At 47.3% G+C, this 121,881-nt stretch overlaps 3 protein-coding genes across 6 annotated transcripts; 2 read left to right on the forward strand and 1 right to left on the reverse strand.

Annotated features, from left to right (window-relative positions):
• The first annotated feature begins 8,790 nt into the window (after nucleotides 1-8,790).
• On the forward strand, nucleotides 8,791-11,590 carry Nmb (neuromedin B). 2 transcript variants are annotated; one of them, XM_059253296.1, is made up of 3 exons: nucleotides 8,791-9,016; nucleotides 9,587-9,759; nucleotides 11,369-11,590. In XM_059253296.1, the coding sequence occupies exons 1-3, from the start codon at nucleotides 8,860-8,862 to the stop codon at nucleotides 11,501-11,503; spliced, it is 465 nt and encodes a 154-aa protein (XP_059109279.1). In that variant the 5' UTR covers nucleotides 8,791-8,859; the 3' UTR covers nucleotides 11,504-11,590. The 2 variants fall into 2 exon arrangements, with proteins under 2 accessions (XP_059109279.1, XP_059109280.1); XM_059253297.1 differs by having other exon boundaries at nucleotides 11,364-11,520.
• Nucleotides 11,591-12,630: 1,040 nt separating this feature from the next.
• On the forward strand, nucleotides 12,631-22,085 carry Wdr73 (WD repeat domain 73). Its single transcript, XM_059253298.1, has 8 exons — nucleotides 12,631-12,711; nucleotides 13,168-13,235; nucleotides 13,454-13,542; nucleotides 14,836-14,924; nucleotides 15,433-15,497; nucleotides 18,760-18,924; nucleotides 19,133-19,498; nucleotides 21,634-22,085. Exons 1-8 carry the CDS (start codon nucleotides 12,671-12,673, stop codon nucleotides 21,867-21,869), a joined length of 1,119 nt encoding a protein of 372 aa, XP_059109281.1. The 5' UTR covers nucleotides 12,631-12,670; the 3' UTR covers nucleotides 21,870-22,085.
• A 3,570-nt stretch (nucleotides 22,086-25,655) lies between these two features.
• Nucleotides 25,656-63,593, reverse strand: Zscan2 (zinc finger and SCAN domain containing 2). 3 transcript variants are annotated; one of them, XM_059272369.1, is made up of 4 exons: nucleotides 62,997-63,593; nucleotides 61,080-61,587; nucleotides 30,768-30,851; nucleotides 25,656-25,893 (listed from the first exon to the last, which is right to left on the reverse strand). In XM_059272369.1, the coding sequence occupies exons 2-4, from the start codon at nucleotides 61,483-61,485 to the stop codon at nucleotides 25,736-25,738; spliced, it is 648 nt and encodes a 215-aa protein (XP_059128352.1). In that variant the 5' UTR covers nucleotides 61,486-61,587; nucleotides 62,997-63,593; the 3' UTR covers nucleotides 25,656-25,735. The 3 variants fall into 3 exon arrangements, with proteins under 3 accessions (XP_059128352.1, XP_059128350.1, XP_059128351.1); XM_059272367.1 differs by lacking the exons at nucleotides 25,656-25,893; nucleotides 30,768-30,851 and adding an exon at nucleotides 43,773-45,330; XM_059272368.1 differs by lacking the exons at nucleotides 25,656-25,893; nucleotides 30,768-30,851 and adding an exon at nucleotides 43,773-45,330 and having other exon boundaries at nucleotides 61,080-61,590.
• Between the last annotated feature and the right edge of the window lie 58,288 nt (nucleotides 63,594-121,881).

Raw genomic sequence — 121,881 nt, forward strand, 5'->3', positions numbered from 1 at the left:
GTTCCAATTCCCAGCAACCACATGGTGGCCCACAACTGTCTGTAGTAAGATCTGGTGCCCTCTTCTGGCGTGCAGATGTACCTGCAGATAGAGCACTCATGTACATAAAATAATTAAATCTTAAAAGAAAAAACAAAAACCAGAAAAACAACAACAAAAAACCCAAAGTAAATTTCTCTTTAAAAGTAGCCAGAGCATTTAAAAACATTTGAATCACTCTGTTAGCCAATTTTTATATTGTTGAAAGATAAAACATAAGACTTAGAACTAAGAGATTTAGGGAGCTGGAGAGAGGACTCAGCAGTTCGGAGCACTGACTACTCTTACAGAGGACCTGGTTCTGTTCGCAGCTTTCCCATGGCTGATCACAACCTCCTGTATCTCTGGTTCCAGGGGAATCTGGTGCCCTCTGCTGGCCCCTGTGGGCACTGCAGGCATATGGTATTCATGCATACATTCAGGCAAAACACGTAAAAAAACAAAGGTTGGAAAGATGGGTCCGTCAGGGTTAAGAGCACACACTGCTCCTCTGCAGGATGTGAGTTCAGTTCCCAGCACCCACACAGGGCAGCTCACAGCCAGCTGTAACTCCGGTTCCAGGGCATCCAGTACTACCTTCTGTCTTCCGTAAGCGTACACACACATACAAATAAAAATATAGCTTTCAAAAATAATAAATCTTTTTTAACATAAAAACAGGTTATAAGTCAAGAGTCCAGGGTTATTTGAAACTGGAAAATATTTTCTCTGCAGAAAATAGTAAAAATGATAACATTTCCCAACAAGCCCTTTTAAGCCAAATGATAGCTGAATTATACATATAAATATTGATTAGATTCTGAGATACAGAAGAAATCTATCTTCATCTATTCAGAGAGCTGTGTTTTACTTAAGTTGTGTAAGTGAGATTTCTATTCATCTTCCCCTTCACTCTTTGATTTATGGCAGACATTTTTTCTATAGTCTAATCCATAATCTAATAAGATTTTAGTCTCCCCTCCTGAAGTACAGCTGGCATTTTCTTTTATCAGCTTGATACAGTACAGATTCTTATCCTAATAGTGAAATATTTAACTAAAGCTTGCCCAGTGATTGGACAAAACTAAAACTTATTATAAGCCACAGTCATCCTAGGGTCCCCCCTGCTAGGTAGCCTCCCTGGATCTGTGGGTTGCAGTCTGATTGTCCTCAAAAATGATAAATCTTTAAAACTAAAAAAATATAAATATATTTTGAGCTCTTTGTAAATATAAGAAATTAAAATAAGTCCTAAAAAGGGGGATTGGAGACAGTCTGCTTATTAGGGTAATGAGCATTTGCTGCTTTTGTAGAGGACCTGGGTTTTTAGCACCCACAACTGCCTGTCCCGCCAGGGACCCCACACCTTCTGGTCTCCTTGAGCACCTGCACTCATGTGCACACACACAAGTAAAGATAAAATAAGTCTTAAAAAAAAAAAGGAAAACATAAGAAATGAGCCAGGCATGTCAGTACACACCTGTAGTCCAAATCGTACAGGGGGCTGAGGCAGGAGGACCATTTGAGACCATGGATTTGAGACTACCTGGGCATCATAGTGAGACTCAACTCATCAAAACAAAAATACAAGAAAAATGTAAGAAATGCCAGAGAAACTTAACTAGTAGTTGAACAGAACTTCCCAGTTCTTTGGTGTTTGGCAGGATTAAGGGGAAGTGTGGAGGACTCGGCCTCTGGAAGGAACTGGAAAAGGGGTGAGAACCAATAAAACTTTAAGTTGGAATTTCTTACTAGGGATCTCTTGGCTCTCACAACTGCAGCTAACAAGGCTTGTGTCATTTCCTCAGCTCCAGTCCTACAACTCTGACTTGGCCATTCCATCTTTGAACTCAAGCTCCTTGGGGAGTCTGGCAAGCTTCTCCGCCAAGCCAGTTCTCACGTGTTCGGGGAGGAGCTAGCTGTATTATCTCCCTGTGCATCTCGTTGCTAAGTGTATCTCCTGTAGCGGTCCATCTGCATTGGCATTTACTGCTTCGTGTTGTTTGAGCACCAGCCCTGGTGTCCATGCGTGCTCCTGTCCTCTGTCTTGTGTCCCCTGCCCCACGGATCCGGTCTCTGGGCGTGATAGATGATTCCTTGGGGTATCCCTTGGATGAACCATACATTTGTTTTCACCCTGCCTCTCCCCTGCATGTGAGGCTCGGTTTGTGTGCAGCTGACACCGAGTGAGCGTCCCCGTGCCGTCCTCCCTGCTGTTCTCACTATATTGCCTCATTCTCTCAGCCCTGCATGTCTGAGGTTCACATCCTTCAACATAATCGCTCTTCCGCTGCCCATCTTCAGCAGCTTTGCGGTGCTTTGGGTTTGGGGTATGGCCTCAAGATTCCTGGCGGCTTGTGAGCTCCTCTGGGCAGGAGCCTCATTTTGTAGACACTGCACTCTGCTGCCCCAGTAGCACGCAGCAGAGTGTATTAAATGTTGGCATAATCCTGCACTGGGAGCAGGCACAGTAGCTTATTAGATCAGTGCTGGTGTCGAGCCGAGCAAGTGTATGAATCATTAAAGTGATTTGTACTTTCCTGTTATTTAGTAAGTACATTCTCTCTTGGCCTTGCCAAATTTGAATCTGAAAACTTCCTCTCGCCATGGCTCCATTTAAGCAGCATGTACCCTTCCCAGGTTTTTTTTTTTTTTTTTTTTTTTGTTAATGTTAATTCTGCTTTCTTGTTTCTGTATTCCTGTAGACTCTGCCTGTGTCCTCTTTATTGGTGGGACTGCTGGCATTTGTCACTTTACCTAGGGAGTCAGAGGCTTCTGAGAGAGCCTTGGCTTTCTTGGTTGCTTGTGTACTTGCTGGGGAGTCACACAGAGGATCTCTAGCATAGTGCTTGGGTATTTATTTGCTTTGGTGTTTTATCAAGCCCAACTAGTCACTCATAACATGGGGTGGGGGGCACTACTCCATCATCTGCGGTCACCCTCCTCATGACACGGTTAACACTGTTGAGCCTGACATGATCCAGCTAACTGTAGCTACTTACACGGAGTCTCTCCCTTCTTCATGGTGCTTTGGGTCAGGAAGGCTGGTCCAAGCTGTTTTCTGTCCACCTGTGCCTTCATCACTCTTCTTCATCACGGTGGCTAGGACTGTGAACACCACCAACGGCTGTGAGAAGTCAAACGGCAAAGCCGACGCTCTCCACACAAAGCGTATCTGGATATAGACAGAATGCTGTTTAATCAAGGAATGTTGTTGGGTTGAAATGAGCAGGGCTTACCACAATCTGTGAAGATACTCCTTCCAAGACTCTTCCAGTCTCAGCTCTCCCCAGACGCCACAGTCTGCATCCACGTGGGCCTTGCCAGGTGGACACGCCACCTTTGCTATGCTGGTTACTGTGTGGGGTACAACTAAGACTTCTCTCATTCACTCAGCAGATGTTCAGATTCTCAGCTGGATCCTGGCTACAGAAGTAAGCAAGGCCTTTGCTGCCCTTTCAGGGCTCATCTTAGTGGGCGGGGCATGCACTGACACACTTCCCACATAGGATCCTACTGTGACCACAGAGGGGCTGGGGCGTTCGCAGTGGGGTCCTGCTTCCTGCTTCAGACTGCCCAGTGCCTTGTCCATCTTCCTCTCTAACACTCTCGCAGGGCAGCTGGCTTTCTCTGTGTTCCTCTCCCAACCAGAGTGCTATTGTTGGTTGTTTTTGCTCTTTTGTGGGGGGCCACCACCCAGCTCCCAAATAAATCACATACAGAGGCTTTTTCTTACTTCTAAATGTCCAGTCTTAGCTTGGCTTGTTTCTTGCCAGCTTTCCTTAACTTTAATCCGTCTGCTTTTGCCTCTGGGCTGTTCCTTTTCTATGCAGGTGTTTTAGACAGGCAAAGTAACACAGAGTTAAACAAATCAACATAAACAAAAGTAACACGCCTTAAAATAACATTTCCCAACAGAGTGTGCGTTGATTCCTTTAGGCATTGAGACAGTCCGGTTTGGGAGTAAATCTTTGAGTATCCCCTAGTGCCTGTTACACTATTGTGCGTGTTTTTAAATTGATCTATATACTTGTCTTGTTCTGTACAGATAAATCTAGTACTACGTTATAAAACAGTAATCAAAGAAGTTAGAGTTGAAGTAATTGTTGGAGAAGAAACAGGTAAAACCAGGTGCGAAATCACTTGCCTTATGTAAAACCTAAGGTAGCAAAAGATTTCTGTTGTCTGCTGGAAGAACTCCAGATCTTTTGACGCTTGGTTTCCTGGTCTCCAGCACAAAGAAGGAAACTGCCATTGCTGTGCTTTGTGGATTGGACAGAAAATGGAATAAAAAGGAAGTTTATGGTAGTTCCCGAGGACTGAGAACCCCCGGATCACCCTGTTTCTCCGTATAGGTAGTTTGGCAACCTCTGCAGAAAGCCGCCTCCTGGGTGGGTGCAACAGCCTAACCTGTGGTCCTAGCACAGGGGAGGTGGAGGCAGTATGTCAGGAATCGAAGCCAGCCTTAGCTACAATAGTGACTTCAAGGCCAACTTGAGCTACATGATACCCAGTCTCAAAACACGAACCAGAAAAGCCACCTCATCTCATCCGTGGGGAATTTCAACTTTCCCTATGATGGTCTTCTGTAAACTTCTAAAACCCACGGCCTCTTTAGGAACTAGAAATCCATTATCGTTATTCTGACACCACCACCCCCAGGCTCTTCCTCTCATCAGCCAAGAATATTTTACCTTTCTACCTTGGTTTTTCCTAAGCTTGTTTTATAAAAAAACAATGCCCTTTTCTCGTATGTAGTTAAAGCTTGCTACTGAATCTGACTTTCAAACCGTATATCCTGTCTCGGCGTTTCCAGCATGCTTCTGCCCACTCTCAATTAAGAATCACTTCTCTAGAACCATCACTTTAATTTCCCATCTATTTGGATTGGTAAACCAGGCTCTAGCTTTAATTCAAAGACTCTAGTAGACAAATTTGTATTCGGAACTTAACGTCAGACAAGTAAATAAATTAGCTGGCATCAAGCTTTGATCAAAGCTCTCAGCCTGACAACTTACTTAAGCCAAAAACAGAATGCTGTAGAATTCTTTTCTCAGAACTGGTTAAGAATTGAGGTAGAGCCAAGTGTGATGGCGCACGCCTTTAATCCCGGCACTTGGGAGGCAGAGGCAGGCGGATCTCTTAAAAAAAAAAAAAAAGAATTGATGTAGGTGCATTGGCATTTTGGTTTAGGAACCAAGGTGTCACAGGCATGTTGGCAGGGCCATGCTCTATTGTGTGCACACCCTGATCTCTGCTAATGAGTGAACATTTCCTGGTAATGGACTTCAGGCTTTGCTTTTCCTAAGAGCACACCAGGTGCTCTGCTAAGAGAGCTTTACAGTTTATAACAACTTTGATGCTTTCCTATTTAATGAGCGCTATGCGTGAGGTCCCTCCACTCCTGCGTCTTCTCAGTCATTTCTTCCTTGTATGTGCCCTCCTCCTTTCCTACTGGGAGGGCCTGGGCTTCCCTTCCAGGATCTTTTTGCGGTCTGTCCAGCTTTAGTCTGGTGATAACCACCTTGCTGGGGTGGATGCCCATGTGGAGAGGTGTGCCATTAGCCTTTTCTCGCTGCACCTCTTCAGTGTAGGTGACACATGGCTTCCTCTACACCTGGACCGCCTTGCCAGTCTGCTGCCTCTGTAGTGCCCTCCGACAATCGGAACCTTTTCAGATGTGCAGAGATCAAAGGGGCACATACTTGGGGTTCGGCTCTCTTCCTAAAGTGAGAGGGCATTTATCTGCTTTGGTCAGAACCTGCAAAGGGACTGAGCTTCGTTTTGGTGGCAGCTGCCCCAGCCATGACTGCAAAGGGAAGAGCTATTGTTTCCTATTTAACAAGTCTCAGAATAACCTGTCTTACTGAGGAGAGACACCAGAGTTCGGGATTTGCACTGGGTCTTTGCAAGGTCTGTGCACAACAGAGGTTTGCTGTTTTGACTGTTACTGCCCTGGCTGCCATACACCACCCTACCTTTGCGAGCTGAACGGCTATTGCAGCAAATCTCTTTGCAAAGCCCCTCCTCAGGTCTGCTCAGATGATCAAATTTCTTAGAAGTAGTGGGTTCTCTACCAGATTCCTACGTGTGATGGAGCACACAGCTCAGCACTGGAGAGATTGAAGCAAGAGGATTTTTGAGTTCAAGGCCAGCCTTCAGCTCTACAGTGAATCTAAGTCTCTAAGATCCAAAGCCTTTTTTAAAACCCTCTTTGGGGTTGAAAGTATTACTTTGGTTATGTAACTGTCCCCTGAAATGCATCAACACTATATGCAGATAGTTAGGAACGCTGCTCAGCTGAGTAGTGGCTTCCCGGCTTTCTCTTCTAAGCTGTGAACCGAGTATGTGTTAGATGGAGCTGATCTTCCGTGTAAGTGAACTTGTGAGGACAGAACTCAAGGCCGCAGGGTCTCTCCTAGGAGAGCAGTGGGACTGGAGAGGTAGTGCCCACTAGCTCTGCTCCCTGAGAACTCAGACTGCAGTTGGTGCTGAAATGATAGCATGGGAAAACAGGAGTGCATGTTAGGGGGACAGTGTCTGTTCTCACAGCTTTGGGAGCGCGAGGCAGTGCCCCAAAAGTGTCCTGACAGAACTGAAGGCTGACTCCGGGGAAATGTCCGGGCAACTAACTCAACCTCTGGGGTGATCTTTGCCAGTAACATAAGAGAGAAGCTTGTCAAGTAAGTTCCTTCAAGTGGTTAAGGAAAGTAGCACTCACTCAACACTTCCCCTTGGTTTCTACATCCATGGACCAGAGAGACAGTCTGGGAGTGTGATGGATGCGGAAGAGAAGGAGGGGACTGCAGAGGGATGATTATTACGGGAAGGTGGTAAGAGCTATATCTGCACACCATGGCTAAGCTGTGACAAGAAAGCGGAGAAGTGTAAATGTCAGGTTGGGGGTGAGAAGCAAGGAGAGTGAAAGGAAAAGCCAAGGCCAGAAATGGACTGTCACTGTCCCGTGTGCCATGCTCCACAACCTCAGCGTCACAGCCTCAGCAAGCATCCCTGGGACTGGGAGATGGTTCAGTAAAGTGCTTGCCTCGCAAGCATGAGGCCCTGAGTTCAGATTTCCAGCACCCCCATAAAAATCCAGGGTTGTTGGCCAGCGCCTAAAACCCCAGTGCTGGGGAGCTGGGACAGGAGGATTCCCAGGCTTGCTGACCAGCCAGTCCTAACTCAGTAAGCACCAGGTTCAGCAGGAGGCCCTACCTCAAAAACTAGGGTGGGGGGTGGGGAGACGACTTGGGTAAAAGCGCTTGCAGCAAGCCCAAGTTCAGATTCCTAGAACTCACATGAAAAACTATATGTAGTGTCACATACATGTAATCGGGGTTCCTATGGCAAGATGGGAGAGGAATCCAGAGGCTCATCGGCCTGCTAAACTGGGTGACTTGGCGCAGCAGCAGAAACAAGAGAGTCCTGCCTCAAACCATTCAGGAAGAATTGACCCCTGAAAGTTGTCCTCTGGCCTCCACATGTGGGTGTTCGTGCACACACACACACACACGCACACACGCACACAACACAAAGGTAGAGGATAGCTGAGGAAAATGTCCAGTGTGTTAACCTCTGACGTCCACAAGAACATCCAAGATCCCCTTCTGGGATGGTGGGCCATAGGCCTGCCAGGCCTTGCTCAGCTAGCTCTGTGTGGGACTTAGGACAGCAAGTCAAGTACAGTGGCTCACGCCTGTAATCCCACGACTCGGGAAGCTGAGACAGGAGGATTGCTATAAATTCAACTCAGTCTGGTCTATATAGTGAGTTCCAGGACAGCCAGGGCTACATAGCAAGACCTTGTCTCAAAAAAAAAAAAAAAAAAGAGATCATCTGTCATGTCCCACAAAAGATCCAAGACTTCACGCCCCATTCCATCCATCATTCCTTGACCTAGTTTCCAATGAGAAGGTGAAGTCTTGGTAGCAGGGAGTTGGTGCCCCCTCCTGACCCTCTCACAGTGCTCCAAATGTTGGTGTGCAGTGAAGAGTTAAACAAAAATAAGGGGGTTGGAGCACGTATCTGCCCCTGCTCATTAAGTGATGCCAATGATGGCTGAAGGTATTTTCCAAGACCAGTTAAGACAGCTCCTCGCGAAGACAGAGTGCTGCTCCTTAACAAGTCGTTATGCTGGAAAATGTAAAACCATTAAAGGTATAGGTAGTGTGGTTATTTCCATTTTACAACAGAAGAAAGCATCACCTGGCCCAGCGCTCCGCACTGCTCTGACCCATGAGGCAGGTCTGCCTCCTAGGAGCCTCTATGATAGACCAGGCGCTCTATGGTACCACTCCTCGCTCCCCACGACCCATCGTTTTATCCCCGTTCTGGGCACAGAACTTTTCCAGGATACCCAAGTGTGTGCTATCTGTGAGAGGGCAGAGAGGTGCAAGCGAGGGTCAGATGCCTTGAGACGGAGGAGGTGACAGAATTCCTTTATGTAGTTCTTCTGCTAGGTGACGCCAAACACCCACGCTGCCAGGAGCAGGACTTTTTGCTCCACTTTAGCCTCAGGGAGAAGCTTTAAGGGTTGATGTAACGACATGATGGCAGAAAGCTGGTGTTGATGGCCATGGAGGGTCTTGGGAACCACCTTTGCTGTGGGGCAGTGCCACACGCCAGGTTGCACACGAACGGTGGTGGGTTTCTGCCAAAACTCCAGTGAGACGGTGCCCACCCAGTGGCTTTGGGGGCGGGGCCTGCAGAAGGCGGGGCTCCGGGGCGGGGCGAACTCAGCGCCTCTAGCAGGCTCGGCTCCCGACTGTAGTTTCAAAGACTGGAAGGCGGGCTTCGCGAACTAGTGCCCGAGTGCCAGAGAAAAGCCCGCTTGGCACAGCCATGACCCGGCGGGCAGGGGGCTCTCGGCTGCTCCGCAGTCTCCTCCTCTTCGTGTTGTTCACTGCCGGCGTCGCCTCCTTCAATTGGGATCTCCCGGAGCCCCGCAGCCGAGCCAGCAAGATCCGAGTGCACCCCCGGGGCAACCTCTGGGCGACCGGTAAGTCTTAGGGGACCCCAATAAGCGTACCTCATTCTCCTCGCTCCCCAGTTTCCTTTCAACTCTCTGGAGGCTCATAGTGGCGAAGCTCCTGCAGACCCAGGGTAGGGGGGCCCTCAAGTTTAACAGGTGGGAATTAACAGGTCAGATCCAGAATCAGGGGCTTGGCTACGATAATCCACTAAGCAAGTTTAAGGCAGAGCTAGGCCAGCATCTTAGATCTGGTTGCTGTCGTCGGTCCCCCTTCCCTTAGGCAGACTGCTGGGATTTTCACACTCACGTCTTCTCTGCACATCTGTCTCCGAGACACCGTCTCCACTTCCTTCCCTGGCAGGTCTCCCTGGTCCCAGGCTCTCTACCCTTCTTCCAATGGTGCTGACCTCCAGCGGGTCGGGAAAAGCTGAGGCCGTCAGCTTTGCCTACACCCAGATGTCTGTGGCTTCTTGCTGAGGAGGAAGGTTTTTTTGTCTTCCCTCAGTGAGAGCCGAAAGGTGGAATAGACCAGAACTTGCTTATGGTAATAGGGTCCTCATCCCTTAGCTTGCGTGTGCCTTGGCACCTCCATTTCAGGTCACTTCATGGGCAAGAAGAGTCTGGAGCCCCCAAGTCTGTCGCTGGTGGGGACAGCACCTCCCAACACCCAGAGGGACCAGAGCCTGCAGCTGAGTCATGATCTGCTCAGAATCCTTCTGCTAAAGAAAGCTTTAGGCATGAACCTCAGTGGCCCAGCTTCCCCAATTCAGGTGAGCCCCTACCCCAGTACCAATATGTAAGAACTGCCACCCAGCTTGGGTTCAGGGTGGGACTGCCTAGCCAGGGCATGATGGATATGGATTCCAGAAAGCCAGGGTCCCAGGCCTCAAAGGGGGGAAAATCCCAAAGACCGGAAAATGGTGCAGCAGACTGCATGGGAAAGAAGTTCCTCTTTGCCCAGCCCCAGGCTGAAGTCACAGACTAGGATTATCCCAGCCACACAGCCTTGTCCATCCCTCTTGTCATCCACTGCACTAGCCAAGGCCACCGTTGTGGTTCCAGTCTGTGCTTGTGGTGTGAGCTGTGACCTCGCAGGCCTGGAGGTGGGAAGGGAAGTCACCAATGGAGACAACGCAGAAGCAGCTCGCTTTCCATCCTCCTGTCCATTTTCGGATGGCAGGCTTTCATCATATGTCAGTGCTCTTGACAGCATAGGCTCTGGGGGGCTGTCCTGTGCATTTAGGATGCTTAACACATCCCTGGTTTCTACCTGTCAGATGCCAGTAACACATTCCCTCTCCTCACCAAGTTGTGGTAACCAAAATTCCCTCCAGGTCAAGAATAGTGCACTTGCCTGCGGTCCCTGATGCTTCGGAGGTTGAGCCAGGAGGCTGGTTTAAGACCAGAAATTTGGGAAAAAACAAAAACCAAAAAAACCTTTAGACATCAAGCTGATGTCCCCTGGGTGGAAGCAGGCTCAAATCACCACTGGTTGTAAAGCACTGATCTGTGGTGGTCAAGCCCTTTGTGTACTGCCTGGCTGGGTGGCAGCTCCTCCATTCTCTGCTCCTGGCCTGTCCCTATTGCTCACCACTGTCCCTGGTGCTTATTGCTGTGTGCAGAAGGCAGTGTGGTGGGGTGGGATGTGTGCTGGGGCCACACCTAGCTACTTAGGAGCTGGTGACCTTAGAGATGTCACTGAACTGCTGCTCTGAGCCTCACGTTCTTCATGAACTGGAAATAGCAGGCCCACCTTCACGTCACATGCGCAGTCTGGTGCTGGGCACGCAGAAAGCCCTTGGTAAGCGGGAGCTCCTCCCACCTGTCTGCAAGCCCCCACAGTACCTGCTGCTGACTCCCTTCAGTGTGCACATGCCGAAGGGAGAGACAGTCAGCCCTTAGAGAACGTCTACCTGCAGCCCCAGCAACCATGCCAGGAGCCGCAGGTGCAAGAGCAAGAAGCTTGGGCTGGCAGAGTCCAAAGAGACATAGCCTCACCTCTAGGGGCATTATTGTGAAGGCCCAAAATACCAAGAGCAACCAGAGACTCTCAGAGGAAGCAACACTGCCCTGGCCAGTGGTGGGGAGCATCAGAGAGGTCTGGAGCAGAGCGTGGGGGAGGTAGAGGAGTGTCACTGACCATTATCCAGTGCCGTGGACTTGATTTCTGGGATGTTCTTTAGTTGTCATGACTACCCTGTGAAACTGGTGCTCCATTCTGGGGAAACCATTACCCCTGAGTCCTCTCAGGCCTTTCAGGGGGAAAGGTATTCATTCGGACCCAGCCGAGAGCCTGCCTCTGCCCACCTCTGGGCACAGCCAGCATATCCCCACGGCTTGTAACTCGAGGGTCATCTTCTCTTTTTGCCTTCAGTACAGGAGGCTGCTGCAGCCAGTCCTGAAGAAGTGATGCCAGTAACAGGACAGACACGGCCCCTTGGCTTGGAATGTGTCCGTCCGGGGAAGCTGCTGAATGGAACCCCAGCCGTGGCCCCATCTGGATGTAAATCCTAAGCTCAAACGTGTTACTCCATTACTGATTTCTGGTTGGGTCACCAGGAATGTTGATGATGCGGACACAGAGTCTTTCCTGCTGTATTTCTTGCTTCCCTGGTGAAGTTGTGAATAAAAATACTGCTCTTTACACAGAATGTCTGGGCCTCTCCTTCCACCCACATTTGAAGAAAAGGGGAAGGGCTCTGGAGAGTGGTATGTTTGTCGAGATGGGGTGGTCTCGGAAAAGCCCCATCACCCCTCACCATGGCTCCAACCAGGCAATGAATGATTGCCACCCCTCAGCCACCATGTACTATGCTGGCTCCACTGGTCCTTTGCATTTCTACAACCTAAAGTTTCTTTGCCTGCGATGGGGGGCTGCCTACACTATGCTACACTCACGCCATCTTTCATCCCATGCTTTAGTGCGGTACCTGGTGCATACAGGAGAGAACCCCTTCAGAATCTAGCCCTGCTGTGTTCTTACTCTCCTCTGGATGTAGGGACCTCCGTACAGGTTGCCAAAGTTATTGAATAAAAACAAGAGTGTCAGATACTTTATTGATACAGTGTCTTGTGTAACGTAGACTGGCCTCGGACTCCCTGTGTAGCAGGTGCTCTAAAACTTGTGATTCTCCTGCCTCTATCTCCTGAGCACTGGAATCACAGGCGTGCGCCACCATGCCGGGGAGTGGGGGTGGTTTACGTGGTTCTGGAAAGCGAACTTGGTGCATGCTAGGCAAGCACTCTACCAGCTGAGCTACATCCCTAGCCCAACAAGATTCCTTTCATAAAAAAAAAAAAAAAAAAAATCTTAAAGTATCCTTCACGGACATATTCACGCAAACTTTTAAATGAACTGTTCACCTTAAGTTCCAATTAAGTCTGTATTGTACCTAGCTTTGGGACACTGACAGCTCTTTAGCTACATCTACTTGATCCTAAAACACGGGCATATTTGATGTCTGCTCCGGTCATGCATGCAGCTGATATCGAAGAATCTGTTTTCGCGTCCTTTTTACCCGGACTCTGTGCACAGAGCCCAGGAAACTTCCGCAGAACTCCGCGCAGCTCCGAGCGCTCCCGACACCGCCAGGCGGGAGACCACGCCCTCCCCTCGCGAGAGCGCGCGCCCGCCCGGGAAGTCTGCCTGGCGGAAGTGGAGGGGCGGAAGCGACAGTTGCTATGGAACTCGCGGAGGACTGGCTGGTGGAGTCTTTGCGCTTGTAAATCGGGCCGCGGGCTGGTGGGCAGTGGGAGCAGGCGTGGGCAGCAGGGACCCGGGTGTGGGCTCGCGGGCGGTGCCCAGACACGGCCGGGCGGAGGGTCCCGATCCCCGCCTCTCGGCCCTTTTGTAAGCAAGTAACGTGACCAGATGCTCACTCGTGAAGGCTGGTTATGTTGCACCGGCCTCTAGGTTAACCCGAACACAGGTTTTCCAATTGATTGTTCATCTCAACTTGGAGAAGTCAACTTTGCGGAACCCTGGGAGTTCCACAGATAAGAACCAAGGATCGGTGCCTGGTCCTATTCACACAGGGAGTAAAATGCGGAAAAAAGACTGAGTCCCATATTTACCTGACTCCAGAGCCTGGATCCACTAATCCTGCAGTGATCTCAGAGTGCTTGGTCAGCTGCACAGTACCGTGCACCATGTGATGTTTATATCCCTGTCCTTGCAGGTACCAAGATTTCCATGCATTTGACCTCTCAGGAGCTACTCGAGTCCTTGAGTGGGTTGGTGAAAAAGGTAATATACCTAGCCTGCCACTAAAGGAGATGGATTTCTGCCTCTTGGGCTGAGTTTTAAGGTCTCAGCCTTTAGAGAGACCCATCCAACTTCCATCCCCTGACACAAGGCTGCCCACTAATGAACGGGGAAGAAATTTATTTTTGAGGGGAATTTATAAGTGCAGCCATGATCCACGATGTTTCTAACAGTTTGTCATAGTTACTCTTTTGTTTCAGGAGTCTTTGTTGCTGGTTATGAAAGTTTGAAAAAGAATGAGATTCTTCATTTGATACTACCTCTCAGACTCTCTGTGAAGGAAAACCAGGTAACTTAAATAGAGAAACTGATTACCCACCAGGTACTGTCCCTGACAAGCTCTGGATCTGCCCTTAAAACCGAGCAGAAGGAGGCTCCTGTGCATAGGGATGTGCTGAGGACAGTCATGTGGTTCACAAGAGAGGTGCTACAGAGAAAGGACAATCTTACTTTATCAAAAACAGATTTAGGGAGCTGGAGAGAGGATTCAGGGGTTGAGAGCACCCGCTGCTCTTCCAGACGACCCGCCTTGCAACTCACAGCCTTCTGTAACTCTTGACCCAGGGCATCCAGCATCCTCTTCTGGCCTCCAAGGGTACCGGGTGTGCATGTGGTACAGAGACATGCATGCAGGCAAAATACCCATACACATAAAATAAATAATTTTTAAAAATAGATATAGGGGCTTGAGAAGTAGCCCGGTAGTATAGCACTCACACAGCATGAGCAAGGCCTCTGTTCAATCCTCATAGCGCCACACACGCACGAGGGTATAGGAGTTGGTAGAAACTGTAAGATCACCTAGGATGAAGGTGTGGGATCTGAGGGTTAAGAGAAGACAGCAGGGACAGAACCTTAGGGAATGTCTTTAAATAAGTTGGAGGAAGAGAATGTGTGAGTGGTAACTATGTAAGTATAGTTAGTTCCTAGCCAGCCAGGGGTACACAGGGAGACCTTCCCAAAACAGAAGAAAGAGGAGGAGGAAAAGGAAAGTTTTTGCCCCATATGAGAGGGACAAGGGACAGGCTAGAAGGAGGCTTGGAGATAGTCAGGAAGAAAAAGAAGCTGGACATGTAGACATTTACAGACATCAGCCTGCCAAGGTCCGGCTGAGTAACTTTCATGGCCTCCTTCCCCAGTGCTCATCTGAAGTGTTCATTTGTAAAGCACGTGCTAGGGCTGGAGAGATGGCTTAGCAGTTAAGAGCACTGGCTGCTCTTTCAGAGGACCCTGGTTCAATTCCCAGCACCCACATGGTAGTTCACAACTGTAACTCCAGTTCCAGGGGATCTAGCACCCTTGCACAGGCAAAACCCCAATGTACATAAAAAAATAAATCTTAAGAAAGAAAAGCAGGTGCTATGCCGGGCGGTGGTGGCGCACGCCTTTAATCCCAGCACCCCAGAGGCAGAGGCAGGAGGATCTCAGTGAGTTCAAGGCCAGCTTGGTCTACAGAATTAGTTCCAGCACAGCCAAGGCTACACAGAGAAACCCTGCATCAACAAAACAAAACAAAACAAAAAAGAAGAAAGAAGAAAAAATCAAGTGCTGTCTGATTTCTCCCCACCCATTTGTATTTTAGGGTTTATTCCCCGAGAGAGATTTCAAAGTGCGCCATGGAGGATTTTCAGACAGATCTGTCTTTGACCTAAAGCATGTGCCAGATACCAGGTATGGCCAGTCTGTGTCTCAGACCTTCCATTCTTTGGGGATGCCGGGAAATGTTCTCGGTGTCCTGTCTTCTTACCACCGTGCCCACATCTCAGTCTCCAGACATAGGTGGGCGCACATGGGCCTGGGCACACGTAGATTTAGCATGTGAAGAAACCATTAGCTTAGCAGCCATTTTGACTGGTGGAGCCAACAGGTCTCTGGAGTTGCTCCAGGGACGAATACAGAGTGGAAAGTACTCTAAAGCTTCTCAGAGCTGTCTCAGTCAAGGGTATGTGTTCAGGCTCCCCACTTGTGTCCTTTCTAGGTGACCATCATGACCTGTGGAAGCCTGGGCTCAGTCTGTGGCTCTGAGTTGTGATCCTGTCCCTAAAGCAGGGTGAGCCTGCTCATCTGTTGAATGAGGGCAGCTGGTTCTAGGGATCTTGAGTGGGCTGGAGAGGAAAGGCTGCCAGGGTGAGGGTGAGCTTCCCTCTGTCTGGACTGATCTTCTGTCTCTCTGGAACAGGTTGCTGGTGACCAGTGGCCTTCCAGGGTGTTCCTTACAGGTGTGGCAAATTGGAGAGGACAGTGGTGAGTGACGTTCACTTGGTGGGAACTGAGGTTTTAGGAAAGCGACTCATACTCCCGTCCCTTATGCTGAACCAGTAAAGAAGCAGTTAGGGGAGGGGACGGGGCAGCACCGTTTCTGTCGGCTTCTGTACCGCAAAGGTGAGTTCGCATCCACAGTGTGGCAGCAGGCCGAAATGCTACAGCTTCTCTGAACTTCCCGCAGGACTTGAGTTTACCAACCCAGCTGCTGGCAGAACACAGCGAGCCAGGGCCTCTCAGCTGGGCAGGGGCAGAGGAAGTGCTGAGCTAGGGCCACCCAGGAGCACTCAGCTCCAGGAAAGAAGAGGAGAAGACTTCGAAGAGGTCCCTCTTTTTATAGTGCGCTAGTTCTGGGGAAGGAGAATACCAAGTGAGCAGGAGCCGCCGCCCGCCCCCCACCCCCCAGCAGTCTGCCCAGAGGTCACACTACTTCCCAAGGGGCACAGAGAAGGATCAGGAAGTCCCCGTGTGGGGAATAGCACTGGTTCTGCAGGTCCCTGTCAGGCAGGTACCAGAGCATGTATCCCTTTAGCCTGATCCAGCCATTCATTCCATCCCCCTGTGGGAGGCCAGCTCCCACTTTTCCCCCAGGGTACTCTTGAAGGAGAGAGGGATAAGAAACATCAGATAGAAATACAGTGTAGAGAGAAACACAGGATAGCTTTGGGAGGGCCTGGATCAACATCCACCGGCCCCTTTGGTCTCTTCTAAAGGGCTTTTTTATAGGAATGCCAAGGGGTGGAGCAAAAGACCTCCCCCCAGCACAGCCAAGTGCAGACCCTTCCAGTCACCTGGTAACCACAAATGCGGTCAGTCCATCCCCTTATAAAGCCCTGCTGGGTAAAGCAAGCTCAGATCTCACTAGATCTCTGCGGGCCTCCACACCCCCCTCCAGTGAGAGGCACCTCACAGCAGGAAGTGGGCCACCCCACTCTGTAGCAAAGCTTCCCACAGTGTCCTACTTCTCCCAGGCCCCCCTGCCACACAGGGGATGCTGTTGTGCTCACCCCTGACCTGTGCATCTCCTGTCTCTTGTCTGTGGTCCTTCCCATTCCTATGTTGCTTTCCTACACATGTGGTAGGGTTTGATGCTGCTGCTGTTTAATGATTTTATTGAGGTATGTTTTACCTACCAGTCAAGTGTACAGGTCAGTGACTTTTAGAGAAAATCTGCCAAGTTTTACAGCCATCATAATAAATCAGTGTTAGAACATTTTATTACTCCCAATAAGATCTGTTAGCCATTTACTGTTAATCTCACTCCTGCACCCTGCTGCAGACAGTCATTAACATATTTCTCTATAGGAGATTTGCCTGTTCTGAAAAAATCTTGTCAGTGGAACCTTTCATGTATTCTTTTGTATCTGGCCTCTGTCCCTTAGCATATGCTTCTTAAGATTGTCCATGTTATAGCGTCCATAGATAATTTTTCTTTTTTCTAAGAAAGAGTTTCTCTGTGTATCTTTGGAGCCTGTCCTGGAACTCACTCTGTAGACCAGGCTGGCCTCAAACTCACAGAGATCCACCTGCCTCTGCCTCCTGAGTACTGGGATTAAAGGTGTGCACCACCACCACCCAGCAAGAGGCTGGATTCTGGTTTTATGTATATATACATTTATTATGGTACTGGATGGAGAGGGAATTCAAGGCCTCAGATAGGCCAGGCAAGTGCTTTGATGTTGAATTATATTCCAGCCCCTCCTGAATCTTGGGAACGGTCTCCCTTCCCACAGTGGAGAGCCCTCCTCTAGCTCAGAGCAGCCCATCTGGGGAGAGTTGGTTTCAGGCTCCTTGGTGTCAGCACAGGGGAGCCAAGGGAGTGTGGCCCAGGAGAGCCAGGCAGGCTCTACTAAAGTGGCCTCGGTGCAGCCTTTTGTGCTCCCTAGAGACCGGCTGCAGCCCTGCAGCTCAGCTGTGTGTCTGCTGCAAGCGTGCAGCTCCTGTGTTGGGAAATCTGGATGAAGTGCCCTGAGGGTGCTGTGGCCCTGGGGGCCCAGGAGACTCTGCTCATGGTGCAGGGGACTGTCAGGAAGGAGCATGCTGCCACACACTCTCCTTCAGCCACTAGTGCCCTTCTCATAACGTCCACTCACTCTTCAGACCAAGCCCGTCCTTTCAAACTGGAGACGCACATGGATCTTCATACAGTGTGGGTATGAAGTAGTTCTTTTTTGGAGAAAGAAAACACAAAGCATAAAACAAGAATTTCTCTTTTAAGTAGTTTGTGCAGCAAATGACTTGTCCCAAACTGTGACAGGTGACATCAAGAGAAGCACCAATGAATCCCGGCACTCGGGAGGCAGAGACAGGTGGAGCTCTGTGAGTTTGAGGCCAGCCTGGGCTACAGAGTGAGACCTATCTCCAAAAATTTAAAAAAAAAAAAAAAAAAAAAAAGCGTCAAATACTGTAGAATGCAGAGACTAGAAACAGCTAGCTAACGGAACAGCCCGAGGCTGAGACAAAGCAAAACTACAGAGATGAGAACCAGACAAAAATTAAAATAATGTGTTTCCATTCCAGCACTAGGAGATGGAGGCAAGGAAATGAAGAGTTTGAGGCCAGCCTGGGCTAGCAGGACGCTGCCTCAAAAAAAAAAAAAAAAAGGCCCAGCAAGATGGCTCAGCAGGTAAAGGCGCTTGCTGCCAAGCCTGACCATCTGGCAATTAAATCCAATCCCAGGACCACACGGTGGAACGAAAAATCTGATACCTGCACGTTGTTCTCTGACCTCCACACATGCACGCAGATACAGTAATAAACAAGGAAATATTTAAAAATGAAAGTACATCTTTCAAGTTTGTGTAAGAGGTGGTCTTTCCTGTTTTCCCGTGTTCATCAGCAACATCTGCAGCGCCGCCGTGAGCCGCCAGACTGGCGGGCTGTGGGAGCTCACAGCATATTTTGGAAGAAGCTGTACTGGTTCCTGAACTCAGAACTTGTTACTTTTCTCTAGAGATGTAACTGACCTCAGCAGCACACTCTTCCCTCTGTCTCCTCTCCGACAAACACGTCAGACCTGTGGTTTCACAATGGCTGCAATGACTCATTGTCTCCCATTTGCAGAAATAGTTCGTAAGACAAATTATGAGGACGTGAAAGTGATTTGGCAGGTTCAAGAATGCGAGCAAAACCCCGAGCGCTTTTGTCTTGCAGCCCTTAGCGCCCTCTCTCCCTGACCTTCTAAATGTCGGGGTTCTGGCCCGCCCTCACTGACACTGCACTCTGGCCTCTTCCCTTTGCTCAGATGTCATTGAAACTGTTAGGACCATTGATGTGCAGGACAGAGAGGAGGGTCAGTGGCCTCGAATGTCTGTCTTCTCCTCTGGGGCACCTGGAATCCTTCACGGGGCGCGGCTCAGTGGCCTGAGGACTGTGGACTTGGAATCCCAGAAGATCACATACCGCTCAGGTACTGCCACAGTGCACCCCCTGCTGGCTCCTCCAGCCTGCTCTGTCCCTTATCCCGGCTCAGCCCAGAGACATCCTCCAGCCTCTGCCAGATGCTGGGGGAACCTGGGGCATGCAGTGCAACCCTGGCCTCCGGGCCCAGCCCGCCAGCCCTGCCACATTGCCAGACCCACCCAACCCCAGCACCTTTTCTTTCCCCGCTCTCCTAGGTACCAATGATAGTGAGTCGTTGAGCAGCCTTCAGGTCCTAGACGCGGACACCTTTGCTTTCTGTGGCACCTCAGGTCGGCTGGGGCTTGTGGACACCCGCCAGAAGTGGGTGCCACTGGAGACTCTGAACCCCAGCCCTGACTCTAGTGGAGAGAGATGGTGTGCAGAAGTTAGGAACGGAGGCCAAGGCCCTGGGCCCTGCATCGCCAGCCTTGGCTCAGATGGGCAGCTCCGTCTCCTTGACCCCCGGGATCCCTGTCATCCTGTGAGCTCAGCCCAGTGCCCAGTGTCCAAACCCAGCCCTGACCCAGAGCTGCTGCGAGTGACTTGGGCCCCAGGCCTGGACAACTGCTTGGCTGTTTCAGGTACTGTTGGGAAAGATGTGTCTGTTCCGCCACTGCTCTCTCCCCATACGTAACCCAGCTGCAGAAGTTCAGGTTGCCTGCCAGGAGCACCATTTTGGTTTCTGGACTCCTCAAAGGTGCATCGCTCCCCCACCCTGGCCGCTGAACTTGCACCGATTGGCAGTGGGCCTTATAAGCCTAGCAGAGGTTCAAGTGTGTTGAGAGAATTGTAGACAGACAGTATGATCTGGAACAGCCAGAGATGTTGGTTTTTTTTTTTTTACTCTTTTGCTCTTTACTCTTGGGGGGCCCACCACCCAACTCCTAAATAATTACAGAGGCTTATTCTTAATTATAAATGTCCAGCCTTAGCTTGGCTTGTTTCTTGCCAGCTTTTCTTAACTTTAAATTATTCCGTCTACCTTTTGCTTCTGGGCTTTTTCCCTTTCTTACTTCTGGAATCTTATTTTCATTCTTACTCCGTGGCTGGCTGTGTAGCTGAGTGTCTGGTCCCAATGTCCTGCTTTCCTTCTTTGCTCTTTCTTCTTTTCTCCCAGATTTCTCCTCCTATTTATTCTCTCTGCCAGTCCTGCCTATCCTTTCTCCTGCCTTGCTATTGGCTATTCAGCTGTTTATTAGATTAATCAGGTGTTTTAGGCAAGCAAAGTAACACAGCTTCACAGAGATAAACAAATGCAACATAAAAGAATACAACGCATCTTTGCATCATTAAACAAATGCTCCACAGCATAAACAAATGTAACACATCTTCAACAAATATTCTACAGCACAGAGGCTGCATCAGAAAGGCAACAGCATCTCTTTTTTTTTTTTTTTGTTTTGTTTTGTTTTGTTTTGTTTTTTTGAGACAGGGTTTCTCTGTGTAGCTTTGCGCCTTTCCTGGAACTCGCTTTGGAGACCAGGCCTGCCTCTGCCTCCCGAAAGCTGGGATTAAAGGCATGTGCCACCACTGCCCGGCTGCTTATATTTTTTAACTGTAGCCTCAGCAGCAGGCTCCTGAAGTCTGGGGTTTCTCATTGTGAGGGTGAGTTCAATGGGGCCTTGTAGAAGCCACTGAGAAAGGTCTGTTGACAGAAAAAAGGGGAAGTTCCAGGATCCAGAAAGAGCAGAAGAAACACAGTGTGCCAGAGAGAACAGGAAACAGCGACATGGGATAGGGACAGATGGACCTCAGCAGATGGACAAGAAGGCCAGCACTAAAGACAAGACAAGGCTGTCTGCTGAGGACCTGGAGGTGGAGGGATTGGAATTGGAGCAAATTGAAAAGGGTTGAAAGTTTCTCCTGCCTCCATTTCCTGTGGAGATATTGTTATGAGGATTAAAGATGACACATGTTAAGTTGGGGGCATAACTCAGTAAAGCTTGCCATGCAAGCTTGAGGATCTGAGTTTATCCCCAGAATAAAATCCATGTAAACCTGGACATTGCTGGGTGTGGGGGCCGCATACCTTTAATCCCAGACTTGGAAGACAGAGGAGGTGGTTCTGTGTGTTTGAGGTCAGCCTGGTCTAGATAGAGTGTTCCTGGTCAGCCAGGGCTACATAGTGAGACTCTGTCTCACAGAGAAAGAGACAGACAGAGAGGAAGCGAGGATAAAGGTGGGGAAAAGCTGGATGTGATAGTATGTTCTTATAATTCTAGCACCAGGGAGGCAGAGACGGGTAGATCTCTAGGGCTCATTGGCCGGCCAGCCTAGCCAAATTGGTGAGTTCCAGGCCAATGAAAGGACCCTATGACAAAAACCACGGTGGAATATGCCTGAAAAATGATACTTAAGGTTCACCTTGCTGACCTCTACATACTCAGACACACACATGCACATATACACACGTACACATACAAACAGACACATACACACAGACATACTCATGCACGTGCACACACATAGACACACTGACACGCACTTACGCACGCATGCACTCATGTACGCACACACACAGTGCGTCCCCCTCAGGCCTAGCTATGTGATACATACTCTGGCTGGGTGATAGTATTCACAGATGCTCACGGAGACGTCCCCCACTGGTGCAGGTGGAGCTTTCTCCGTGGGTGGCCACTGAGTGTCTTGTGACAGAAGAAGTTGTCCAGGAAAGTGGGGGATGTAGGGTCACTCCTCTCTTTTCTGTGTTCTCCAGGCTTTGATGGGACAGTGCAGATCTATGATGTCACATCATGGGATGGAAAGAAAGGCCAAGTGGAACCTCTTTTCACTCACAAAGGCCACATCTTCCTGGACGGAAATGAGGTTGACTCTGCTCCTCTGGTCACCACCCATACCTGGCACCCTTGCAAACCCAGAACGTTGTTATCTGCGGCAAGTGATGCCTCTCTGCATGTGTGGGACTGGGTGGACCTCCAGGCCTCCTCTTGACACCAGCAGTTCCCTCCTGGGCCTCTGAGAAGAGGGGGAGTTGCTTGCATGGCAAGAACACTGATGGAGGACTCTGAGTGACCACAGGTCTACCACAGCTGTGGCTTCAGGCCAGTTAGCCTGCTCTTCTGTCCCTTTTTCCCATCTGTAAAATGAAGGTGGTAGATAGTAACTACCACCCAGGCACGTCACAGGTAAAGTCTCCGAGATAGGTGGTGGGCGTGTGGCACAGCACTGGCTGGAAGTGGCTGGTGGCTTAGGAGCCCACCTCTCCAAGTGTGAAGTGGCGGTGCTGTTCCTGTCCTTCACATCCTCGGGGTGAGAGGAGAGCTGGAGTGTGAGTGTGGGTGTGAACTTTTTCACAGAAGGACACGATGTCTAAGGGCCAATAAACATTGAAAAAAACCGGTAACAAGCCAATAGCCGTTCATTCATTTAGTTAGTTAGTTTTTGGACAGGGGAGTGAACCCAGGGTCTGCTGTACTGAGTTCTGTCCTAACCTCTTCATTTCTTTTGAGTTTTTCCTGGGGTGTGTGTGTGTGGGGGGGGGGGGTGTCTGTGTGTTGGTGTGTCTCTGTACACGCCTGTGAGTGTGGGCACTAGTCAGTGCTGGCAAGGTGGGTTCGCTGTGAGTCCTCTCTGCTTGGCTAAAGGATACATCCTGCTTTCTGTGTGCACTGTGACCTCTGCATGCTGGCGGAGTGGAGTGAGCTCTGCCTTCCTCCCTGTTGGATAAGGGGCCTGTGTTCTATGGCTGTGAAGAGACACCATGACCATGGCGACTCTTACAAAGAAAAACATTGGGGCTGGTTTACAGTTTCAGAGGCCTAGTCCATTATCATCATGGTGGGAAGCATGGTGCTGGAGAGGTAGCTCAGAGTTCTACATCTGGATCCACCAGCAACAGGAAGAGAGAGTGACACTGGGCCTGGCTTGAGCATTTGAAACCTCAAAGCTCCACCCCCTGTGACACACTTCAACAAGGCCACACCTACTCTAACAAGGCCACACCCCCAGTAATGTCACTTCCTAATAGTCTGTGGTGACCGTTTTCATTCAAACTACCATAGATCCCATCCTTATGACTTTATTTAACCTGAATTCCTAGACCCCAACTCCAAATATCACACTGGGAATTGGGGCTTCAGTGTATGAATGGGTAAGGGGTACACACTTTCTTTGGTAGCACTTAAATATTTGGGAATAAGAAAAACATATTGGGAGGCAGAGGCAGGCAGATCTCAGTGAGTTTGAGGCCAGCCTGGTCTACAGAATGAGTTTTAGGACAGCCAGGACTGTTACACAGAGAAACTCTGTCTCGAAAAACAAAACAAAACAAACAAAAAAAAAAAGAAAGAAAAGAAAAGAAAAAACAACCTAACAATGTTTTAAAGTAAATTTTATTTATTGTTTTTGAGACACGGACTCAGTGTGTAAAAGCTCAGGCTGCCCTTGAACATGCGGGCTCCTTTCTCAGCCTCCTGAGGCCATTCCCAGCAGATGTGAACACATGTAGATTCTCTTCTCTTTCATACAAGGCTGAGAGCCCAGGTGCCCTCCCTTCCTCCCCGAGTAGCTAGGAGACCTGCGTGTGCCGCCAGGACCAGTGTGGAAATGAGGTCTTTGGTTGTTTACAGTGAAGTTGATAGAGGTTTCGTTGTGGAGAGCTCTGAGGGTTACAGTCTCACGACATGATGTTCATGCTCAGAGTTTTCAGAAGCTTTCTCATCCCCGCCCCTCCTGGAGCTCATTCTGGATCTCTGCTCCCCACTCTGCTCAGTGGTGTCACGCTGATAGCTTGAAATTGGCCGTGGTGGGAGTATTGACATCTCAGAAACTTGGCAAATGTTACAAAGCAGGGCTCTTGTTTCCCCCAGAGAGCGGGACTACCAGCAGCCACTAGCTAGGTTAGAGTGTTTCACTCAGTGAGAGCAGTGAGTAATTTCGAAAATCGGAGAGTGATGTGTGATCTAGAAGGTGCTTTGCTCAGATGTATCAGTCAGGGGCAGGCCAGGAAGACCAAACCCACACCGGGGAATTGAACTGAATGGAACGGTGCACAGGAAGCAGAGGAAGGTGAGGCTTGCAGAGGTAAACAGCACAGCACGTCTTGAGGCAGCAGACTTCCAGGTAGGGACTGTGCAGTGTTCTTGTGTGGCCAGAGCCTGGATGATGGAGCAGAGGCTGCCCCAGGGGCTCTAGACACACAGAGAAGGTGGCTGGCTACCACGGAAGTACAGTGGCAGAATGGGTCGGTCAAAAGAAAGGTTCATGGAGATAATACGAATTTCCCTTCAGATGAGCTGCATTGGGAAAGGCAACCTCACCCCACAGGCGGCCGTGAAGGGGAAGCATTAGCAGAAAGAGAAGGCCAGCCTAATGGGCCTTAAGGGGAGCCAGAGCCTTCCCTTCAAGTCCTGGGACATTAGCGTTAGGACACTGTCTGTAGACAGCCAGGGGGAGTTCCTGACTCTCGGAGATTCATTCTCTGTCTCTGTCTCTCTGTCTCTCTCTGTCTCTCTCTCTCTCTCTGGTGGGGGAGTATTCGTTCCATACCATGTGACCTAGCCTAACCTGGCCTATGTGCCAGTTAGAATCCAGTGTTGTCCTTGGTCTAGGGAGAGGGGGTAGGGCTAGGCCGGCTCACAGCTTCAGGTAGAAGGGAGATGAAAGGCTACAACATGCTTGTTTTTAAATTTTTCAAGACAAGTTTTCTCTATGTAGCCCCTGGCTGTCCTGGAACTCACTCTGTAGACCGGGCTGGCCTTGAACTTAGAGATGCACCACTGCTGCCCAGCACAACAGGCTTGCTTTCCTTTCCACTCTCCCAGAAAAAGCCTTGAGAGGGCGTGGCTGGATTGGGGGATGAGAAAGAGGCCGCGGTGGAGAAGGTGATGCTGTAGACCCAGTTTCTCTCACTTAGCCTTCTCCAAACACTTCTGAATGCCACACACCACACTGGGTGCTAGGATGAGATCCTGAACTGCATAACCCAGGGTCTCCCCAGGGAAGGGAGCAGATGTCCCGACAGCATGGGTGAGCTGCCCACTTGTGCTTGGCGAGAGCACGTTCACACAGGGAAGGCGACAGTTGAGTTGTATCCTATGTGGCTCGGGTAGAACACGAGCAGGCCCCTGAGCTCAGGAGCCAGCATTAGGAAGACAAACAAACAAACAAACCATTCTGGACCTGGTAACGTCGCTGCACAGCTGGGTGTACTTGATAGCACTAAGCTGTGAGCCACTGAAGAGTCTGAGGTTGCTGCTCGGTTCTCACTCTAAAGCAGATGACCCAAGGCTGTACAGGCCCCTCCACGGTGCCCCCTCCACAAGGCCGAGGGAATGTACCCACAGTTCTACCCTCCTACCGGATCATCCTTCAGATAGATGCAGGGGACCTCAAATTCCTTGTCCAAATAATTCCATTTGCTTCTGAAGCTTGCACAGCCTCTGGATTCTGCCTCCCAGGAGCAGAACAGTGTGTGCATTCTAGGCCTAGCAGGTAGCCAAGGGGTGGCTGTGAGGGATGTGGGCAGAACTTAGACTTATAGCATGGGTATCCATACATTTGTCTGCAAGAGCATTGTCCATCAATCAGGGATGGAAAACCCATATAATGGGAATGAAATACTGGTGCATGCTACCTCAAGGACCAACTTCAATCCCAGCACTCAGGACAAGCAGATCTGTGCGAGTTAAGGCCAGCCTGTTCTACATAGTGAGCCCTGGCCTCAGGTAAACAAACAAGGAATTAAGTTTGTTGATACTTGGACATTTTAGTGTGTATGGCCTTCCATGTGTCCTTTATTGAGGGTCTCTGAGTTAAGTGAGTTTGGTTGTTTGGTCCTCTCCCTCTGTACTACCTCTTCATGGTGCTGGAGTCAAGCCCATAGTCTTCCATGCGATGTAGGCAGGCACTCTACCAGCCCAGGGGAACTGTTCTGAATGGTTGCGATCTGGTTGAGAACTAGGCCTCGGATCAAGAACCTCTTTGTTTTGCAGATGGGAACCTGGGACAGTGTGGTCTATAGAAGGAAGGAAGGACATACCGTTACATGACCAGCCAGCCATTCTTCCCAGGAACACACCACCCAGAGCAGCATGCCCTGGGTTCTGCATCTCCTGAGAAAGACCTTGTTCTTACAGGATACCCTTTAACTCTTCACACTTGGTTCCTGTCGGTAGAACCCTGCTCCTACAAACTGTAACTCCCGGCAGCCTGTCTTTAGGAGGCTGAGGCAAACAGTGGTTAAGACCCCAGACTTAGCTGGGTGGTGGTGGTGGCGGCGGCGGCGGCGGCGGCGGCGGCGGCGGCGGCGCACGCCTTTAATCCCAGCACTCGAGAGGCAGAAGCAGGCAGATCTCAGTGAGTTCAAGGCCAGCCTGGTCTACAGAGTGAGTTCCAGGACAGCGAAGGCTACACAGAAAAACCCTGTCTCAAAAAAAGACCCCAGACTTGGCTAGGCATGGTGGTGCATAACTTTAATCCCTGCACTGGGAAACTGAGGCAGACAGACCTCTATGAATTCGAGGCCAGCCTGGGACTACACAGTGAGCTCTCACTACATGGTGAGACCTTGTCTCGAAAAACTAAAATATTTCTTTGTGTGCCTTGCCCATACTAGACAAAGGCTGTCCTGCTGAGCTGTATCTGCGGCCTCAATGCTTTTGAGTAAAAAAGTGACTTTAGTCAAATCCAAATCGGCACCTGTGGGGCTGGAAGGCCGACTCAGATGAAGGGTACTCGGTGCTTTGCATACCTGGGCTCAGTTCCCAACACTCTTGTGGTGGCTCACATTGTCTGTAAGTCCAGTTCTAGGGGATTCAACACCATTTCTAGCCTCTTCAGGAACCAAGCACACATGTGGTCCAACACCCAAAACATTAAGTCAAAACAGGGCATGTGGCAGTCACATCACATGTGACTGCTGGAACCGGTTTCACTCACTGTCTGAGGGTCCCATTTAGAAGCCCTGACAGACATTATATAAAGCAGCTGTCTAAAGTGTCTGTCTCCCCTAAAGATTATAAAATATGCAGGACGATAGATACCCAGCATTTCTCGTTACTTCACTGGGGGAAATGTGGGGAGTGGATGGAGTCCCGAGGGGATGTGTGTTGTTGACATGGACACTGCTGACGGCTATGCCAAGAACCCGGATGCCTCAGACCCATGGGAATGACAGGGCTCCCCAGGTCAGGAGCAGGGCATAGCGAAGCTTTCCCTTCTCCAAGAACAAATGCAGACGCCTGGCTAGTGGCGCACACCCTTGATCCCAGGAGGCAGAGGCAGGCAGATCTCTGTGAGTTCAAGGCCAGCCTGGTCGCCAGGGCTGCTACGTAGAGAAATCCTGTCTCAAAAAAAAAAAAAAAAAAAAAAAAAGGCTGACAGTTTATGACGTCGTACAGCTTCCTCCTCCTGAATGACTGAGATTACCCCTCTACAAAGACCCCTACTAGAGTAGCTAACCTGCCTCCCTGACCAGCTGAATACAGTAGACATACCGCCTTGATTCATAAAATAAATTCACCGAGTTTCCAGAGTACTGGTGTGTCTCCATCGGAGTGCATAGCCCACCTGATCCCAGCTTTTCTGTATGCGCTCATGGTCTCTCATTCCTTCAAGTCCTAGTCACCCAGTCAGGTTATGTCCAAAGCTGTGCAGGTCACAGCAGGGAAAAACACTAAGACAACCTCAGGTGGGTATTAGATGGAATTCTCTAGTCCAAAGACGCATCCAGCAAATGTTACTGAAAAGATCTGTGGGGTTTTTTTTTTTTGTTGTTGTTGTTGGGTTTTTTTTGTTTGTTTGTTTTTCCTGATCCTTACAGTACAAAACTACTTCAAGTATTGCTGGATTCCCACCAAAGAATTTCTCGTTAGAAGAGTGGGATGGGCTGGAGAGATGGCTCAGAGGTTAAGGGCACTGGCTGCTCTTCCAGAGGTCCTGAGTTCAATTCCCAGCAACTACATGGTGGCTCACAGCCATCTGTAATGAGATCTGGTGCCCTCTTCTGGCCTGCAGGGATATATGCAGGCAGAACACTGTATACATAATAAATAAATAGATCTTTAAAAAAAAAAAATGCTAAGAACTTGTAGCATGCTAGTGTGGTCCCCCTAGCAGTTCCCATGGCAGATGTAGCTGGATGGTTTCCTGTGTCCTGGCCTGCCGGCGGTTGGGACAAATCTCTCCCACTCGCGTCCCCCAAGTAAACACACAGAGGCTTAGATTAATTAAAACTGTTCGGCCATTAGCTCAGGCTTTCCACTGACTAGCTCTTACACTTAAACTCAGCCCATTTCTGTTAACCTATATGTTGCCATGTGTACCGTGGCTTTACCTGTGCGCCATTACGCCATTACATGCTGCTCCCTGGACGGCAGGCTGGTGTCTCTTCCTGCCTTCTTCCTGTCTCTCCCTTTGAATTTCCTGCCTGCTTCTAAGCTGTCTCACCACAGGCCAAACAGCTTTATTTATCAACCAGCCACAGAAACACATATTCGCAGCATACAGAAAGACATCCCCCCATCAGGCAGGTGTGGGGCTTTTCTTGGACACAAGGGTCACTGAGAAGTCAAACCTTGGTCTCTGCAGCCCTCATACATCCCTGCTACCTTCTGATCCTCCAGGCCCTGCCACTCCTGCCCATTCAAGGCTGTTCTGGCTAGTTTTATGTCAGCTTTACACAAGCCGTAGTCATTTGGGAAGAGAGAACTTCGACTGAGAAAATGCCCCTACCAGACTGGCCTGTAGGCAAGCCTGGAGAGCATTTCTTGATTGATGATGGATGTGGGAGGGCCCAGCTCCATATGGGTGATGCCACCTCTGGCAGATGGTCCTGGGTGCTATAAAACATCTTTCATGGCATCTGCTTGAGTTCCAGTCTGCAGGTTCCTGCCCTGACTTCCCTCAGTGATGGACTGTTACCTGGAAGTGTAATATGAAATAAACCCTTTCATCCCCAATTGCTTTTGGTCATGGTATTTTATCACATCAACAGAAATCATAAGGCAAAGGCCGTGGTTGTTCTCAACCCTGGCACCAGACCAGGCTTGGCTCTTACCTACCTGCTAAGAACACTCCCCCAGCCAGGCATTGTGGCACATGCTTTTAGTCCCAGCACTTGGGAGGCGGAGGCAGGTGGATCTCTGTGAGTTCGAGGCCAGCCTGGTCTACAAAGTGAGTTCCAGGACAGCCAAGGCTGCACAGAGAAACCCTGTCTTGGAAAACAAATAAACAAACAAACCAAGAACTCTCTTCCACGCTCCTCCCTGAGCAGTGAAGACATAAGCCGTGGCTCTGTGGCTCTTCCTGCCCCACGTGAGAATTTACGTGGGCCTGGGGGCTGGAAACCTATTTGCAAGAGGAGATAAACAGAAGCATACTGCTTGCTGAATCCAATCCCAGCCAATTTATATTCCAGGCAGGAGAGATACTAGATTTAAAAAAAAAGTCTAAGAAGATTCTTGGGATGCCTAGTGAAAATAATGTTAAGGACTGTGAAGGAACAAAAAGAAGATTTCAGGCCTCAATCCATATATATACATGCTCTCATATCCTGCAACAAAATCAAAATACAGGCACACTCCTAAACTGACTCTCTCCCTATGAAATTTTTTTACTTTGATATCTTTTCTGAGTTTAAGTAACTCATCTGCCAGGCCATGGTGGCACATGCCTTTAATCCCAGCCCTCAGGAGGCAGAGGCAGGGGGATCTCTGTGAGTTCAAGACCAGCCAGGACTACATAGAGAAACCTTGTCTCGAAAAACCAGACAAACATAAAAAGGAATCCATCCACTGGGACTAAGGAGCTGGAGTTCAGGTCCTCACTGTTCCAGAGGAGAGGGTGATACAGTGGTGGAGTATGTGTTTCGGAGGAATGAAGACCTCTCTTCGAGAAACGGGGGAGGGCTGGAGAGATGGCTCAGCACTTGTTGCTCTTGCAGAGGATGAGGGTTCAATTCCCAGCACCCACATGGTGGTCCACAACCATTCCTAATATCCCCAGTTCCAAGGGACCTGACACGCTCTGTGGGCATCTGTCGTGTACCAGGGCATGCACAGCGTGCACATACATACATGTAGGTAAGACATTCATGCACAGCGTGAACACATACATGTAGGTAAGACATTCATGCACAGCGTGCACATACTTACATGCAGGTAAGACATTCATGCACATAAAATGGAGGATGAAGAGTGGGAGGAGAGAAAGGGGAAACCATTCTCTCTACCACTGAGTGGTATTTGACTTTCTGTTCCTTTTGAAGCAGGATTGAGGAAAGGAATGAATTTTTTAAAATTTACATGAAAATTCTTGGGGTAGGGATTGGAGAGATGTCACAGCAGTTAACAGTGCATGTTGCTCTCCCAGAGGACCCATGTCAGGCTGTTCACGACTACCTGTAACCTCAATTCTCCTATGTGTACTGTGTCTTCTAAGTGTACCTGCACACACACACACACACACACACACACACACACACACACACACATACACACACACGGCATGTACACATACATACACAGATAGAAAAATGAATCTTTTAAGTCTAGTGTAGAGACTATTACAGAAACTCCGAAGCTATGATTGACTCTAAAGAAAATGACAGGGGTTGGGGATTTAGCTCAGTAGAAGAGCGCTTGCCTAGCAAGCGCAAGGCCCTGGGTTCGATCCTCAGCTCAAAAAAAATTTTTTTTTTTTTCGAGACAGGGTTTCTCTGTGCAGCTTTGCGCCTTTTCCTGGAACTCACTTGGTAGCCCAGGCTGGCCTCGAACTCACAGAGATCCACCTGGCTCTGCCTCCCGAGTGCTGGGATTAAAGGCGTGCGCCACCACCGCCCGGCAAATTTTTTTTAAATAAATAAATATAAAAAGAAAATGATGGCCTTACCTAGTGATACTCGATGCATAGAATTCTCCAAGTTACTTCTTTTAGGTACCCTTTTTCTCCAGGTTCTGGGGACCTGTATATCTCCTGAGAGACATTAAAAAAAAAAAGCCATATCACTCCTGGGGAAAGAGCATGATGACTGGGGAAGCAGCTCTGAGGTAGAGCCCTTGCCTGGATGTGTGAGACCTTGGCTCCCATCCCGAGAGCTGCGGAAACAAAACCGCAAAGCATCCTTTGTGTGTCAGACTTCTCACCACCAGGAACTATCTACCAGCTCAGGGAGAAAAGGTTTATCTTGGCTCACGGTTTCAGGGATTTCAGAATACCGTGGCAGGGAGGGCATGGTGGAGCGGAGAAGCTCACACAGGGCAGCCAGGAAGCGGAGAGAACGCCTACGGTCCCGGCTTTCTGCTTTTTCACCTTGTCGCTCTGGCTGGGCTGGAACTCACTATGTAGACCAGGATGACCTCAAACTCCCAAAGATCTGCCTGCAACTGGTGACATTCTTTGGGAATTTCTGAGAAGTAGGAGTTGGTTATAAAGGACCTGCTCCAGCAGTCAAAGGCAGTGAGCACATTGTCATCACTGAGTTCTGAGATATCAGTGTTCCCTGCTCTTCCTGTCTGCTCTGTCCTATCAGAGTAAGGCTGGCAAAACAAACAGAAAACCAAAAAGATGTGTTTCTAGAACCCAAGCTCAAAGCTTTTCCTTCTGTATCCATCCAAACGCTATCAAGGTTTGTGATTCGGCTTTTCAGTGTGAGTAGCACACACGAGTCATCTGAGTTGGTTTGGGGACGCTCAGTTGTTTCAAAGATCACTGCTCTTGGGTTTAACCCTACCTTAAACCTTCCCACCAACCAGGCCTAAAATCTGTCCCTATCTTAACATATGGGACCAGAAATATCGCTCACCTAACCAGAGACATGGCTGGCTATCCTATGCCATTTTAAGAACATGCCAGCCGGGCGGTAGTTGGGTCATGCCTTTAATCCCAGCACTCGGGAGGCAGAGGCAGGCGGATCTTTGTGAGTTCGAGGCCAGCCTGGACTACAGAGTGAGTTCTAGGAAAGGCGCAAAGCTACACAAAGAAACCCTGTCTTGAAAAACCAAAAAAAAAAAAAAAAAAAAAAGAACATGCCAATTAGCCCAGTGGTAGTGGCACATGCCTTTAATCCCAGCACTTGGGAGGCAGAAGCAAATGGATCTGTGAGTTTGAGGCCAGCCTGGTCTACAGAGTGAGTTCCAGGACATCCAGGGCTACACAGAGAAACCCTGTCTTGAAAACAAAAACAAAAACAAAAAATAGAACATGCCAATTACAGTCCACTGGCACCTCTTCTGCCTCCATGGTGAGGAACTAGGCTATCACAGACTTAGGAAGCCAACCTCAGTTCACCTGCTGCATCTTTCAAGTACAAGGGAGCTTAAACCCTCTGCCTCACATTCCTCGGAGGGCCAATCCATACCCTCCCAACAGTGCCCCCTTTCTTCCCTCTAACTGCTGCTCACTGTTCTGTGGATGGATGGGAACTCTACTCTGGGTCCTGGACTCAAATGTTCCTCTGGTTCTAGCTGCCAGCTCTCCATCACTGCCCAGAACAGACACATTGATTCCGTGTTTGCTGGATGTTTAGGGAACTCAGTACTGGTTCTGAGGACTACTTCTCCTCTGACTGCATAGCCTAACTCTAAGGATTGAAAGTGGTGAATGCTAAAAGTTAAGCATCTCAAGACACACAGAAGCAAAGGAGAAAGCTGGCCGTATACAAATCTGCACTACAAAACAGAGTGTGCAAGTGGGAGGCTTCACTAGCAAACAATTCAACTCTTTCCCAATAGACCTGGTATACGTTATGGGAAGATCTCCAGTCTCCCCTGGTGTCCACTCCACTGCAGTCTTGACCTTGTGCAGAGACCCAACCCTCAGACGGCTCACGCTGTCCATTTTCCCGTCAGCCCGCACAAAGAAGCAAAGTCGTAACTATCCAGACTAAGGAATAAGCCAACTCATTTGACAGAACCAGCCAAGAGCTGCACCCTGCTGACAACCCAAGCTTGTCTCATTTCTCTGCTTCAAGTAGTCAGAAAGACACTGTCATACTTCAGGGGCAGCCTCTGCCTCTCAGGCTTCAGCAAATCCCCCCACAAAGCCACAGCCCCCTCTCCACCCTCTGGATGCTGCTATCTGCCGAGCTCTAGACCTCCCGGGGAAGGACAGTCAGAAACTGTTCTGAGATGAGCGACTCTAATATCTGTTCTTTTGAATACTTTGGTTTTAGCCAATGGTAGCACAGCTTCTGCAGGAGGATGAGGACCTCAAAGCATCCTGATGCCTCTAGATGTTGGAACCCTAGTGAAGATTATAAGTGTTAGATTAGTAGGATTGAAGAAAAGAGAGAGCCCTGCTGTCTACCCGGTAACTGCCCTGGTGCTGGGGCAGCGTAGTCTCTATCTCTATAAGAGGAGCTTGAAGTGTGCTTGCATTGCAGTTCACTCAGGGCTGAGAAAACCCAAGTTATCCATATGGGACAATGCGGAGCTCATATAAGTGAACCAATAATCTGTCCACCCTCCCTAGCTAGCGTTCCAAATAGCAAGGGATTTTGAAATAAAGCCCCGAGTGAATCTGAGGTCCTACAGGGCAGCTGTATTTGGAGAGGCCTTCAGTTTCCTCCAGCCCCCCACCCTCCCAGTAGGTCACTGTTCTTGAGCTTCCCAAAAGAGAATTCAAACTAGACACAGCAACACAGCAAACGCTAAGAATCTAAGTGTAGCAAGAAAGCAAGAATAAGAGCTGAGCAGCAATGGCCTGTATCGTGGCAGGCACAGGGTTTAAATTTCTCTTTCCTCTGTAATTCTCTCTCCTATACCTTCCCCCAGGGTGAGAACTTACAAAAAAAGGGTACATTAAAAAATATACTGTTATTTTATGAATATGGGTATTTTGTCTGCATGTGTATATATGTGTACCATGTGTACGCCTGGTACCATGGATCATCTGGAACTGGAGTTACAGATAGTTGTGAGCCACCATGTGGGTGCTGAGAATTGAACCCAGGTCTTCTAGGGAAGCAGCCAATGTTCCCAATCACAGAGCCATTTCTCCAGCACCCAGGGTACATTCTACTTGGAAGCCTATTTTGCTAAACGCTTTCAGAATTTAGTCTAAGAAGACGTATAAGATGCAAGAATAAGCCGGGCGGTGGTGGCGCATGCCTTTAATCCCAGCACTCGGGAGGCAGAGCCAGGCGGATCTCTGTGAGTTTGAGGCCAGCCTGGGCTACCAAGTGAGTCCCAGGAAAGGCGCAAAGCTACACAGAGAAACCCTGTCTCGAAAAACAAAACAAAACAAAACAAAAAAAAGATGCAAGAATATGGGGTTGGAGAGATGGCTCAGAGTGGTTAACCGCACTTGCTGCTCTTGCAGAGAATCAGTCAGTTCCCAACACTCAAGACAAGTGGCTCATAACTTTGCCTGTAACTCCAGTCTCGGGAGATTCCAGTACCCTCTTCTGGCCTCTAGGGTAACTGCAGGCATGCGGTGCCAATACAAACAAGCAGGTACTCACTCATTAAAAACAAACAAACAAACTTCAAGAGTAGCTAATATATTTTTTTCTAAATTTCGGGATACATATTGGAGTTTAAATACCCCTAAAGTTGGAAAGGATACTGTGCACACTCCTCTTGTGAGGAATTTCCTGAGGCCAGTTTGAGCTGACTCATAGGGCACTACCAAGTACTATTCTTCACATCCTGTTTTGGGGAGCTGAACACCACCAACTACTGTTTTGCTTTCATTTTGTTTTGCTTTATTTTGTTCCGCGAGACAGGGTCTCACTTTGTAGCCTTGTCAGGTCCAGAACCCATTATGTAGACCAGGCTAGCCCCAAACTCATAGAGATCCAACTGTCTCTGCCTCCCGAGTGCTGAGATTAAAGTTGTGCGAAGTAAAGACCAGGCCAACTTCTGTTTTTTAGTTCTGTTTTCCCTGTCCGTGGGTCAGTCCGTTCCAGAGCTGACTTCCTTTTAAAAGCTGAAGTATCTAGAAGAGCAGCACCTGGACGAACCAGCCCCAAAGCTGAGATTCAAGTGCTCCAACAGCTGAGCTGCGGTATCTCTAGCTAGAGTCCAACCTTGATGAGAACTTCTTAGCCCTAATATCATAACTCTCTCCTACACAGGGGATCATCACTTCTTAAGACTGCAAGCTTTATGAACAGATAATAAAAATGCAGAACTACAGGAAGCTAGTATTGGAACTCTAACTACAGCTCGTTGTAACTGAAACAATCATGATGCAGGTACCCTGGGGACTTGCCCCAGGTTGCATGGTTGGCTCATGACCAGAAAGAGGAAGGCTACTCTGCTCCAGACGCTATGTATTCTGGAACGTTTTGGTGGCAAAGGCAGGCCTTGCAGACTGGAGTGTGTTGGAAGCTACAAGATTAGGGATATCCTCTCCAAGCCCAGTGAGCAGAAGACCTGCCTCCATCACCAGTCAAGAGGGCAGGGGCAGCCCGACCCTGAGTCTCGGCCTGGCCACGCCCACCCGGCGGGGCGGAGACAGGCCGGAGCCTCTTCCTCCCGGACCACAGTGCATCCTCACGTGACCCTCAACCCTGAACAGGGATCCGAAGCTCAATTGGACAACCCAATGCCAGAGAACCCGAGAAGCACAGCCATGAGCCCCAGGACTCAGCAACTACTACATTTCCCAAAGGCCTCCACACTCAGACTGACAGCAGCATTACCCAATGAAGTATGAGGACGCCCCAACGCCTATTTGCTGGAGGCGAATCATTGGCGAGGGGCGGGACCTTCGTACTTCTTTGCGGAGGGAAGGTGCGAAGGGAGCGGCGGTTGTAGCCGCCGGAGGGTTGGTCCTACGAACCGGAGGGGGCCTCAGCACTCCGGGCGCTGAGCACCCCGGGCCTTCTCAAAGTTCACTCACGGCAGGGGCAGAGGTATTTATCCTTACCTAGTGTACAGGTGAATAACCAGTATGGAGCTCCAAGTCAGGTTGTCATCTTCTACCCTGTAACGTGCCTGCCATGCGAAACTGCATCACACAGCCCACTTCCTTATTTCCTGCACACACAGGCCTGGTTGGTTCAAAGAGTATCCTCGACACTAACTCATCAATAGCCAACTGTGGGGAATCTCTTCGGGGCAAGCACTGGACTAGAGCTGTGCTGTGGTGGGAAAAAGAAAGGCACAGCATTCCCGGTGGAGTAGAGTCGGGCGGAGAGAACCTCTCCAAAATGCTGCTCTGAACAACCCAGTGCCCTGCAGAGCAGCGTGCTTCGTGCCAAATGCAGGTGTGTTCAAAGCCAATGTGTGGGAATACTGCAGAGGGGCTGGGAGAGCCCAGAAAGGAAGAGGGAGGTGGGGGCGTCAAGGAAAGCGGGCAGGAAGGCACTTAGCACTTAATTTAATCTGGGTTTTTGAGGCTGCAATGGGTACCTTATCTGTAATTCCAGCACTCAGGGGGAGGCAGGAGAATGGAGACTTCTGGCCAGCCTGGGCTACACAGGAAGACCTTGCCTCAAAAATAAAAACTATTGTGTTTTTGGTATTTGGTGTTAAGGACCAAACCCAGTGTCTGACAAATGCTAACTACATGCCGTAACTGGGCTCTCTCCCTATCCCCTTTCACTATTTACCAGGTGAAAATTCCAAAAGCCAGGATGACGGGAGGGACCAGTAACGAGACTGGGCCTTGGAGATTTCTCTGTCTTCAGGAGTTATGAGGCGTCTTACGTGGAAACCCAGGCCAGCACACAACGAGCTTCTAACCCATTCCCTGGACCAGCCTAGGAGTTTCAGAGTTGCCTTAGGGACCAAAACGGTTTGACAAAGGCCTAGCCCAGGAGAGTTTGGGGTTCTCGTCCTTTGACAGATTTTACATCACCAAGCTGTCTCCTGGAGTGAGATCTTTCACTCAGTAGTGTTCTCCCACAATTGCTTCAAGCAGGTGTCACACACTCAGAGCTGAGACATCCTAGGGTGAGCTGCAGAGAGGAATTCAAGGGCAAGTGGGCCCTGGAGCTAAAGCCATTGCTCAGGTTACCAAGACTACCTAGACCACAGGGGGGCTGGGGTAGGGAATGTAGAACACCAAAGGGAACTGATCCGTCTCTAAACCTCCCCACCACGCACAAAGTTTTAGATCCATTTCCTCCATGGCTTTGAGTAATTTTGTCTGAAGTGAAAACAAACTATTATTTTGCCCAAAGATCTGAAAAAGCCTAACAGAAGCCTTCATGTGAAAATCTCCATGGCCATCTGAGAGACAGTGGGTGGAACAGCTTCCTGGTTATGAGGAAGAGACCCCTGCCCCAATCGGGGTAAAGGGCCAGGAAAAATGATTGTCACCTGCAAGGACTGATTAATTACAACCGTGACAGCCCTGCTGACTGGAGGCAAGATGGGAAAGGAGCTAATGTGTCGATTTCATAATATCTGTTCTTTCATCCGTTTGTTCCTGTTAGTGTCTTGTGCTTCGCTTTGGTGTTTGAGACTTAAAAAAAAATGGGGCTAGAGGTATGGCTCAGCAGTTAAGAGCACTGGCTGTTTTTCCAAAGGTCCTAAGTTTAATTCCCAGCAACCACATGGTGGCTCACAACCATCTATAATGAGATCTGATGCCCTCTTCTGGCCTGCAGGCAAAACATGCAGGCAGAATACTGTATACATAATAAATAAATAAATCTTTAAAAAAATGTATATGGGGACAGGGAAGGCAGTAATGATGCAAATGTGGAGGTCAGAGCACAGCTTCTGGGGGTCGGCTTCCTCCTTTCTCTGCATGGGACTCAGGGACTGAACTCAGGTTGTCAGCTTGGTGGCCATCTTCTTTACCCACTGAGCCTTCTTTCCTGCCTGAGGCACTTTTTGCCATGTAGCACAGGCTAACCTTAAACTTGGTATGGGGCAAGAGGGTCTTCATCTTCTAATGCTGGGATTATGGGTTTGAGTCACCATTCTCTTTCTTATGGCTTTGATAATAAATTTGAATGCTCAGTGCGGTGGCCAATGAATGTAACCCAGTACCTGAAAAGCTGAGGCAGGAAGATCTACAAAACTGAGGCCAGTCTGGGCTATACTCTCAGACCTTGCCTCATATAAACAAAAGTAAAAGTTTAAGAGAAACTAATATGACGTAGCTAAGTGACCACAGAGGTGTGGTTAGCAGGTACTAGTAATGGACTTAGCAAGCACCTCGAGTCTCCACTGTCCTGGAGTGAGGCTACTTACTTACCTCAGAAAGTTGTCAGGGAATGAGAGGTCAGGAGGAGCTTACACAGCTACTCCGTCACTGTGATGTACCCTTTGATTGTGCTATATCATGGTGTGTCTCAAACCAAAGGAGAATTCTATGGAGAAGTCATCTCATCATGACTTGATTCAATTGTAAAATACTAAAAGCAGAAGTGTGTGACACAATTTTTGTCTAGAACCGAGTCTGATGAGCTTCCCACACTCTACCCACACCATAAACTTCAGGCCAGATGCAAAGTGGCACATCTGGGTCCTGCTGCTCCGTTGTTTCTGGATCTGGGTGCTGGTCACATAAGTGTATGCAGCTTGTGAGACTGAAATAAGCTATATACTTTAATGTACTTATCTGCCATAGTTCAGTAAAATTTTAAAATAAGGGGGCTGTCTCAGGGTATGATTATATACTGGATTAATGTATGAGAATGGCTGGGCATCATGGCACATAAAACTGTACACCCTTGGGAACCTGGGAAGTACTTGGGAAGCAGAGGCAGGAGGATCACTGTAAGTCTAAGGCCAGCCATAGCTACAAAGCAAGATCCTTCTATGATGGATATTCTTGGTTGTCAACTTGACTACATCTGGAATTAACTAAAACGCATTTGACTAGGCACACCAGTGAGGGATTTTTGCTTAATTAAATTATGTGAAGTGGGAAGATCCATTTCTAACCTGGACCCACCTCTAATCTGAGCCACGCTTTCTGCTGGAAGCCTCTAAAAGGACATGGAAGAAGGAAGCTTCTCTCTTTGCCTGCTTGCTCTCTCCTTGCTAACAAGTCCATTCCTGCACTGGCATTAAAGCCTACTTCTTCAGGATTCCAGTGTATACTGAAGTGCAGCTGAGACATCCAGCCTCACAGACTGAACAACCACTGGGTTCTTGGACCACCCATTCACAGGCAGCATTGTTGGATTAGCTGGACCACAGCCTGCAAGTCACTCTCATAAATCCCCTTTTTATAGAGAGGTTCATTCTGTAAGTTAAGGGTACTCTAGAGAACCCTGACTAATACACTGTCTCAAATTAAAAAAAAATAAGCAGTAAAAGTAATCTATAATCTCTGAAGTTTCACTTCTTATCCAAATGGGGGTAAGGGGAAGATACAGAATAAGCCTGGGATAATGGCAGTCTGGGTACTGGATAGTTGCTATCATTTTTTAATAGATTTAGAAGTCTGCACTCAGATAAAATTTATCCTTCTCAGATCTCTGATGGCATTGATGACTGGACTAGCTATAGCTTTGTCAGCTTAGTAACATCAGGCAACCAGAGTCTTCCACAAGGTCATAGCCACCTTATTAATTGATCAATGCATTAATTAATTAAAGCTACTAAGTCTCTTAAAAAAAGAGAGAGAGAGAGAAGGAGATAAACAGGTTCTGAATATAGACTTACAGATGCTTTTCATCGGGCCAAGGAAAATTCAGTCCAATCCATACCTGGCTCTCTAGATAGAAAAGACAGTATGTATTTCAAGGCAAATTATTGAGACTATGGGTCTGAAAGTTCCAAATAAGTTCATAAATTTTAACTCCTGTTCCTAGTTTATATCTGTCACAACAGGTTTCCACTTGGCTGACAGACACATGCAAGCATCATTTGCTGACGAGCCCTGAACTTGCTGAAACCTGATGGACCAATTTAGCTGATATACACATACCATGTCTTCAGCTGGTCAATGAAACGTTCCCTCCTTGCCTTTGACTAACATTCTGGCTTTCCAGGGCCTTGACAACAACATCCCAATATCAGCAGGAAGTAATTGCAGAAGAGAAAACATCGCCCTTGTTCCCCCCACCCTAGAATGTTAGATCAAACGGGAATTTATGTCATAGGGCACCTGAGATAAAGTAATAACTGGTCCCCATTCTCATTTCCAAGTTCCCTCAGGATAAGGAACTCTGTCAACCATCGCAGGGCTTTTGGCCTTTGTGCTTCTGCTAATTACTGTTGGCTCTTATGTCGCTGATGTCTTAACTAAATGAAGATTCCTGTCTGGGTACCACTAAACTGATGATGCTAGAATCCCAATATCAGCCCCTGAACCAAAGCCATGACACACTTGCAGATGGCAAAATCTGAATAAAGGGAGGCTCACTTTGCCATTGATAACGGGAAAACTCTATGTCCTGGTCCAATTAGTCTCCAAAATAATCTACTACCCTGGTGATAAAGAAACATCTCCAAGATTGGAGATGATATACTACTCAAGGGGGGAATGAAAGGACCAAGCACACACCATAGCAGGCTGCTCAGTCTTCTCTCAGAGATCAGGCCTCAATTTCAATTTCCTGAGACTTAAGTAAGCAGTTTGTGGGAGGGCCATGAACAAAAGACATAGTCCTTGCAGTAGCTCCCTTTCTGCATGTGCTCTGACTGCTCAGGGTTCAGCCAGTTGTTGGTCTGGGACCCCTCACCAACTTAGAGCTATGTGCATGAGTCAATGTGAACATGTGAGGCCAGCCAGCCCCCATGGCAGCTCAAGGACAGAGCCTGGGTGACTGAGCAGCCCCCACAGTCAGTATGTGCAAGGCCAGCCAGCCCCAATGGCAGCTCAAGGACAAAGCCTGGGACTTATCCAGACATGCCCCAAAATGATAACTAACCCCCAACTAGTAAATTCAAAGGCTACATACCTTCACCCAATCATATGATGCCAAGGCTTATACCACATTGCTAGCAGTTTTTCCCTTTAAAAACCCCTCACCCTGGGAACTCAGGGCCGTCTTCCTCCATCCACTGTGTTGAGTGTTGGACACGGACCAAGCCCGAGCTTGCTTGTTATCAATAAACCTGTTTTATTGTTTCGCATCGGATATCAGCTCTGTGGTGGTCCTGCTTGGGGATCTCGTGACACAGGCACAACACCATAATAAAACCCTGAGGTGGCTATGTTGTTACCTGCTTGTAATCCTAGCACTTGGGAAATTAAGCCATGAGGCTCAGTTCAGTATCACCCTTGGCTACAGATAGAGCTTAAGAGCAGCATGTGTTACATGGGAAACTACTCCAGCTCTGCTCCCTTCCTGGACAGATTCAAATATCTGTTATTTGACACCTGATAGGATATATAGTTTTCCCTAAACCTAGCACAGTGATGGTAATAGTATTCAATGACTGCTTGCCAAAGAAGCAAATGGATGGAATCACAGATGGATCTTACAGTCCTACTTGGTTTCACAGTCTACCACCATCACTGCTAAGCATGACCCCACTGTCTAAATTAACTGATTCTCAATGCCATCTCACTCCTTAGCCAAATGTGTCATACCAAATCTTGAGTGACAGGAAGCTAGGCTGGCCTGGATTTGTATAGTTCAGCTTGGCTTTGAACTTGTGATCTTTCTATCTCTGGCTCCCAAGTGGTGGGTTTATAAGATTTAAGCCACCACATCTGGCTTGGGTGACAAATATGATGTATGGTTCACAAATAGCAGTGGTGAGTAATCCAATGATAGGGTCTTTGAAACAACTAGTTCTTTCTTCCTCAAAGTCTTAGGTCACTTTCAGCCTGCAGCAGGAGATGGGTGCAATATGAAAGTATAAGGTACAGGTTTGCTAACAGTGGAGGTCAAGTTCTTTTTATTTTCTCAAACTGGGTCTCACTATGTAGTTCTGGATGTCCTGGAACTCACTATGTAGACCAGGCTGGTCTTGAACTTACAGAGATCTGCCTGACTCTGCCTCCTGAGTGCTGGTCAAGTTCAAGCTTTTAACACACATTAAAAGGTAGGGTTCAGGAGCTAGGCATGGTAACCCAGGCATGTAATCCCAGCACTCAAGAGGCCAAGGCAGGAGGATTACAAGTTCTAGGCTAATCTGAACTAGATAGTTCAACTCTGTTTTTGTTTGTTTGTTTTTTTTAAAGGCAGAGTCAGGGAAAGAATGGGACTCTACTTGGCAATATTCAACATCCATTTTTTAAAAATGCCGATGCCTCTTCTGTAGGAGGTGATGGCTTCACATTTCTCGGGAATACTGTATCTATCCTCTTTCCTCCCAGTTAGCACTCCTGCCTTTGCTTTCCCGGGTTGGGATCCTAAGAATAAAGCCCTGTGGTAGCAGCTAAGATTATGTGTGAATCTGCAGGGCAAACTCCTGATTCAAGACCAAATCTCACCAGGGGATTCTCTTTTTTAAAGATTTATTTTCTGTGTATGGGTGTTTGCCTATATGTATATATGTGCACCATATATGTGCATATATATGCATATATGTGACCTCCCCATGGAGGTCAGAAGATGGCATCAGATTCCCCAGAACTTGAGTTTCACATGGTTGTGAGCCACCAGGCAGGTACTGGAATTGAACCCGGGTCCTCTGGAAGAGCAGCAAGCGCTCTTAACTGCTAAGCCATCTCGTCAGCCCCACCAGGCGATTTCTGATACCCTCAGAATCGACAGTTCCTTAAAAAGGATGCTCTTGGCATACAAAGCCTGCAGGGCTGTATTCTAGGTTCACACACATAAACTAAAAGCGTGGGACCTGCTCAGTTGGTGAAGTTTTCACGCTGGGAAAGCATGAGAACCCTAGTTCAGTCCCAGCACCCACTCGAGAGCCATGTGTGGTGCACATGCTTGTAACCCTAGTACTGGGAGGCGGCTCGCAGCTGGCCAGCCAGGAGCTCAGCATAAGCAAAGAGTCCCAGATCCCAGGGAGAGACTCATAAAAACAAGGGGGACAGTACCTTAGGAATGACACTGGAGGTTAGCCACTGGCCTCCACAAGTACCTGCACACACATCACCATACACTTACACACACACACACACACAAATAAAATGAAAGCTGTAAGAGGCTGAGCATGTAACTCAGTAGTGTGATAGCCTGGCATGAAAAAAGCTTGGAATTCAATCCCCAACACTGCATAAACTGAGCAGGGTGGTACACACTGGTAATTCCAACACTCAGGAGCTGATGGCAGGAGGATCAGAAGGTCAAGGTCATCCTTAAAAACATCGCAAGTTCAGGGCCAGCCTGAGCTATATGGGACCCTGCCTCCAAAAACCATATGTGCACATGTGTAAAATATGGACAGGGAGCAAACAAGTACACAGAGTGATTCACAAGTGCTTCCATGGCGCACAGCACACAGCACTGTCTCACTATCAGACAGCTGGGGGTCCAGGGTCAAGGTCCAAACACAAAGCCCCACACAGTTAACACAGGACTGTATGCAAACAGGCACACAGCCTAAGCTGGCACCTTTCCTGGCAGTCACTGTCCCTCCTACCAACTGAAGAGACACTGGGACATCAGCTCCAGGCCACACTCTCCCAAACTGTGTTCTGGACACTTTCGGAAACCAGAAAAGGGCTTTGCCTTCATACAGATGATTCAGAATTGGAGATCCACCATCCTGACCTGACCCATAGCCAGCCTGAGTGGAGCCTGACACAGGGAGGGAGCCTGGAATGCTACCAGCTCGGAGTAAAGGCACCTAAGCGGGACAAGGCCATAGCCAAACAATCGCAAGTACACAAACAGTGTCCAGGATTTCCTGGAGGGCTCAGCCTAGGCTGCAGACAGACTGGCATCCCATATGGAGAACTATCTCCCCATCTCAAGGGAATAGGAGCACAGAGGAATGTAGGGGCAACCAAATCATGAGACAGAAGAGACCCGACTTCCAACCTCCCACTCCTACACTCCCTTCTGGAGCTGCACAGGACTCCACCAAGATAACAACGTCCTAGAAATGAGGACAAACGGTATGGTTCTGGCAAACTCCCAAAGGGTATTTGGGAAACCGACTCTTTTAAAGGGACAACACTGGGGGCGCTGTGGGGGTCTCCCTTCAGTCAGCTCCAGCATCCCGTCCTTCCCTGCCCCTTCAGAAGAGTTTCTCTCTCAGGTGAGTCCTCTGGTGTGTAATGAAGTTGGAGCTATTGCTGAAGCCTTTGCCACAGTCGGGGCATTTGTAGGGCTTCTCTCCTGTGTGAATCCGCTGGTGTATGATGAGAACCGAATTCCAGCTGAAGCCTTTCCCGCACTCGGGACACCTATACGGCTTATCTCCCAAGTGGGCTCTTTGGTGCATCACCAGAATGGAGCCCCGGCTGAAGCGCTTGCCACACATGAGGCACGTGTAGGGCTTCTCCCCGGTGTGGGTCCGCTGGTGCACCACCAGCTGGGAGCGCTGGCTGAAGTTCTTCCCGCAGTCGCCGCACTGGTAGGGCTTCTCGCCCGTGTGGATCCTCTGGTGCTTGATGAGGTTGGAGCTCCAGCTGAAGCTCTCGCCGCACGTAAGGCACTCGTAGGGCTTCTCGCCCGTGTGCACGCCCTGGTGCGCGATCAGGCTGGAGCTCTGGCTGAAGCTCTTGGCACACACCCCACACTTGTAGGGCTTCTCCACCATGTGGGTTCGCCGGTGTGTGGCCAGGTTGGAGCTGCGGCTGAAGCTCTTGCCACACTCGCTGCACTGATAGGGTTTCTCGCCCGTGTGTGTTCGCCGGTGGGTGATGAGCGCCGAGCTCTGGCTGAACCTCTGTCCGCAGTCGGTACATTTGTACGGTTTCTCGCCCGTGTGGATTCTCTGGTGTCTGATCAGGTTGGAGTTGTAACTGAAGCTTTCGCCGCATTCCTTACACGCGTAGGGTTTTTCTCCAGTGTGAATTCCCTGGTGAGTATTAAGGCTGGACCGGTTGCCAAAGCTCTTCCCACACTCGGGGCACGAGTAGGGCTTTTCGCCTGTGTGCGTGCGCTGATGCGCGATGAGGTTGGGGCTCCGGCTGAAGCTCTTGCCACACTCGGCACACTGGAAAGGCTTCTCACCCGTGTGGATCCTCTGGTGGGTGATCAGGTTTGCACTCCGGCTGAAGCTCTTCCCGCAGTCCCGACATTTGTAAGGTTTCTCTCCGGTGTGAGTTGTTTGGTGTCTACTAAAGTTTGAACCGTCACTAAAGCTCTTGCCACATTCATCACACTTGTAGTATTTCTCTCCCGTATGGGTCCGTTCGTGTGTGATGAGGTGGGATTTCCGGCTAAAAGTTTTCCCACACTGGGGACACTCATAAGGCTTCTCACCCAGGTAGGTGCCCTGAAGGCCTATTAGCTGGCCGACTTCCCTTCCTTCGGATGGCACGTTCCCGTGGTCCACACCGGCGGCATTTCCCTGGGCGCCCCCAGAGCCATAGTCCCTCTCAAAGTCACTCTCCCCATCAGATAGCTGGGCACCGTCCCCTCCGGGTATTTTCAAGAACATCTCATGGGACTCCACATCCTCAAACATGTCTTGACCTGAGTTCTCCCCATTCTCACTCTGTATCTCAAAATCTGAAATCAAGAAAAACACACAATGTCCAGTCAATTCCCCCATTATGATGAGAAAAAGAAAGTTAAAGGAGGGGGCGGCAGAGTGGCTCCACGTCGCTTGCCGCCAAGTCTGATGACCTGAGTTAGATCCCAGGAACCATACCCTGGAAGGAGAATCAACTCCAGCAGGTTTTCCTGGGACCTGCACACATATGCTAACACACACACACACACACACACACACACACACACACACATTTTAAGTGAGAATAAAGAGGACTGGGAGATGGCTTAGTTGGTAACATACTTGCGGACCTGACCTTGACTCCCAGAACCCACATAAAGCATAGTTTGGTGGTGGGTTCTTGTAATGTCTGTGCTGAGGAAGCAGAGACAGGCAGATTCCCTAGGATTTGCTGGCCAGCCAGACTAACCCATATGGCAAGCTCCAAGCCAGTGAGATCCTGTTTCAATGGATGGATGGATGGATGGATGGATGGATGGATGGATGGATGGATGAATGGACAGATGGACATGGGGCTGGTTCAGTGGTCAAGAGCACTGGCTGCTCTTCCAAAGGACCAGGGTTCAAATTCCTAGCACCTGCATGGTGGCTACCAACTGTATCTCTAGTTCCAGAGAATCTGACACCCTTTTAAGCTTCTGTGGATGCTGCATGTGTGTGGTGCGGACAGACAGACATACAGACAAAACACATAAAATAAAAAATTATTTTAAAGCCAGGCGGTGGTGGCACACACCTTTAATCCCAGCACTCAGGAGGCAGAGCCAGGCAGATCTCTGTGAGTTCAAGGCCAGCCTGGTCTACAGAGTGAGATCCAGGACAGGCACCAAAACTACACAGAGAAACCCTGTCTGGAAAAAATAAATAAATAGATAGATAGATAGATAAATAGATAGATAGATAGATAGATAGATAGATAGATAGATAGATAGATAGATACTTTTAAAACATGGGCAATGTCTAAGGACCACCACCTGAGATTGTCCTCTGCCTTCCATATATACACTTGTGCATCTGTAAACACACACACACACACACACACACACACACACACACAGTGGCTACAAAATTCTTAACTTACAAAAGCCAGGTTTGGGGCTAGGAGTAAAGTCCAGGAGTAGGGCATGTGCTAGGTATGTGAGAGGCTTTGGGTTCAATTTTTTTTTCTTTCTCTCTCTCTCTCTCTCTCTCTCTCTCTCTCTCTCTCTCTCTCTTAAATGTGCATTGGTGTTTTGCTTACATGTCTGTCTGTCTGAGGCTGTCAGATCCCCTGGAACTGGAGTTACAGACAGCTGTGAGCTGCATGTAGGTGCTGGGAATTGAACCTGGGTCCTCTGAGAGAGCAGCCAGTGCTCTCAACCACTGAGCCATCTCTCCAGCCCCTTTGGGCTTGATTTCTAACAAACAACAAAACCAACAAGGACCCAAGTTCACTTCTTCCTGACTGGCTGTTTAGTTGCCAGGCCTCCTATCTTTGTGGCAATCACTGAGTCTTAAAGATTTGAATCCCATGTCTCTGCTTGTTTCTGCACAAGCAAATATCAGGTCGGGATTTGAAAGGCCCAGTTAATGGACAGTGACAAGGTACACAGTGACCCTAATGGTCACCAAGGTCCCTGGGGCTCAGCAGGCATTCAATGAAATCTGACTTACAGATGTTTTTTTAATTATTATTATTACAGAAATATCTCTATAGCTTAGTCTTGTTCAAAAGGTGCAGTTGCCTGGTGGGGGTGGTAGTGTCACATACCTTGAATCATAGCACTTGAGAGGCAGAGGCAGGTGATCTCTGTGAGTTTGAGGCCAGCCTGGTCTACAGGGCAAGTTCCAGGACATCCAGGGCTACACAGAGAAACCCTGTCTTGGAAAACAAAACAAAACAAAACAACCCAAAACAAAACCCATCCTTCTGAGCCTCTGGTTTTTGTTCACTGATACCCATGGTTGTAGCTTCTTTAAAATTTTGTTTTATTTATGTATCTGTATATGTAAATGCCTTCAGTGGCCAGTGGCATCAGATCCCCTGGAGCTGAATTTACAGGTGGTTGTGAACTATCAAACGTGGGTGCTGGAAATGGGTATCAAACTTGGGTCCTCTGGAAGAACAAGAGGAGCTCTTAACCACCTAGAAATTTCTCCAGCCCTTTTTGCACTGCCTGATGAGAAGCACAGAGCCAAAGGTTCAGCACACGAATAATGTATGCATGTGGAATCAAGAGGAAAAAATCTGGTGTAGTTCTTCCTTAGGCACCTTCTGAAACCCAATTTCTCACTGGCCTGGGACTTGTCCAATGAGGCTAGGCTGGCTGGCCAGTGAGCCCTAGGGATCCACCCTCCTCACTGCTGGGATTATAACTATGCACCATCATTCCTGGCCTTTTTTTTTTTTTTTTTTTTTTTTTTTTAGTAAACTTTATTATTATTTGTGTGTGTGTGTGTGTGTGTGTGTGAAGGCCTGCACATGACACTGCCCATGTATAAAGGTCAGAAGACAACTTTCAGGGTTCAGTTCTCACCTTCTACCTTGTCGAGGTATGGTCTCTCACACAGCTGCACTGAATACTCCAGGCTAGCTGGCCTGTGAATCTCTGGGTGATTTTCCTGTCTTTGCTTCCCATTTTGCCACAGGAGTGCTAGGATGACAGACACAGGCCACTGCATTTGGCTTTTTCACAAGGTTCCAGGATCAAATGCAAGTCATCAAGCTGATTTTATCTGATAGCCATCTTACCCACCCATGCCTAGCCTAAAAAAAAAAAGTCTCACTACGCAGTCCTGGCTGGCCTGGAACTCCCTATGTAGACCAGAATGGCCTCAAACCCACAGAGATCTGCTGCCTCTGCCCCCCAAGCACTGGGACTAAAGGTGTGCGCCATCACACCTGGCTTCCTGTCTGGCTTTTTAAACTGGGTGCTGGGGATCAAACTTGGGTCCCCAGGCTTGTGCAGCAGGCACTTTACAGACTGACCTATCTCTCTGGTCCCTAGATGTTTTGATAAGCATGCATTTTGTGTCCTTTCAAGTTTCTCTTCCCATTGTTTCTTCTTTATTATAATTTCTGTGTGATCCAGTTCTATAAAGTATCTCTATTCCTTTGTAGAATTTTGTATACAGAAATAAATAAATAATTTTATGATAAAAATGATAACCTAATTATTTCTAAGACCCAACATTAGACCTCTTGAGAAAGCAGGGAAGACATTAGTAAAATGGCTACATAAGGTCCTAGTCACATTTCTATTATTCAGACTAATAAACAGCTTACTTAAGGTGAGGTGATCAATTCTGTGATTGAGAGCCTCTATGTGCAAATTCCCACATACAGGCATGCCTCTCTTAGGGAGCATCTGGGTGCTACCACCTCTGGCTATGTTCTGCCTCAACCCAGCTGCTTGATTGAAAACAGTAATGAATTCAGTTATCAGTTTAAATGACCACCATGCATTTCACAGTGTAGGGTTAGTTGTGCTTAAGAGTTCCATATGGCTGGGCAGTGGTGGCGCACGCCTTTAATCCTAGCACTCCAGCTGGCCAAGTGGTTGGTACAAAGCCCGGGGTGTGACCTCCAGCACCCCATAATCCTGATGGTGCCTCACACCTTAAAGCCAGCACTCAAGAGGGAGTCAAAGGATCAGTCCAAGGTCGTCCTTGGCCACAGACAGACACAGTGAGGTCAAGTCCTAAGCTACGGAAGACTGTCTTTAAAGGAGGAAGGAGGGCGGCAAGATGGCTCAGTGGGTACAGACACTGGCTGCCAAGCTTGATGACCTAATTTTGTTGCCCAGAACCCACCCACGTGGTAGATCAAATCAATAACCTGTTGGCTATTGCCACTGAACATCAGAAGATGCTAAGGATGGCGGAAGAGCTAAGCTGTGACAAGAACAAGTATGAAGGTACTAATTCCTATTCCTCTCTAACACAGGATAGGCTTCTCATTCTTCAACCACCAGGGAGCTAATGTATATTTTGCTTCAGTGGGTCTGGCTGTACATTCCTACCAAGCTCCCTGGTTATATTAATGCTGTTGTCTCTTGGCCTGAGAACTAAGGTGTCTCTCAGTTGTAGAGCACATGCTTAGCATAAGGAAGTCTCTGAGGTCAATCTTCAGCACCCCTGGCATGGGCTCCAGGTCCACAGATGGTTTCAACATCTGCCAAGTTTAAGAACCAGAGACCTGGCACAGTGGTTAGAAGACTGGAGGTTAAGTCAAGATCATCCACAGGGCTTGTAAGACCCCAAAGCGTTGGTCCTGTCAGAGGCCGTGGGAGTTACAACAGGTGACAACTAGTGGTCAGATGTCAACCCACCAAAGGAATGCTTCTCTGACGGAGGAGAATCACGCCCAGGCATGGCCTGTGGGATCGTCGACTCTGAGAGCTACTGCTCCTGTCTGTAATTTTACATGTGCAAAAACAGCTCTGATGTCTCCCCAGAACCTGCACTGCAGTGTCTAATTTCATGTGATACGTACACGTAATCTCGTGACTGCATCTCAATCTTATGGGCACATATATCTGTGGACTGTCAGGAAGATGACTTCTCATTAAGCCGTATGATTCTGATATACAGAAAATATACTAGGATATGCTTCATAATTAGATCTATTGTCCCTTGACGACTGTAAAACACTTAAAAGCCTGCTTTGTTCCTTTTATTCAGAATAACATAAGAAAATAACAATTTCTCCTCAGCCTAAGGCAAACTGCACACAATTAGCTCATTTTTACCTTGGAGTAAGTTCAAACTAGACTAAATATCTCTGTATATGGATCATAAGTTTAAAACTTTACAGCCATGCACAAGGTCAGAGTTGCAGGTGTCTAACCAAGGTTATTAATACAAAGCAGCCTAAAAAAATCATGCCAATCCTTTGCTTGTCAAGTCTCTAGCTGATAAAAGACCTATATCTCGAAGCTTATCTCACTGGGCACTGTGCCACCCGGCTCTGATCAGTCTTACTCCTGAAACCTCGAAACTTTGTGTTGCCATGGTAAACGGCTCTGCCCTTATCACTTAGCCAAGGAATGAGCTTTTGACCAATGAGATGTAACTCTTGTAATTGCTTCAAGCCTCCTGAAAAAAGTGTATTTAAGCTAGACGAACAAGAATCTAGAGAGAACTGGTACAGAGAATTGAGACAGAGAATTAGAAAAGGATTTAGAACTACAGAACTAAAGAATTAGAGCTAAGGAATTATAGACAACTAGGACAAGAGAATCAATTAGAATTAGAGAAGAATAAAAGAAAATGACCCTCAGATTGTATGTGAAGTTATTATAGAAATCGTTCAATCCTCGCTCCTGAGAAGCATTCTCTGAAGTTACCCTGGGTAGTGGTCAGGGAGCTGGACTTCCAGACCGCTAAATGGCCCCAAACTTAAAGTTTCTCATTCATTAGCTGTGGAGTAAGATTTACATTTTTTAACAGGTTTGATCCTGCTGCTCCAAGAGACCAACACTGCACTAATGGTCTGAAGAACTTGCCTGAACTATGTAGCCCACTCTGCCCTTGAATTCATGATCCTCCTGCCTCAGCCTCCTCATTGCAGGGACTATAGGTGTGTGCTGCTAGGTGTGACCGTTATGAAGAATTTATCAATTTGTCAGTTTTGAGACTAATCATTCCATGAGGCCAGTGCTTCTGTCAAGAGAGGATTCTCTCCCCTTTAACCCTGATGAGATAGCTACATTGGCCCCGAGTTGCCTGGGGGATGCAGCCATGGCATGAGTTCACTGGTCTCCTTGGCTCTACAGGTCTTTCTTGGCCTCATCATCTCAGAGAAAGGTGGGTGAACTCTTGGACAGCCGTTAGAGCAGGTCAGAGACAAACTGTCCCCATTTTATACCATGTATTACTGGAACCAAAAACTGGGCCATGAATTTGATAAATGACTTCTAACCTCAGGTATGAAACACATGGAACAGTTTAACTGCTAATTATTGAAATGTGAAATGTTTGGATAATTTTGGGAGGGGCCAGGTGATGGGCTTTACCCTAGGTCCTCAAGTATGCCAGGCAAATACACAACCACTGAGCTATCTCCCACGGAGGAACTCAACTTCCTACGTAGTTCAAGCTGGCCTCTAACCTTGAACAGCCCTGCTCCACCTGAATGCTAAGGTTTCAGATGTGTGCCACCACACCCAGGTCCCTGGAATTGGAGTTACAAATGGTTGTGAGCCACCTGATGTGGGTGCTGGGAACCAAATTTAGGTCTTCAGCAAGGGCAATAAGTGATTTTAACAACTGAGCCATCTCTCCAACCAAAGGACAGATCTTTTTTTTTAATTAATTTATTTTTATTTCATATGCATTGGTGTTCTGCTTGCATGTATGTCTGTGTGGGGGTGTCAGATTCCCTGGAACTGGAGTTAAAGAAAGTTGTGAACTGCCATGTAGGTGCTGGGAATTGAACTCAGGTCCTCTAGAAGAGCAGCCAGTGTTCTTAACCACTGAGCCATCTCTCCAGCCCCAAAAAGACAAATATTTTTAACTCAGGTTTTTTTCTGGAAAACCTGAGTCTCATTCCCCAAAGCATTCAAGGAGGAAACACACACACACACACCGGGCAGTGGTGACCCATACCTTTAATCCTAGGACTCAGGAGGCAGAGGGTGGTGAATCTCTGAGTTTGAGGCCAGCTTGGTCTACAGAGTGAGTTCCAGGACAGCCAGGGTTATACAGAGAAACCCTGTCTCGAAAAGCAGGCCCCCGCGCTCCCCCCCCCACCGAAAAGCAAATCATACACACACACAAGCACTCTGTTTTTTACATCAATAATCTATAACCAGGTACAGGAGTTAACTTCTGCTTTGTATAAGTGGCCTTTTGATAGGTCTGTAGTGGACTGAAAACACAGCCATCCAACAAGGACAATGTAGTCAATCTCATGTAACCCACAAGCCACTTGAGAGATAGTCTCCCACTGAAGCAGTGATTTCATCCTTTGATTTTTTTATTCTATGAGCATTTTCCTGCATGTATAAATGTGCACCATGTGCATACTTGTTTCCCAGGGCAGCCAAGAGGGCATCAGATCCCCTAGAACTGGAGTTATGGGTTGTTGTAAACTGTTATCTGGGTATTGGTAACCAAAGTTGGGTCCTTTGCAAGAGCAGTAAGTGCTCTTAACTGCTGGACCGTCTCCTCAGCCTTTTATTCTGAGATTTGATCATTCAGTCTCCCAATCTCATTTTCCATCAAAGAACACTGGAACCCACAACAGAGCCAGCTCTTCAGCTTGAGAGGTTTTCACTGGCCTCCCACAACCAAAGCAAATTCTCCATAACTCAGATTTCAACTCCATCCTTGTCTATTCAGGTAAATGCTGTTGTCGCACACCTGTGGCTGGTTTGGATCACACCAGGTGAAAGGGCTACCCAACAAATTTCTACTTAGGACACTTGGGACCATCTCCTTGAGTCTCTGTAATGTGAGAAGTATGCTGCTTTAAAATATCTTTATTGATACATATTACATACTCACTGGGTCTCCTGAATATGAATGAGAGTCCCTTCATGAAGCTAAGCTGCCTAACTTGCCCATTGGCCTGAGTATTTCCCTAGATCTAAATGATGTCCTGCCAATCCTCCTTCGAAGACTTAGAAATCCTGGCTATGCTTTCCAGGTTTGGACCTGACCTCATTTTGTTTTACAAAATCAAAGCTTAGGGGTTGGAAAGATAGCTCTGCTGTGGGATGTATGGCAAATGTGTTGCTAATTAATCAATAAAACACTGATTGGCCGTTGGCTAGGCAGGAAGTATAGGCGGGGCAAGGAGGAGAATAAAGCTGGGAAGTGGAAGGCTGAGTCAGAGAGACACTGCCAGCTGCCACGATGAGAAACAGCTTGTGAAGATGCCGGTAAGCCACGAGCCATGTGGCAAGGTATAGATTAAAGGAAATGGATTAATTTAAGACATAAGAACAGTTAGCAAGAAGCCTGCCACGGCCATACAGTTTGAAAGCAATATAAGTCTCTGTGTTTACTTGGTCGGGTCTGAGAGGCTGTGGGACTGGCAGGTGAAAGAGATTTGCCCTGACTGTGGGCCAGGCAGGAAAACTCTAGCTACATAGCTCGGTGGTTAAGAGCTCATACTGTTGCAATAGACCTAAGTTGGGTTCCCAGCACCCATGTCAGGAGGCTCACAAACACCTGTAATTCCATAGTCTTCTGGCCTCCATGGGCATCTGCACTCATATATACACACCTCTGCATAAACACACATGCCTATATATATTATATATATATATATATATAATTGAAAATAAAAACTCATCTTTAAAATCAGAGCCTAACCAGATAGTGGTGGCACACACCTTTAATCCCAGCACTGGGAGGCAGAGGCATCTCTGAGTTAAAGGCCAGCCTGGTCTACAAAGTGAGTTCCGGGATAGCCAAGGCCACATAGAGAAACCCTGTCTTGAAAAACAAACAACAAAACAAACAAAAGGGTAAATCTCAGTTTTTAAAGGCAGATGCTGAGGCTAAAGATGCAGCTCGGAGTACTTGCCTAGTATGGGACCAAGCCCAGGGTTTGGTCCCCAGCACTGTATACCGGGCATGGTGGCACACACCTATGATCTCAGCTCTAGGGAGGCAAAGGCAGGAAGATCAGAAGTTCAAGGTCACCCTCACAGTCACAGAGTATGAGACCATCCTGGGCTATGAGAGACTCTGGGCTTGGGGGAGGAATGCAGGAGGTGCAGATGTTCAGTTCCTTGTTTCCGGAATAGAAGGGTCTGGAAAGAGCTAGCCACCCGTCTGTCTGTCTCCTTGATGGACTTTGGAAGAGCTAGCCACCTGTCTGTCTCCTTGAAGCAGAGGTCTCTCAACTTTCAATGGCAAAAGTTTCCTTTATTCATGGCTGGGCATGGTGGCACACACCTATAATCCCAGCACTTAGGAGGCAGAGGCAAGCAGATCTCTGAGTTCAAGGCCAGCCTGGTCTACAGAGTGAGTTCCAGGACAGCCAAGGCTGTTACACAGAGAAACCCTGTCTTGAAAAAAACAAAACACAGTTTCCTTTATTCATCCCAGCAATACTCAAAGAGTTCTCACTGTGAGAGAGAACCCAGAAAGAGCAGGAAGAAAAGAGGACAAGGTCCCTGGCCTTTGGGACTTTCATTAAGTTCCTAAAAGAAATAAGAGTATTTATATAAATAAAACAACAACAAAAACAAGATTGGTTAAAAAAGTCAAAAGACTGAGGCAGGAGGATGAGGAGTTCAAGGTCAGCCTGGGCTAGACAGAATATATAGTAAGGCCTAATCTCAAAACGAAAAGCCAGCAAGTAACGAAAATGCAAAGAGAAAGAGACGGCAAACGCCCTGAAGGAGGAGGAGGAGGAGGTCACTTGTTCTGGCAAAAGCTTGTGGAGCTTCAAGCAGACTGCTCTGGGAGATGTGCAGGAGCTCAGATGAGGGGAAATGGCTACAAGTAGGTTTAGTTTAGAGGAGACTGCAAAAATTCAGCCAAGAAATCTCATTTAGGACTTGGAATAGTATTAAAACAGCCACAGAGAACACAGACAAATAGAAATGAGCTTTACACGTAAACTATTACTAGAGGGATGGTTGTAACTGGAATTACAGGACACTTTAACCGTGAACAGCCAGAGGTGCCTCTTAGTCAAATATTAAACAAGGACTAACCAGGCCTTGAATGCCCTTTCCTGGGTAAATACACCCTAAGACCTTAATCTTACACAGAATAGAGGCAGGCAGGTATCAGGTGAAGTCAACGTTTGAGAAGGAACAAGAAAGTGCAGATTCCTGTGAGCACCTATGAGGAAGAAGGGCACAAGGTGTTATCCAACAAAGACCAGCAGAGATAATCCCCTCCCCGGAAAAACAAACAAACAAACAAACAAAGAAGCGGGTTTCTCTGTTGTAGCCCAGGCTGGCCTGCCTCTGCGGGGATCAAAGGCGCAGGCCGCCACCGCCCCGCCCACCGCCCCGCCCACCAGAGATCATCTTAAAGGCAGAAGTCAGGAGTGAGCCTGGTCCCTCTGGGGGAATCTCCCATCTTAGATGACCAACGGCGAGGGCTGCGATCATCTCAGGTACAGGCCGAGAAATGGCATCAGTCTGTGACTTCCCCAGACAGACCTCTCCTCAGCCCACACTTCTGTGATACCTTGGAAATCCTGAAGGCAAAGTGAAGTCTAAAATGGGATGGGTTTCTTTTCTTTCTTCTCCCTTGTACAAATAATAAAACTAAGCTGAATGTGGTAGCATATCCTGTAATCCCAGATTTCAGGAGACTGAGGCAGGAGGATTACCATGAGCTTGAGGCCAACCTAGACTACAATGTGAGACCTTGTCTCAAAAACCAGACAGACTAAAGATGTCGCTCAGTTGGTGGAGTGGTCTGACTCTCCAGGGCCACACAAACTAAACTACAGATGTATGTACATCTACAGTCCCACAGGTGGAAGCAGGAGGGTCAGAAGGTCAAGGTGGGCTGGAGATGGCTCAGCAGCTAGAGCACTGGCTGCTCTTCCAGAGGACCAGGGTTCAATTCCCAGCACCTCCTTGTTAGCTCAAGAATGGTCTGTAAATCCAGTACCAGGAGATCTGATGCCCTCTTCTGACCTCTGAGGGCACCAGGCACATACAAAGTACACAGACACGCACACAGGGAAAACACCCACATAAAAATAAATGAGTAGCAGGGTGGTGGTGGTGCACACCTTTAATCCCAGCACTCAGGAGGCAGAGTCAGGCGGATCTCTGTAAGTTTGAGGCCAGCCTGGGCTACTGTGTGAGTTGGACAGGCTCCAAAGCTACACTGAGAAATGCTGTCTTGAAAAACCAACTTTAGACCAGCTTGGAATACACAGAATCCTGTTTCAAAGATTAATTAATCAAATAAAAGCTACTAGGCTGTAAGTGTATCTCAGTGATATAGTTCTTGTCTGGCACCATCCAGACCGTAGGCTTGCTCTCAAGCACACTGCTAAAGAAGTTATCTGTCAAAGCTAAAGAAATTAAAATACTTCACTTCAAAGAAAACTTAGGATCCGTGAAACTCACGCAGAAGCAAACAGACCTGAGTTTGAATCCTGGCTCCACCAACTGACAGCAGAGTGAACTTGTTGAGCAACCTATGTGTCAAGGGACATCCCACTCACCTCCCAAGACCCTCAGTACAAGGGCCATAAGGTGCTCGGTGCAGGGCTGGCCACAGTCAGTCCTCAAAATCAGGACCTTTTTTCCGAGGACAGACTTGTCCCTGTCTCTCAGTCCTTGGTTACTGTCACACCATCCGCCCTAAACTACCTTCTCCTCATCCTTTCCTTCCCAGTTGCTGAGTCCACTAGACTGGAAGGCATGAGTTACTGCCTTAGTCCTTTCCGGAATCTCCTCCTTCCGCGCCTCACTAGGAATCCTCAGGACCATTGCTGTGATGACATCATTGAGAATATGGGTCTTGGTTTCCCCTCATACCAGCTGCATGAACTTAAAGTGGGTCACCCTACACATCTGGTCACAATAATCCACCTATCTTCCAAAATGGTGGCCATTTACACAAGTTTTATACATGAGATGCTAAGCAGACTGTGGGCCTGAAGAAAAAATTCCAAAAATGCTATTGTATGACTACTGCTTTCTCACATGTCGTGTCCAATCGTGTCCGCAATCACCACTGTCTCTCCACCTCCTCCCGATTCCCGTTACTGCACATCCCACAGTCTCCTCCTCCTCCTGACTCCCGTCACTGCACATCCACAGTCTCCACCTCCTTCCGACTCCCGTCACTGCACATCCCACAGTCTCCACCTCCTGACTCCTGTCTCTGCACATCCACAGTCTCCACCTCCTCCCGACTCCCGTCACTGCACACCCCACAGTCTCCACCTCCTCCCGACTCCCGTCACTGCACACCCCACAGTCTCAACCTCCTCCCGACCCCCGTCACTGCACATTCCACAGTCTCCACCTCCTCCCGACTCCTGTCACTGCACATCCACAGTCTCCACCTCCTCCTGACTCCCATCACTGCACATCCCACAGTCTCCACCTCCCGACTCCCGTCACTGCACATCCACAGTCTCCACCTCCTCCTGACCCCCGTCACTACACATCCCACAGTCTCCACCTCCTCCCGACTCCCGTCACTGCACATTCCACAGTCTCCACCTCCTGACTCCCGTCACTGCACATCCACAGTCTCCACCTCCTCCCGACTCCCGTCACTGCACATCCACAGTCTCCACCTCCTCCTGACCCCCGTCACTGCACATTCCAGTCTCCACCTCCTCCTGACTCCCGTCACTGCACATCCCACAGTCTCCACCTCCTCCCGACTCCCGTCACTGCACATTCCACAGTCTCTACCTCCTCCTGACCCCCGTCACTGCACATCCCACAGTCTCCACCTCCTCCCGACTCCAGTCACTGCACATCCCACAGTCTCTACCTCCTCCCGACTCCCGTCACTGCACATCCCACAGTCTCCACCTCCCGACTCCCGTCACTGCACATCCACAGTCTCCACCTCCTCCTGACCCCCGTCACTACACATCCCACAGTCTCCACCTCCTCCCGACTCCCGTCACTGCACATCCAGTCTCCACCTCCTCCTGACTCCAGTCACTGCACATCCACAGTCTCCACCTCCTCCTGACCCCCGTCACTGCACATCCCACAGTCTCCACCTCCTCCCGACTCCCGTCACTGCACATCCCACAGTCTCCACCTCCTCCCGACTCCCGTCACTGCACATCCACAGTCTCCACCTCCTGACTTCCGTCTCTGCACATCCACAGTCTCCACCTCCTCCCGACTCCCGTCACTGCACATCCCACAGTCTCCACCTCCTCCCGACTCCCGTCACTGCACATCCCACAATCTCCTCCTCCTGACTCCCGTCACTGCACATCCACAGTCTCCACCTCCTCCCGACTCCCGTCACTGCACATCCCACAGTCTCCACCTCCTGACTCCCGTCTCTGCACATCCACAGTCTCCACCTCCTCCCGACTCCCGTCACTGCACACCCCACAGTCTCCACCTCCTCCCGACCCCCGTCACTGCACATTCCACAGTCTCCACCTCCTCCCGACTCCCGTCACTGCACATCCACAGTCTCCACCTCCTCCTGACTCCAGTCACTGCACATCCCACAGTCTCTACCTCCTCCCGACTCCAGTCACTGCACATCCCACAGTCTCTACCTCCTCCCGACTCCCGTCACTGCACATCCAGTCTCCACCTCCTCCTGACTCCAGTCACTGCACATCCACAGTCTCCACCTCCTCCTGACTCCCGTCACTGCACATCCCACAGTCTCTACCTCCTCCCGACTCCCGTCACTGCACATCCCACAGTCTCTACCTCCTCCTGACTCCCGTCACTGCACATCCACAGTCTCCACCTCCTCCCGACTCCCGTCACTGCTCATCCCACAGTCTCCACCTCCTGACTCCCGTCTCTGCACATCCACAGTCTCCACCTCCTCCTGACTCCCGTCACTGCACACCCCACAGTCTCCACCTCCTCCCGACCCCCGTCACTGCACATTCCACAGTCTCCACCTCCTCCCGACTCCCGTCACTGCACATCCACAGTCTCCACCTCCTCCTGACTCCAGTCACTGCACATCCCACAGTCTCTACCTCCTCCCGACTCCAGTCACTGCACATCCCACAGTCTCTACCTCCTCCCGACTCCCGTCACTGCACATCCAGTCTCCACCTCCTCCTGACTCCAGTCACTGCACATCCACAGTCTCCACCTCCTCCTGACCCCCGTCACTGCACATCCCACAGTCTCTACCACCTCCTGACTCCCGTCACTGCACATCCACAGTCTCTACCTCCTCCTGACTCCCGTCACTGCACATCCACAGTCTCCACCTCCTCCCGACTCCCGTCACTGCACATCCACAGTCTCCACCACCTCCTGACCCCCGTCACTGCACATCCACAGTCTCCACCTCCTCCTGACTCCAGTCACTGCACATTCACAGTCTCCACCTCCTCCCGACTCCTGTCACTACACATCCCACAGTCTCCACCTCCTCCCGACTCCCGTCACTGTACATCCCACAGTCTCCACCCTGGCCTGACTCCCACCATTGAACATCCCATGACCAGGCTACTTCCTAGCTGCTCACCAGCCTCTAGCCTCTCCCCAATCTAATCAAACCTACATCCTGTTGCCAAACTCAGCTTCCTCTCATGTCCCACAGGCCCTGGTTGAAGAACCTGCAGAGGCCAATGACATTAAATTCAAAACTCCATCCTCCCTTCCCCCAACTCCCACCACTTCCTGAAAACACACTTTCCATCCCAATCAGCAAGCCTGCCTCACTGTCATCTGAAGGAGCCTCCTTCCGCGGCTCTCCCACTTCAGAGGCTTGGCTGAACACAGCTGCTCCCAGCTGTCACAGCTTCCTCCGGGCCCTGTGACTTTCCACACTCTGTTCTGAAAACTCCTACTCACAGTCCACGTCTTCCACGCACCTGTCCCTGATCTGGCCTGGTCTCTCCACACACCTTTCTAACTCCTGAAGTACTTCAGCACAAAGCAGCCACATCCTATGGGTCCTGAAGTGGTCCCAGGGCAAAGGCAGAACTGAAGTAAATAACTGGTAACCAAATGAGTACGGTTTACAGCCCAGGGCCAAATGCAAACAGAATACCTAAATGGAAGAAGGATCCAGAACTTATTACTAACAAAGCAGACAACTATAGTAACCATCATAAAGAGCTTGTCTGGAATTACCTTTTTTTTCTCTCCAGATGGGATATATTCTATATACAGAGACGTAGCTTGCAATCCTCCTGCCTCAATTCTGAGTACTAAGATAACAGGTGTGCCCCTCCATGCCTGGCCATTAATTATTATTATTATTATTATTATTTTCTCGAGACAGGGTTTCTCTGTGTAGTTTTGGTGGCTGTCCTGGAACTTGCTCTGTAGACCAGGCTGGCCTCGAACTCACAGAGATCCGCCTGGCTCTGCCTCCTGAGTGCTGGGATTAAAGGTGTGCGCCACCACTGCCAGGCCCATTAATTACTCTTTTAAGGGTCTACGATAACGTTATATAATAAGGAAGCCCAGACAGTTTACTTATTTATCATGATTTCATACAATGACCACTTTGAAAAAATTACATTTTCCCCCCCTAATTGCTGGAACTATCTGAATGATTACAACCAACTGAAAAGACCAAGGGGTGGATTACAGAGGTCATTTTTATGCTTATACCTGCAAAGCAATGAAATTTTCTGTTCCTTAATCTTAAGGGAAGAATGTCATATTCTTGAAGCAGAGGCAGGCAGATCTCTGTACATCTGAAGCCAGCCTGGTCTACATAATGAGACCCCCCCCCCCACACCGCTTTCTCTCTATAGCAAGGGAAATTAAAAATCACAAGTACAAAAATAGCTTCCTTTTGTTCAATAAAAGCAGGCATTTTATTGAACTTTATCCCAGACCCCCCCATGACCTCCCTCAACTTCCCAGCCTCCTGAATAAACAAGTCAAGGCTGTGTTTAGTGTGAAAGTGGAGCTCCAAGAACAGCCCTCCAAGGCCCTCATACTGAAATCCTGGAGCTGCCACTGCACACAGTGAGGGCATGAAGAGCCATGGCCTTGCTGAGTGCCACAGACAGAGTAGGGAGAGACAAGTGCCACCTCCTACTCTGTGAAGACACTCGCTCCTGCACAAACATGACACTACTCCACCTCCGGAGGCTCCCACCCTCTCCCTCTGTGGTTCTGCAGCTTACCACTGTTCCGAAAAGTCTGGGTCAAGTCTTCCACCAGGGCCACAGCCTCCTCGTTGTTCTCAGGCCGGTGCTCTCTCAGCCAGGCCTGGATTTCCCTTGGCAGCACAGTTAACATCTGCTCCTTAGTGTGTACCTCTGGCCTCAGCCAGCGCCGACAGAGCTCCCGAAATCGGACAAGCGCCCCCTGAGGTCCCTCGGCTGCACCCTCCTCCTGGGGGCTGCCCTTTCCAGCACTGTGGGGAAAGGGCTCCGACTCGGGGCCATCCTCCTGCAGCACTGCTTCCTGCACCCACGAGTCCTCCTCCAGGATCATAGTGGTGACCTTGGCCTGTTCATCTTCCTCTTCTGGAGGTACCTGAACCAGAGGGCCGAGGGGAGTGGTCACCGCTGGCTCTTCAGCTGCCATTGTCCAACTTCCTGGATGATCACTCAGGCTTCAAGCCTGGCATCTGTCTCCGGGCAGGCTCTCTGAGAAGGCAACTCCTTCCTCCGATCTCAACAAGAAACACTGCTGAGAAACAAGACAGAGAACCAGATTCACTAAGCACACCATCCTAAGCCACCTCACGCCCAGCGGCCCCCTCCTATTCAAAACCATCAGAGGCTTGCTGCCTTACTCCTGGACACGGTGACCACAGCAAAAGACACAGCTCATACACGTACACACACAAATAATAACACAGCATTGTTCTTTTCAGAAGACCAAAGGATGCGTCGTTCTGGGGTGAAGGAAACAGAACTGACGTTTCCTGCCCTAAGTCAGTTCAGACTTCCTGCGGAGCAAGGGACCCTCATCTAACAAAGAGGTTAGTCATTCAACCTCAGTGACCACTTAATAAACAGACAATAACACTCATCCTTATCATAATGGACATCTTAATGATTGGCAATGGAACATATGTCAATGTGCTCCCCACTTCACCAGGAGCAGGCATTACCGCTGTATTTCAAAGGAGGTTATATCCTCAAGGAACTGGTTCCAGGAATCGCACAGATTCCAGAATCTGTGAATTCTCAAACCCCCTATATAAAATGATGTATTATATACTTTCCATCATCTCTAGACAACATATACAGGGTAAATACTGTGTAAACAGTTGTTATATTGTACTGTTTGGGGATAGTAACAAGAAAAAGTCACTGCAGATTCAGTACAGACATTCTGTTTGTTTCTGTTTCTGAGCTATGTAGCCCAGGTGGCCTTGAACTCCTGATCTTCCTGCCCTGTCTCCTGAGTACTGAGATACTACCATGTCCCATCACCCAGGATTTCCCAATTCCCTTTTAAAATGAACATACATGGGGATACATTGGGGGGGGGGGCTGAACAGCAACTCTACAAAATATTAAGAGCAGTGGAATTAAAAACTATTTAAATATTATGGAAGCAATGGATATTTATTTTTAAAAATCATTACACCATAGATTCAGATAACATGCCTTCCCACCCCCATGAAAAATAGCAAAAGTAAGAACAGAACAGCAATAAAACAACAACAAAACTGATGCTCCTAATGTCCATTTGTCCGAACGACTACGGGAAAAACAAACACATCGGAATTCTTCCCGGGCAGCACCGGTACACTGAACCTAGACAGCCCATTTGCTAAACCGGGAGACGACACGCCCCCTCGGAATCTCAGTTTCCCCATCTGGACCAAGGAGGAGGCTCGGCGGGATGTCGTCGAGCATCCCTTCCCAGTGTAGAGCTGCGCTCCTGGGCTGCGTGTGTGCGGAGCTCTGGCGAGAGCGGAACTCCGCGGGCCCGGAGCAGCCGGGGCGCAGAGCTCAGCGCGGAGCCCCCGGCCCGCCAGACGCCCACACCGACGCCCCTCCCCCAAGCTGCCCTCAGCTGGCTCCAGGCCCGTTACTCGCTCGTCTCTCTGGCTGTTCCCCACGGGGCGCGCGGCTCCGGACCTGCCTCTCAGGCTCGCCTCTCCGGGGACCAGATCCTGTTCTCCTAGTCGCTCCGCGAGCAAAAGCGCCCCTCGGCCCGGCCCGGCCCCTCTGGATTCACCGCAGCTCAAGCCCATGGGGTACGGAGAACAATGGACGGGAGAGGCCCGCCCACCGCCACGCTCATTGGCTGCTCAGGACAGTCCCTGGAAACTCCGCTCCGCTACTGGTGGAGGCAGCGTCCAGCTGGGTAGTGGGTGGGGAGCTTGGCCCGAGGCATTGTGGGACATGTAGTCTACTCAGGTACAAGCCAAACACTGTACTAGTGTTTACCCAGGATTTGATAGCCCTAGGCAATGCCTCAGGATCAGAGGCAGAGAAAATCCGCAGCCTAGCGTCTGCTTTCTAGTGCTGCCCAAGGCTCTTACATGAGACAGATAACTTCAGTTCTCTAAAGCCTGCGTGTATTTGTCTATTTAAAAAAAAAAAATGAAAGCTGGGTGGATTTATCAGTCTTTTTCAGCGGAAAATTGTGTGGCAAATGATATTGTTGGGCCTTCCACAACCAAACGCTGACTGAGCAGGGAAGAAATCTGCGCAGGTAAAGTTCCTCATGGCCCAAGCCCGCACTTCGCCCCGCAGTTGGCAGCTACACACAGGCACGGGTGTTGCACACCCCTTTGTTTTCACACGTGGTATTCCTGCGTCTGCATGAAAGCCCCGCCCTGCTCTCTCTGCTTTGAACTGCTACTCTTCTATAGCCTTCTCCCTAGAGCCTGCCACAGTGTTAGGCAGGAGGTTATGACCAACTAGGCCCCCTAAAACAGGACCTAAAGAACAATAGGCGATAGTGGTCTCTCCAGATGGGTCAGCTCAGGGCCCCCCAAAAAGGATGTAAAGAACAATAGATAGCATGGTCTACTAGTTGGCTCAGCTTAAACAGGCTTCGGGGGCTTTCTGGATAAGGGATCATACATAGAGTTCTACTACTTTTCCCATAGTAAACTTTTCAACTTCAAGGGTACGTAAATCCCTAGACATATTCTTGCATCTTAAATGTTTATTTAGAGTGGGTAAAACAAGCTTCCAAGAAAAAGCATGCCACTTTCTTTTAGTACCCTCTGTGAGGGAGACACAGGGAGGAGATAACAGATAAAGGACAAATCTAAACCCCTCTTCTGCCAGGATACAGCCAATTGTTTTCCCAGAGTATACTTTTACTTCCTTACTTGCTCTAGTTAAAACTCTTGACTTCGGGGCTATAAAGATGGCACAGTGGTTAAGAGCACTTGATGCTCTTGAGGAAAACCCTAGTTCCATTCCCAACACCCACCTTGCAGCTCACAACAGTTTGTAGGTCTGGTTCCAGGGGATTCAAAAGCCCTCTTCTGACCATCCTAGACACCAGGCATGCACATGGTGCGTGTACATACATGCAGGCAAAATACTAATGCATACAAAAAAACTTTTGACTGCTTTACTCTATGTTCTTTATGCCTATATCTGAATTTTTCTCTTTTGAGACCACAAGACAAAGACTGTTGCTGATGTAGAGACCAGAGGAAAGTGTGGACCTCTCCATAACACTAGCATCACCTGCCTCGGTCATCCCTACTCCTAACACAGCTGTATAAAGTTTCTATTGTAGTACTTAAGCTATAATAGGCTAGCTTGTTGGTGTTCTCATTGGATGGGTGGGAATAGGAATGTAGCTACTACCTTGGTGTTTCCATGGTTCCCTTGGTGTCATAGCAGCACCTCCATGTTGTGGGATATTTGTACAATGTGTGAAGATATATGTGCTGTGATTGGTGTAATAAAAAGCTGAATGGCCAATACCTAGGCAGGAGGTATAAGTGGGATTTCCAGGGAGAAAAAGGAAGAGAAGAATCTAGGGACACAGGAGACACCAGAAGACACAGAAAGGAAAGAGGACATGTAAGATGGAAGAGAGGTAATGCCATGTGATAGACCATAGATTAATATGAATGGGTTAATTTAAGTTGTAAGGGCTAGTTAGGAACAAGCCTAAGCTATAGGCTGAGCTTTCATAATTAATAAGAAGTCTCCGTGTCATTATTTGGGAGCTGGCTGTTGTAATAGAGAAAGACTTACTATATATGGCGCCCAATGTGGGGCTTGAATATCCACATAGAGCCTGAGAAAGCAGTCTTTTTTCTCTCAGGTAGGCTCAGCAAACAGAGGCATGGCTCTTTTAAGAGGCCCTGCTATGTAGCAGAGCTCTTGAGTAGCTGGTGTGCTAGGTAAAAATGCCTGCTGCGTCATGGACACAACAGCTTTCCGAGCTGGGACAGTAAACACCTGCATGAGGCTAGGCACTCAAGGAACCGAGGTGGGTGGAGCCAGACACCAAATGGCTGGCATGGCCATTTAGGTTTGTCTTATGGCCAGAGAACACTGCAGGTGCACAGTAAAGTGGTCCAGACTGAGACAACTTTTAAACATATACAGTAAAAAATGGTTTAAAAATAGACAGTGATAGAAAAGAATAGTTTAAAGATAATAAAGTCTTTAAAGAGAGGGTAAATGCTTCAAGATATTTGATTACACTGTGTAAGTTATGTCACTCTGATTGGTTCAATAAACAGCTAAATAGCCAATAGCTAGGCAGAGAGAATGCTGAGAAAAAGAAGGCAAAGTCACCAGCTGGACACAGAGGAAGCAAGACATGAAGGATGAGAGGTAAAAGCCATGAGCCACATGGCAGTACATAGATGAGTAGAAATGGGTTAATTTAAGTTATAAAAGCTAGCTAAAAACAAGCCTAAGAGCTGGGTGGTGGTGGCGTACACCTTTAATCCCAGCACTTGGGGGAGAGAGAGAGAGACAGGCGGATCTCTGTGAGTTCGAGGCCAGCCTGGTCTACAGAGTGAGATCCAGGACAGGCACCAAAACTACACAGAGAAACCCTGTTTCAAAAACAAAAACAAAAACAAAAAAACAACAAAAACAAAAAAGAAGATGCTAAAAGTGTATGTGTTTTCAGAAAAAAAACAGACCAGACACCAATAAAGACAAGTAGCCCAGGTGGTCCAGCCTCTCAGAATGCCTCTGTTGCAGTTTCCTCAAAATTCTGTATCCAGAACAACTTCAAAGCTGCTAGCTGAGATGGTCCAGCATCACATACTACTCCAGCCAAGACTTCAAATAAGCTGTACACTTCCCCATCACACAGAGACTAAACAAAAATAATACAGCTAGCTCTCCCAGGGCTTGACCATTATCCCAGTTTTCTCAGGTCCTCTAAAGATGCCATCACCCCCAGATAACAGAAAGCAGTCTAGAGAACATAACAGCCACATTCCCAAGAGGTGGGGTAGGTGGTTTTTGGTCATTCGGTGGGTTTGTGGATGTTTGTCATCATTTAGGGGGGTTGGTTACAAGTGGTTATTGGTAATGGTTAGGAAAAAAGTGAGATTAAATTCAAGGATCTCTTTCTGAAGGGAAAAGGGGGAGATACAGTATAGAAATGTTGGGATAAAAGGATGGGTTGTTGAATCTACTTTAAAACAACCACTAGTCTCAAATATTTTACATTGGTATGGATTTTTGTATATTAATACAAATTTAAGGTTATTTTTGTTAGAATATACTCTCTATATGTTTCTACTTTTATTTAAGGTATTTTCGTATATTGATACAAATTTAAGGTTATTTTTATTATACTGTTGTGATGGTTTAAAAGAAAATGGCCCCCAAAGGGAGTGGCACTATTAGGAGGTGTGGCCTTGTTGGAGGAAGTGTGTCACTGTGGAGGCGGGCTTTGAGGTCTCTTTCTCAAGCTTCCCTCAGTGTGACAGTCAGTCTACTTCCTGATGCCTTCTAGTCAAGATGTAGCCAGCACCATGTCTGCCTGCACACTGCCATGCTCTCCTTCATGATCATAGTGGACTGAACCTCTGAAACTGTAAGTGAGCCACCCTCAATTAAATGTTTTCTTTATAAGAGTTGCCGTGGTCATGGTGTCTCTTCACAACAATAGTAAAACCTAGCAGTGACAACTATATATATATGTTTCTATTTTTGTTTAAGGTATTGTACCTTTTTTTAAAAGATTTATTTATTTATTATGTATACAGCATGTTTGCCTGCAGGCCAGAAGAGGGCATCATTACAGATGGTTGTGAGCCACCATGTGGTTGCTGGGAATTGAACTCAGGACCTCTGGAAGAGCAGTCAGTGCTCTTAACCTCTGAGCCATCTCTGCAGCCCGGTATTGTACCTTTGTAGCTCATTTTAAAATGTAATGTAAAGTTCTGGTCCTTGAAAGCTGTTATTATAAACCATTTAGGATAATTAAGAAGCACGAGTTAGTAGTTAGTCATTTATAACAATCAAACTTGTAGTCAGGTATGTTTTCAAGGTCATACAGAGATATATTTTAGATAGATAGATGGTTTTCAAACGCTTCAGGAACCTATAAAATATGGTATTTAAGATGTTTTAATAACTTAAGGCTTTTCATGACAGTAAGACATGTCTGCTCCTGGCAGCACGAATTTACTTCAAATAAAGATGATGAGCATCAAAGAACTCAATCTGATTTCAATGTGGCAAAGCTAGCCATTTGGGTAAGAAACTGCCCTTGCCTCAACTGATGACAGTACACTGTCCAAATTGGATAAGCAGGACATAAAAGAAAGCGACTGCTGAACTTTGCCAAGACAAGGTAGGACAGTCCTTCAAAATACCTGCTTCACAGAAAAGTCTGTCAGGTGTTCTAGGCCTGTAGGCCAAAGATTGATGTCCTAACATTACAGAGGAACCTTGGGTGACTTTCCAGGCAGACTCCCATCTCTGTCGTTTCTTAGTTTTGGAAGTTGTTCGCTCTGTACTTCCTGTTTACTCAGGTAATATTATATTGTAGCTTGAGTTTTCCTGCCTGGCCCACAGTCAGGACAAATCTCTTTCACCTGCCAGTCCCCCAGCCACTCAGACCCGACCAAGTAAACACAGAGACTTATATTGCTTACAAACTGTATGGCCGTGGCAGGCTTCTTGCTAACTGTTCTTATAGCTTAAATTAATCCATTTCCTTTAATCTATACCTTGCCACATGGCTCGTGGCTTACTGGCATCTTCACAAGCTGTTTCTCATCATGGCGGCTGGCAGTGTCTCTCTGACTCAGCCTTCCACTTCCCAGCTTTATTCTCCTCCTTGCCCCGCCTATACTTCCTGCCTAGCCAACGGCCAATCAGTGTTTTATTGATTAATTAGCAACACATTTGCCATACATCCCACAGCACTTCCCTTTTTTTTTTTTTTTTTCAAAAAGGAAGGTTTTAACCTTAACATCACAAGCTGTTTCTCATCGTGGCGGCTGGCAGTGTCTCTCTGACTCAGCCTTCCACTTCCCAGCTTTATTCTCCTCCTTGCCCCGCCTATACTTCCTGCCTAGCCAACGGCCAATCAGTGTTTTATTGATTAATTAGCAACACATTTGCCATACATCCCACAGCATTATATCTTCTCAGGTCACTGATGGAGTTGAAGATGAGATAGCTATCGTTACAGTTTTCCTTATTACCAAAATCAGAAAAGAAAATTACATAAGATATATAAAGTGTATAAGGTTGGGAGACATAAAAGCTTAAATTGTTTATCTAAGAAAATGTTTTGAGGTCTAAAAAAATAGTTTTGGTTGGTAATACAAGTTAGGATAAAAAGTGAATTAGGTACAAAAAACTTGGGACTCACTAAGATAGGGAAGATAATACAGTAGTTTCTCCAAATTTGCCAAATACAAATGACTGGACATTGTGAATGTAATTCTTTTTTTTTTTAAGATTTATTTATTTATTTAGAAGAGAGTGTCAGATTTCACTACAGATGGTTGTGAGCCACCATATGGGTACTGGGAATTGAACTCAGGACCTCTGAAAGAGCAGCCAGTGTTCTTAACCTCTGAGCCATCCCTCCAGCCCTGTGAATGTAATTCTTACCTGATAATTGTTCTTATTCTATACACTTTTACTATGCTAGAGTTAAAGCCTTTCCTTTTTGTTTAGACAAAAAGGGAGAAATGTGGTATATTTGTACACTGTGTGAAGATATGTGTGCTGTGACTGGTGTAATAAAAAGCTGAATGGCCAATAGCTAGACAAGAGGTCTAGGTGGGATTTCCAGGAAGAGAAAGGAAAAGGAGGAGAATCTAGGTGCACAGGAGACACAGAGATGAAACAGGAGGTCCAAGATGAAAGAGAGGTAATGCCATGTGATAGACCATAGATTAACGTGAATGGGTTAATTTAAGTTGTGAGGACTAGTTAGGAACAAACCTAAGCTATAGGCCGAGCTTTCAGAGTTAACAAGAAGTCTCCGTGTCATTATCTGGGAGCTGGCTGCTGGGATAAAGACTTACTACACCTCTGTGTTGCCAAGTTCTGTGCTACAAAAGAAATGGCTGTCTCCATACTGAATAAAAACAGGAGAGAAGGGCTGGAGAGATGGCTCAGTGGTTAAGAACACTGACTGCTCTTCCAGAAGGACCTAGGTTCAATTCCCAGCACTCACATGGCAACTCACAACTGTCTAACTCCTGTTCCAGGGGACCTGACACCCTCATGCAGCGTATGTACAAGCAAAACACCAATGCACATTAAATAAATAAATAAATAAATAAATAAATAAATAAATAAATAAATAAATCTTTAAAAAACAAAACAGAACAGGAAAGTAACTATCTGGACACCCAAGTAGGAAATCCAAGGAAAAACCAATAAACAATCCTTCGTGGTCTATGATAAAACAGGTGCCTTTACCCACTGAGCCATCTTGCTGACCCAGTAACTACTATTTTTCTCATTTTTGAAGAAATTTGACTGCTGGAGAGATGGTTTACTGGATAAATAGCACTTCCTGCTCGTCCACAGGATCTGAGCTCGGATCCCAGCACCCATGTTGGTGGTTCACAACTGCCTATAACTCTAGCTCCAGGACATCTGACACCTGCTTCTGCAGCAAGCTTTCTTGTCAGACTGTCTTTGGACCACCAGCCCGCAAATAATGATCTGGAGACTTATTATTAATTCTGAAAGCTTAGTCATAGCTTGACTTTTCCCCAACTATCTCTTATAACTTAACTAACCCATTTTTTTAATCTATATCCTACTATGTGGCTCAATTACCTCTTCTTAGGACTTGCTCTAAGTCTGCTGGCAAAATCTCGAACCTAGATTCCTCCTCCCAGTTTCTCTGACTTCTGCCTGGAAGTCCTGCTTATACCTCCTGCCTAGCTGCTGACCATTCAGCTTTTTAATACACTAATCCCAGCAACACATCTTCACACAGTGTACAAATATCCCACAACATTCTTCTCTTCTCCTCAGGCGCCCACATAAGCATAGAATACTTGTACACAATACACAAACACACCACAAAATAAAATATTTTTTTAAAAAGCTTCTGATTTAAAAATAGTTGGCTTTTTAAAAAGGTTTATATTTTATTTTTAATTATATGTCTCTTTGTGGGTATGTGCATGAGTTTGGGTGCCCACAGAGACCAGAGGCATTGGATCCTCTGGAACTGGAATTACAGAAGGTTATGAGGTGCCCAACAAGGTGCTGGGAATCAAACTCGGATCCTCTGCAAGAGCAAGTGTGTGCTCTTAATCACTGAATTTTTATCCAGTCAATTTTGTTCATCCTGGTCCTTTTTATAGATTCTGAGTTTTATGTTAGAAAAACCACCCCACCACCCCAAAGATCATTTGAATTCACCATTTTTCACTAATTAATCTCATTAATTCAAACACAAAAGATGGGCTGGAGAGCTGACTCAGAGGTTAAGAGCATTTGTCTATAAATCCAGTTCCAGGGGATTCAAGGACCTCTTTTGACCTCAGCGGGTAGCAGGCACACATATGATGCACTTACATTCATACACATAAAATAATAAAATAAATCTAAAACACAACAACAAAAAAGATGTCCAAGTAGCATTCAGATTTGCTAGTAGGTATAAGATTGAATTTTATCACCAATAGTTGCTCCCTGATAGCGTCTAAATTTAGTAATCCCAAAGCAACCACGTGCAAACAGCGCCACCTCCAGGCCGGCCTGAGAAGTCTACACTACGGTCCTGGATGCAATTGCTGGCCACCGCTGTCTACAGTCAGTGTGCCTGGAGAGGAGAGCTAAAGAATACTGCCAGTGATGACTTCAGGGGGTGACCTGATACCAACAAAGATTTGTCTCTTAGTATGTCCATCCTCACCACCAGTGGACATTTCCACAAGGGAAAGATCGCATGGGTCACTGGTGCCCAGCTGAAATTTTCCAGAAGTCCAAGAATCCATTTGTATTTGCTCCCATCCCAAACCAACCGCTGACCATTAGACTGGAGCTGTTTGTCACAGAAGTGTCCTGCCGCCAGTCATGGCTGTCCTGTGACTCAGGCTCCAGGAAGCTGGTCTTAGCCTAGGTCAACCATCCCAGGTGAAACAAAGAATAAGTCATATGTGAGACCAACTCATGGCCTAACCGTACTGTTGAGAAGGGGCCTGCTGGCCAAGCTAGCCTCTGAGACCACCATGGGACAGAAAGGCTGAGGCAGGATAGACAGCCAGGGGGAATTATGGGTACATGGGAAGAAAAAAAGAGCCCTTCACCCAGGAGTCTGGTTCAAGCCTCTCACCAGCTAAGAATCAAGAACGCCAACACAATTTCATTTGCTTAAGGCTTCTTCTCCTTTCCCAGGTATAAACCTGTAATTCTCTAGAAGTATTTTAATTGCATTTTTATTCATTTATCTTCTGTGCATGTGTGTGCATGCGTGTGCACATGAGTGTAAGCCACGGTGCAAATGTAGAGGTCAGAGGACAACTTGCAGGAGTTGGCTCTCTTCTCCTGCCATGCAGGTCCCAGGTTGGGATTCAGGTCATCAGGCTTAACAGCAGGCCCTCTACTGGCTGAGCAGTCCAACTCACTGGTCCCCAGTTTTCTAGGCACCTGACAGTAGAAGAGATGTCCTAACCCCTTTGTGAAACCCTAGTTTAACTTTATCAGATTATAACTACATCCAAGACACTTCTAGGTCCATCCTGTAACTTACTTATTGAAAATAGAGAGGGAGGCTGGGCATGGTGGTGCCGGCATTTAATCTCAGCACTTGGGAGGTAGAGGCATGTGGATCCCTGTGAGTTCAAGGCCAGCCTGGTCTACATAGTGAGTCCCAGGACAGCCAGGGATACACACAGCGAGATCTTGTCTTAGTTAAGGTTTCTATTGCCGTGAAGAGACACCATGACCACAGCAACTTTTTTGTCTTTTTGTTTGTTTGTTTGTTTGTTTTGTTTTCAAGACAGAGTTTCTCTGTGTAACTCTGTCGACCATGCTAGCTAGACCCGAACTCACAGAGATCCACCTGCCTCTCTGCCTCCCAAGTGCTGGGATTAAAGGCTGGCACCACCACTGCCTGGCTGACCACAGCAACTCTTATAAGGGAAAACATTTAATTGGGCTGGCTTACAGTTTCAGAGGTTTAGTCCATTAGCATCATGGCAGGACATGGTGGCACACAGGCAGACATGGTGCTGGAGAAGGAGCTACATCTTGATCCCATAGGCAACAGGAAGTGATCTGAGCATCACCCTGAGTGAAGCTTGAGCAAAGGAGACCTCAAAGCCCACCCCCACAGTGACACACTTCCTCCAACAAGGCCTCACCTACTAAAAAAAAACCACATCTCCTAATAATGCCATTTCCTATGAGCTTATGGGGGCTAGTTACATTCAAACTACCACAGATCCTGTCTAAAAACAAAACCAACAACCAGAATATATATATATATATATATATATATATATATATATATATATATACATATATATGTATATAAATATATATATAGAAAGGAGGGTGCTGGAGAGATGGCTCAATAGTTAAGAGCACTTGCTGCTCTTGCAGAAGACTCAGGTTTAGTTAGTAGCATTCACCTGGGGGCTCACAGTATCTAATTCCAGTTTCAGGGGACTGGCACCCTCCTCTGGGCTCCAAGGCACCAGGCATGCATGTGGTAGGTACGCATACATACATTCAGACGAATTCTAATACACATTAAAGTAAAAGATAGAAGGCCAGGCATGGTGGTGCATGCTTTTAATCTAAGTATTCAGAGGCAGAGACAGGTGGATCTCTATGAGTTTGAGGCCAGCCTGGATTACACAGTTCTACAATAGCCAGAGCTACACAGTGAGATCCTATTCCAATAAATAAAGCGACAGATCGGAAACAGCAGCGTTGGTACACGGTGATGGTACACAGCTTTTAATGTGCGAGAGACAACCTTTGTAAACGGAGGTGTGAAGCCAGTGAAGATTTCTGCAGAGAAGCAGACAGGAAAGCTGACCGGTAGAGCTGAGTCTTTTCGCGAGCCCCCATACCTCCTAACAAACCTCTCCTCTGCTTCCTACTGGCTTACCCTGCAACTATTTTCTGCAGCAAAGCGAAGGACCTGGCTTTAACTTGAGTCAAGGTCACTAAAAAGTCAGGCTGTTGTGGACATCAGAGGACAGCTGTGCCTCCACCCTTGCCTCTGCTGACAAGGCCTCTTAGAAAGAGCAAGAGCCGGGCGGTGGTGGCGCACACTTTAATCCCAGCAATCGGGAGGCAGAGGCAGGTGGATCTCTGTGAGTTCCAGGCCAGCCTGGTCTACAGAGCGAGATCCAGGACAGCCAGAGCTACACAGAGAAACCCTGTCTCAACCCCCTCACCCCCCCCCCGCCCCACAAAAGAAAGAAAGAAATACAGATAAGTTTGTGGTACCTCCTCCGAGAGATTCCTCTCACCATTGGCCAACCATAGGGAGAGAGTGACTCTGCTCCACCAAGAATTCCTGATTAAAATCTTGCTCTTCCAGAGGACCTGGGTTTGACTCCCAGCACACACATGGTGGCTCACTACCATCTGTAACTCCAGCTCCAAGGGATTCAACACCATCTTCTGATCTTTGAAGACACCAGACACATATGAAGCACATAGACATGCATGCAAGCAAAACACCCAAACACATAAAATAAAATAGATAAAACAACCCTCATGAAACTGCTTATAGCCAGTTTAAACAAATCGGAAGACTGTTAGGGAACTCTCAGAGTTGATGGGAGCTGAGTAGCCAGGCTTGGGAACATCTGGGGACCACAGAACAAAGTGTAAGTCCCCCAAGAACTTCAGCAGTAATCCGTTAGCCAAAGTTCCGCCTCCCCACCCATGAGTCCTGGCAATACTACAGCCAGCCATGTTTCTTCCTCACTATACCTCCTGAGAGGAAGGGAGGAACATTGGACAGGCTGATTCTAAGTCACATGTCCACTCCCTAGAAGTGCTAAGTCCGCAGTGGGTGGCTCTGGCCTTCAGCCTTTTCTCATTACCACCCCACACAGAAGCGGGCTCTCCAGCAGAGACTACAGTCTGCTAGGAACTGTGTAGTCACTGATTCTCTAGATGCTGAGCAAGAAGGACGCTCACCTCAAGGAATGCCCAGCCTAAGTCCCCCTGAGGCCCTCTGCTCTTCTAGAGTTGATGGAGACAGCCAGGGTAAGGACAAGGAGAGCCTGCTTCTCAGGACACCTGTTCACAGTCAGGACCGGAGAGCCCTGAGGATGAGGTCCAGCCACTGGGGCAGAGAAGCTTTGGGCCATCTAACGCCCCATCATCGCTTAATCCATGCTCCTCCCTCGGTGTTCCTCAGGGGCCTCCTCCTGCTGAACACAGTGCTGTTTCAGTGTTCATAGTTATGCCGTAGGCCTAGGCTGCTAAATGTGATTCGTAAAAGACCATTTAAATGCACACTGTACAGGAAGTAGTAAGACCAGCCTAAGGAGAAAGAAAAGGCTAAAAAAAAAAAATCAAACAAAACACTAAGACAGAAAGAGACTGGAAAATGGGATGGGGGAAACATTTATCTCAAGAAAGAAAGAATGGCATTCAGTCCAAGGGAGTGTGGGGTCCCCTTCTTCTTCGAGGTCCATTGGCCACCAGCCCACGAGGACAAAAGGGCAAAATCGATGACAGAGAACCTTGAACAGCCTGTGAACACGGTGGAAACAGCCTTCCGGGAGACAGCTTCAGTGAGACAGCTCAACTTTCTTCCAGAGTATAGGGATATACAGGATTGGGGTGGTAGCTGGGCCAAGCCCTAATTTGCATTAGGTGGCACGCTCCTGTCACATAGCATGGCCCTATGAAAACAGCTAGAGCATGCTACTTAATTACCATGTGGGCAGCAGGGGAAGAGCGTCCGCAGGGAACTGTGTCATCCCTGAGATTAGTCAGGCATCTGGGCCTAGAGACATCCTCCAGATTAGACTAGGTAGAGAGCAGGGACGCCTCCACTGGGGAGAGGGGAAGGGAGTCCTCTATATTGTACCCTATGGTTGACCGCAACCTCTGACCAGCGGGGGCTCCCAACAAGGAAGTGTCCCTGAAGAGCTGTGAAATTAGTATCACGTGACATGACATATGAAGAGAAAACCAGAGCAGGCATTTTGGTTTTGGTTTTGGTGAGACAGGGTCTTCCTAGCCTGGAACTCACTTTGTAAACCAGGACAGTTTGAGGCTGTGACAAGCCTCCTGCTTCTGCCTCCAGATGGCTAGGCATGAAGGGACCCTAACAGACCGAGCATGGCAAGCATTGCAGACAGGTTTTGCCCCTTTCCGCTCCCCTGCTAAAAACCATGACGTTCCTAAAGCTATTGCTGTGCCCTCGTCGTGAGACCCCCAAGCAAGACCACCACAGAGCCCATATCCGATGCAAAACACACAGGGGTTTATTGATACCTAGCAAGCCCGGGCCTGGTTCATGTGCGACACTCCAACACAGCGACACAGCGGGTGGAGGAGAACGGCCCTGAGCTCTGAGTGAGGGGTTTTTAAAGGGAAAAACCCACAAGCAGGGTGGTACAAGCCTTTGCATCATATGATTGGGTGAGGGTATGTAACCTTTGAATTTACTGATTGGGGGTTACAGTTATTTTGGGGCAGGCCTGGACAAGTCCCAGGCTCTGTCCTTGAGTTGCCATGGGGGCTGGCTGGCCTAGCACATACTGACTGTGGGGGCTGACTCAGCGGCCCAGGCTTTGTCCTTGAACTGCCATGGAGGCTGGCTGGCCTCACATGTTCACATTGACCCATGCACATAGCTCTAAGTTAGTGAGGGGTCCCGGACAGGAAACAATTGGCTGAACTTTGAGTGGTCAGAGTGTGTGCAGAAAGGGAGCTACTGCAAGGACTATGTCTTTTGTTCATGGCCCTCCCAGAAACTGCTTGCTCACGTCTCAGGAACCTGAAATTGAGGCCCGATCTCTGAGAGAAGACTGAGCAGCCTGTTATGGCATCTGCTTGGTCCTTTCACTATCCCACAAGGTCCATTCCCTTATTTGGCCACTGACTCATTCTTGAGAAAACACCAAGTTCCAACAATCAAAATTCATTATTTGGCTAACATGTCCAATCAAGATTCACCAATTCCCTGTAGCACAGACTCCCCCCTTTTCCCCTTAAAAACCCAACTCCTGCAGAAACACCCTCTCCTACTCTTGATTTTTCGCTTGCATTTGCAGCTGCTGCAGCTGCTGCTGCTGCTGCGGCTGCGGCTGCCATTGCAGCCTCTCCACCCCACCCCATCCCCACCCAGCTTGCCCATCGGGGTAATAAATCTCCTTTGTGCTAAGAATATGGTGTCTGGGTGTGTCCTGTACCAACACCAACCTCCCTTACAACACATGGAAGGTTTTGGGGTCTTTCAAAACTGGGCTTTTCCATCCTCTGTGGTCACATGCTTTCTTTGCTTTTGACTCATGTTTTGAGTGTGACAGAGAGGCAGTTTGGGCCCTTAGGACCTTGTGTTATTCCTCAAGGAAAGCTGGCTTTTCTCTTAGTTGTCTGTGCTGGCCAGGGCTTCACTGGGACTGGGGCTAGGCTCTATTCCAGCCCCTTCCCACCAAGAGGAAGGAGGAGAACGGATTTGCAACCTCTGGCTGGTTCCCATGCCCTAGTCTGAATTTCTCTATTCAGAGATATTTATGGGAAGGCACAAGGGTGCTCCAGGCTGAACGAAATGACTCAGAGGCAGCCCCAGTGTGGAATGGTTCTTGCCAAGACATAGAGACATGAGCGGCACCAGAGAGAGCTTGGGACAGGGTGTGTCTCAGAAGGGATTCATCTCCATAGTTTATGATGCTTCCTAAGGTATTACAAACTAATTATAAAGGTAGGCTTGAAATAAAAAGAAGGAAAAAAAATGTAACACACACAGAGGGAGAGAGGACACACACACACACACAGAGGCTATTTAATTTATAAAAAAAAAAAGGTTTTGCTAAAATAGTTACCTGGCTATTGAAAAGAAAAAAAAATCTTGTAATCTTCAGCAAAAATAATGAACTTGTCACAAACAAAAGCAGTTTCCATGCAAGTTCCTTAACCATTGGCTGTTCTTATCCCAAATCCCACTGCTAACTATGAAATTAACTGAGCCACACAGCTGGGAAAGTTGAGATCGCCTCAGGGAATTGTCTGGTGCCAAAGATTACACTTAATGAACTTCACTATTATGTATTTGATTACACACACACACACACACACACACACACATACACGCACACACACGCAATTTGAATTTATTCTTGGAAAAAATAACCCCAAAGCAGGCAGACATAGTGGCACACATCTTTAATCCCAGCACTTGAAAGGCAAAGATAGGCAGATCTTTATGAGTTCGAGGCCAGCCTGGACAACATAGTGAGTTCCAGGGCAGACAGGGTTACATAATGAATGTAATGAGACCCTACTTCAAATAAATATATTAAATGAATTTTTAAAAAATGTAATCCAAGCTGGGCGGTGGTGGTGCACGCCTTTAGTCCCAGCACTCGGGAGGCTGAGCCAGGCGGATCTCTGTGAGTTTGAGGCCAGCCTGGTCTACAGAGTGAGATCCAGGACAGGCACCAAAACTACACAGAGAAACCCTGTCTCGAAAAAACAAACAAACAAAAAGTAATCCGTTTAGAAATCAGGACAAGCGGGGTAGTGGTGGTGTACACCTTTGATCCCAGCACTCAGGAGGCACAGGCATTCTGATCTCTGAGTTTGAGGCCAAGTCTTGTTTATAGAACGAGTTCCAGGACAGCCGGGGCAACACAGAGAAACCCTGTCTTGAAAAAACGAAAGACGCCGGGCGGTGGTGGCGCACGCCTTTAATCCCAGCACTCGGGAGGCAGAGCCAGGCGGATCTCTGTGAGTTCGAGGCCAGCCTGGGCTACCAAGTGAGTCCCAGGAAAGGCACAAAGCTACACAGAGAAACCCTGTCTCGAAAAACCAAAAAAAAAAAAAAAAAAAAAAAAAAAAAGAAAAAACGAAAGACAAAAAGAAAAGAAATCAGAACAAATAAAGACAAATTTGCATGTGTAAATAAGTATGACACAGTGGCACAACCCAGCGATCTCAGCACTCAAGAGGTCGAGCAGGATGACGTGTTCAAGGCCAGCATGGACTACACAGCAAGACATGTCTCAAAAAAATGAAAAACGGGCTTACAAAGATGGCTCAGGTTAAACAGTTGCTTTGAATGCCAGGTAAGCCTGAGGCCTCCCTGTAATTTCAGCCTTGGAAAGTGGAGAGAGGGGATCCCCAGAGTAAGCCACCTAGCAAGACTAGTCACATCAGTGAGCTCTGGGTTTGACTGGGAGACCCTGAATGAAGTGGAAAAACAGTGGAGGAAGACTCCCCACATCCGCCAGCCACATCAGCCTGGCACATACCCACATACAAGTGCAGCCACACACAGGAAAAGTCATGTAGACACACATGCACACCACATCACATACATGAAAAAATGGGAGTGGGACAGAACCTGACCAGGTATGACAGCACATCTACTAAGCTGAACAGATAAGAAAAACAAAAATATATAAAATTAAACTATTTGTGTAGCATAAAAAGGCCTCAGTGGATCGAGACACAGCTAAGGACTGGAGCGCTTGTCTAGTATTGGCAAGGCCCTGGTCTCATTGTAGCACTGCCGTTCCAAGGAAAGGGAACTGGGGGACTACAGAGATAACTCAGTAGTTAAAAGCACCCATTGCTCTTCCAAAGGACCTGGGTTTGATTCCCAGCATCCACATGGTGGCTCACAACCACCCATAACTCCAGTTTCAGAGGATACAATGCTCTCTTCTGGCCTCTGTGGGAACCAGACACATATGTGGTGTACAGACATATATTTCAGCAAAACTCTCATACACAAAACTAAAAATAAAAATATTTTTTTTTTAAAAGAAAAGTGAGCCAGACGATGGTGGCCTTTAATCCCAGCACTTGGGAGTTAGAGACAGGCAGATCTCTGTGAGTTCGGGGCCAGCCTGGTCTATAGAGGGAGTTTCAGGATAGCCAAGGCTACACAGAGAAACCCTGTCTTAAGAAAGAATGAGAGAGAGAAAGAAAGAAAGAAAGAGAGAGAGAGAGAGAGAGAGAGAGAGAGAGAGAGAAAGGAAGGAAGGAAGGAAGGAAGGAAGGAAGGAAGGAAGGAAGGAAAGTGAGGTGGCTATGGAGATGGCTCCGTAGGTGAGAGCATCTTCTGTGAAAACATGAGGCCCTGAGTTCAGATCCCCAGGACCAAGTGAAAAGCTGAGTATGGCTATAGGTTCCTGTAACTCTCACACTGCAGGGGTGGGAGACAGGTGGAGATGGGGATCAGGCTTGTTGACTGCCGACATAGTCTGAGGTTCAGTGAGAGAGCCTGCCTCAAGGGGATAAACCAGAGAGAGACAGAGAAGGATACCCTCTGTCATCTGCACAGGCCCACACACGTGTAATGTCACACACACACACACACACACACACACCACACACACCACACACACACACACACACCACACACACACACACCACACACACACACACACCACACACACCACACACACACACACACACACCACACACACACACACCACACACACACACACACACCACACACCACACACCACACACACACACACACACATACCACACCACACACACCACACACCACACACACACACCACACACCACACACCACACACACACCACACACACACACACCACACACACACCACACACACACACACACACACACACACACACACACACCAACTCCATTCCCCACCAAAAACGGCCACAAATGAAGTCCAAGGACAAGTGAGTTGTATTTGTAGCACATAGGACAAGGTACTGGCCTCTAATTACTGTGACTTTGTACAAATGAGCACATGCGCACACACACACAACACAAGACGACAGGTAATAAATGAACAGATCACAGAAGAGAAATAAAGGAAAAATAAACTCCACTCCACTGGTAATTTGTCTGTTTTTCCTCGGCTGTTTTAGGGTGTGAAAGGGAGGGTCTGCCCCCAGATTCGGTACAGGACACCCCTAGACACCAAATTCTCAGCACAAAGAGCTTTATTACCCCAGAGGGGCAAGGGGGTGGGGGGAGGCCGCAAAGAACAAAAGATTGAGAGCAGGGCTTCTGCAGGCCTTGAGTTCAGGGGCTAGCCCGGAGAAGAATAAGGAGATAGAGGAGGAGGGGGGAGAAAGGGCTTGCTCTCTCTGTGCTAACACAGACGGTCCCCAAGTGGGTAGAAAGGACAAGGAGCGATGCAGTGTGCATGTATGTGACACCCCTCGTGAGAACAGCTAAAGAAACATCCAGTGTGTAGTCTTCGAGGTCCTGGTCACATTTTTCTTGCTCTGTCCACCAGAAAGTGTTCATGGTATGGCTGGGGAGACTGATCTCTGAAGCTCCCTGTCCAACCAGCCTGACCTAATGGGTGAGCTACAGGTCTCAGGGAGAGACTCTGCCTCAAAACAACACCTGACGCCGACCTCTGACCTCCCCGGGCCCACAGGTTCACTGCACATACACACAAAGAATGTTGATAATGGTTTGTATTAGTGAGGGAGACTGAAAAACACGAGGGGGGGGGTTGTTGTTGTTGGTTCGGCTGCTTTTAACTCCATTTTATCATGTGAGTGCATTTTTTTTCAAAACAGGGTTTCTCTGTGTATCTCTGGCTGTCCTGGAACTCAATCTCTAGACCAGGCTGGCCTCGAACTGATAGAGATCCACCTGTCTCTGCCTCCAGAGTGCTGGGATCAAAGGCGTGCGCCGCCGCCGCCGCCGCCGCCGCCGCCGCCACCACCACCACCACCTTTAATCTCAATGGGGTTGAGTTTTTGGCTTGGGATTTTTGAGACAGGATCTTACTCTGTAGCTTAGTATTGCCTAGAACTCACCACAGCCCAGGGCAACTTCAGACTTCTGCTCTCCTGCTCAGCATCCTTAGTGCTGGGATTACAGATATAAGCCATCGTGTCCAGCTCAACAATCAGAATTTTCAGTAAATACCACCCCACCCCACCCCCCCGCCAGGTAATCCTAGCACCAAGAGGCTGGAGCGGGAAGATCCTGAGCTAAAGACCAGCTTTGGCTACATAGTGAGACCCTGTCTCTTAAAAAAAAAAAAATCCAAAATAAGTGAAACTGAAAACTAACTATCCTTCAAAGATTGAAGGATAGCCAGTTAGCTTTATTGAAGCTGTCCCCACTCCAAGGTTCACCGGGGCCAAGGACCCGAGTAATTCCCCATAGAGGCCCTTTGGCCTGTCACACCTGCTGAAGGAAAGCCCCACTCCCAAGGACTGGACAGTTTCTGTTGTTACTCTTGACCACCACAAGGTGTCACTCTCTGATGGCCCTGCAAGTTCTCTCCAGGGTGACATTGCCGGTCCTTCAGATACACACCAGTAAGATCCCACTTCCTACCAGCTACCGGAGTCCCTTTCCTGGTCCAGACAGCAAACCACTTTCATTTCCAGAGATTTTTCTACCCACAAATAGGATTTCATCGATATGAATTTTTTACCAGATCAAAGAGATACAAAGTTCACCGACTCTCAAGGCTGACTTGTCCGTTTCTGAGAGAGGGTCTCACGTACCCCAGGTTGGTCTGGAATCTGTCTATGTAGGACCTTAACTTTTGATCTTCCCATGAACTAGGACCACAGGTGTGGGTCACCATACCTGTGAGCCCCACAGTGACTTCTGGTTTTAGTTTTGAGTTGGGACAGTCTTACGCTGTAGCCCAGGCTTGCTTCCGGTTTATAATGACCCTCTCGACCGTCAAGTGCTACAATTACAAGTCCATGCTACCACACTCAGCCCAAAGGGCATTTCTAGTACCGTGTTGGCATCCCTGTCTTCTTTGTCCGCCCCTCACCCAAAGGGTTGGTTACTGGTCCCCACTTTCCCTGACGGTGAACTTGATAGCCTTCAGAGGGAACAGCCCTCCCCAACAGTTAATTCTGTTTACTTCCCCGAGAGGACTGTGACCTTGTGGGAGTCAGTCTCAGGAGATTTCTTTGGCATTCTAGTAGAATAGTGGAAATACAACTCACAAGTTTATGTCTTCAGCTATAAATAGATAAATGGAACATATATTTTTATATGGCTATAAATATCACATACAAAAGTCCATACCCTGATTTGATTTATTTGTTTCTGTTTTTAATGTTCAGGCAATTGAGCCCATGTTATTGTAAATGCTGAACATATACTTAACCACTGAGCAACACTCAACTCCTGATTGTGTGTGTGTGTGTGTGTGTGTGTGTGTGTGTGTACATGCAATGAAGAGTATGTAGAAGTCAGAGGACAACTTCTGGAGTTAGTTCTTTGCCTCCACAAAGTGGGTCTTGGGGATCAAACTCAGGTTACTGGGCTTGGCAGCAGGTCCCTTCACCTGGTGAACCATCACACCAGCCCTACTTTTGCTTATTTCTATTACCTGGCCATAGTGACCTTTTGTTTGGTTTGGTTTGGTTTTTGAGAAGGATCTCATTCTGTAGTTCAAGCTGGACTTAAACTCATTATGAAGCCCAAATTGGCTTCAATCCTCCTGCCTCAGCCTCCTAAGTGCTTGGGTTTGTAAGACATGTGCCACCATGCTTGGCTTCTACAGGCTATTCATATCTTTATATTACTTCCTGACCGTTTCCTTATGGAAGAAATAGTACTGGAATTACTGAGTCAAACCACCTGTAAGTCCTTTTGTGCATGCTGCAGGACTCCCAGAAAGTTTGCACTATTGTGTATGAACAGCATATAGGACGGTGCTTACCTTTCTGCAGTCGGGGCACAGCCTGAATCCCAGTGCCTAGGAGCCTGCGGCAGGAAGAAAGTCTCACTATGTAGCCCAGGCTAGCCCTAAACTCTATGTAATTCAGGCTAGCCTCATATCTGCAATCAATACACTTACCTCAGCTACTCAAGTGCTGAAATTAGAGGTAAGTACTACCATACCCAGCTAATGTATTTATTTAGACTCTCCCCCAATCTACTTTTACTTATTTGCTTCCTGTTAGTTTAAATCCACATGGGGTGCAGCATCAAGCAGGTTCTGTGCCCAGCAGCCTGTGCCAGGAGGTTGCTTCGGAATCTGGCACAAACCTGAGTTCCATGGACCTGAGTTACTTTGGTTTGGTTTGGTTTGCTTCCAGGAGTCACTTTTTTGTTGTTTTGTTTTGTTCGTTGTTGCTTTTTGAGACAAGGTCTCACTTTGTAGTTCTAGCTGGCCTGGCATTTAATATGTAGACCAGACTGGCCTCAAACCAGAGATCCACTTCCCTCTGCCTTCCTAGTGCTGGGCTGGAGAGAAGCCTCAGTTGCTAAAGGCTAAGGCTCCCAACCCAAAGCACAGTGCTGGTTTTTGCTTTACACGGATAAGCACATTTCTTGCCTATGTACAGTTCAGTTTCATCTCGGGCATAAACACCATCCTAAGCTAAGACAGGAGGAGTCTGGGTTCAGGCCAGCCTCAGGCGCATTGTGAGACCCTGTCTCACAACAGATTAAATGAAGAGCTAACATCATGTCTTGAGAAAGAAGGAAGGAAAGAAGGGGCTGGACACATGGCTTAGTCAAAGCTCTTGCCGTCAAGCATGAGGACTTGAGCTGGGATCCAGCACCTATATAAAATGCTAGATATAGTGATATGCCCGTAGTCCCAGCAAGGAGGCAGGACAAGAGATCCCTGGGACCTGATGCTCAGTCAGTCTAGCCAGTTGCTGAGGTCTGGGTTTAGTGGGAAACCCTGTCTCAAAAAGTAAGGTGGAGAGCAATAGAGGAAGACACCGGACATTGACCTCTGGCCTCCACGTGTGTGTGTGTGTGTGTGTGTGTGTGTGTGTGTGTGTGCGTGCGCGCGCGCGCGCGCGCGCATAGGTATGTGTATCTGGATACACAAAAGAAAGAGAAAGTCACGCACATTTCCAAGTTTTCGACTAGACAAGGTGCAGGCTTTTTATTTCCGTGAATTCGATTTTCTACTCTGTTACCCTTAGCCTCTTTTTAGAGGAGCTAGGGTGCCATTGGGGGAGTCCCTGTGTTCAGGCCCTAAGTTCCAAACTGACAACAAGAATGTTTGTGAAAGTAATTTCCCAGTGACATGGAAGCTCTTATGCACATATTAGGACATCGGGAAGATCTCAGGGAGGAAGAGGCAAGAAAAGAGTCGGCTTGGGCTGGGTAGCCCAAGGCACTGTTCTCTGTGGCTTGCTTCCCTTATAAGCTTCTCTGTCTCCTCCTCCATCTCCTCCTCACTCCCCAGGCCGGTCCGCTGGGAGGAGAGAGACAGGAACTAGATGGAGTTGTCTTTGTTGGTCACACCTCTGTCTGAGCACACAGAACATGTCAACCAGCCTGGAAATTGCAGAAGTGGATGGTGGGGAATCCCCTGCTTGGAAAATGAAACTGGTGGATTAGAATGTGAAACAGGGAAATCTGACCTACTAGTAGGAGCAAGGTTGAAGAGCAGACCTTGGAGTCCAGACTGGTGAGTGGAGAAAAAAGAGAGCATAGAAGAGTGTGGCAAGGGAAGAGAATGTTCCTGGGTGTTATAAGGGATGGCTGTTCTGAGGCTAGAGTTAGCCCAAGGTAAGTAAGATAATTAACCTCTGGACCTGCAACATTCCAATCGTCCCACAATACTGAATACTGAAATACTGTCAGTCAGTCGGTCAGTCAGTCAGTCAGTTAGTCTTCACAGCTTCTTTTCAAGAGTTTTCATTCACAGTGCTCCCTACTGGCCAAATGTCACAATTTATGTATTATTATTTATTAAATATTATGAGGTCCCTCATAGCTGGGAAGCCTGTTCTTAGGATCTGATATACATGAGGATGCCCCATCATATCAAAGCATGATGATCATGGACAAAACCTCTGAAAATGAAAGTCACCACAATGAAATGTTTTCTTTATAAGAGCTGTCATGGTCATGGTGTCTCTTCACAGCAATAGACACCCTAACTAAGACAGAAGTGGATACCACAAGTGGGGTGTTGCTGTGATCGGCCTGACCATGCTTTTGTTTGGAGGAATGGGGACTTTGAGACTTTGGGTTAGGAAAGCAGTGGAATGCTTTAAGCTCTGCTTAATGGGCCATATCAGTAGGAGCATGGAAGGCAGTGGCTGGCGCCAAGGCTGCCTGGCAGCACTAAGTATTTTTAATTGTCATTTTGAAAATGTACTTTGAGGCTTACATAAACATCTTAGAGTTTACAGATCATCTTAATGTGTTGTACCATAATGGTATATTTTAAAGTGTTCATCTCTATTTTTAGTTAAAATGATACTAAAGTCTTAAATGCCAAACTTTATCCTGTTCTAGATGCCTTATCCTACCTTGATGCCTCAAAAAATACTAATAAAAAGTAGTCAGGCGGTGTTGGTGCACGCCTTTAATCCCAGCACTCAGAGGCAGGCAGATCTCTGAGAGTTTGAGGGCAGCCTGGTCAACAGAGTCAGTTCCAGGACAGCCAGGGCTACACAGGGAAACCCCGTCTGTCTCAAGAACAAACAAACAGAAAACAGAAAATACCTTGAATTTCCTCTTACGTGGGCCCTGGTTAAAGCAGGGATCTTGAAAAAAAAAAAAACAAACTATTTGTTTATTTTTGTTTTTAAAGCAGTAGTAGTCAAAAATATTTAAAATGTTTGTATTTATCTATACACTCATATATAAACAAGACATATTTAAGAGCACAGACATAAATTATCCTTTTAATCTTTGGACTAAAGAGTTTGGTATCTCAAGGGAAGACAATGGTCTACAAGAAAAAACACATTCTGCAGTAGGAGTGAGTAATCATCTTTTTTTCTTTGGCTTTCTTTTCTTTTTGTTTTTTGTTTTTCAAGACAGGGCTTTTCTATGTAGCCCTGGCTGTCCCGGAACTCTCTTTGTAGACCAGGCTGGCCTCAGACTCACAGAGATCCTACTGACTTTGCCTCCGAGTGCTGGGATTAAAGTCGTGCGCCACCACACCCTGCTTAAAAGCAGATTTAAACATTTTTAATTTAAAAACTTATGATATACGTCTCAAAGAAATATTTAGGACCATTAGCCATTTCTTTGTTAACATGAGCAGTTTCTCACAAGCCAATTGGGCAATAAATGGATTATGTAAAAATAAAATATAACCACATAGATAAATAGTTCATATACACAATCATACGTAAGTTTTTCTTTTAATAAACAGAATTTGAACTTCATTATTTGTTGGAATTATATTTTCTAAAATCCTAATTATGAAAGGGAAACATGTATCTATTAATTTATATATAGTCAAATCTTAATAAAAACCCCTGCATTTAACAATTTTATATGAAAAAAGGTTTTTGGAAGGAATCATCTTAATTCTGTTACCCTACCCATTATATAAATGAGAATCTGTTTTGGAAAGAAATCCTTATCAAAATCTATGTATATAACATTAAATGTTTATAAAAACATTTAATACTCCAAAGATATCATTTTAACAGGTTTTAAGATGTTTAGAGTACTCAAATTTATAAAATAGTAAGTATTTATCAGGCCTTAATATATGATCACAATATTTAAATTTGAATCTGCTCATACATTTTAATTGGGCATGCCAAAAAAAATAATTTTAGCACATAAAAGAAATGAATTTAAAAAGGGAACTGAAATGACCACAATGTGTTAAAATCTTTAACATAAATGACATATGAAGACAACCAAAGATACATGAAAACAATTATCATAGATGCATATCAATTACATGAAACTAGGGCATCCAGTTTAGAAACATTTAGAAAGCTTATCTCTATTTTTTTTTTAATTTCAAAGATTTATTTATTATGTATACAGTATTCTGCCTGCAGGCCAGAAGTGGACACCAGATCTCATTGCAGATGGTTGTGAGCCACCATGTGGCTGGTAGGAATTGAACTCAGGACCTCTGGAAGAGCAGCCAGTTCTGTTAACCTCTGAGCCATCTCTCTAGCCCTTGGTTTGGCTTTAATTGTGTCCCAGACTGCTTTTTTTCTTTCTTTCTTTCTTTTTTTTTTTTTTTTTAAGATTTATTTATTACATATATATGACTGAAGGCCAGAAGAGGGCACCAGATCTCATTACAGATGGCTCGTGGTTGCTGGGAATTGAACTCAGGACCTCTGGAAGAGAAGTCAGTGCTCTTAACCTCTGAACCATCTCTCCAGCCCCCCCAGACTGCTTTCTAGCAGGTAACTTGGAGGTCACAGCTTGTGCCAAGTTAGGTCTGGCCACCCTTCCACAACAAGCAAAAATTTAATTAAAAAAAATAAAAAAGAGCCAAATTCAAAGTAAAAAGCAAAAAAAAAAGAAGATTTATTCAATGTGTTCATACTGGGAAGTGGGGACAAAGATCCAGCAAAACCCTCAAGTCCACCTGAGGGTCCTGAAGCAAAAAAGTTTAAACAGAGGGCCAAGGGTATGCACGTCCAAGCAGTCCTGGTCAAGAGACAGTTAGACCCACCAGCGACACGCCATCTGGGGTCTAGGCTCATCCTGCGAGGTGGGTTTGACAAGTCCCTACAGCTGTCTGAAATCTTTCAGAAGGACAAGTTCCCTCTGTGGCTGGCGCCCTTTCCTTTTCCCAGCAGGAGAGACACGGGGGTTTCTTTAGAACCTTCATATCTACCGGACTGTGCAGGAATGGGGGCATCACGTTTACAAAGACGTTTCCCAGAAACACCACGTTACTAAGTATGATTCAGAAGCTTAGAACGGATGGGTCTAGGTGTCAGTTTCTGCCCCCGGCAGCCTGCCTCTGCCACCAAAGCAGTTATCACCTGTCGCCAAGTGTCTTTCACGTCAGCTGTGTGACATGTGCACCCCTTAAACGGGCCGCCAGGCACAGCTTGCTCTCTCTCTCGCTTCTTCTTCCCTCTCTCCTCTCTCCCTCTCTTCTTCCTCTTGTCTCTCTGTCTGCCTGCCTCTCTCATGTCCATACTCAACACGGCCTTTCGCTCCCCTCCCCCATAAACCTCTTGCACTAACTCTGTGTGTGTGTGTGTGTGTGTGTGTGTGTCTGTCTGTCTGTCTGTCTGTGCCTGCCGAAAGGTACTCACTTTGCCTTTCTTTTTTTTTTTTTTTTTTTTGTTTTGTTTTGTTTTGTTTTTTTGTTTTTTTGTTTTTTCGAGACAGGGTTTCTCTGTGTAGCTTTGCGCCTTTCCTGGAACTCACTCTATAGTCCAGGCTGGCCTCGAACTCACAGAGATCCGCCTGGCTCTGCCTCCCGAGTGCTGGGATTAAAGGCGTGCGCCACCACCGCCCGGCCTGCCTTTCTTTTTTATTTATCGTTACACTAGAAACAAGCTGCTAGTGAGACTAGCTGTTATTGGTGAGTGGATTAAAAAAAAAAAATAAAGTGCCGAGCCGTGGTGGCGCACGCCTTTAATCCCAGCACTCGGGAGGCAGAGGCAGATCTCTGTGAGTTCGAGGCCAGCCTGGTCTACAAAGTGAGTTCCAGGACAGCCAGGGCTGTTACATAGAGAAACCCTGTCTCAGAAACACACACACACACACACACACACACACACACACACACACACACACACACACACACGGAAGGAAAGGACATGACTGCTCCTAGGTGTGGTGAAGGAGAAAATTTATTATAGATTTATGGAAGAGCATAGCCAGAGGCAGGAACATGTGGGAGAGTTCAGAGTGGGCATGACTAGACTGAGCTGGGCCATGTCGGGGACAGGGACATGGGGACCGGGGTGTGGGCGGAGAGGGGGAGGTGCAACAGCCTAGAGGACAAGGGTACAAAAGGAGCCGGTAACCAAAATGCCTGGGTTATATAAGGAAGAGCAGCCCAACCCCTGGGCGGGAGAGTTCAGGGTAGAGGGCGGGGTATGCCAGTCTCCAACAGGTAGAGACTGAAGGATGCTGGGAGAACCTGGTGGCCAGGTCCACTTTGATATGTAAAATAGGCCCCTCCGCCATTTATCCCAGGGTCTGAGACTTCACAGTGAGCATGGAGTCTGAGAAACACTGCCTCAAAAAGCAAGGGAAGAAGAGACAGAGGGAGACTCCTGCCATCAACCCCAGGTCTCCACACGCATGCGCAGACATACCTGCACGTGCACAGGAGGAAAAAGACAAGGCGGGGCTGTCAAGATCGCTCAGCAGGTAAGGGCAGATGCTGTCAACCCTGGACCCACAAGATGGAAGGAAAGAACGTGTGTCTCTCAAAACAAAACAAAAAACACCTCCCCCAACCCCCTGCTGTAAGCCATTTAGAGAGAGTGAGAAAGGGATTACCTTAAGTTTACTGGACAAACTACTTCCCCTATCATCTTAAAGAAATAGAGATAAGCTTTCTAACTTTTTTTTTTCTAATCTGGATGCCCTATTATCATGTAATTGTGTTACGGGTCTATGGTAATTGTTTTCATGTATCTATGATTGATTTCATATGCTGTTTATGTTAAAGATTTTTAACACATTACAGTCATTTCAATTCTCTTTTTAAATTCATTTCTTTATGTGCTAAAATTATTTTTTGGCATGTTCAATTAAAATGCATTTGCTCACACATGAGTACACACAAGCACACACAAAATAAACAACAATAAAATGTAAAAAAAAAAAAAGGGGGGGGGGCCAGAGATCCGTAATAAGCGACTTCTTACAATTAACAGGATAGTGTGGTTTCTTCTGGGAATGAGTGTTTCAAATGCATGTTAAGGTCAAGTCCAGGCTGTGAAACAGAAGTTCTTTCTTGTGCTCATGATGACTAACAGTTTAGAGTGAGGCAGAACTAACTGAAGGCTAAGGATTAACAGCTCATCAGCTCGGACAAAAGAATGGAGCCCAACACCTGTGCAGAGAAGCCATGCTGCTCCAGTACAGACCTGATGGTCTATACACTGCTCCAGCAGAGACCTGATGGTCTATACACTGCTCCAGCAGAGACCTGATGGTCTATACACTGCTCCAGTACAGACCTGATGGTCTATACACTGCTCCAGTACAGACCTGATGGTCTATACACCGCTCCAGCAGAGACCTGATGGTCTATACACTGCTCCAGTACAGACCTGATGGTCTATACACCGCTCCAGTACAGACCTGATGGTCTATACACTGCTCCAGTACAGACCTGATGGTCTATACACCGCTCCAGCAGAGACCTGATGGTCTATACACCGCTCCAGCAGAGACCTGATGGTCTATACACTGCTCCAGTACAGACCTGATGGTCTATACACTGCTCCAGTAGAGACCTTACACTGCTCCAGTAGAGACCTGATGGTCTATACACTGCTCCAGTACAGACCTGATGGTCTATACACTGCTCCAGTACAGACCTGACAGTCTATATACTGCTCCTGTACAGACCTGATGGTCTATACACCGCTCCAGTACAGACCTGATGGTCTATACACTGCTCCAGTACAGACCTGATGGTCTATACACTGCTCCTGTACAGACCTGATGTTCTATACACCGCTCCAGTACAGACCTGATAGTCTATACACTGCTCCAGTAGAGACCTGGTGAGTCAGGAGTCTTTTGTGCATTTATTTGCTAAGTCATTATGTTCCTACCTAAGTTATAGAAGCAAATTACTAAGTAATATCATAGCATGATTCTACTCTCATTTTTAAAATGTGTGTATTTAATCAACACTAGAGCTTTGTGTCTACTTTAATGTCTTAAATTTCCATGTTCAAAAACAGAGACTTAAGGTTCTCAGTCCCCCACCCTGGTTACATCATCTGTTTTTTATTGTTCTCAGTTCCCCACTCAAAAGTCCTGGGGATTTATTTTGAACCATTCCCTATGACTGTAATGTAAAAGGTTCTTTGTAAATATACTGCTGTTGGCCAGGCATGATGGCACACATCTTTAATCCCAGTACGCTGGAGGCAGAGGCAGGAGGAGCTCTGTGAGTTCAAGGCCAGCCTGGTCCACATAGAAAGCAGGCTGGCAGGGGCTACATAGTGAGACCCTGTCTCAAACAACAACAAAAATCTTAGAGTCCCACTGTCAGTTTTTTCATTTTCTCCTAATAAATCTGTATTCACACACACACAACCAAAACCAGACAGGCAGGCTGCGGGGATTGCCATGCAACCATGTAGGTGAAGACCCAACCTATGGAACCTATAGAAACCCCTCACAGGCAAGATCCCAGCACTTGGGAGGCAGCATTGGGGGCGTGGCCCTAAGGGTAAGCTGGAACTGGGGAGATCCAGGTTCGGATAGAGACCCTGCTTTAATAGAGAGCGATTGAGGAGGGTACCAGATGTAAAGCAGGCCTTCACGGCCCAACAGTTATGTCCACACCAATGTAGACATGCACACACACATACATACGAGAAAAAAGAAAAAGAAAGAGGCTCATGGTGGCGCCTTTAATTCCAGCACTCAGGAAGCAGAGGCAGGCAGAGCTTTGTGAGTTCCAGGTCAGCCTCATCTACAGATGGAGTTCCAGGACAGCCAAGACTACACAGTGAAACCTTGTGTCAAAAAACAAAATAACAAAAACAAAAACAAGAGAGAAAGGAAGGAAGGAAGGAAGGAAAGAAGGAAGGAAGGGAGGGAGGGAGGGAGGGAGGGAGGAGGGAGGGAGGGAGGGAGGGAGGGAGGGAGGGAGGAAGGAGGGAAGGAAGGAAGAAAGGAAGGAAGAAAGAGAAATTACCAAAAGTAAAGTCGCCAACCAAGACTGGAGGTACCACAGCACTTGGCCAAGCAAGCACAAGAAGCCTTGGGTTTGGTCCTGAATATTGGGGGTGGGGTAGGGTGGGGGCAGGGCAGGCAATGCGAGTCTCTTCTGTTTTGTTGCTTTTCAGGAAGCTCACCTGGTAACTTGTGAAACTTGACATTTGAGAAACACCATCTCCTTGGGTATGAGACTGCAGGGTCTTTCTTCCCCTCCCTCATAGGGAAAAACTCTCCCCTTCTGGGAATCCCCAGCTCTGTCACATTTCTCTACGCAAGAACCACATCCCCCATCCCCATCCCCAGCAACTTCCTCCTCCTAGGCCTCCCCTAGGGCGTGGTCCGCCTGGCAGTACCACCGCCTGTGACTGAATGTAAAAGGAATGTTCTTCCTCAGGTTCTAGCTTGTAGAGTGTCACCTGCCAGAGTCACCTCCCGACTGTTCTCATTTGCTGTCCATGGGATGGCAGGAGAAAGCAGACAGACCGTGGGCTATCCTGAAGTTGGACCTCTCTTCTCCCCAATCCTGCCAGCCACCAAAACTCCCCTCTTGGCGCCAAGCTGGATGTGAGGTTTATTACTGGATACAATTTGGTATGGTACAGGACCCAGCGCAATGGAAGCCCTTGACCGCTGCACACACACACACACACACACACACACACACACACACACACACCCCGTTGGGATGACTGGGGCTCTCAGAGCCCTCAGGGATGAGCCGCCTCTCAGCTGCCATTATCTTCAAATTCATCCGCATTCAACGTGGTGAAGCCTCACTTCTTTGAGAGGTGGATCATCTTGTGGCCAGGGAACTTGAACTTGGCAGAACTTCAGCCCCATGTTCCTTATTCTGCAGCTTGGTGAGGACGGACATCATGGCCACTGTGCCCAGAGGCTTCCCCGAAGCGCTCCACTCTGAATGCCAGGCTGGAGCCTGTCAGCCCCACACAGGACAGCATCTTGTTGCTGCAGATGGTGAGAAGGGAATGTCCTCACTGAAATATGAAGGCCATTTTCCCACAGCTCTTCCCAATGTATTGTTGGCACAAACACGGGTGGGCGGACTCCAGGGCTTTGAAGGAGGGTTGCTCACACTCATGTGACACCATGTGGCCACATAATAGGAATTCATCAGCTTTTACCTTCCTCAGTCCCAAGTCAAAGACCCACATCTCGGCACTGGAGAAGGCCTCGGCAGAAGCTAGATGTGGATCCTGCTTGTTCTTGTGATGCCCGTAAACCAGATCACTCAAGACTTCAGAGCACATGAAACCCACCTCAGAGCCATGTGAAGATAAACATGGCCCGCCCTCTGCAGAGACAATAGCCCCTGCGACTCTACTGTGCCTCTTTAAACAACTCAAAACAAAAGCAAAACCTAGAAATCCCTTAGAGGTGCACACACCTGTTATTCCAGCACTCAAAACTGAGGCAGGAGGAATGTGAGTACCAGGTTCGCGTGGGCTACACAAACGAAAACGCACAAGATTATATACGTGTGTGTATACATATTTAATGTGTAGATGTGGGTTCACATGACAGTTTGTGGAGGGCCAAGGACAAACCCAGGTTTCATCCTCAGGAAGTGGTCGATCTGTGAGAGAGGCTCTTGGCTGGCCTGGAGCTCATCAGTGAACTCTGGGGATGGGGGTGGGGTGGTTAAAAGCCGGCTCCACTGTGCCCTGAATTTTCAAGTGGGTTCTGTGGAATCACACTCAGCCAGGCAAGCTCTTTCCTAGTGGAGCCATCTCCTGGGCCCCAAGCTGCCTTCTTGTTTTTTGAGGTGGAGTGGTGGTAGCGGTGTCTCATGTAGCCCAGACCGGCCTCCAAAGTTCTATTCAGCAGAAGATGACCTTGAACACCCGATCCTCCTGCCTCTAGTTCCCAAGGGCTGGGATTTCAGGCTTGTTCCACTCTGCCTGGACGTCTAGACGACTTTTTCTATTCCAGTGGTTCTCAACCTTCCTAGTGCTGCGACCCTTTAATACAGCTCCTCATGGTGTGGTGACCCCCCAACCATAAAGTTATTTTCATTGCTACTTCGTAACTGTAATTTTGCTACTGTTAAGAATCATAGCGTAAATATCTGTGTTTTCTGCTGATCTTTGGCAACCACTGTGAAAAGGTCCTTTGACCCAAGGGGTCACAACCCACAGGTTGAGAACTGCTGTTCTATTACGGAAAGAAAGGCAGCAATAGTGAATTTTTAGTGGTGGTTGTTGTTTTTCCCCTAAATGAAGTATTTTTCTCATTTTTACTTACTTGTATTTGTATTTTTAAAAATGAACTTATATTACTATGTGTTTATAGAAATAAAATGTTCTATTGGAAGAAATGAGAAACTTCCCATGGGGAAGGAAGGGCTGTGAGTTCAGCATGAGTCATTAAATAGAGAATTGGTTGTCCTCTTAGAAAGTTAATGTATGAGGTCACAGCAGCCTCATCACAGGGCTCACTGAACACAGAGAAGTCTTTCATAAGCCATGTGGAGTTCAAGGGCAGGAAAGGAAGTTGGTTTTCGGCTCTTGGCAGGAGATGGTGGGAAGCACCCCAGAAATCTTCCCTCCCACCACAAAGAGGGTCCCTGACTCTGATATCTGTAAACAAGAGCCTTCCTCCCCCTTCTCCCTGACCCCAGGGTCTTGTTAAATTGTTCAAACTGCTCTTAGACCTCTGAGCCCACAGAAAACTCCTTCACCCTGTGGGGCCCCTGGGTCTGTGTACCACCCAGGCTCAGAGGGACACCCCACATTAACCCCAACTCCCCACCCTCTTCCTCTGTGTGTGTGTGTGTGTGTGTGTGTGTATGTGTGTGTGTGTGTGATACATGAATGTGTGGGGGTGTGCTTGCTCCTGTGGTGCCTGTGGAGACCAGAGGTTAACATTTGGATGTCTTCCTTAGTCACTCATCACTATTTAAAAAAATAAACTTAATTTTACTTAGGTGTGTGTGTGTGTGTGTGTGTGTGTGTGTGTGCCACATGTATACGTGTGCCTTTGAAGGCTAGAAGAGGGCGTCAGATCCCCTAGAGCTGGAGTTACAGGCGTTATGAACTGCCTGATATGGGTGCTAGAACTGAACTCAGAGTGGCTTACCTGGACGTCGTCCAGAAAAACAGTGAGCCACACTGAGCCATCTCTCCAGCCCGCATCATCATCATCACCTGGTTGTTTTTTGGTTTTTTTTTTTTTTTGTTGTTGTTGTTGGTGGTGGTGGTTTTTTTGGTTTTTCGAGACAGGGTTTCTCTGTGTAGTTTTGGTGCCTGTCCTGGATCTTGCTCTGTAGACCAGGCTGACCTGGAACTCACAGAGATCTGCCTGGCTCTGCCTCTTGAGTGCTGGGATTAAAGGCATGTGCCACCTCTGCCTGGCCTCTGGCAAGCTTTATTGGGGTACACAATATATCACCACAAGAGGGAGTTCCATTACATCTGGGGCAACACAGAGACTTTATCCCTATCTGATTCTTCTTCCACTGAAATGGAGAATTCTTAGTAACAGGTGATTGATCAACTGGCTAACTTCTGTTTGTTTCTGCTGGAACTGTGTGTGTGTGTTTGTGTGTGTGTGTGTGTGTGTGTGTGTGTGTGTGTGTGTGTGTGTGTGTGTTATATCCATGTGTGGATGTGTGCATGCACTTGGAGGTCAGAGGTTAATGTCAATCACCCTCCACCTTAATTTTTGAGATAGGGTCTCTCACTGAACCTGGAGCACATAGATTTGTCTGGTCTGGCTGGTCAGAAATCTGCCTTTGGCTGCACTCCCTGTCAAATGCTGGAGTTACTGATGTGCACCAACCGCCCTGTCTGGGAGCTGAGGATGCCAATTCAGGTCCTCATGCTTTGTGGCCAGCACTTTATCTCAGCCACCTCCCCAACCTCGTTAAGGAAAAAGCATCATCTCATGTTTCCTGGTGACCCCCAATGCATTATAGCATTTAATGGCTGAGTGAATCACCAGTCCGTGCAGCAGCCAACTTGGACCATCCGCCCCAAAGTCCATGCTGTCAATTATGAAGATAATGATAGATTTCAGCTTGTGTTTGGGGTTCCTCCCCATTGGCTTTTACTTATTTTTACAACCTATCTGTGTATTTTAAAAAAGATTTATTTAATGTTTTAAATTATGTGTGCATGTGTACACTTGGGAGTGCAGAAGTCCATAGAGGGCAGAGGCCTTAATCCTCTGTAGCTGGAGTTCCAGGCAGCTATGAGCTGCCCAATGTAGATGCTGGGAACTAAATTCAGGTCTTCTAGAAGAGCAGGAGACAGTCTCAATGACTGAGCCATCTCTCCAGTCCAAGTCTTTTGTTTTTGTTTTTCCAAAGTCTCTCTGGGTAACAGCCCTGGCTGTCCTGAAACTTGCTTTGTAGACCAGGCTGGCCTCAAACTCACAGAGATCCACCTGGTTCTATCTCCTGAGTGCTAGAACTAAAGGTGTACACAAGTCTTTTGTTTTTAATCTTTTTTTTTCCATCTATGTTTTAAGTCTCATTCTGATTTTATTAATCCTTGAAGTAGAATGCTACCCGGCACGGTTCTCTTTGGGGAGCTACATAGTCCTTCCCTTTCCTTTGAAGGTGGCATTCTCATGGCTAAGATGAGTATAATCGATCCAGACCTTTCTGACTTATTGATAAAGGTGGAGTTGAAGAGAATGGAAAGTTTTCTAGAAACTGAATTATGCATGAAATCTGACTCCTTTGTTTATATATAAATCATGGAAACTTTCTCCCCCTCAAAAAGCTGATGTAGGAGCTGGGTGCTTAGTGGCGCAAGCCTTTGATCCCAGCACTTAGAGGCAGAAGCAGGCAAATCTCTGAGTCCGAGGCCAACCTGGTCTACAAAGTGAGTTCCAGAACAGCCAGGGTTACACAGAGAAACCCTGTCTCAAAATAAATAAATTAAATAAAAAAATAAATAAAAACAAACAAACAAAACAAAAACAAACAAACAAACAAAAAACACTCCCCCAAAAGGCTGGAGAGATTAAGAGCACGGCTGCTCTTCCAGAGGACTGGGGTTCAATTCCCAGAATGGCAACTCACACCTGTCTGTAACTCTAGCTCCAGAGGATTCAACATCCTCACACAGATGTATATGCAGGAAAACACCAATTCACATAAAATAAAAATAAATAAATCATTAAAAAAAGAAAAGAGAAGCCGGGCGGTGGTGGCGCATGCCTTTAATCCCAGCACTCGGGAGGCAGAGCCAGGCGGATCTCTGTGAGTTCGAGGCCAGCCTGGGTTACCAAGTGAGTCCCAGGAAAGGCGCAAAGCTACACAGAGAAACCCTGTCTCGAAAAACCAAAAAAAAAAAAAAAAAAAAAAAAGAAAAGAGAGAAAAGGAACCCTTCTGTGGTTGATATAAATACCTCAGGACTATTGTCGATAGGGGAACTTTTGTTTGGAGATGCTGACACCCATCTTTCGGTCTTCAGACAGTAGTAAGAATAACTACAGAGCTATTAATGCATATGGAGGTCTCTAGCTTTAGGACCTATGACCCTCACCGATGTGGCTGGGGACTTCAAAGAAGAGTGGCTTACCTGGACGTTGTGTAGAGAATTCTCCTCAGGGATGCCATCCAGCGCAGCTGGAAGCGTGGCAGGCTCTCCAAGGGTAAGGGTTCTATCCTTTAGATTTATACTGAAGGGTTGTGAGAGGGCCAGGTCTGCATGCCCTTTGAGGACATTATTTCTTAGAGCTCAAGACTGCTATGAGATTCTCACAGCCTTCCCAGCAGAAGAATGACTCCGTTTTTATGGCACTTCATGGTTTACAGAGGTCTTTGCTACTTCCTGTCTTCTTCCTATCTTACTGTAACCCTTTGACACAACATGCTGTTACTCCTTCTTCCCATCCAGGGACAAAGTCAGAAGTTAGGTGTCAGAGGTGAAAGACCAACCTAGGTCTTTGTGGGAAAGGGAGACTTGTTCCCATGGGCCAGTTACCTGTCACTTAAAAACAAACAAAGCTGGGATGGTGGTTTACATCTGAAGTCCCACCACTCAGGAGATGGTAGCCTGAGGATCAGGAGTTCAAGGCCATCCTTGGCTACATAACAAGTCAAGGCCAGTCCTCTGGAGGAGCAACCAGTGCTCTTGACCTCTGAGCCATCTTTCCAGGCCCTAAGTGGAGTCTTATCAGAAACATTGTCATTCTTTTTTTTTTTTAAGCTTTATTAATTTATTAGGTATACAGTATTCTGCCTGCATGTGTCCCTGCAGGCCAGAAGAGGGCACCAGATCTCATTACAAGTGGTTGTGAGCCACTATGTGGTTGCTGGGAATTGAACTCAGGACCTCTGGAAGAACAGTCGGTGCTCTTAACCACTGAGCCATCTCTCCAGCCCAGAAACATTGTCATTCTTATTGTTTTCTGATCATTTTATTCTGTGTTGCTTCTGTTAATTTTTCAGACTTTGTACATCAGGTGACAAAACTCAGCCAGAACATTTCTGAGACAACAGAACAATATGAAACGGCTTCAAAAGGACCAATAATATTTCTCATAGTTCTAACGGGGAGGAGCCTGGGAGAAGGCTCTGTAATTAGAAGAACATCATGGGCCCTTCTAGGAGACAAGGACCAGGAGAGAGACATAAACATACATGGATACATAGGAAAGAAGCCTGTGTGTGCAGACTGTGAGAAAATCTTTAACCAAAACACCTCTCAGGAGACACCTAAGAACCTGTACTGGCGAGGTACAGCGTGGGCAAAGCTTCAGCGTTCCCACCTCGTCACTCATTTCTGGAGGCACACAGGAGAGAAGCCCTTCCAGTGCGTAGTTGTGAGGAAAAAAAATCCAATGACAGCTCCACACTTGGAAAGCACAAGAGAACACACATCAGTGAGAGACCCTACGAGTGCCCAGAATGTGGGAAGACTTTCGGGCGAGGCCACATCTCCTAATGCACCAAAGAATGCACTCAGGAGAGAAACCCTCCACATGCCTGGAATGTCAGAAAAGCTTTAGTTGAAGCTCAAATTTCATCACCCACCAGGGAATTCATACGGGAGAGAAACCTTACAGGTGTAACCACTGCCAGGATGGTTTCAGCCAGAGCTTAGACATGATCGAGCAACGAAGAACCCACACTGGAGAAAGGCCTTTTCAATGCCCAAGTGCAGGAAGGCTTCAGGGGTAGTTCTCATTTTGTGGCTCACATGAATACACACTCAGGAGAAAGGCTTTTCAGTTGTCCCAAATGCTACAAACGTTTAGTCAGAACTCACATCTGGTCACTCCTCAGAGGACACACACGGGTGAGAGACCTTTTAAGTGTAATGACTGTGGGGAAGAATTTGCTGAAAGCTCTGCCCTGGTTAAACACCAATACAGGAGAAAAGATCCTATAAGTTCGAGTGTGGAAAGAGCCTCAGCCAGAGTTCCCCCTTCACAACCATCACCGCAGCCATCTGGGAGACAGACCCTACCTGTGTCCTTAGTGTGGCAGGACCTTCAGCCAGCATTCCCATTTTCTCCCACAGCGGAGAACACATACAGGAGAGAAACCTTCTCACTGGAGAAAATGTGACTAGGGCTTCTGGCAGAAAGCACACTTTTTTTAATGCCACCAGATCACCCACTTGGTTTAGGGAATGGTCTTCAGTGACGCTGCAGTTTCCATCCCAAGTTTCCATGGCCATCTTCCACGACCCCAAACTGCACCCGACTGCTGGTGCCTCTGCCGGGCCCCGACCTGTTCTTTCTTGTCTTTTCTATGTTGTCATGAACAGAATAAATTAGAGGGTCCAAAGAGTGTTCCAAACACAAAAGACATCCCTTCACTACGTATAACTGAATCTTAGACAGGGACCTATATGTTTAATAACCCGTTGCCTGGATACTAATCAAGAAATGAGAGAGTGGTGGTCTACCAGTTGCATAGAAACTACCTAGTATGCTGCTTAGGGCAGAGCAGAGACTCAGTATTGATGATTAATTCTGAGGCCTGGCTACCATGGTAGTGGACCCATATAATTTAGGCTCAAGGGAAGCAGGAGGATCAGGAGTTCAAGTACATACTAAGTTTCATAGTGAGTTCAAGGCAGCCTGGGCTACATGAGACTCTTTAATTTTTTTTTATTTGAAAGCTTAGCATGTTCAAGGTCATGGGTTTGATTCCCAGCACTATAAACAAGAAATATTGAAATCAGGTGGTTTAATACTAGCTACTTAGGCAGAGGCATGAAGATCGAAACAAAGGCTTCTGGGGCAATTTGGTGGGATTCTGTCACAAAATGAAAACATTCAGGGACTGAAAGGATGGCTCAATGGTTAAGAGGACTGACTGCTCTTCCAGAGGACCCACATGGCACCTTACATCCATTTCTAATTCCAGTCCCGGGGAATCTGATGCCCTCTTCTGGCCTCCCTGAGAATCAAGCATGCATATGGTTCGAAGACATACATGCAGGCCACACACTTGTACACATAAAATAATAAATTAATTTAAAATCTAAAAAGAAAACATTAAAAATGAAAACAGCTAGCTGGAGAGATGGCCCAGTCATTAGGAGCACATACTGCTCCAGGGAGAGGACTGAGTTTGTTTTCCAGCACCCACACTGCCTGTAACTCCAGCTCCGGGGCATCCAGTGCCCTCTTCTGGCTTCCGTAGGCACTGCACTCATGTTCACATACCCACACACAGACAGAATTAAACATGCAAAGTGACACTGGGAAGTGGACATGATGACACCAGCCTGAGCTGCTTCACAGTGAGACCCTGTCTCAACACACACACACACACACACACACACACACACACACACACACACACACACACACACACATAGACACACAGAGTGGGGACGTAACTCAGTGATGGGGTCCCCATTTAATATATGAAATGGGTCTAGGTTCAATCTGCAATACCATAAAAACAAATGAGAAAAACTCGTAGTGCAGTGTCTGGCCCTTAAAATATTTTCAGTACAAGCTTAGTATTTTGTTGCTGTTTTGATATGGGGGGTGTGATCAGAGAGCAGTTTATAGGGTTGAGTCTCTCCTTCCACATTTGTGTAGGTTCTGGGGATTGAACCCAGGGCTCCAGGCTGTGTTACCTCACCAAGCCCCTTCTCTGTTTTCTTCCTTTCTTTATTTTCTTTCTTTCTAAGCTTGGCTGAGTTTTTTTGAGTTTTTTGTTTGTTTGTTTGTTTGTTTGGTTTGGTTTGGTTTGGTTTGGTTTTATCAACCTCACTGTGTCTGAGTTCAGAACTTGCAAGGAAATAGTATCACAGATTTAATGAAGTGGAAATTCTCTCCCAGTGACTTGCTGTTCAGGCATTAGTCACAAGCTGTCATCGCCGTGACAAGGCAAAATTATCCTAATGGATGCCTGTGGTTTAGATGCCGGAAGAATCTCAGAAGCTCTTTGTACGGAAATGTGTGTAGGGAGCTTCTGTTTGGTCCCTTCCTCGTCCTCTTCAGCAGCTTCCTCCTCTTCTTCTGTTTGTCCGACTTCTCCCCCCCTCCTTCCTCTCTCTCTCTCTCTCTCTCTGCACACGTGCGTGCAAAACTTTCACTGAACTCGGAGATTATGAATCAGCCAGACTGGCTGGCCAGAGAGCCCCAGGGATCCCTGTGTCTGACTCCAGCGCTGGGATTACTAACTAGTATGGGTCTGGCTGAGGATTGACCTCTGTTTCTCCTACTATTGAAGCTGTTGCAACACACACACACACACACACACACACACACACACACACACACACACTCCCCCCACCCCCAGACTGGTCTCAGGAGCCCAGGCTAGCCTTGAACTCCACTAGGTAGCCAAGAATAGCCTTGAACTCCTGATCCTCTTGTCTCTACCTCCCAAGTACTGAGGCACAGGCATGTGTTACCACACCAGCTACTCCACCTCTTCCGACTTTACCTTCCGGTCCCTTGCTGTGCCCCACAAATCTGTGGTCTTCGTTCCTTGGTCACAATAAGGTCTTGGTACTGTTCTTTCTGCCCAGAATGTTCCTCTCTGGATCTTTTCATAGGCTATTTTCTGGCAGGTTTAGCCTAAACTCACCTCTTTACCAAGACTTTTCCTGGCCATCACATCTGCATTTGACCTCTTTCCCCAGTCACCGTCACATCTCTGTACACTAAAGTCCTTATACTTGTTTCACAATTTTCTGTTTATTTGTTTTTGATAAATCCCATAATAGGGAAACTCTACTTGTTGGTTTTAAAATGATAAGCAGCGTTGTTACCGGGCGAAAAGGTCATGCAACACGACAAAACCCGGTATCAGAGCTTTATTAGGAGGAAAGGGGGTGGGGGGACAAAAGAACCAGGCCTGGGACAGGAGCACATGCAGAGAGCAGACAGAGAGAGGGAGACAGAGTTAGTGGGGGGAGAGAGAACAGAGAAGGGGGGCGGTCTGTGTCCAGCTCTTTAATGGATTCCCACGCACATGTGCAGGAAAGCTTACGGAGGTACACCACGCATGCGCTGATTGTGTGACCACGCCGCACACACGTACTCACCAGCGCACATTGATGACATAAGATGAAAGACACCTTGCTTAGCTCCTGAACTGTGCATGTGCAGTATGCAGCTGGAGTTGGGGGCAGAATCCTAACACTACTTATCATTTCCATCCTGCCACTATGAATGCTAAAGAAACGCTTGTTTAGCCGGGCAATGGTGATGCACACCTTTAATCCCAGCACTCAGGAGTCAGGCAGGCAGATCTCTGTGAGTTCGAGGCCTCGCTGATCTACAAAGGGAGTTCCAGGACAGCCGGAAAGGTGAGTGAGAGTCACACTAGGAAGGTGCTTAGTTGCTAACTATGGAGTTTGGGTGCTCTACTCTGAAGAATGGGGTGTTGCCAACAGTTATCCAGGAGTGGAGAGGCGTGGTCAGCACTGAGAAAGGTGGACTTGGTGTGGCTGTTGTTTTTCACTCTGACTTTTCTGGAGACCCACCGCCAAGCTTATTTCTAGCCAGTCACTGAATTTAAATTATTCCATCTACCTTTTGCCTCTGGACTTTTACCTTTCTCTATTTCTGTGTATCTTTTCTTTCCTTCTTGTCCTGTGTCTGGCTGTGTGGCTGTGTGGCTGACCTCTTCTCTTCTTGCTCCTTCATCTTTTTTCTCTCATTTTCTCCTTCTATTTATTCCCTCTGCCTGCCAGCCCCACCTATCCTTTCTCCTGCCCTTCAGCTCTTTATTAGACCATCAGGTGTTTCAGGCAGGCAAAGTAACACAGCTTCACAGAGCTAAACAAATGCAACACATCTTGGCATCATTAAACAAATGCTCCACAGCATAAGCAAATGTAACACATCTTAAAGTAATATTCCACAACAACTTGGCAGTGATATGTAAGTCGTGTTACATAGAGAAATACTGAAAGCATCGAGACAGTGTCTGGCGAGCCCAGTGGTGGTGGTGCACGCCCTTAATCCCAGCACTCGGGAGGCGGAGGCAGGAGGATCTCTGTGAGTTCGAGGCCAGCCTGGTCTACAGAGTTCCAGGACAGCCAGGGCTGTTACACAGAGAAACCCTGTCTCTAGAAAAACAAAAACAAAATAGTGCCTGGCACTTAAGTCTTCAGTGGTCGTGGCATCAACATGGCACAGTCAGGAAGCTATTCTAGACTATGCTGCCTTTCCCTTTTTGTCAAACGTCCAATCAATGTGCTTATTCTCAGAGTTTTTGTGTCCAGACCCTTGAATGGTGACTTCTATACCAAACACGCTCCAGGAGCCAGCCTCTCCAGGGTCTGCTCATCTCACTTCCTTTTTGTCTTCTTTCCATTCAGTAACTCTTATTAATAATTAATATTTCTTAAATAATTTTTTGTTTGTTTTGTTTTGTTTTGTTTTGTCAGAGGCAGGGTTTTTCTTTGTAGCCCCGGATGTTCTGGAACTTACTTGTAGACTAGGCCGTGCACCACCACCACTTGACTTTAAAATTGTTCTTTGTTGGTCTCATGTATATCAGGCTAGTCTCAAACTCACTATGTAGCTCAGGATGACTTTAACACCTAATTTCACTGCTTCTACTTCCCAAGTGATGAGGTTTTTTTTTTGTTTTTGTTTTTGTTTTTTTAATATGGTTGAAACAGGGTCTCAATTCCAGCCCAGGCTGGCCTCAAACTTGTGGCAATCCTCCTGCCTCAGCCCCCTGAATGTTGGCATTATGGTATGACCCATCATACCCTGCTCTACAGAGCTTTACTATTCAATGCTACTACTCACCCCTTCTGCCAGGGGTGAGGCCAGAAACCCAGGGCCTTGCCTATACTATGCACATTAATCTTCATAAACACACGCAAGTATGTGTTTCTGTGTATTTTCCCGCCTCCACTGGAATCCCTCAGAACGTGGCCCGGGGCCAGCAAGATGGCTCAGCAGGTATAGGTGCTTGCTGCCATTACTGACAACCTGAATTCCACATGGTAAGAGGAGATAACTGATCCCCAGAAATTGTCCTCTGACCTACACACACACACACACACACACACACACACACACACACACACACTATAAATAAACAAATAAATGTAAGAAAGAAATTAAAAGACTCAATCTGACCGATCTTTCTGGAATTTTAGACCTGCAAGTCCAGCTGCTCGCTAGATCCCAAATTATAGTCAGCCTCTCCTCCCAAAGTGTTCCTATGGCCTTTCTTTCTTTCTTTCTCTGGAGCAACCTCCTGCTCTGCTTGGCTCTCTGCCTCTCCCTTGCTTCCTTTATATTGCTGGTGACAAGTCTTGTGGTAACTGCCTCTGTAGTGTGGTGTGAGTGTACGTGTGTGTGTGTGTGTGTGTGTGTGTGTGTGTGTGTGTGTGTGTGTAAAAATATCTTCTGCTTGATGAAATTAAAAAAAAAAAAAAGGCAGGTGTACCCAAAGCCAAAGAATGGAAATAGCTCCCACGATCTTCCCCTCCCCCAGCCTCGCTCCCTAGGTCTCAGCTTGAAGTCTGGCAAGCCAGGTCTTGTTTCCGGCTCTTCTTCTCCATTCCCACAGCCATCGTCTGAATCATAGCAATGGTTTTCCATCTGCTCTGCTTGCCTTTCCCTTTCAGTTGGTATCCGCACACCTGAGAGCCTTCCTCACACCACGTCCTACCCTGAACCCTAGAGGTGTGAGACCAGAAGAAATAAAGAGATCCACCCTCAGAAGCTGCTTGACTTTGGGCGAGTTTTTTGACCTCCCTTATTTCCTTGTGTGTAAAATAAGGGTAGTCACAGTCCCTTCCTCGCGGGGTTGGGTGAGGATTCATAGGACGATACGCCCAGCTCTGTACGGCACCTGGAACACTGTCTGCCCCGTGAATGTCAACGACAATGCCAGCAATGACAGTCTTTTCCGTGGATAAGTTACTGACCTCAGTGAACAATCCAGATGAAGAAGCTGGGTGTGGTGGCTTATGCCCGGGAGGCAGGAGGGTTGCCAAAAATGTGAGGCCCACGTGGACTATGGCTCAGCAGTTAGGAGCACTGGCTGCTCTTCTAGAGGACCTGGATTCCCAGGACCCACATGGTTAACCACCTGTAACTCCAGCTCCAGGGGCTCTGACACTCTTACCTTGCCTCTGCAGGTACCAGGCATGGAGATAGTGGAGAGACATACATGCAGGCAAAACACACACATAAAATAAAAATTGTAAACAAGAAAATTGAGGTCAGGAGAGATAAGCAAACTTTTTTTTTTTTTTTTTAAAGGCAGAGGAACAGTGTAAAGAGTTAAAAGATTGACCATAGGCCCGGCAGTGGTGGCACATGCCTTTGATCCCAGCGCATGGGAGGCAGAGGCAGGTGGATCTCTGTGAGTTTGAGGCCAGCCTGCTCTAAAAGCAAGATCCAGGACATCCAGGACTGTTACACTGAGAAACCCTGTCTCAAAAAACAAAACAGAACAAAGCAAAAAAAGATTGCCGATGGAGCTGGTGAGGTGTCTCAGTGGGTGAAGGTGCTCTTCACCAAGCCTGATGACTCAGGTTGTATCCCTGGCACCCCATGGTGGAAGGAGAGAACGGACTCTTACAGGTTGTCCTCTGGCCTCCACATGTACTTTGTGACATGGGCAAATCCCCACCACCACACACACACACAAAATAAAAATGTAATTTAAAAAAAAAGAGGGGAAGGGTCCTTTCTCTAAAGACCAAACACCACAATGACAAATAGGGAAACAGCATTCTTCCAAAGACTGGCCTTTCTCCTCAAACCCATAAAACTGAGTATATCAAGTGGGATAGCAGTCAATCCAAGTTCCAGGGCCCTGAACCGACACCAAAGACTTCTTGCCTCCCTACCTTTTTACTTTTCTGTGGTGCTGGGAATCGGATTCAGGGCTCAAGCGCTCTGTAGCAGTTTGTAGACTCACCCATCCACAAGCCTCTGAACTTGGGCGGCCTGTCTGAGCAGGGAATAAATACTCCTTATACAGCAGCCTCGTTCGAACATTATTTTCCCCTTCAGAAAACAATGACTGTTTTCACAGGGTGTGAACGCTTTTACAGGCCCAGCTCCTCCTGCCAAGTCTTCTAAGCAGATCCACCACTTTATAATGTTATCAGCAGTAATAAACAGCTACTGCTTTCCCCACACCCTCCTCCTTGGGAGACAGTTTTGCTCATTTAATAGAGAGGACTCTTACATGCTGCTTTAATTCCTATTTCTTTGAACATCCTTCCACGTTTGCTACTTTTTTGTATTTATCCTGTGTATTCCCAAGGAAGGACAGGGAATCAGAATTGTGACCATTTGATTTTGAAGAAGTTACTGGTTTTTTTCCTCCTCCTCTTCCTTCCTCCCTGATGTATCATTTTTTTTTAAAGCACCCAAAGCTATACATGTACATTTGCAGAAATATTAGGAAATACAACTGAGTAAACAAACAAGAATAAAATCACCTGTATCCAACCAGGTGTGGTGCTGCACACCTTTAATCCCAGATGTTTGTCAGCGGAAGGACAGCCTGGCCTACCTAGTGAGTTCCAGGCTAGCCTGGGCCACCTAGTGAGTTCCAGGCCAGCCTGGGCCACCTAGTGAGTTCCAGGCCAGCCTGGGCTACCTAGGGAGTTCCAGGCCAGCCTGGTCTGCAGAGCAAGATCTAGCACCAAAAACTACACAGAGAAACCCTGTCTCGAACCCCCAAAAAAGATTTATTTATTTATTTATTTTATTATTATGTATAATAATATGATATATATAGATGATATATATATATCTATATATATATGCCTACATGCCAGAAAAGGGCTCCAGATCTCATGGGGTTGCTGGGAATCGAACTCAGGACCTCTGAAAGAGCAGTCAGTGCTCTTAACCTCTGAGTCATCTCTCCAGCCTGGAAAGGATTTTTGTATTTGTTTGTTTGTTTATTTATTTATTTATTTATTTATTTATTTATTTATTTATTTAAAGTTTTATTTATAGTGTTCTGCCTGCATGTATGTCTGCAGGCCAGAAGAGGGCACCAGATCTCATCATAGATGGTTGTGAGCCACCATGAGGTTGCTGGAAACCAAACTCAGGATCTTCTAGAAGAACAGCTGTGCTCTTAACCCCTGAGCCATCTCTCCAGGCCCCGAAAAAGTATTTTTAATAAGAAAAAAAAAGTATGTATTTATTTATTGGGACTGCTGGAAATGAAATACAAATTGTTGGAAAAGTATGTCCCTCGATATGGCACAGAGGAGACACGTAGTGAAAGTGACTTGGCAAGGCAGTTTACTTTTGGGGGGTGGGGCAGGGCTGGAGAGATGGCTCAGTGACTAATATCACCAGCTGCTGTTCCAGAGGACCCAGGTTTCCCAGCATCCACATAGCAACTCATAACTGTAACTCCAATCCCAGGGGATCTAACTCTCTCTTCTGGTCTCCTCCGGCACCAGGTATGGATGTGGTACACAGACACCTATGCAGGCAAATCCTTATACACATGAAATAATGAAAATAATTTTATTTTAAGGAGCCAGGCATGGTGGTACACACATTTACTCCCAGCACTTGGGAGGTAGAGTTAGGCGGATTTCTATATGAGTTTGAGGCCAGCCAGGTTTACATAGTAAGATTCAGGCCAGTCAAAGCTATATAGCAGTGGTTCTCAACCTTCCTAATGCTGTGACCCTTTAATATGGTTCCTCATGTTTCTGTGACCCCCAATCATAAAATGATTTTCGTTGCTACTTCATAACTGTAATTTTGCTAGTGTTATGAATCGTAAATATATGATATGAGACCTCCCAAGGGGTTGCCCCATAGGTTGAAAACCACTCCTATATAGTGAGACTTGATCTTAAAAAATGTCTTGAAAAATCCACAAGGACCCAGGCTGGGTTAGCAAGCACAATGGATTGGATGGTTCTCTTAGTTTTTTGTTTTGTTTTGTTTTGTTTTCCAGAGCTGAGGACTGAACCCAGGGCCTTGCACTTGCTAGGCAAGTGCTCAACCACTGAGCTAAATCCCCAACCCCGGCTCTCTTAGTTTTAATCCTAGCACAGGGTGGTGACTGTCTCACCCCGCCGATGGGCACTCTACTTCACAAGCCGAGGCAGTTGGCTAATTCATAATGGGCACAAAGGGGAAGACCGTGACAGAGTCAAGTCTCAGGAATGTCTGTCATCCAGGAGCTCGGCAAACAGGCAAGAGTTTCACAAGGTGGGGGCCATCTTTAGAATCGTGGCTGTTGGTGGGCTAGACGTCTTTGACAGGAAAAACTGTTTCTCACAACTTCCCCTCTTCAGCATACACCTCGGCCACCGTTTGGTCATTCTCTGAAGCCTCTGGTAACAGCAAATTACTGTTGTGATAATTTGGGGACTGTTTGGTGAGAGTGGTCTTGATGAGGCTCTGGACGAGGCCCCCCAACACAAGGAGTTAATTATTCTCCCTAGCTTGTTAGCATGGTTGACAGTGAACCCCCATCCTTTGACTGGGTGATTGACCTGGACCAACTGGAATGTCAGGTGTCCTTCCAGGCTAGAGATTCTATTCAAGAGACTCCGGTGTGGTTTGGTTGGTTTGTTTGTTTGAGACAGGGTTTCTCTGTGTGTATTCTTGGCTGTCCTAGAACTTGCTCTATAGACCAGGCTGGCCTCGAACTCAGAGAGATCCACCTGTCTCTGCCTCCCGAGTGCTGAGATTAAAGGCGTGCGCCATCACGGCTTCAGTAGACTCTTGAGTAGAGGACATTCCCTCTAATGGGCTTTTTCTGGTGCTGTAACATGACCCCTCTGGTCACTTAGGAACCAGATCAAAGATCAGAGCCCCCAGACACTTCTGGCATCTCTACCCTCCGACAAGGATAAGGGTGCTGTCTCAGTCAGTGTTCTGTTGCTGTGAAGAGACGTGATGATCACAGCAACTCTTATAAAAGAAAGTCTTTAATTGGGACTTGCTTACAGTTTCAGAAGTTTAGTCCATTTTCAGCATGGAAGGGCATGGTGGCACACAGGCAGACATGGTGCTGGAGAAGGAGCTGAGAATTCAATATCCAGATCGGCAGGCAGTAGGAAGAGAGAGAGCCACTGGGCCTGGCATGGGCTTTTGAAACCTCAAAGCCCACCCTCAGTGACACACTTTCTTTAACAAAGCCACACCTACTCCAACAGGACCACACATCCTAATCCAAAGAGTGCAGTTTAAATACCCTGTAGGCGTGGTCTTGAATAGCTCCAAGGGAGGAGCACCCCCATACACACTCAGAGGGCTTTCTGAGAGAGGTGGGGTTTAGAATGGGGAGGGAGTGGGGCCGAGGTGGAGCTTCCAACGGAACATTAGGGACTAGAGGGAAGAGAGATGGTTCACTGAGTTAGAACACTGGCTACTCTTCAAGAGGACCTGGGTTCAATTCCCAATGCCCACATGGCAGCTCACAACTGTCTGTAACTCCAGTTCCTGGGTGTCTGATGTTCTCTTCTGGCCTCGTCTGGCACTGATCCACATGGTACACAGACATACCGGCAGGCAAAACACTCATACACATAAATAAGTCTCAAAAAATTTTAAGTCAAGGGAGTTATTGATCCATTCTTGGTAACAATTACAAGGACTAGCTTAAAGAACGAAAATGTATGTCTAATCGAAGCTTAAGTGAAAGTGTTTGGGTTTTTGCCCCAGCTTTATGTTAGCGTTACCCAGTAGTTGAAAGTGCCTGAGTGGTGGAATTCACCATCCGAGTCTTCAATCATCACACATGGAGACCTCTCCTGAGGTGGTCAGAGGAATTAAAAAAGGGATAATATTTTGCCCCTTGCCCTCTCAGGTCACTAGGTCCCAGGGGATTGTGAGGCATTTCTTAAAACGTCCTATAACTGTGGGGAATCACCTATTGTTCAGGGAGGCCATGGAGACCCCACCTGGTAGATCACAAAGAGGAGGGTCAGCCCAGAGGAAAAATTTCCTCAACGTTGAGAGAGTGGCCACGTGATTTTTCCCGGTCTCCTTCCTTCATCTCATCTCTGGGGGCTGGGAAGGTCACCCAGGAATGTTTTGCCCAATAAACCTGGTCTTTTACTTTCAATTTAGCTTGATTTGGCTTACGGCGTCAGCAGCGAGACTTAATATTAGAGTCCGGAAACCTTTCACCTAATAACTCCATTTATTTAAGCACAAGTTTGGCATTGTAGGGGGCCCCAAAACAGCTTGACCTCACAACTGCCATGACAGGCTTAGAGGCCCAGATACAGCTTCTGTGACAGGCTTACTGGCAGGCAACACCGGGATCCAGGAGAAGCCCTGAGCTGACCCCACCCAGGGAGGGCCTGCATCTAAGGGAAAATACCTGACATTCCAACCATTCCCTATACCCCTAGACAAATGTCAGCCAATCAGGGTCCTGAACCATGGAAATCCTTCACCCTCTACTATGATAAAAAAAAAAACCAAAAACCCACCCTGCCTGGGCTTGGGGCTCTCTGCTCTCACCGCTGCATTGGACAGAGAGTCTAAGCTCTGAGCTTGAAATAAAGGCTCTTTGCTTTTACATATGGGATTCAGTCTCCATGATGGTCTTTTGGGGTCCCTGCGATCTGGGCATAACAGCATCAATGTGTTGAACTTTGACCTTAGAAATTTTAATATTGTGCCGGGCGGTGGTGGCGCACACCTTTAATCCCAGCACTCGGGAGGCAGAGCCAGGGGGATCTCTGGGAGTTCGAGGCTAGCCTGGTCTACAGAGCTAGTCCAGGACAGGCTCCAAAGCTACAGTGAAACCCTGTCTCGAAAACAGCCCCCCCAAAAAATTTTAATATTGTATACATTAAGTTTCATCTTTTACATACCTTATGTAACTTGTTAATATATTTGTAACTAGTTTAATCTTTTCTGGTTTTGAGAAAAACATCCAGCCTTCTTAATTTTCATACACAAATCCTCTTTTACTAAAAATATTTCTATTTTTATATCCTTTTTATTTTATTTTATTTTTTACTTCTCCCCACCCCCGCCATAGGCATAGCAACATTAACAAATACGTTTCCTACCAGTTGTGAAAATTTTCTCTTGGGAGGGCAGGTGGGGCTAAGCATCGTCTACTTCCTCCTTCTAAGGTCCTGATGACAAACCGAAGTTCAGCCAGGGGACCAGTGTGTCTTACAGAGCATTGGCGAGGGGTTACTGACAGGAGGACAGGTGACCCCAAAACAGCCTCAGTGAGAAAGCCTTCACCCGGCATGCACGAGAGCCTTCCCACAACCACATGGGTAGAGTAGCCCCTCCCTGGTATTTCCCAGCCTCTGTACTTTAGACACCTTGAGGCCATCTGGAGGAAGGGCAGAACCGCACACGACTGGCTGGGAGGAGTGGCTGGATACTCAGGTGAGGGTCCTATGACCCTGCCCACTCCTTCCTCAAAGAAGAAATGTCAACAGTCAACAAGCGCAGCAGAGAGGATTGCTTCCAAGCAGGCAGAGCTGAAGTCATGAGGATGGTAGTCATGGGCTCAGAAGGCTATGCTCCACAAAACCACCTTAGCAACAACAACAACAACAACAACAAAAACAAAACAAAACAAAAACCCTAAACTCAAACTACATGCATAGGATAGAGTAATGAATTAATATTACCTGTGTAAATATCATTAAGCTATAAGGCTTTATAAAGTTTCAGGGAAACTTCATAGAAAACAGAAGGCAATCAGAAATCTTTTATGAGCTGGGCAGTGGTGGTGGTGGTGGTGCATGCCTTTAATCCCAGCACTCAGGAGGCAGAGGTAGGCGGATCTACAGAGTGAGTTACAGGCCAGCCAGGGCTACACGGAGAAACCCTGTCTGGAAACACAAACACACACACACACACACACACACACACACACACACACACACACACACCTCAAAACCTTCTATGTGCTTTGAACAGCCCAGAGAGTGAACTACCATAGCTGTGTTTTTGGTTTTGAGTAAGTACAAATAGTAGCTAGAAGCAATGGTACACAGTAAAGCCTCATTGAACTGAAGATGTTTACATCATCCAGAAGAAATCAGTTAAGGAAGCTCTGTTAAAATCATAACGCTGGAGTTACTACCGAGAGATGTTTTTAGGCAGAGGGTCCTCTCTGTCCTCTCCATGGGCTGACTGTCAACAGCTGTTCGGTTGTTTTTTTGTTTGTTTGCTTGTTTTGAACCTGTAAATTAGAGACTACAGAAAACAACACCTACAAGAACCTAGAAAGGATGGCACCAGTCTGCTCTTTTCCTTTAGCCTGTGTATGTCACTGTAACTGGAAAAGAAAAACAAGCCAAGTACCCAGGACTCCAAGGGGCAGAGACAAAAGCGGACAACCAGCATGGAGAGACGGGGCCTTGAGGGGAAAGCTATTTATCTCGACTAGAGAAAAGCAGTCTTGGAGATGCAGGGCAGAAGGAGCAGGCTTCCACCCAGCCCCAGTGCAGCCTCTCACCCAGACAAGCTCTTTGCCTCAGGCCCTTGTAGTTGCCTAATGGTTAGCTGCGCCTGGCACTCTAGCCTTTGGGTCCTGATTGGTTCCGTGCTTTCCAGGACTCGGTCCTGGGTCACGGCAAATTCACAAAGGCCACCTGGAAGTGTTAGCTTCTGTATTTTGCTTCTGGTGGCCACTGGCTAGTGCTGGAAGCACTGGATGAGAAAAGTCTCCTCTAGACCAGTAAAATACATCGAGCAAAAACAATTGTCAAAATTCAAGCAAACAAACCCTTGATGGAGGCTTGGTATTACCCCCTTAGTTGATGTAAAAATGAACTAATCGGGCTGGAGAGATGGCTCAGAGGCTAAGAGCACCGACTACTCTTCCAGAGGTCCTGAGTTCAATTCTTAGCACCCACATGGTGGCTCACAGCCATATATAATGAGATCTGGCACACTCTTCTGTATACGTAATAAATAAACAAATCTTTAATAAATAAATAAATAAAAATGAACTAACCTTATCACTTGGCAATAAAGCCTGTTTTTGAATCTCCTGTGCGTCTCTCATCCCCATGATCCCATTAGGCAATCGGGAAGGTGAAACCCAAAAGATGAAGAATGTTGGGACGTGTGACTGAATGGCTGTGGTGCAGGAAATTCAGCAATCCGCTGAGGGCCCAATGGTGCCATGAGGTTTTAGGGGGCTACCACTTTGGCTTATGCCATGTAATTGCATTAACCAAGATGGCAGTGAGGTCACATGGCCTTTACCATGTTGATAGGTCACATGGTGACAAAGCCATGTGGTTACCTTTTGCTTGTTGTAAGCTCAGCTCCGTAATAAAATGATCACGTCCCTCATCAGGGCACAAGTGCCTGTGGAATTCACCCATCTCACAGATTAAACGAGGACGGTCACCCCACCCCCTTTCCAAAACAAACAACGACAATAAATCCGAGTAAGGAGAAAGTGTCCTCGGCACCGTTTGTCCCATTGGAGGGAGGCATAGGCTGAGATCAGATAGCCCTGTGACCCCTGACTTCCCTGTCTGTGGAAATTTAAGTCCCTTAGAAACCGACCGGTTAAAATTAGTTAATCCTGACTTCAAACCTTAACAGCACCGTGTGGTGCTTTTACCCAGGCGGAGAAGCAATATTCCAGGAATGTTCAGTCTAAGGCAGGGTCTGAACTAGCCACACCACGTGCCTGCCTTCCCTAAACCTTACCCAGACCTTATCGCAGGTTGAAGGAAAGAAGGGGGGATCCAGTGCCAGGGAGAGAGCATAGACACTTAAGCTAATATTGTTTAGCTCCCCGCACATGATGGTCAATTACCCAGAGAAACCTGAGAGAGAATGGGGGAAAAAGAAAATAAAGAGAGGTTCTGTTTTTGTTTTGTTTTCCTCCCAGGAAGACAGAGCAACATAACCCCAAGGCAGGACAGATAAAGGACATTACCTGTTTTGTATTCAGAGTGCACACCACCAATGATACTGGAATTTGGTGTCCCTTTGTGGTTGTCAGGTGATACAGGGGAAGCCAGGGTCCCCTCCTGACGTTTTTTAACCTCACAATAAGATAATTTAAGAACAGATTCAAATGGGAACTTAATGACACTTTTATTAGCGTCTAAAAGAAAAGACCCCTTGGCCGGGTGGTGGTGGCGCATGCCTTTAATCCCAGCACTCGGGAGGCAGAGGCAGGTGGATCTTTGTGAGTTCGAGGCCAGCCTGGGCTACCAAGTGAGTTCCAGGAAAGGCGCAAAGCTACACAGAGAAACCCTGTCTTGAAAAAAAAAAGAAAAGACCCCAAAGCAAGCAAGCTATTGTCCGAGAAGGAGAAGAACAGGAGAGGGAATAGGGAGGATTTGCCATTCAAGCCGCGTGAAGGGCAGATGCAGGGGGAGAGGGACTCCTGACCTCAGAGCTAGTCAGAGGGGATTAACATACCCAGTTCCCCCTCAGGGAAAATCAAGTCTGAAGTTAGCCTCCTGGGGGAGAGAAAGGGAGCATTTTCAAGCTTTCTTCCACACGGCTGGTTCTCCTTATCCTTCCAATGGGGCTCAAAGGAGTTTCATTCTTCCTTTAATTTTCTGGTGGTTCTGACTCTGCTTGTTTCCTACCCCCGCAGGCTTGAGAGTCCCTTAGAACTGAATTCCTTTCCCTGGGGTGGAGGTTTCTTGCAGTCCAAATCAACCACTCTGCCCCTCTCCTCTCCATTCCTTTTTGGGTGTTCAGTGCCAGCATGTCTTGGTAGTATGGAGTTTGGGGTAAAGCTCTGACTGGGTCTGAGGGACTGTTGCTGAGCCATGTCTGAACACTCATGGGACCTGACCCTGGCTGGACTCTTGTGTTCAGAGGATGTCTCATTCACGCTCACACAGCCTCTAAAATATGTCCTGACTCTCAAGGAAATGCTTTGTCATTTGGTGACTGAAGTGCCTGCCTGGGCCTTTCCTTACCTGGCTAGGGAACTTCCCATCCTGGAAGGAATCCCATTACTGATCCTAAAGAGTTAACACGGGGTCTGGAGAGATGGCTCAGTGGTTATAGAGCACTGACTGCTCTTCCGGAGAACTGGGTTCAATTCCCAGCACCCACAAGACAGCTATCAACAGTGTGTAACTCCAGCTGTAATGGGATCTGATGCCCTCTTCTGGCCTCACTGGGCAGTGCATGCCTGTGGTATACAAACATGTAAGTAGACAAAACACCCATACACATTAGAAATTAATATATAAATATAAATATATATATATAAATATATATATTTGGGTTTTTTGAGACAGGGTTTCTCTGTGTAGCTTTGGAGCTCTTCCTGGAACTCGCTCTGTAGATCAGGCTGGCCTCAAACTCACAGAGATCTGCTTACCTCTGCCTCCTGAGTGCTGGGATTAAAGGCGAGTGCCACCACCACCCGGGAAAATTAATAATTTTTTTTAAAGTGCCATTTGCCTGAGGCTGGGGGGCAGGAGGGGGGCGGGTGTCATCTCAGTGGACCATTGGATGTGCCTCCTCCAAGGAATGGCATATAAACACTTTCCCATATGGATTTGAAACCCCAGATAAGCTCCCCTAAAAGCCACACATCGCTGGAAAAGAATATTCCTGGTGTCCCACAAAGGGAAACACAAAGTGAAAGTAACTCAGCAAGGCAATTTATTTTTACCAAAGAGTGTATAACCATTCAAACCAGGTGAGCAGGCACACGGGACAGGAAGTTCACTTAGTTTTTATTCTAACACCCCATTGGTGGGAGCTAGTCCTCACAATCTGATGTGATTGGCTAATCACCATGGGAACAAAGGGGGTTGGGTCTCAAAGAAACCGGGGCAAATAGCTAAGGGAGGCGCCTATTTAACCTATCCTAGCGGAGGCTGGCGGCCAGTCTCTCAGCCTCACCACAACCTGTTAGAGTCCTGGCTCATCTCAGCACTTCTTACCCCATCACCTGCCTTGAACCTCTCCAGCCCCCTGTCCCGTCCCCCAGTGTTTCTGATTCCTGTATTAACCTCAGCCATTTTGGCTGCGTGTCTTTTTGGTGCTCTTGCTCTCTGGGTTCCCAGGCACCCTCATTACTCCCCCAACCCCGCTTCTCTCCTCTCGCGGCCCATTTCAGTCTGGACCCTTCCAGATGCCTCTGGCTGTTTCCACCCTCACATCTACAATAAACCTTCTCCTCAGTGCATACCTAGGAGCCGTCATGTCCTCACTTCTCTCGTTCAAAGGGGAAGAGTGTGATGGAGTCAAGTGTCAGGAATGTCTGGCATCCGGAGACCTGGATGAGGCAAGAGGGTCACAGGATGGGCGTCATTTTTAGAATACCGGCTCTTGGTGGGCTTAGTCATCTTGGATCGGAAAGACTGCTTCTCACAGGATGGGGTACCCCAGGGAACATCTAGAGGTCGGAGGACAACTTGTTGGCAGTTCTCTCCTGCCATGGGATTTATGAGATCAAACTTAGGTTACCTGGCTTGGTGACAAGCATAAGCCCTAGCACAAGGATTTATAAAGTACAAGTTACTATTTAAATGCAAGCTGCTACTCTTATGGAAAACACACACACAACAACAACAACAACAACAACTCCTTTATTCTGCCAAGCAGTGTGATGACAGCTGTGCACTAAACAGTCTGAGTACAGTTTCTTCATGTCTTATCTCTAGAATGACTTCAAGTTTCAGGGGTGTGTGTGTGTGTGTGTGTGTGTGTGTTCTCTCTCCTCTCTCTCTCTCTCTCTCTCTCTCTCTCTCACACACACACACACACACACACACATATGGAGGCCAGAGCTTAATGCCTGCTATCTTCTTCAATTGCACTTCATGTTATTTTTTGAGGCAGAGTCTCCTCTGGGGAATCCTACTGTAGATTCTGCCTTCTGAGTGCTGGGAACTGAATCCAGAACTTTGCATATGCTAAGCAAGTGTTCTATCACCGAGTCACGTTCTCAGCCTGTTCTTCCATTCTCCTGGGGGGAAATGTTTTTCATTCATGTACTATATAGAAATTCTCATGTATTTTATAACATTTGTTTGCATAACTTATTTAAACTTCTATGATGGGTATCAAACTATCCAAATATTCTGGGTATTTTTCCATCAATAGTTTGCTTGTTTGTTTGTTTGAGAATCTCACCCTGTAGTGCAGAATGCTCTAGATCTCACTCTGCAATCCATGCTGGCCTCAAACTCCCAGCTATCCTCCTGCCTCGGCTTCCCACATGCTAAGATTACAGATGTGAGCCATGGTGTCTGGCTCTTCCCTTTCAATGTTGCATGGGGAGGGCAATCTTATTAACATAAGTCCTTCTGTTTCCTTCATTTCTGCAGCTTTAATATTCAGAACATTCTCTGTAGTTTCTTCATTTTCCTATGGGGTCATTCTGGCCCTTTGCTTTGGTACATATTTTGGTACATCTTGTGTAAAGATGTAGCAGTTTCCCTGCGAATGGCATTCTGAGGGCCCAGCATAAGTGTGTAATTGACCAGATTATTTCCAGCTTATCACCTGAAGGGGTTGTATTAAGTTCCCTCTTAGTGACAGTACGCAGACATCTCCATCACTGTTCTCTCTAGTCAACCCTAGGTTTGGTCAGACCATCCAATTTGATGTGTGAAGTGATACCTCACTCTGAGTTTATTAAAGATTTCCTTAATTAGTAGGAAAGTCAAACTTTTACAAGTTTATCTGTTGTTCATATTATCTCTTCAGAGAATTCTGTGTACATTAAGGACTCATTTTCAAATCCCTACTAATATGAGAGACCGTAGGTTTGATTCCCAACACCATACTAAATAAATAAGTAAATCAATAAATAATCAAACAACAACACATATCTCCCTCTACTTAAAATATTTCTGGATTTTCTCTATCAGGAAGATAGTGTCTCCTTTGAACTCTGCAATCATTTCTTTCTATATCTTGGGCTCCACCTATCTTTTATTTTATCTGATATTTCAGTCATTTGAATTCTCATCTCAAGGGCAGAGACTAGGTTTATATTCCTTCTTTTTTTTAATCTAATCACATTCCACCCCCACTTGTAAAAATCTTGAAATACATTTTGTAGGTGGACTTTTTCTGTCCTGCCAGCCACTACCAAATAACCACACAGAGACTTAATATTAATTTTAAATGCTTGGTGAATAGCTTAGGCTTGTCACTAACTAACTAGTTAACTCTTACATTTTAAATTAACCCTCATGTCTTATCTACCCTCTGCCATGTGGTGGTACCTTCTTTCAACTTGGCATGTTCATCTTGCTTCTTTCAGCATCTGTTCTCAACTCCCCAGACTCTGCCCCTCTTCTCCCCAGCATTCTCTCTGCCCCGAAAATCCTGCCTAGCTATTGACCAATCAGCTTTGTATTAACAACGAGTGCAACACATCCTCATGGTGTACAGAAGGATCATCCCATAGCAACATTTCATTTGAGACAGGGTCTATGGTAGCCCAGGCTGACCTTGAACTCCTTATATTCCCATGGAAGATCTTTAACTTTGGATTACCCTGCCTCTACTTTCCAGGGCTGGAAAAACCCACTACAAACTGAGCTACATCCCCAGGTGCAGGTGTTTTGTTTTTAAAAAGGGTTTAAGTAACCCAGCCTGGCTTTGAACTCACAACGTAGCTGAGACTGGCTTTGAACTTCTGATTCTCCTGTATCTACTTCATAAGTGCTGGGGTTATCACCATGTGCCAACAGGCCTGGCTTACTTTAGTACTAAATTTAAGGCTCTTTCAAAGGTACCAGCATCAATCTGACTTTCTCGGCTCCTGCCTTACATCCCAGACTCTTGGTTTACAATGAAGTCTCAGTCCTAATGTTTGGCTCCTCACTCTGTAGCCAGGATGGCAGGTCCATCCACCTATTTTAGTTGCCCGTCAGATTCTTTTTGTTTTTGTTTTGTTTTTTCGAGACAGGGTTTCTCTGTGTAGCTTTTTGCCTTTCCTGGAACTCACTTGGTAGCCCAGGCTGGCCTCAAACTCACAGAGATCCGCCTGGCTCTGCCTCCCGAGTGCTGGGATTAAAGGCGTGCGCCACCACCGCCCGGCCAGATTCTTTTTACATTGGAAAAACCTTTCAATTACATTTATTTATTTGTGCGTGTGCCTGCACTCCTGCAAGTGTACCCACTTGCGTACCCTCATGAGTATATTCTATGAGGCAGTCAGAGCACAATTCAATTTGTGGGTCCTGGGCATGGAAATCAGGTGGTCAGGTTTGGTGACAAGTGAATTTACCCATAAGCCTTCTCACCAGCCCCTTATGTGATTTTTTTAGGGGTTTGTTTTTGTTTTGTTTTGTTTAGGTTTTTGAGACAGGGTTTCTCTGCATAGCTTTGGAGCCTGTCCTGGGACTCACTCTGTAGACCAGGCTGGCCTCAAACTCACAGAGATCTGCCTGCCTCTGCCTCCTAAGTGCTGGGACTAAAAGCCTGCGCCACCACTACCTGGCTAGACAGTCTTTTATAAGCCTCAACACAATATGGAGCTGATGATGACCTTGATCTCCTGACTCTCCTGCTCCCTGTGGCTGAGGTTACAGGTATGTGTTAGTATGCCTAGTTGATACAGTCCATACTGGGCATCGAACCCAGGGATTCATGCACACTAGGCAGGCACTCTACCTTCTGAGCTACATCTCCAGTCTCTAACACAGGGTTTAATACCAAGAAGGAAAAGGGAGCTAGAGAAGGACTATCATGAGAGATCAGGATGTCTTCCTGGTGTCTGGGAAGATCCCAGCTGGTTCGTGAGTGAGTACACAAATGTCCCTGTTTGTCTGGAACCTCATGAGAGGCTCAGGAAGATTTTCCTTACCTCCACTTATTTTGGGGAAGAGATTTGAAAGAGGGTTTTGTGTAACCAAGGTTGATCTTGAATTTGCTATGTAGCTGAGGATGACCTTGAACTCTTGATCCTACCTCCTCTACCTCCTAAGTGCTCATATTTAGTGGGTACCATCATACCATCATGCCTAACTTTAAATTTTTGTGGGTGTTTTTGTTTTTGTTTTTGTTTTTTGAGACAGGGTTTCTCTGTGTATCCCTGGCTGTCCTGGGACTCTCTCTGTAGACCAGCCTGGCCTCGAACTCACAGAGATCTGCCTGCCTCTGCCTCCTGAGTGCTGGGACTAAAGGCGTGCGCCACCACTGCCTGGCTTGTTCAGCTTTTAAAGAGTGTGAAGTGTTCATTTATCACTGCTGTGTGTGGGCACATGAGGGGCAGTCAGAGCACAGCTTTGTGGAGGAGGAGGAGGTCCTCTCCGCTCACCTTAGTGTGTGTTCCAGAGACTGAACTCAGCTCATCAGGCTTGCAGAGCAAGTGTTTTACCCTCCGTGCTATTCCCATGGACCTGTGTTGGTTGTTTTCTGACACAAGGTCTGTGCTGGTTAATTTATTGCCAATTTGACACAAACTAGAGTCACCTGGGAAGAGGGACGCTCAGTTGAGGACCTGCCTCCACCAGATTGGCCGTAGGCAGGTCTGTGGGATATTTCTTGATTAATGATTGATGTGGATGACGTACAGAAAAACAAGATAAGCAAGCTATGGATAGCAATTCAGTAAGCAGTGTTCCTCCATGGTTTCTGCCTGCAGACTCCTGCCCTGAGCTCCGTCTTGGCGTCTCTTGAAGAAGGACTATAACCCTTTCCTTCCCAAGTTGATTTTGGTCAATATGTTTTTTTTTGGTTGTTGTTGTTACTTTTCTTTTTCTAAGATTTCTTTTTATTTTTTAAGTAGTGTGTGTGTATGTGTGTATGGTGTGTATGTATGGTGTGTGTGTATGTATGTGTGTGTATGTATGGTGTGTGTGTGTGTACGTATGGTGTGTGTGTATGTATGGTGTGTGTATGTGTGTGTGTGTATGTGTGTATGTGTGGTGTGTGTGTGTATGTGTGTGTGTATGTGTGTGTGTGTATGTGTGTGTGTATGTGTGTGTGTATATGTGTGTATGTGTGTATGTATGGTGTGTGTGTGTATGTGTGTGTGTGTGTGTGTGTGTGTGTGTGTGTGTGCATATATGAACCTTAGTGAAACTCTCCATGGAGGTTAGAGGGGTGGGCCTTCCCTGGATCTGGGGTTATCCGCAGTTGTGTGCTAGTCTACATGGGTGGGTGCTGGGAATTGAACTTGGGTTCTTGGCAAGAGCAGTCTGCTGAGCCATTTTTCCATCTGTCAGTGTTTTGTCACGGCAACAGGAAAGTGACTAGGATGTGGCCCAGCCCAGTTCTGAACTTGCTATGTAGTTGAGGCTGGCTTTGAACTTCTGGTTCTCCTACCTCTACCTCTGAAACACTGGGACAGTGTTTCTTAACCTGTTGTTGACCCCTTTGGGGGTCACAGATCAGATATCCGGCATATCAGATATTTACATTAGAGTTCATAACAGTAGCAAAATTACAGTTATGAAATTGCAACGAAATAATTGTATGGTTGGCGGTCACCACAACATGAGGGTGTATTA

Source organism: Peromyscus eremicus, chromosome 1, assembly GCF_949786415.1.
Source record: "Peromyscus eremicus chromosome 1, PerEre_H2_v1, whole genome shotgun sequence".
In the NCBI taxonomy this organism is placed as follows: domain Eukaryota; kingdom Metazoa; phylum Chordata; class Mammalia; order Rodentia; family Cricetidae; genus Peromyscus; species Peromyscus eremicus.

Excerpts from the sequence above, each read along its gene's own strand:
- Wdr73 (XM_059253298.1), top strand. The coding sequence starts at position 12,671 with ATGGAACTCGCGGAGGACTGGCTGGTGGAGTCTTTGCGCTT. Across the intron at positions 14,925-15,432 it reads AAGCATGTGCCAGATACCAG|GTTGCTGGTGACCAGTGGCC; the intron begins GTATGGCCAGTC and ends TCTCTGGAACAG. Across the intron at positions 19,499-21,633 it reads CAACTGCTTGGCTGTTTCAG|GCTTTGATGGGACAGTGCAG; the intron begins GTACTGTTGGGA and ends TGTGTTCTCCAG.
- Zscan2 (XM_059272367.1), bottom strand. The coding sequence starts at position 61,485 with ATGGCAGCTGAAGAGCCAGCGGTGACCACTCCCCTCGGCCCTCTGGTT. Across the intron at positions 45,331-61,079 it reads CCAGACTTTTCGGAACAGTG|ATTTTGAGATACAGAGTGAG; the intron begins GTAAGCTGCAGA and ends TCTTGATTTCAG.
- Nmb (XM_059253296.1), top strand. The coding sequence starts at position 8,860 with ATGACCCGGCGGGCAGGGGGCTCTCGGCTGCTCCGCAGTCTCCTCCTC. Across the intron at positions 9,017-9,586 it reads GGGCAACCTCTGGGCGACCG|GTCACTTCATGGGCAAGAAG; the intron begins GTAAGTCTTAGG and ends CCTCCATTTCAG. Across the intron at positions 9,760-11,368 it reads GCCCAGCTTCCCCAATTCAG|GAGGCTGCTGCAGCCAGTCC; the intron begins GTGAGCCCCTAC and ends CCTTCAGTACAG.